Genomic DNA, 132,332 nt, shown 5'->3' on the forward strand with positions numbered 1-132,332 from the left:
GCCATGACTGTTAGAGGGGGGAACAACAAACAAACGTGTGCATGTCCCTGTCCTGTAATTAATTGCTTGGAGAACAATACATCCATCCATACATACATCCGTCCGTCCATCCATCCATCCATCTATCTATATGTACTTTATACTTTTTTTTTCCCTGTATCAGGTCCAAAGCACCCCTATCCCCAAAATGACTGTGCTGACATTGTCTTAAACAGAAGGACTTGGTGGCAGGGTAAACAAACTTAAAAGCTTTCTGTTTACGGGAAGAGCTGATCTCTTTAGGTGATTTCTGTTCACCTTAACTTTAACCTTCCCGCCCAAATCAACTACCTCTGTCGAAGGCAAGTAGTTCCAAATCAATCCTTTTCCTCCATTTGCGCTCCCCACCAATGGCCTTGACATTTTGGTCCCCAATATCTTTCTGCCCATGAAATGGTCTAGTTGGTAGTTTCTCTATGCCCTTGCTTATACGAGGCAGTCTTCCGGCATATAACCTGGAATTCAAACTGGCCTTGAACTCAAGAGTGCAAGGATTACACGGTTCTTAGTCTCTCGGTCGGACTTGTAACTTTTTAAAGGGATGTTACACTGTGAGGTCTGTCCCAGTCTAGCTACCAGGCTTTTGTACGCTTTTGAGATGAACTACCTCGCTGTTGGTTGTGTTATCTAAGTACCAACCGTGTCACAAGGAAAAAAAAAAAAAAAACATCAGGACAAGCAGAGTCCTATCTCCTAGGCAGCAGCATCCCGTTGCTGTATACAAGATGTGGTCCTATTGTTCATATCTACTGTACTAGCCAGTGTGCCAGTCCTGTCTAGCCCTTTCCCCAGAAGGATAGTTCAGGAAGGGGGTGGGGCTGAGTTCTGTTGACAACAATGCCAGGACCCCATGCCGCCAAGGACAGTGGCTCCTCACAGCTGGTAGGGGAGGATACTCTAGGTCTTTACTAGGAATCAAGGATTCCCCTGTGCCCTGAGGAAAGAAGACCCAGTATAACAAGAGGTTCTAGAGCTTAGAGTCTGAGAGGATGTGCCCAGAGCTGGCCAGAAGAGCAGGGAAGAAGGCAGAACGGGCCATGGAAGCATTGGGTGCCTGCCCTCCTTCCTGCAGCTGTTGGAGGCTGCACAACGAAGGCTCTGTTTACTGGTGGCCATGGTCCCAGTGGGAGGGTGCGTTACTGCCAGGCAGGAGCAGCAGGCAGACAGTCTCTGTGGCCTTAAAGGACCCTGTGGTCAGCTTTTGTGGAAGGCCTCCCCTCACCCCGGAAGGAGAGGTGCCAAGGTGCTTCCCCTGTGGACTAGGTCTCACTGATTCATTCCCTCAGTAGGTCTTCCAGAGAGGAAGCTCGGCCCCGCCCCTCCTCTAGAACATCAGAGGACACCATGAGGCTGTGTAAAAGCACTCTTCAATCAGTCACAAGAGTGGGTGAACCAAAGTGACAGTGCACAGACCTTGCTGTGTCCCTGCTGGAGCTCACCCCTCAAGTCCTTGGCTCAGTCAATTCTCTTGATGGACAGAGTAAATTTTAGGCCTAGGAAGCCTAGGAGCTGGGGGGTAGGGAATGGCACAGAACCTAGGTAACAGTAAAGGACAAAGAGGGCCTGGGATGTTCTAAAAGAACCATGGAGGCACCTACAATGTGTATGGGGGAACCGCAGGGAATCAGACATACAAAGAACATGGCTCAGCGGTTATTGGTCTTGCTGCTGTGGCAGAGGGCTTGGTGGCTCACAACCATTCCTCTGTCTGGGTGATCTGACACCTTCTGACCTCCAGTGTCACCAGGCACAAGTGGTATACATACATAAAATGCAACCAAAAGTCACTCACACATACAAATCTAAAGTGATGTAAAACAAAACAAAACAACACACACACACACACACACACACACACCACACACCACACACCACACACCACACACACACACCATACACACACCACACACACACACACCACACACACACCATACACACACACACCACACACACACACACCACACACACACACCACACACACACCACACACACACACCACACACACACCACACACACATACCACACACACACACACCACACACACACACACCACACACACACACACCACACACACACCAACAAGGATAAAACCCTTGGGCAATAAATGGAAGGCTCTAGGGGCCTCCAGGCTTTGTCTACCTGTTGGCTCACAGAGTCTAGCTAGGCAAACCTGGAGGTTGGGGGTACAGGAAAAGTTTCAGGCCAAGAAAATTCACACCAACATGTCCTGTGGGCCACATATGGGCAAGAATAGTTATAAATCAGCCAACTCAAACTGGCCAACTTAAAACTTGGAGGGCTTTGTTTGTTGTAACTCAATCACCTAGTTCTGGTTCATTAGCTTTGCAGATGACAGGATCGTGTTTCAAGCTGTCAAATGCCTGAAAGCTGTAATGGACAAACCAAAAGGGATCCCTGTCAGCTCCACTGTGGGTCTGATTGTTATAACCTGTACCTGAGTTTTGGGTTGCTTTCTCTTTGGTGGTATGGGAGGGGTAGGATTAAAGTTGTGAACAGCCTTAAGCTGTAGGAGGTGGTGAGAGGGTTCTGCCTCTTATCTGGTGTCCAGTTACCCGTTGGCTGTAGGACAAACCTTCCAGTTTGAAAACCAGACCATTCAGCAAGAGGCAAGAAGGAGGAGGGCAGGAGCCCCAACCAGGGCTCATCCTCTCCCAAGTCCTTTCTTAAGCACCCAGGCGAAGAAAATGGTGTCGAGGCCTTATATCTTTTTACCTAGATGGGCAAGTCCTAGAAGGCTACCTGGACAAGTCTGGGCACCAAGGTGGCAAAGGTAGGGTGCCTAATCTGAACCCGCTGTTTAGGATCCCGGCAGGAGGAAGGGTGCCCCCTGGCGGCTAGGGAAAGATGCCTGACCGGGCTTGCCGGCAGGACACAAAGCTTCTTGCACAAGTCGGTAAAAGTCTATACTAACTGCAGCTCCCTCACACCCATCGCTGGCGGATCTCAGGCTCCCTCTCGACATGAACTTGGGCTCACTGTCCTGCCTAGCCTTCCCAGGCAGCTCTCGGCTGGAAGGCCTCCTATAATCCGGCCGTCACCAGCCAACACAGAAGAAACAAACCGCAGGGCTTGGGGATGTGACTAAGGAACACCACCCTTATCTCGAGTCTCCGCTAGGGGCAGCATGGCGCTGCTTGGCTGTCTCCACAGGAATAGCTAACCTTCTCAGGCAACCGCAACTAGGAGAGAAGGTCAACACTCCTCAATAGTAACCTCGTTTATTTGAAAAGGAGAGGATGCAGAGACTAAAACATCCATGTGGAGCCCTGCCACTCAGCCCCAGGGAAGATTGGCCAGTGGTTTCTCCTGCCTCCAATGCCCCGAAGCTAGTGGAACTGGGTTTTGATGGGCACCCACTTCTCACAACTGCTGAGAAGCTATGACTTGTGGGTTCTCATAGCAGTGAGCCACTTTGCTGGTCATATGGGAGTTGCTGTAGGCCTTGAAGGGGCAACAACCAGTCACCAGGCGGTCCCAGGGCTCCAGAGAATGGAGCCAAAGTGGCAGCCAGGCCCAGGATTGAAGACGGCGAGGCAACCAAGATGGTCGGTGTCGTTGCAGGACATTAACCAGGATGATAAGGAGTACCAGCCCCACCAGAGGACCCCCCACTGCAGCCAGCACTGAACCCCCAGCCAGGGAAAGTCCAAAGGCTGCTAGGGGTAGCAGAAGGAAGGTGAGTAGTAAGTAGACAATGGCTACCCAGCGGTATTGTGCAGTCAGGTCCCCAAAGCGCTTGGCCAATGGAATTGGCAGTCTCAAGACAGGCACCAGGTACCACAGCAGTATGCCAGCCAGGTTGAAAAAGAAGTGGATGAGAGCAACCTGGAAGGCCGGAAGGGTGAGGGGCTGAGGAGCTTGGACTGGATGACATAAGTCACCTGGGCTCTGGGATCTTTAGAAACCATGTCTTTTCTTACTCTGGTCAAGTCTGAAGCTTTTTTGCTGTGTCCTGCTGAGTGGTTCAGACAGACCACTTAGGACAGCAGAGTCCAGCCAGAGTAGGCTCCTAGTCACCATTATTTCCCCTCCCCCACATTTTAGGAGCCAGAGGCCAGCACCTGTGTGCTAACACATCCCTGCTGCTATCAGAGACAATGGGAGGCTGGCAGGGAACACAACACACGGCCTTTCTGTGAATGAGCACAATCTAGAGGGCTGGGAGGGGGTGGTGCAGGCTTGGGAGGGTCTGAGTGACAAAGGTGATACAGAGGTGGATACAAAGATGTGAGCGGGTGATGCAGATGCAGCCAGTGCTACCCAAGGTTTCAGAACCTTATCCTGTCCTGGCAGAGGGAATCGAGAGTCAGGGCAGTGCACCAAAGACTGGGTGATTTAGAGACTCTGAGCTCCGATAGGATTAAGGCACAGAGATAGGATTAAGGCACAGAGCTCGGAGATTTGGGGTTAGGAAGAGACAACGTAGAGGCAGAACCCGTGTCTCAGCTCAGGAGGCATGATGAAGCTAGCACAGTCGAGCATCCCAGGACGTCTGGGAAGACAGGAGGATGGTATATGGAGGAGCAGGAATTTCGCAAGAGTCACATGGCAGGCGTGCATCAAACAATCACACTTGGATACCCCAGGGGGACACAGTGAAGGGGTTGGAGGAGCAGGGGTCCTGCAGGGGGATCTGGGGGGCTGCCAGTGTTAGAGGGACAAAGGGCATGAGATGACCACGGGTCATTCCTGGAAAGGAAGAGCTAAGGTTCGGGCTGTGTGGTCCCTGCAATGTCCCCCTGGGTCTGAGAGGGGGAGCTGCGGCCTGTGGTCAGAGTTTGAGGAGCCCAAGGAGAGCTGGATAGGTAACCAGCCTGGACTGCACTGTGAACAGGGAAATGGTTGAGGCCAGTACCTGAACTGCGAAGAGTAACGTGTCTGCAGGGCTGGCCAGGGCAGCCAGTAAGGCTGTGGTGGTGGTGCCAATGTTGGAGCCCAGGAAGAGGGGGTAGGCCCGTTCCAGGTTGATCACCCCAACCCCTGGAAGAATGAGGGGTTACCAGGAGGCCCCAGCTCAGCTCCCTAACCCTAAGCCCACTGCTCACTTTGGCTCACCCATGAGAGGCACAATGGCTGCCGTGAAGACACTACTGCTCTGAAGCAAGAAGGTTAAGCCTGCTCCAACGAGGATGGCCAAGTAGCCGCTGAGCCAGCCAAAGGGGAAGGGAAAATCTGCAGGTGTGCATGGTGGGGTGCTGGGTCATTCTTTTTTTTTTTTTTTTTTTTTTGTTCTTTTTTTTTTTCGGAGCTGGGGACCGAACCCAGGGCCTTGCGCTTCCTAGGCAAGCGCTCTACCACTGAGCTAAATCCCCAACCCCTGTGCTGGGTCATTCTTAAATCCCTACCTGGTCTTCCACCCCAGGCCCGGGGCACCCTCACAGCACCTGCATTGATAACGGTCTTCACAGCCTGTGCAATGCGACCCCGCAGCACAGAGTTGAGCAGTTTAACGATGAGGACCAGACAGACACAGAGCACCAGCAGCGAACCTGCCAGCAGGATGAAGCCCACAGCCAGGTCTGTGAGCTCTGAGCCTGCAAACAGGTGATGGCCTGTGGCAGGGGAGAGTGGTGAGTAGGAGGGAGTCAGAGCAGGAAGCGGGGTAGGAGTGGGGCAGGGGGAGGTACTAACAGAGCAGTCTGTCCTCTCCTGGAGATGCTGAGCTGTTCCTCTCTGTGCAAGAGCCCGAGAGGTCGCATTCCTCACTGCTTCCCTGGGGCTGAGGGATAGGGAGGACTCAGGCCAGACTCACAGCAGGCAGACAGAGATTCATAAGGCTCATAATCAAGTGGGTCAGAGGTCGAATGAGGGATAGGGTCAGAGGCACCTCACCGTCTCCCCCCTGAAGCCACACCAGTGCTTAATCAGGCTGCTGTTAGTGGTGTTGCTGGTAATGCTGCTGGTAACCACACTGCTATCCAGCTGGTAGACAAAGAGGGCACAATTAGGCGTTGGTATTCCTCCCTCAGCCTGTTACAAGCTAAACCCTCTTCTGTCCCAATCCAGGACAGGGCTCCTGCCTCCTGCTCGTCAGCCAGATGCAGTTACCTTCCTCCGGCACATCTGTCCTCACCTGGATGATGAGGTGTGTGAAAGGTCGAGTCAGTGCCTTGAGGATGTCGGGGGCCTGCCCCCCTGGCTGCAGGCTAGCAGCACCCAGGGCCAGCTCACTCAGTCTCTCTAGTGCCGCAGTGGCATTCTCCAGTGGCAGCAGTACCAACACTGTGAGCCAGTTGAAGATGCCGTGCACGGCCGAGCCGCCGAAGGCCCTGCGGTCACACAGGGCAGGCTGTCTGCCTGAGCAGCCTCCACGGAGGCCAAGGCAGAGCCAGCCTGGCTCTTTAGCCATTACTCACCTCTGAAATTCATCCCGATCCCCTGACTGTGCCATCGAGACCAGAGTGCTGGTGATGGAAGTGCCCACGTTGACGCCCATGATGATAGGGACAGACGCTTGGACAGTCAGCACTGTAGGGGTACCATTTTAACAGTGCCTGCTCACCCCCACCCCCCACTGCCCTGGGAAAGAGAGGTGCACTCACACTTAGAGGCCACCATGCTGACCACGATAGAGGAAGATGTGCTGGAGCTCTGTACAAGGACGGTGACCACCACACCAATGACCAAGCCAGCCACAGGGTTGGACAGCACCACATTGTCCTTAAAAATGTCTCCGGCCATCTTGCCTGTCCCCCACAGGGAGATGCAACCAGGCTGTAAAACACTGACTTCCCATCCCCACCCTGGCCTCCTGCCTGACCACTCACTGCCTAGTAGCTGGAACGCAGAGCTGAGGATGTCCAGGGAGCAGATGAAAAAGTAGAGGCTTCCCAGGAGTCCGCATGCCTTGAGGAAGCCGCTGACCACCTGGTGCAGCTTGCTGGCTGTGCCAACCTCTACGGACATCAGATAGGACTATATTTGACCAGCCAGCTACTGCCTAGCAACCATCCCCCTACACACACACACACACACACACACACACACACACACACACACGCACACACACACACACTTTGCTCCCTGAGAACAGGGTCCATATTTCCTGTCACCTCTCAGGCAGAGCACAGGGTGTCCCTTTTGTCCCATTGGGCAGGGACCCACGTCTCCCCCTTGCATTAGTCCCCCAGGGCAGAGACGGAGTCCCCTTCTCTGTCCCCCTTTGCTCCTTTGCAATATGGCTACTCCATGACCTTGAAGGGGGAGTCACAGAACCCGAGCCATTAACAGGGAACAAAAGAAAGACAAGTGGCTGGGAGAAGGTTTCCTCAAGCATTTTTTTTTTTTTTGGTTCTTTTTTTTCGGAGCTGGGGACCGAACCCAGGGCCTTGCGCTTCCTAGGTAAGCGCTCTACCACTGAGCTAAATCCCCAGCCCCTCCTCAAGCATTTTAATGTAGGTTTCTAGGAGGTGGGATCTTTCAAGTCCCAGACTATACTCTGCTGGGAAAGGGGACACCAGGGCCTGCCTGCATGCTGTGTCACACCCGCATCCTACCTTTGAGTTGGTCAGTATTCTTCAGCTGAGAGAAGGTCCAGGGGTCTGTGCCTCCCTCCTCTAAGCCTGGGGTGGAACCAGAGGTCCCTGCAGGGGTCAGGTCAGGTAGGGCTGTATATAGAATTCCCAAGGGGAAGGACAGAAGAAAGTCAGAGGGGAGTGGGCTGGGGCGGGGGGCAAGGGCCATGGGTGAAGTACGGAAGCAGGGGTGGGGAATGGGCCCAATGAGTCTGGCTCAGGTTAAAGGTGTGAAGAGACCACTCAACTTCAAGAAGAAAGCTAGTGAAATCTCATTTTTGCCTAGGGCAGTTGTCAAGAGATAGGAACCCAGGGATACCTGATACCTGCATTTCTCAGACTCCAGTCCACCAGGCCAATTGCATCCAGAGTAGGGTTGGGGACCTGGTCGCCAGCAAGGGAATTCGGCATGGATTTCAAGAAGTGGAAGACCCAGGCCCAATCCTAGATCTGCTGAGGGCAAGGCAGGTAAGTTACGGGTTGGTTGTTCCTCCTACTCTACTCTCTATCCCAACAAGCAGGCTAAAGTCAGGCCCCTGACCTGAAACCCCAGCTGCAGCTCTCCCCCACACCCCACATCTTGCAGGTCTCTCCCTTCCCTCTGACCACAGACAGATGGATACGGTGACCTCCGGTGGTTATCAGATGAGCCCAGTCTAGTTTCAGGGAGCAGAAGAAACGGGACACTGGCTCCCCAGGTCCCTCACTGGTCTTTGCTGAAAGGAAGTTTGACAACTGACTGAGGGTACAGGGTTCTGGAGTGCTGGCTAGCTAGAGAACCCTGGGATTTTGCCTATCAATTGTCAGTAAGGACACTGCAGATGGTCCAGCTTAGACTTTGGTATTTGATACCAAACAAGTGACGTCTTTGCTTGATAAGAGCCCCCCCCCCCACCAGACCGGAGCAGACCTTGGGAGCCCCCTACCCACGTCAGGGCCCACCTGGCAGCCCTGGCTCCATGGGCTTCTGGGTCTGGAACTCTTTGAATCTTAGTCTATCCTGGCCCCTTCCTCAGTGCTTGGGTTCAGGCCCAGAGGTCCTTCGTGTCCCCTACCTCCAGCCTGCCTTTAGACTCACTTGCCCTAAGGTCCTGGGGTTTCAGAATGCTGGCCAAACCCTGGACCTGATGCTCACTAAACTGTGGGCTTAGTGTCCTAGAGCTTGGTCTAGTCCTCGGAGCTCCTACCTGCATGTGTGGTGAGGGGGCACCAGCGGGGAGGAGGCCCAGCGGGAACAGCTGCAGGTCAAAGATCTGTCGGGTGCGCACATGACCTGCTGTGTGGAGCCCCATTAATGTTTACCCAGGAGCTGGGGCTCCCCAAAGGGAGACCCTGCCTGGCCCAAGGCCTTATTCAGACCTTTGTCATCCTAGGACTAGGAGTCCTGAGCCCCCAGCCCAACTCTCTTGGGATGGAACTTCTTCCAGAGACAAGCAACATCTGGCCAGGAGCAAAATAGAGCTAGAGGCTGCAGCCACCAGTAAGCATGCGATACATTTAATGGACATTCTACACCACCCGGCAGGATGCTGTCATTCCGGCTGGGGCTGCCTAGAAACCCCAGAGAAAGTTGCCCTTCTCCTTCCGTGTTGCAAACTCCGCAAATCTTATCATGGTCATCCCTGCACCTGAGAGAGACAAGAGAGAAGCCCTTTGCACCAAGTGGGTGTGGAAGATGGATTTCCTCAGTGGGGGAATGCACCCAAGCTCTGAGGTCAGCAGATTCAAATCTGAGTTTTAGGGTGGGGTCGGATCCAGAAGAGCTTTCTGCGGAGCACAGCAGGGGGTCCAGGACTTAACGCCTCTATCTGCATCTAAGGAAGTGAGCTCTACTGAGTATCTTTTCCCAGTTGAGCAAGTGCCTGTGAAATGTTCCTTCTTGTGGATCAGTCCTCTTCCAGCTTTTGTGATGAGGACTGGGCGCTCTCCTGGAGGCTATTTGCCTAGCGGCCCTGCAAGTTCAAGCACCCTTCTCTGCTCACTGCTCAGCCTTGTCCCCAGCTGTTTGAGGGACTTTGCCCAGAGAAGGAGTCTTCTCAATGTCTATTCAGCAAATTCTTTCCTCCAATCCTACACCCACTGCCCAGGAGGCTCCTCCCAGGGGCTCCTGAATACAGCTCCTTCCTACAAGGGTAGAGGCTTACAGCTTTGGCCTTGGTTTCAATCATCTGTAACCTCTAGCACCTACCGAAAGTTCTGTATTATCGTCACCCGTGGTAGACGGAAGCTGAGAGTCTTGAGATAGGATAATGAGCCGTGAGATCTCAGTCAAGACCCCTGTCAGAGCTAGCTCTCTATGGCACCCTTCCTTGGTACCTGTCAAAGAGGTATCATCGTGCTGCAGACCCTCTCAGACCCTCTGAGAACAGAGCCTGACTCATGGTAGGAGCTCAGTGGCCATTGTCAGATAGTCAGTAATAATGAGACGCCAGGGAGAGAGAAGGTAACTTGCCCTCCCTCCTGATTCATACCTCTGGATGTTTATAAAGAGGAAGTCCTGCTGTAATGCCATTCTCACATACAACCATGTATGACCCTGTCCTTCTGAGTCCTGGGTTTACGGAGGCATAGGCAGCAGGATGTTGGCTAGTCAAACAAAGGCAAGCTACTTTGGGGTATGGAAATCTAGACCAGTAGAATGGGAGGTCACCAGCCTACTGCGGAGTCTTATGGCACCATGGCCATTGACTCTGACCTTAGGCTATGGCCCAAAATGTTCCTGAGTGACAACACTACGTTTGTCACATAGCACTATAGGAAAGTCATCTTGCTAGCAGCTGTTCTGTTTGCACTGTGTATGATCAGTGGCTCCAAAGTAGGCAAGCTACTAAGCACAGTTTCTTCTGTAGGGGTGGGGGTGGCCAGAATTCAGACTTCGGGGTTCCCAGGGGGATACCAGCATAGTCTTCCCCAGCCCCGGCAACAGTGTCGAGGCTGAGGGAAATGGGGTTGGGGGCCCAGGGTGGGATAGAGTCCAGCTGGCTGCTGAGTGATAGTAGTGCTGACTTTTAGGGGGACAGAGGGCCTGGACTCTATTTTTGATGGTTCCCGTTCAGCTTTGACTGCCAAGAAGGCAGCCAGGTCCAAGTCCAACATGGTCACCCCTCCACGGGGCATAGGGGTGCTTTGCCGGCACTGTGGACAGGGGATCCAGTGTTGTTCATGGGCTGGGGTATCCAGCCGCCGCATGCACGCCTGGCAGAAGGTGTGGCCACAGTAGAGACGTCGAGGCAAGTGTACTGAGAGGTCGTAGGCAGAGTAGCAGATGATGCAGTCATTCCGTGAGGCTGTCAGGGCCGCCCCCTCCTCTAAGGTGTGGAGACCTTCAGGCTGCAGCATCCTGAGGACAGCATGAGGGACCAACGGAGCAACAGCACAAGCTACAATTCACCTCTACCCACCTATATGACAGTTGGACCCATGCTGGCCTCCAGAATGCCTCCCGGGAAGACAGAAGCCAAGGCCATGGGAAAGTAAGTGCCTACACACCTGGAGGGAAGGTGGGTGGTCTTGGGCTGTCTTAAAGTCTGGGCATGTCTCTTGTTTCTGTGACCATTGACTGAAATGGCACTCTATTCCACCATCGAGACCCCCTTGGTGGCCCCTCCTGCTTACTCCCACCCGCAGCCTTCCTGAACCATAGGCTTCTCTTACCTGCATCCGCTCCACCAGAAAGCTATTCCAAGCTAGAGAATTGTAGGAGGAGGGGGTGGGGACCCTGGACACCTCACGGCTCCCTCCTTGGGCTCGCATTACTATCTACATAGGCAAGGCAGCAGGAGGCAGGTGGTGGCAGCATCAAGCTAGAGTGGGCTCCTCTTTCAGCCACAAAGCACCTGCAATTGGATCTGATGCCCCACCCACTGGGCAGGAGATAGGGTGGGCCAGCCCCCTGCATAATGGGTGCTGCCAGACCACTTTGCCCTGTAACACCTAGACACCTGGCTTTGCCTTTCAGTGGCCTTGCTGTCCCCAGCATCTATATCCTCCCTGTTCTTGTACTCTTCTCTTAGGCTCAGTCTTCACCCCTCTTGTCTGATCCCCACACAGTATTATCTTCCCACTTTGGCCTGAGTGAAGTCTGCTCTTCAGCCTCAGGGAGCCTGCCCCCACCCACTAGCAGCTCCAGAGTAGGGTGCACATTCTTGATAAATCGTGGCACTTCTCAGCACCGTCTTCTTCTCTCCCTAGCCTGGGTCTACTCTGTGACGTCCCAGGCAGTAGCCAGCCCGTTGGCGCTGAGGTGGCACTTGAACACAGAGTATGAGGATCTCCCTCCCACACCCCATCATCCCCAAAGCACTCCCCCTGCTCATCAAAAGCACCTCCTCACTGACTGCCCATCAGACAGACCCCAACCCCAGCCTTTGCAATAGTCCAGGGAGGCAGTTCAGTGAAGTGGGCTCAGTGCTCCCCGTGATGGGACTGAAGACCTGCAGAACTAGGGAGAACCATTTGTGCTGTCAGGGACCCTAGCACTGCACAAGAGGTTGCCACGAGGAAGCCAAAGGGCAGGACAACCCTTCTTTACTCATTTTTACCCACTCCCTTGGCAGTCTGCCTTTAAGACTGGTCAAACAGGTTCTTGTACTGGCCTTTACTAGAACAGGGGACACAGAACTCAGAAAGGAGACTCAGGGCAATGACCTACCTGCCCATACCTGGAGACCTAGACACACTACACATCTAGCCTCCCTCTCACATGACCTGTCTCCGCATCAGGAGATGGCAACTTCAGGAGGACTTGTTTGTCTTGTGAGGCCAGCTCTTCTCCTCCATGTGGTGTGTGGATCTGCCCTGCCCTGGAAACACCGGGCTGCCAGGGTTGGCTTCCTCACACACTCCCATTCTGACATCCCATACAAGCCCCCAATAGACACCTTACACTGCTTGGACAGACACTGCTTGAATAGACAAGACGAGAGGACTCTCCTCCGCCCTTCCCTGCCTCAGCTTCAAGGCCTAGTATAGATCACTCAAAAGATGAATGCAACAGAGCTCTAGATTGTAGGACGCACATTTTCTGGGAAACTAGAAATGTGTCCTGGCTGAGGCTGGGAGGTGACTCACACTGGGCAGGGCTGGATTCTGGGTCCTGCTTCCTATGCTCCCACTCCCTGTAACACCAGCACCACCCACCCACAGTCCTCCAACCTGATCCTTCTCTAGACCCCAGCAGGGTCATGCATGTGTCCTGCCTTGTGACTCAATGTTAGCCTGTTTATTGTCTCAGCTTTAGTCTTAGGGAGTACAGAGAACTGGCCCAGGGCAGTGGACATCTTACCACCTACAAGCCCCTGGGCAGACTGAGACCTGCAAGGTCCCTAAATCATGGATGTCATGAGGCAGCCTCTGGATCAAGATCCCACAGAGCCTGGGAGCCTGCTGTGGAGATTGTATTTGTATTTTTTTCTTTTCTTTTTTTCGGAGCTGAGGATTGAACCCAGGGCCTTGCGCTTGCTAGGCAAGCGCTCTACCACTGAGCTAAATCTCCAACCCCTGTATTTGTATTTTTTATGGGCAAAAGTAGTTGTCCAGACTGGGACCCTCTCCCAAACAAGCCCCTGGTATAAAATCAGCCACGGACGGGCACAACACTCATCCTGCTTTATTGCCAAAGTCTTGCAGGACGTGAAGGGTGTCCCTGTTGCTGCCAACATGGCTAGTGGCTGGAACCCTATTCCAGAGGGCTCCAGCTGAACCTTCCTGGTGGATAGGGTCCCCTGTCCAGGGCAGGAAATGTCTGATTCCCATGACAGTCCTGATGTCCATCACCACTTTGGTATTGAGCAGAAACCTGGCCCCACAGCCCTGAAAGTTGGATAGTCAGGCTAGGAGACAACACAGCAACAGCTGTGACAACGGCAGAAGCGAGGACAGTGGCAGCAGGAGCAGCAAGGGCAGCAGCAGCAGTGGTGGGCAATGTCATCACCACGCCCTACAGGCGGCAGGCCAGCGTAAGTCAGTCCCGATGGACGTTGGCCACTGCTATAGGGATTGCAGGGTGACTGCCAGGTCTGCTGGCACTGCTCACCCTTGGCGCCCTTGATAGCTTTGGGCCCTGGGGCTTCCACAGTGTGTAAGAGGCCCACTGGCTCTGGGGCACAGGCTCCTGGAGGCAGAGGCTGGGTCTCAGAGGAGGACGATGAAGAGGGAACCTCCTCTGACTGCTGCCCCGAGTCAGAGCGCAGGTGAGCCCGAGGGATGCTGAGGTGGACATATGGATTCTTGACAACCATCTCATGGGGGTCCATGGTCCAGGCTGTAGGGGTGCGCAGAGAAACATATATGGACTCAAAGAAGAGAAAATGTTCTTGAGAGCCCATAGCCTAAGAAGACACCCATTTAAGAGGAGTCTGCCCTGTGGAAAGCCATCCCGTGGAGACATCAGAATGTGTGCAAGGTCTGTGTGTACTGGAGGCAGGCCCAAGTACCCAGTTACTACCCTCCACCAAGTATCCAAGAAATGCTCAGGATGCAGCTGGGAATGGGGATAAAAGGCTAGAAGGTACTGATGAGCTGGCCCAAGGGACAGCAGGGGCTGCCCAGGAGGAACTGGAAAGTACAGGTGGATATCTAGACAAGAACTCACCTGCGGCAGCAGCAGCAGTCTGTCTTCTTAGTCCAGCTCCAGGTCCCAGTGACTGTGAGTAGAGCTACCAGCAAGTGCCTTTTCCTTCCTAGAGAGGGGTGTGGCCTTGGGGTGGAGCTCAAAGATGGGGTTCCCAAGAGGCTTCAACAACTGGAGCACAGCAGCCAGTCACCCCTCATTCCCAGATGGGTGGAGGCCAAGGTTTGGGCTTTAAGGGGCATTTGCCAATCTGGGGTGACTCAGTCACAATTCATCTGAGCATGCCCTACCTCCTTGGGTCACGGCCCCAGAAAGGAAGTGGAGGCAGGCCTTCAGATTCTGGGGTCTTCAGATGTGCTGGGGTCACGCAGCCATCACTCACATCTCTTCTGCCACCATTCTGAGTTCCTCCTTGCCACCAACTGTCCATACTCAGTACAAACTGCGTTTGAGTGCACAAGACAATTAAAACCATTTGGAGGGCTGTCCATTTTAATAATAATAATAATAATAATAATAATAGTTTGGCACAACTTGGCAGATACACTTTACTTATAGTTGGTGACATGAGCTTCAGACACAAATGACATTTCCCACTCCTTTCTTAAACTTGCGGTTTCCCTGTGTTGGTGAGTTGGGGTAAAAGCTCCCCGAAGTTTTCTTTTACCAGCACCCATTCTTGGTCCTGGCATCCTTCTGCTTTTGCAGCTTCACCTCCTTGTCCACAGTGGTCACGAAGGACGAAGAAGGACGGTGGCGCTAGGGCTGAGACAACAGTGGGCTTCTCTGGGTCTACAACCAGTGAGACGGGCTCAGATTCCTGTCCAGAAAACACCAGGAAGGACACCAAGTAGGACAAGGCCTGCAAGCCAGTGTGACTGAGTAAGCCTGCGTAGAGCCAGTCAGGCAGGTCTAGACAAGAGTCCTAGCAACTTAGCAAGTAGAAGGAAATGGGTCTGGGGGAAACATGTTTAATAGGTGAAAACCAGCGCTCACTACATAAGCACATTTTAATCTTGCTCATCGCCCATCTAGACTCCGCCCCAAGGCGGGAGCATGCGTAAACCCGGCCGAGGTGCCCAGTGGAAATTTAATTCCCAGAAGCCTCCGCGCTCCAGGGTTTCCTAAAGACCCGGTTTGGACGGCTCCTTGGCTTGCACCACTCAGCTCAGAACAGTGTGGAATGAGGGAACCTTGATTCTCCTGTGGGGCGTGGCTTTGTTTTATGGGGCGGGACCCTAGGCAGAAGGTGGGGCGGTAGGTGGCCTTGCGCGCATGCTGAGTGGGTAGGTGAGCAGAGTCCTCCTAGGAAGGGTGGGCTCAATCCTTTCTCCGGCCACAGCTATCTTGAGTTGCCCAGCATCATGCCAAGTTCCCATGAAATGCCTCCCCACTACACCTTAGCACCTGACCCGTCCTCTAACCTTGTCTTGCTGAAGGAGCCCTGAAGTGGGCGTATGGGTCCACACAACTGTAAAGTCTGGCCCAGCTTTGACTCACAGGAACACTGTTCCATTCGTCGAATTATACAGAAATGGGCCGTAGCCTGAAGGAAATCCGGACTTTCCAGGGTCAGGCATAGGACTCTGTGTTGGTCACACGTGTGGTGGCCATGGGAGGGTAGAGAATGGCATTCTGAACATGTAAACACGGTCATCAGTGTGTCCTTAGTCTTTTCCTCACTGAGGGCTCCCCCCCTACCCCGAGGCAAAGGTGTAGCCCAGGTAGAAGAGGATCAGGCAGGAGGAGGAGGAGGATGAAAGGAATGGGGCCTCTGATGGGTGGGGTCAGTTTAGTACATAACTGTGGAACATAGAAGCACGTGCTGACCTGATGAGATCCAAGAAAGGGCTACCCCACCCTAGGCAGGTGAGTGTACACAGTGGGCCCTCCACCCTACACACGGACTGCCAGCCTACCCAGGTATTTCCAATTCTCCACCTCCAGTCCGTGAAGCTTCTGAGCCTCCTGTGACTGCCCCAGCTCCCTCTGTCCACTCTTCTGGTATCCACTTAACCCCTTGTCCCTTTTGCTGTCCTATCTCCCTCTTTGACGAATCCTTGTGCAGTGTGAATACGTCAGTGAATTGGAAAACTCCCGGCGTTCACACAGGGGGTGTGTCGGGGTTTGGAGTGAAAGGACCCTGCCCTTTCAAAGCAAGAAAGGTAGCTGAGACACAAGTGGAACGCTGGAACCCCTGCTCGGGCATTGTGAGGCTCAAAATGAGGAAGTAAAACGTGAAGGTTTCCTTTACAAAATTCGGCGGAGGGTTTGGCCCCTGGGGGGGTCGGCCAAGAGGGAAGGGAATTTGGCAGCACCGGGATTCTGACCAGCCGGTAGCTAGCTGGGAGGTCGACACTGGGAGCCGACGCCAGGCCAGGCGTGGATCGAGGGGCGGCTAGGAGACTGGCCCCGCCCCGTGGACCCCGCGCGGGTCCCCAGACGGGGGGTGGCGCTGCGGGCGCGGGCGGGCGCCGCGCGCACTGCGGTCCCCGCGCCTCCGCCGCAGAACGCGCCACGCTCCGCACGCACCTGCCGCCGCCGCCGTCGCCGCTGTCGCCGCCACCGCGCCGAGCCTTGCGTCCAGCACCAGCGCTCGCGCCCCTGGGTGCCGCCTGCGCCCGCCATCACCCGAGGTCTCCACTGGAGCCGCGGGAGCTATCGGAGCCACTAAAGCAGAAGAGCCAAGGTGTGAGCACCACATCCGGGCCTGCCTTTGAGACAACCTCTGCTGCGGCGGCGGCGCAGCCGGGGAACGCCAGGCTGGGGCAGGTGAGCGGGGGGGGGGGGGGGGGGGGCCGGGGGCGGGGGGCGGGGGGGGAGGGGCTGGGGCCAAACACATCCTTTCCTTTCCATTTTCATAGAGTCAGCCCTCCGGACAGTGAGTCCGGCCTCGGAGAGTATACTGGGGAGGGGGTTGCGTTCAGAGTTCCGTGGAGACTTGGATCCCACGGAAGAAGTCAGGGTCAGAGGTCGGGCGCCCTATCCTTTGTGCAGGATGAGGGCGAAGGCGAGAGTGAGGTGGGCCCCGTGCTGCCCTCACACTCTCTCTCACCCGCAGCTCGGGCCTGGTGCAGGCCTCTCCATTGCTGTTGCGGCGGAGCCTGCAGCCCAGGTCCTCCGGCAGCCAGGGATCAGGCTAGCTGCCTTCCCTGGGCGCCCTGTCCTGGAGCCATGGGGCCCACCTAGCCCCTGCCTGCCCAGATGTCCCGGCCCAGGGACTGCTGACCTCTGCTACAGGAGGAGGCCCCTCCACGCCCCCTTGCCAGCCTCAGCAGACAGAGACCCTGGGTGAGCCCCACAGCCCAAAACAGCCTCCCATACCCCCTTGTCCCCGCCTGCTTCCCCCTCCCCCTCCTCTTCCTCCTCCTCTTCGGACTGAACCAGATAAGCCATTGTGGCCACTGGGAGGGGGGCTGCCCTCCAAGCTGTCACCGGCTGCCCCTTGCAGTCCACGGAGTAACCGTGGCCCTCACCAGGCCTGGCAGGACCAGGATGCAGCCCCTTCTCTTCCCCCACGTCCCCACCCAACACCCCCACCTGTGCCAACGTCCAGTCTGACTGTAGAGAGCCGGATGCCAGCTGACCCTGGGCCTGAGGTGGGCAGTGGATGGCCGGGCCTCCTCATGTCCTGCCTGAAAGGCCCCCATGTCATCCTCAAAATGGAGGCCATGAAAATTGTCCACCCTGAAAAGTTCCCTGAGCTCCCAGCGGCCACCCCCTGCTTCCCACCTGCACCCAGGCCCACTCCCACTCTGGCACCCAAGCGTGCTTGGCCCTCAGACACAGAGATCATTGTCAACCAGGCATGTGGGGGGGACATGCCTACCTTGGAAGGAGCATCCCACACTCCACCCTTGCCAAGGCGGCCCCGCAAGGGCAGTTCTGAGTTGGGCTTCCCCCGGGTGGCACCGGTGGATGAGGTCATTGTAAATCAGTATGTGATTCGACCTGGCCCAACAGCCTCTGCACCTTCATCATCTGGGCCAGTGATAGCAGGTGAGCCCCTGGAATGCCCGACCTGTGGGCACACATACAACGTCACTCAACGGCGGCCCCGTGTGCTGTCTTGCCTGCACTCCGTGTGTGAGCAGTGCCTGCAGATTCTTTACGAGTCTTGCCCTAAGTACAAGTTCATCTCCTGTCCCACCTGCCACCGTGAGACTGTGCTCTTCACTGACTATGGCCTGGCTGCACTGGCTGTCAACACATCCATCCTGAGCCGCTTGCCACCTGAAGCCCTGACTGCCCCATCCGGTGGCCAGTGGGGGGGTGAATCTGAAGGCAGCTGCTACCAGACCTTCCGGCAGTACTGTGGGGCTGCATGCACCTGCCATGTGCGGAACCCGCTATCTGCCTGTTCCATCATGTAGTGTCCACCTGCCCACTACTGCCTGCAGGCCCTTGCTCGCCGCTTCTTCGGGGAACTGGCTTTGTCCTGTTGCCCGCTGACCCTCTCTTGCCCACTGTGGTTTCTGGCCCTACCCTGCGTGGCATTGTCGCTGCAGCCAACTTTGCCATTAAAACTCTTTGCCAAAGTTTGCACTTGTTCACTGATTGAAGCTAACTTCTGTGGGCTATGCCCACGCCTAGGCCCAGAATAGGTCCAAACATGGTCTAACCATGGCTAGAGGGCGACCCAGCGCCATTCGAGGTTAGCCCTAGAGGGCGACCCAGCTCCATTCAAGGCTAGCCCGCTCTGCTTGTTGAAGGCCAAGCCTGGCCAAGTGTGTTGCTCAGGTCTGGGAGTAGCTGTGAACACAATGGTGCAGAGGACTACTAGTGTACAGCACGTGGGGATTTGGCCCAGCTAGGCAGACAGAACTTTGAGCTGTGTGTGGTAACGCTCACTGGGAGTCCCAACACTCTGGAAGGCAGAACTGTGAAGTCAACATGGGTTGCACAGAAAGAGCCTGTCCCCCCAGAAAAAGTACCTTTTTTCTGGCCAAGGATGTATGGAAATGACCTTTGGACAGCATATGTAGAAGCTTACAGCTGGCTAAGATCAAGGACCCAGCAGTCTTAAATGGCACCAGTCTGCCTATGACTGGAACTGGTACCACTCAAGGGTTGTGAGGAGTGCCAGGCTGGCAGAGATGGAGTAATAATGAGATGGATGTGGTAATGATAGCATAGTAACGACTATTTACTGAGAGCCTTTCTTATACTTGCTATACAGCACTCATTCTGACATGTCACATCCTACATCGTGTCACCAGTGAGCCATGAAGTGAGCTGACATTTGTCTGCATCTCCCAAGTGAGGCCTCCTGGTCCAGTGACATGAACTGAAGAGTCAGTTAGGAAGAGGGCTGGACCTTGGGCATTTGGAGGATTCAGGGTCTGGATGGGCCCTTGGCCCTTCCATTACAAAGGCAATATTGATCCCAGCTGCTCTGGGTTATCTTCTCTGGTGAGATTATCTTAGTTCAGGCGGGGAGCTTTTGAAGGCTAGTTTGTGCAGTGCAGGCCTCTCCTGGTAGCTACTGTGGCTGCTGCTGTTGCTTTTAGGGACACATAAAAGCTTCTGTCTGGAGAAATGAGAGTCTCTGCAGCCCTTGCCTTCTATAAACAGATCTCAGTATAATCAGAAGCACACATTTGTGTCCACCCTCACTGGTTGCACCATGAGCTAGCGGTATAGCCCAGCTTCTGCCTGAGACCAGTGAGATGCCTGCCCATGGCAAGCACACAGGGTTCTTTTCACAGCTCTTCCTGCCAGGCCAGGCTACTTCAGAGGCCGTCCTCGTGTCCTTGGCTTTAGCCAGTATCTAGGCTGCAAGGGTGTGTAAGCACTCTGGCTGGCTCAGGCTCTTAGGTATATCTGGTCTTGGTGATAACAAGTCTTTGCTGATTACCAGAATCTGAGCATGGACTTCAATGCTTGGCCAGCATCTGGGCTCTGCTTAGTGGCTGGAACGGTCTAGCAGCATGAGGAGCACCCCTAGGAACATGAGTGGCATGAAGATGACTACCAGCCCTAGCAGTTCAAGTGCCAGCAGGCTCAGCAGTGACAATCGGTGGGCACAGGGGCCACGTTCCCGCAGTGCCCACAACCAGGTACCAAGGCTGGGAGGGCAGGGCAGGAAGGGGAGACAGCTCCGTCCTCCCACAGGCCCTGCCAGGAATCGCAGCCGGTAGCGCTGCTCTAAGGTCCCCCAGGGCCAAGGGCCAGGATGCAGGGCTGTGATGGATGCAGTGGGCATTGGGCACTGGGGTCCATCAGCTTGAAGCAGTTCTTCCTGCAGCTGACAGATCTCCCACTCCAGCATGGGCGTCTTCTGACGACATAGTGGACATCGCACACGGCCCAGGTCAGTTCTGGGGTTCATGCCTAACAGCTGGTGCAGGCAGCCCACACACAGGCTGTGACCACAGTTCAGCAGGGTCAGGTGGTGCTCACTAGGCCCATAAGGCTCAGCACAGATGGGACATTCCTCTTCCTCAACCTGGCCCTCACCTTCCTCCTGCCCCTCCACAAGTGACAAGGCCCAGGCACCAGACGGGTTTCTAGTCTCCAGTTCAGGTTCACTGTCTGGAGTTCTGGCACCCTGGGGAACACTGAGATCATCCTCTTCATCTACTGGTGGCTGGCACAGTGGGTCCAAGAGCTCAGGACCCAGAGAAACACAGGGTGAGCTAGCAGACACAGAGGGGGTGTCATCAGGCCCCAGGACAGAGTCACCAGAACAGAAGTCAGGATGTGTAGAGTGTGACTCCAGGGTGACAGCAGGGATTGTCGCAGGTCTGAAGGCTAGTGTGGCCCTCAGGAGCCAGGCAGAGCTTGGCCTCCACCCATTCACTAGAGCACTAACCTCTAGAGACACCTTCGGCTTGCCGACCTCACTGGAAGTAAACTTCACTTGAGTCCCCGAAGCATGTCAACTCCTGGTATCTCAGGCCTAAGAGTAGTGTTGGCTAGGTCTGGTCTCTGTTCCCAAAGTTGACGGACAAAACAGAGGTTCCTTAGCTCCCAGCTGCCCTTGGACCTGTCTGACTCCCCCAACAGGGTTTCTCTTTCCAAGGTTAGAGGCCCTGCCCATGGGCGGACCAACACAGACCACACCCCTCCACCTGATCGTTCTCAGTTCTTTGGAAAGAATACTGTGTTCTGGCTCCTAGCTGGGACCTCCCAATAGCTCTCTAGGCCCTCTCTGGCCGTCATACCGAGAAGGGTATGAGCTTGGCTGAGTTGTGTGGCCATCAGAGGAGTAGCTTGGCCAAGCTGTCAGTTTAAGGACAGAGTCAAGACCACGTTCCAAGCACAAAAGGGACAGACACCAAGAGGCACACAGATATCCCAGTGTGGTGTGATTCAGGCCTTGGTATCGGACAAGGAGGTACACATACACAGCCTGTGCTCATGCCCTAGATCTTTGCCCACCACTAGCAGATGCAGATAATGCATGTCCCACCTACCACCCTCAAATCTAGAAGCAAAAAATGGAAGTGAGTGGCTACCCAGGCAGTTTACTCATGTTTACAGACCTGAAGACAGACGACTTTGCCCATTCTCAATGCTCAGGAGACTTGGCCCCTGGTGGCTTTTCAACTGAGCCTGAGTTGCACAGGTAACGGGAATGGCACGGTCAGAGGGGCAGTGCAGCCCACTCCCAGCTCTACACCCCTTGGAGGGCTTAGCAGGCCCTTGGAGGTATGGACTAGGGTGCAGATTTGGGGCAGAATGAAGGGGACTGAGAGAAAACCAGGAGTGCAGGCTGCACTGGGGCTATGTATGGGACACTGGGTTCCACTGAGTTTGGCTGTATGCAGGGACTGTCTTCCTGGTCAGATGGACCAAAAAAGTTCAACTGTGAGTCTAACCAGTGTTCTGGGATTAGAGGGCGAAAGGTAACAATGGGCCCTCTAGACTCCAGCAGGCTCCCCTGTGTAGCTGTCAGTGTGTGTGTGAGCTTCAAGTGGCTCCTCAGGCCCAGGTCTCAGTCTGGAAGCGCAGTGTCTGCTGGAGCCTGGCAAGGTAGGCAGCTGCATCTGTGGTGGAGAGTCGTCCTTCTTCTTGAAAAATGGCTGTGAGGGCTTCCGAAACATCCGTAGGCATATACTTGGCATTGCTGGGGGGCAAGCCTCAGAAAACTCAGTGACCCTGAAACCCCAATCCCCACTACCCCCTCCCCCGAAGGCTGGTCCACTCCCCTACATTCCCAAGTTGGCTCACCCTGCTAAGTAGAAGTAGGCACCTTGGCCATCCAGCAGCTCCCAGACAAGTGGCCCCAGCTCTCGGAGCCGGTGCTGCACATACACCTTCTGTGCCTGCAGGTAGGTATCAGAGGCTAAGTCTCAGCCATCCCAACTCCTGCCCCATCTAACGAACATACTCACCTGCTCCCGGGAGAAGGCTGTAACCAGGGTCAGGCAGCCCCTCTGCTCTAGCTCCTGCCACTCAGTCTGCCAGTAGAAGTCCTGATCCCGCTGGCGGCAGCCGAAGAATAAGACGTTTCCTGGGAAACATGGGGCCCCCGTCTAGATGCAGGAATTCGGCTAGACCAGTCTCAGTGGTCACACTGCTCTGGAACTCCTGTACTCACCCATTTGCCCATGGGCCACTCGTTCTTGAATGGCTGCTCGGAAGGGGGCCACACCAGTTCCAGGCCCCACCATGATAATGGGTGTGCCTGGTGTTTTTGGGAACACTAGGCTCCCAGGCCGAACCCACAGAGGCACCCGGACAGGTCCGGCTACAGAAGGGAGACAGCATGTAGGAGGTCAAAAGACAATGGTGAGGTGCTCACTGGGGCTTGAGCGCCTGTGGTAGAAGGAACAGGAAAAGCAGGAGCTTGAGGCCATACTCTCTCCCAACCTTAGAACTATGGATTACCTTGCCCAGGAGTCAGGGATGCTAGCCAGGAGGAGCAGAGGCCACGGCGGGGCTCCTTCAGGCGAGTCTGGTACTTTACCACAGCCACAAGGATCTGTAGCCTCCTGGGGTGAGCCTATGGACACAGTGATGGCTGTAACTTGCTAAAGCACTCCTGCCTGCTACCAACCCCAGGAGGGACAAATGCCCTACCCAGTCTCAGCTTTCCCAGCCAGCCTTCAGTCCTACTCAGAGTCCTCACCAGTAGGGATGAAGCAATGGAGAAGGCCCGGGGACGGATCCGAGGGATCAAGTCCAAAAGGTAGTCTGGAGGAATGGCACCCGCCGTGTGTGGGAAGTCACACAGCACCTGGATAAAGGGAGTCTTACTGTGGTGGTGGTGTGCATACTAGAGCTCAGGGGCCCATATCCACCTGTCTGTCCATAAGCCCACCTCCAAGATGGTTCTGCGGGGCCGATTACAGTACTCCCAGAGCTCTTCCTGTCCTCTGGCGGAGCTGAATTCCAGCAGCTTCTCCCGCTCCAGTGCATGTGGGGAGAGACAAGCCAAGAGCTCAAAGAAGGAACGGCGGGGCACGCTGGCAATGTCCAAGTACTGCGACACAAGGTGCCACACAGTGCAGTGCTGAGGCAGCCCTGGTGGGTAAGGGACACCTGCAGGAATGGCATGGAGGCTTGGGTTATTAGGTGGCACCTTGGACCTCAGAGCTGGTGCATCTCCCATACTCACCTGGTTCCCGTGGCTTAAGTGTGAAAAACTGATTGGGGTCCAGGCACAACAGTTGGCAGAACTGCTTGGTGTGGGCCTCCGAGTTAGAGGGCAGAATTAAGACAACATCGCCAGCAGCAAAACTGTATGAAAAAGTCACCAGAAATGTGGGGCTGCTGTGGAAAGGACAGACGAGCTGGGGAATGGAGGGATGTGTACTGTGGGGGAAGATGAAGGGACTAAGGAGACAGAGGCGGGCGGGCTGGAGGTCCAGCTCTCTGAGCTGCCTGGCCTACAGCTTTGGTGTACCTTTCTGAAGCCCTACCTACTGCCTAGCTTCTCCCTGACCACATCAGCTTCCGACAGCCACATGAGCAGCCTGCCTGACTGCTGAGGGCTTTGGCTCCTTACCTGATATTCGACTCTGTAATGTCAAACTCCATCAGCCGAACGTCCTGGAAGTGTTGGGGGCCAGTGACCCTCTGGTTGGTGACCACAGGAGCCAGAAAGGGCTGTAACTCTGAGGGGGGTGTCTGAGGGGCTGAACTGGCGAGGTTCAGCTCCTCAGCCCCTATGCTGGGGACCTCCTGAAGAAACTGGAAGATGAACTTGGAGGGCAAGCTGTGGAAAGTGGAACTATCAGTTGGGTGGGCTGGGGGGATAAAATAGCTTGAAGTCCCTTGATATTCATATACCCAAGGTTCAGACTCACGGGACTCCATGAGGGATCTCAGGAATGTCGAGGGGTACAGGGTACATAGTCATTATCTTCTCCCAAAGGTCTCCTACCCAGGGGTCAATGGCAGCATCGGGCCTAGGAAAGAGTACAGACATTGGCCTCTGTGGGCCCGTGCCAAGATGGGGTGCACAGAGGGATGCTGCCATCAACACTTACCCTAACTCATGCTGGTCGTCACCCAGACACGGAGGCACGAGGGCATTGCCTCCTAGCTGCAGCAGCCTGCGATGGAGCTTCTTGGCCACAAAGTTGAACCTGTGGGTGGAGACAGCAAGACAGGCCCAGAGTGTAAGGAGCAGTAGTGTAGCCAACCTCTTGAGCAGAGTAAAGGAGTATAGGACCTCCCTCAAGAGTCACTTCCTCAGTGGTGCACACTGGCAGCATTCTAGAAGGGGGCAGGGCTTCAGCATGCAGGGGATGAGACCAGAGCAACAGCCATAACCACAAATGGTGGGTCCCTTGATCTCAACAGGCTGCCATGTGGAGGGGTCATTTTATTAACCCACAGCTCTTAAGAGATCAAGACTGGATTCCCTGACCAGGGCTCCACAGTTACTATTGGGGATGAGGTGGGTGTGGGATGTGTTTCTGTAAGAGCTTCCCCTTTGGTCTGTAGAAGACTCGCTGGTCCTTGCATCAGCTTGTCCATTTGGGAACCACATCAATAGTTGGACTCCATCCTACCTTCTCTGTGTATTTACACAGTGTCAATGAGCAGACCCTCTAGCAGAGCAAAGCTGCACTGCCTTCCTATTTTCTGTTCTTCTTGGTTTAGTAAGATATAGTCCCACCTAGAGTTTGTGGCAACCCTCCCATATTAGCTTTCTCAGTGATGGGATTTTAAGTGAGTGACCTATCATACTCAGCTTCCGGTGTCTGTTGTTTTTGTTTTTTAAATTACTTTATGAATTAATTTTATATGAATATACTGTAGCTGTCTTCAGACACACCAGAGGAGGGCATCAGATCTCATTACAGATGGTTGTGAGCCACCATGTGGTTGCTAGGAATTGAACTCAGGACTTTAGAAGAGCAGTCAGTGCTCTTTTTTTTTTTTTTTTTTTTTTGGTTCTTTTTTTTCAGAGCTGGGGACCGAACCCAGGGCCTTGCGCTTCCTAGGTAAGCGCTCTACCACTGAGCTAAATCCCCAGCCCGCAGTCAGTGCTCTTAACTGGCTCTGGGCCATCTCTCCAGCGCCATTTTCTGTTCTTTTTATCTAAAGCAATCAAGAACCCTGCTGTGCACACAACTTTTTAGGAGGCTGGAGTGGCCTTCAGTGCTGGATGACACTGGGCCTGTGGAAAACAGGAAACTAGACAGCTACTTGCACCTTTGAGTGGAAATCCCTCATTATCACCCCAGGAAATGAGGAAAGCTAACAGCACTGCTTGTTTAGGGACATAACTATCCACAAACCTTGACAGCGAGAACCCAGGATCCTGCCTAACAAGCTACCTGAAGGCAAGCTGTCCACCTTAGGGCTCTTTTCAAGTTATCAATACTTCAAACTATGTTTGGGGCACAGTGAGGAACAGGGACAGACTGGGTAATGTAGTGCTGGCTGGTCTGAGCCTTACCATGCCCTGAATTCCATGGTGATACTCTGTCACCCTGTCCCTTCCCCAATAGTGGCCTCCTCTGTGCCAAGTCCTTACAGAGATTAGTGTGCCCACTAGGGAGTATCTGTGGATAAGGTGGATGAGCTAACACAGTGCAAGGCCTGGCTGCCTACTCACTTGGCATATGAGGAATCCCCGAGGCCTAGGACAGCAAAATCCATTTGACAGAGGGAGGTGGATGGCAGGCTCTTCCGGAATATGAACCTCCAGAAGTTCTGTAGCCACAGGAAACTGTGTTAGGACCACAGCTCAGGCCAGTTTTCTGTCTGAGGTCCCAGAAGGGAGAGGATGGTATGGAAGGAAGACCATTAGAGCCCAGAACTGTACACTGGCCAATCTGGCCATCTCTCCTTCACATGGTACAAAAACTACAGACAGAAACTCTACACACGCAGAAAACTTATCCTCACTGTATAATATTTCTCATACATGGCGACCTGTAGCTCAATGCCCCATCTAATTGCTAGGGCAGCCTGACACCCTCTTGCCATATACACAATGAAGTATTCTTCTTCTGGTCTGGCGTGAACTTGCTCACCACTCTCCAGCTGCTTCTCTACGGCTGTAGTGGTGGACCAGCCAGTCACTGCACAAGGGCTGGGCCACATGTTCTCACTCAAGTCTTCTGGGCAAAAAAGGAAGATGGGCTGTGCTCCAACTCTCTGAAGGTGTCAACTCACTAACTCATGCCCTTGAACTCTGGTTTACACTGACCTTTCCAGTTTGCTGACTATAGCTTGTTGCCCTCTGGCCTGTTAGCCATCCTTGATGGGTGCCCCTTGCAAGCATGTGGTCACTGTCTCAGGTTGCAGTTTTGCCCTTCCATTATGTGGCATTGTTTATTTGCTTGTAGACAGGGTTTCTCTGTGTAGCCCTGGCTGCACTGGGACCCTCTCTCTGTAGACCATGCTGGCCTTGAACTCAACAGATCCACCTGCCTCTGGAGTGATGAGATTAAAGGCTGTGCCACCACCACCCAGCTGTGTGACACCGTTACTGTCCTTATTAATTGCCTGCCTAGTCCTACCTCATTCTGTCACTTCTCATGTCATCTTTAAGCTCTGGTGACAGTTTTCCTCCATGGTCCAATTTCTGTGTTACACTTGGGAGAACTGCTCAGCTATATCTTCCAATACTCTGCAGGTTTTTTCCTGCTTCCCTACCTGTCTGTCCTACTTTGGTCCTGGTCTCAGCCCAGGAATGCTGCATCCATACTGAATTCTGGGTTCTGTTTGTCTCTCCCTTTCACAAGAGTCTTCACTCCAGTAGACATACTCATTCATTCACTGATTCATTCTCTCTCTGTGACCTATTTGTACTTTAGAAGCTCCTGGAAAAGCTGATGGAAAGCTCTAGGACATGCCTGTCAGTCAATTTCACCAGAAATGGATAAGAGGAGACCCAGTTACTAGATTTTTCCCCTATAATTCCAATGTGTTTCTAAAAAGGATTAGGACAAAGATGACAAGGCCAAGGCCTTCCTGTCCTGCAGAGATGAGGGACCATACTCCCAAGTGTGTTTTGGGATGCTGGGCCTGTAGCCTCTTCAAAGGGCTTCAGCTCCTGTTGTGATTGAGACAGTAACTACTGACTCCTGCTCCTATGTGGGCTATCCACAGACCAGCAAGCCTCAAACCTGAGGCAAGTCACCATTCCCTCACCTCTTTGTCCCTTTCTCATTTTTATTTTATTTTGAGACAGGATTTTCACTCTATAGCCCTGGCTGTCCTGGACCTCACTCTGTAAACGAGGCCAGCCTCAAACTCACAGAGGTCCACCTGCCTCTGACTCCAAGTTTCCTATCACTGCCGGACAAGTTGTTTATGTTTGAGTCATGTTTTTGGTTGACATTAGTTTGAGGCTGGCCCCAAACTCTTGGTCCTTCAGGTTTAGCCTCTGGAGTGCTGAGATTACAGATGTATATTACCATACCTGGCTGATACAGTTTCTTAATATGTAGGTGAGGGCAACCTTGAACTCTCCTGATTCTACTTCATCTTCTCTAGTTCTGAAGATCACAGTGTCTGCCTCTCATAGACGACTACTCTCCTTAGCAGTCACTACTGATCCTAGGGACGCCTTTCAAGCCTTCCACCCTGTCATTGACCTTGTGAAGGGAAACTGTCTGACACTGTCCTTGCTAGATGGCAAGCCTGAAGGATAGGGGCTTTTTTTCAGTTTTATTTTGGGTGCTTCAACAGTGACACTTCCTAGGACCTTCCTAGTACTACACAGCTAACTGCAGTTCCTCTAGATATCTCCTGGCACCGGCCCAACGTGGTCCTCTCATTTCACAGGTGGAATTACTATGTATCCTGTTTCTTGTGTTGTGATTCTGTCCTTCATCTTCTAGATCCCTCTGATACACATCCTGTTGGCTCTACCCTTTTGGCTTCTCTGGAATGTGCCTGGTTTATCCAGCCTTAGGCCACCACCCACCTCAAAGCACAGGGGCACTTCCTGCTTATGGTGATGCATTCCCTAGTGTTATTCTTGTTACCTTCAGACAGGTGGTGGTCTTGCTATACTGACAGCATCACTGTGTCACTTCCATAGTTCCTATAGATTCCGTCTTAAGCCCACATGTTTCACTGTAGCTCATGGCTGAGGAATCCTCAACTTTCTGCCCTTCACACAGGTTGCTTCTCACCACCTTATGCCCCTACTTTTACTAATTTATTTTAGAGACAGTGTCTCCCTACCGTAGCCCTGGCTAGCTCCATCTGCTCCTGCCTCCCGGGAGCTAGAATTATAGGTGTGCTCCTTCCCTCCAAAAAGTTGTGTCCGGTTTCAGGACCCCCTTCACTTCCTGAACATCTGGCATTTTCCCCAACACAAGGTATTTCCTGGTAATTGACCATTAAATCTGTTGTTTTGGCCACTGATCTCCATAAAGGAAAAATGTGGCTGCTATGTTTCAGATGGTGCCAGGAATATATGTGCTTGAAAAAAGGAGAGAATTAAAGAAAGTTCTCTGAATGTTACAAAGCTTGAACTTCACATGACTCAGACCAGACTCATGTCAATCTGGGAAACAAAATGGTCAAGGCTATTGAATGGCTACTAAGAGCTATTTCTCTCCTCGGATCTACACAAAGAATATCTCTCCAAGGCACCTCTCATACTCAACATGTTTTGAAGGGAAGGTATTTCTGTGCACACTGGGACTCTTACACGGCAAAGAAAACTGGTCGAGGGTACACATCAGGCCAGCCTTACCTTCATGTTGTCAGGAGGGTCTCCTTGGCCTGTAGTCGCACAAACAAATATCACCAGGGGCTCCCTAATGAGATTCGCCTCAAGGACAAGACACAGGTAGGTGTAAGGTCTCTGGCGGCCCTGATCAGTGCCCTCCCTGAACCGCATCCCACCACCTTCACCTAGGGTAACAGAGTAAAAGTGTTTGGACAATTATTCCCAGTGGCTATCGGGGTTTCTCTTTCTCGGGCCTCAGCCTCGTGCCTCCCTTTTCCCTAAATTCGCTTGGGCCCAAAGGGCCGCATTCAAACGTCCTCCGTCCGAGGACGGGAAGTCCGGTGGAAGGTCTCCGCCGTAGCGCCCGAGCCTCACCACGGAGTAAGAGTCCAAAGCTTGCACGCGGCAACCTAGCCGCCGGCGCCGGGCCTCGCGGCCCAGCCTCTCCGCCTCGTCCTGAGCTGTGCCAGTCTGGCTACCGAAAAGCACCAGAAGCTGTGGAACCTGCATCCCGCACACGCCGGACAGACCGCGCAGCCCGACCAGAACCTCACACCCACTAACTTCCCCCTTCCGCTGTCAACAGGAAATGACGCGTTTCAGTTGCGCCAGCGGGGAGGGGCCGGGAATAGCATCTGGACGTCATAGGCTTCTACTAGCATCACCTTCCAGGACCCGGGTTGGGGTCCTGAGGGCCGCGGAGTCCCTGGGCCGGCGTCCAGGCCGGGTTGGGCTGCTTGCTGCTTCGTGTGTGCAGCGGCGGCAGCAGGGAGTCGCCAGGTCTGCGGTCAGAGACGTCCCGGTGCCGGGCACTGGCGGCCGGTATTAAACAGGCGCTATGTTATTCTCGCTGCGGGAACTGGTGCAGTGGCTGGGCTTCGCCACCTTTGAGATATTCGTGCACTTGCTGGCCCTGTTGGTGTTCTCCGTGTTGTTGGCACTGCGAGTGGATGGCCTGGCTCCGGGCCTCTCCTGGTGGAACGTCTTTGTGCCTTTTTTCGCTGCCGACGGGCTCAGTACCTACTTCACCACCATCGTTTCCGTTCGTCTCTTCCAAGATGGGGAGAAGCGACTGGCTGTACTGCGCCTCTTCTGGGTTCTCACCGTCCTAAGCCTCAAGTTTGTCTTTGAGATGCTGCTGTGCCAGAAGCTAGTGGAGCAGACTCGGGAACTCTGGTTCGGCCTGATTACCTCTCCGGTCTTCATTCTCCTGCAGCTTCTCATGATCCGGGCTTGTCGGGTCAACTAGCCTCCTGCAGAGGCTGTTAATGGAGCACTGTGCAGCTGGAGTTCTGGACATCCCAGTCCAGACCCTGGTGCCACACTGGTGGAGCTTTGGTCAGAAATCAGTGTCTGCTTGTGCCCAGTTTACTATCCAGTATTCTTTATATCTAAGATGGTTTCCTCGAGCAAAACTTAAAAGTGAAGCCTCGTTTATTAAAACTTATTTCCAGTTATTCATGTGCTGAATTGCTAGTCAATACTGAACTTTTCCAACATTTGGAGACTGCATTTAAGTAAAATGTCCTGATAGGCTCTGAATATTTCCTATGGTGATGTACCCCTTTATAAATCAGCTTGTTCATTCAGCTGCACTGACCTTAGAGTGTACTCCTTCATCTGTCCAGGCCAGACTTACTTATTCGATTGATAACGTCTGGCAAGTACTAGCCTTTTGTTCATTCCATCTCACATAAAGCAGACTGTTGAAAAAGAGCATGAATACCCTATGTGGGTAACTGCCATCTGGGAAAAAAAAAATACTGGTCTCAAGACTTCTCAAGATTTCCTGGCCCAACAGATTGCAGTTTCCCCGACTTTCCCACCCCCTTGTGGCAGGTGTCATTAGTACACTTGAGACAAACAGACCTAGAAAAGGAAGCACAGACATTCGGAACAGGTGCTCACTTGCTCATGGAAGTAGAGACATGATACATAGGAGCTTGGGAACAGCTGGAGTTTATCAGCTTAAGGTCATGTCAAGGTTTATGTCAGTCATGTGTCAGTGTTTGCTGGTGGAAAAAAATGTTTCCTGAAAGTAACAATAGGCATTAGGTGAATGTTCAGCTGTTCCTCGCTTAACATTGTGGACAGGAGTTACAGGGTTGGGGATATTAGTGCACAATGGCTAGAGCACCTTGGGTGTTAGAGTATTTTTGGAAAATCCCCGTTTCTTGTTGTAGGCGATGGGTAACTTGCACTACTAGCTACCCCAGCTAAAAACAATGGGCTGGACTTTGTAGAGTATGTGACACCAGAACCCTGATTTATTAGTGTGTAGCCATTGGTGAGCTCTGATGGCAGTGCTGCAGGATTGGGATGACAAATGATCATCTGGTATTGTGCAGCAAAGACTTGCCTCAAACTTGCTTTGTAATCAGTGATGACCTTTAACTTCCTGTTTTATGTGATTCTGGAATTCTGCTGCTGAAACAGGAACTCACTATGTAACCTTGACTGAACTAGAACTCACTCTGTAGAACAGGCCTCTAATTCATAGAGGCCGGCCTTTGCCTCCCAAGACTTAGGATTAAAGGCAGGCAACACCACATCTAGCTTAGGCAAGGATCCTGCCAAGTGACTGCATTATGGTTTTTACATTTAAAAATAATTTCTGTGTGTGTGTGTGTGTGTGTGTGAATGCAGGTGTATGCATATCATACCACTTACGCAAATTATTTCTGTCAGCCTTGTGATATCAGGGAGCAAAATCAGGCAGCCTGGGCGGCTTGCAAGCGCCTCCACCCGCTGGGCCATCTCGCAAACTCTAAATTTTACATTTTTAAAGGATTTGAAACAGGATGCCACACTGTTTCCTGGTGTAAAACAAAAAAGAAAAGGGACATTTGGATATAACTTTGTTGATTGATTGACTGTTTACCTGTAATCTTATTTTGAGAGGGGGTGGAGACAGGAGGATCAAAACTACATTGTCGGGGTTGGGGATTTAGCTCAGTGGTAGAGCACTTGCCTAGCAAGTGCAAAGCCCTGGGTTCGGTCCCCAGCTCTGAAAAAAAGGAAAAAAAAAAAACCTACATTGTCATCATTGGCAGCATAGCTGGAAGCCAGTCTGGGCTATGAGAGAGAGGGAAATCAGGAGAGGGTAACAGGGAAACAGGAGAAAGTCTAAAGGAACATCAACAAAAGTTAATAGTTGACAGATCAAACGTGACCTGCAGAATACAGGGTTCCTCAGTATGCTTAGCAATTTGAGTGGCATCATTCTTCTGTTTTGTTTTTTGAGACAGGGTTTCTCTGTGTGACAACAGCCCTGCCTATCCTGGAACTCCTTTGTAGACCAGGCTGGCCTTGAAATTACAGAGGTCTGCCTGTCTCTGCCTCAGTCTCCTGACTCTCCTGGGATTAAAGGCATGCACCACCACCACCAGCTGACTAGGTCATTCTTTTACAAGAGAAAAAAGGAAAGAAAAAAAAAAAATCTGTGTGGCTGTGGAGCACAGGTGCAATGTCCATGGAGGCCATAAGATGGCACTGTATCTCCAGGAGCAAGTTACAGCCATCCAGGTGCTAGGATCTAAATCCAGGTCTTCCCTCTACAGAGCAGCAGATGTTAACACCTCACCAGTCCCTGGCCATTTATTTTGGACGAAGAAGAGACTGTCCTGAGGATGTCAGAAGGTTGGTAGTGTGTCTGGTCTGTAGCAGCCTTCATTTGTAACAACCAGTAGTTCATTCTGACATTGCCATGTTTCTGTTGAGAATCACTAGAAAATAACTTCGTGTGCTCCTTTGCAGAACAAGTGTGCTGGTCTGTGCTCCAGCACAGCAGGTTATGCCTCCTCTGTTGGGGACAAATCGTCAGGCATGTCACTCACTGAGGACATCAGTCAAGGGGTGACTTGTAAGGTTTGCCCCCAGCTAGGAAAAAATGTTTCTAATCTAGGATTGGGCTGATTTTTTTTCTCAAAGCAAGATACGAGGTGAGCTTTGGAGTGGTTTTCCTTGTAACATTTCTTAGATTTTGTTTTGTGTGTTCCTGTTTTATTTTGGTAATTTAGAATTTGAGTATAAAAGGCATGAGTACTAGAAGTTCTCTTTGAAGAACTTCTCTTTGAAGAAGTTCTCTTTGAAGCTGAGACTGTGGCTCAGTAGTAGAGAGTTCACCCAGCATGCAGAAGGCTCTGGACCCAATCTCCGACACTACAGGGTAAGTTAGCAATGTGGGTTTTTTTTTTTAAGATTTATTTATTTTATTTTTTGGTTGTGAGCCTAGCCTTTAACGGCTGAGCCATCTCTCCAGCCCTTATTTTTTAAGATTTATTTATTTATTATATATGAGTACATTGTAGCTGTCCTCAGACACACACATCAGATCTCATTACAGATGGTTGTGAGCCACCATGTGGTTGCTGGGAATTGAACTCAGGACCTCTGGAAGAGCAGTCAGTGCTCTTAGCCGCTGAGCCACCTCTCCAGCCCGATTTATTTATTTACTATGAGTACACTGTAGCTGTCTTCAGACACTCCAGAAGAGGGCATCAGATCCCAGGACAGATGGTTGTAAGCCACCATGTGGTTGCTGGGATTTGAACTCAGAACCTCTGGAAGAGCAGTCAGTGCTCTTAAACTCTGAGCTGTCTCTCCAACCCTGAAATTCATTTATAATCTCCAGTTTATATTGATGGAGTGGACCAGCAGGCAACTTAAAGATAAAGGAAGGTGGTGTGAGCTGTAGATTTGCCATTCAACCCAGAAGCCTAAGGCACCTACCCCTAGTTTGAGTCTGTTTTTGCAAAGGCCCACATTCCATGAGGCAGAGTCCCTGGAAGGCAAGAGGCACGGCGGGCAGCGGTGCCAGGCCTCAGCTGGCTGTGGACTGTAAGGCAGGTGAATGGAAAACACACCGCCAGTCAGCAGCCTCCAATTTTCTAATCCCTCCAAGCAGTTGCCCTACTGTGTATGCTGGGGAGGGAGCCGCATTATGCAGCTCTACCTAAAGAAAGTTTTCACTACTTATCAGCTGTGAGGTTGTAACCCTTCAGAGTCACTACCCCCCTACCCATTCTTGGAGGTATGCGTTTCAATAGGAGTTAGTGGGACCTTTACCCTTGTTTTTGTACTTCTCTGCATGACAGAACTGCCTAAATGTGTAACGTGTGTGTGTGTGTGTGTGTGTGTGTGTGTGTGTGTGTGTGTGCGTGCGCGCGCGCGCGCGCGCGCGCGCGCAGAAACAAGGCTGCTTCCTTGCCTCTTACACATAATGGATACCTGGCAGAACCGTGGGTGGCAAGCTGTAAACCAGATATTCATACACGCAGTAAGTCTGGGACCTACAAAACCAAGATTCTCGAAAATACACTCTTTATTCCCCGAGTGGATCTCAGAAGCAGCATTTCTAGGTCCGAAAGGGAACCTTGGCTGCCTGCCCACAGCGGTTCAAGGACTCCAGATTGGTGCGGAGCCTGGGCCTAAAGGTGGAAGGCCCTTGCAGCTTGTATACTGAAGTCAGAACTGTGCCAAGGTCACCTAGGTCGCAAGGGTCCGCTAGGCGATACCTGCTTTAATTACAAGCCCTACTTTAATTGGGATCCAAGGCGCCGGATTTAGAGCGCAAAGGCGGAAGTGAGGAGCAGCCATTGAGCAGCGCTTCACTGGGTGTCCACAGACTTTCACCAATAGGGTCTGACTAGTGCCGGTTGTAGTCCAATGAAAATGCTAAAGGGGAGGGGTTTAGTGGGTATTCTCCAGTCAACTGGGCTGTTTGCTTCTGCTATAGGTAGGTAGTCCTGCCCTTAGGTCCGAGCGCGCTTGCCCAATTGGCGGCTACCAAGGGGGGCGTGGCACGGCGCGGTACTGAGGCAGGTAGCTGAGAGTCAGTCCGACGCGCGATCGCCGTGCAGTCCTGTCGCGGCCGCACGGCCGCAGCATGGCCGGCCTGGGGCGGCTCGATCCGGGGCCGCGAACCGTGATGCCCGCCTGGAAACGGGAGATACTTGAGCGGAGGCGAGCTAAACTGGCCGCTCTGAGCGGAGGCCCGGGATCTGGAGCGGCACCGGATGGGCCTAACGAGCGGCTGGTGCTGGCGGAGAGTCTGGGTCCACTAAGCCAGAACCCGTTCATGCGACTTGAATCGGAGAGGCGGCGCGGGGCGCGGCCCGCTCAGCAGCTGCTGGAGCTGTACTGTCGTGTGCCCGGCGTGCGGACCATTCGAGCCGACAACATCCTCATCATCGAGTCAGCGCCAGGGTTCCCGCCCGCTGTGCCGCCCGCTTCGAGCATCCGCGCTGCCGAGGTAGTGGTGTACGAGGAGCCACAGCCCGGCCGGGTCAGCCGCCTGCTAGAAAAGTTCGACTCGCCTGCTGCGCCCCGCCGCCGCGGGAGCCCAGAGCGCTTCCGCCCTGCGCTCCCGCAGCTTCCCGTGGCGCCTGCATCTGCTGCCACGCGCGCTCCTACCAATCGGTCGTTGGCTCCTGCCCCACCGGTGCTCCCTAGCCAGCCCGCACCCCCTATTTCGCCTGTCCCCGTTGCCCAGCGCGCGGGTCAGCGCTCTGCCTGTTGCGAGCCCGCGCACCCCGACGGCACTGCCGGCCCCGGGGCCCGGCGCAGCGACTTCCTACAAAAGACCGGCAGCAACTCCTTCACTGTCCACCCCCGAGGCCTGCCCGGCAGTGCGGTCAATCGCTCGCTTTCTAATGGACCCATGACTCAGGAATCCCCTGCCGGCCCTGCCAATGGGTTGTCGGGCTCTCCGCCTGTACCGGGCAAGTGGAAGCCAAAGGTGGAGTCAAAGGAACCCTCCCTCCACCCACCCCCAAGCCCTGGGACCCCAAGTGCCACTCCAGTTGGGCCCCCTGCCTTCCTGGCGCCCAGCCCAGCCAGTGCCACTCCCAGTCAGCGCCAGTGGGTCTCCTCTGCCACCAGCGCCAATGACTCCTTCGAAATAAGGCCATCCTCCAAGCCAGACATGGAAACTATCCCAATTGGGGACCTTCAGGCCAGAGCCCTGGCCAACCTCAGAGTGAACTCCCGCAACTCCTTCGTGTTGATCCCCAAGCGCAAAGCCCCTGGGAACTATCCTTCGGCGGCGGGGAGGCAATTCGAGGAGCCAAAGGGGGAGGTGGGCTGGGCCTCTCAGAGCCAGGGGCTCGGATCCCAGCTGGTGTCTACAGTGGATGGTGCACCTGCCCTAGAGAAGAGTTCCTTGGCTGCTGAGATGCAGTGGGCAGTTAGGGAGGGAGGCTGCCCCAGGCCAGCCATTTCTGACACAGACAAGTCTGTTAGGAGGCAGAGGCCAGCCTCACCACCTCCATTTCTACCAGCCACTACTGAAGCTGAGCCGGCTGAAGGCTTGGGGGTTCCTGGCTTGACCAAGAATGGCCAGGAGCCTGTGAGGCCAGGACTTCCAGTCACCTTCATTGATGAAGTAGACTCAGAGGAGGCGGCCTTTCAAGAAGCCAAACTGCCCTCTTCAGCAGTTGGTGTGCCTTCCCAGTACCACCTGCACCCTTCCACACCTGGGCACACCTCAGAGCTCCTCAACCGAGGTAGCAACACTTTCACAGTAGTGCCCAAGAGGAAGCCAGGGACCCTTCAGGAGCCACACTTAAGTCAGACTAATGGGCAGTTCCAGCAAGGGGCAGAGGAACAGGATGCTGATAGCCTCTCGGGACCCCACACTACCCTGGAGAATGCCCTAAAGAAACGATACCCCACTGTGAATGAGATTGAGGTGATCGGTGGTTACCTGGCCCTGCAGAAGTCCTGCCTCATCAAGGCTGGCTCCTCCAGAAAAAAGGTAAGTGGTAAGGAGAGGGCTGCTGGCACAGATGCCTTCTCCATAAATCACAGGAGAATGGGGCTGTGTGCTTGGGCCCAGTCCAGGGCCTCTGTGAACTTTGACAGCCCCAGGCTGTAGTTAGCCTACTGTTTACTTCAGAGATTTGGGAGAAGTAGCCAGGGAGTGCAGGGTTCCAGCATCCTTTTGGAAAAGGGTAGTTTTGCCGTCTACCTTCAGGAATAGCCTAGCCCGTTGACTCTGGCCTGGCCTTTGATTTGGAGGTAGCTGGCATATTCCTGTGGAGTTTAGTTTGGACAGATCTCCAGAGCCTGGCTGTACATAGTAAGGATAAGGCCAATCAGTTTTTTTGCAGGTCCTCCTCACTTTGAGGTCAGTCTGGGCACACAGCCCATAAGCCAGTTGGAGGGAGTTCTCAGCACCCTGGAAGGTCCAGGAGCCAGAGCTTGGCAGGCCTTTTCCTTCTGCAAGCATGGATTGAGAACCCAGGCTTCATGCCAGACATGGTCAACAGGGCCTTGGGCAGAGAAACTCAAGAATAATCCCCTAGAGGCTCAAATGACCAGGGTGAGCTATATTTCCTGGCCAGCTCTGGCCAGTGGCTTGGAGCCCTCTGGGCACAAGGAAATCATTCCTCCGATTCTTCCTGATTGTTCCAGGGTCTGTGTTTGTCCCCTGGGGCAAATTCCAAGACCTACCCCACATGACTGTTAGTCAGCAGGCACAGGGAAGTGCACCTTTCCCTTCTGCTGAGATGGCACCTGCAGTGTCTACATTTACATTCACCCTGGTTAATGCTGTTTTTTGGGGAGACCTTTTTGTCCTAAGCCATGTCACCTCCTCACTCTTTTTCCCTTACATTTTGTTTCTTGCCACAGTTGGCCTTGCCATCATCTCTCCTGCCAATTCCACCTGCCATGTCAGGCATCCGGGGGGATTTTGGTGGGGATTCTGGTGGAGACTCAGGGCTGTAACATTTTTTTTTTCCACATAAGACCATGTCTCTCCCACTCTCACCTGTGCTCTTTACCCCAAGTCCTTGGAGCAGATTGATCCAGGCCCTTCCCTATCTTTCGCTGCTTCCTGATCCTGATGTCTGTGAGGTGGCCGTCCCCAAGCTTGTTGAACAAGTGAAGTGGTGAAAGCCTATACAGCTGAGGAAGCTGAGGCTGGGGAGCTTCACGAGGCCATGGAGCGCGTAGCACAGGAGCTGAGTCCATGTTCCAATTTCCAAAGCCTTGCTCCTATCCTGGGACACTTGGCTTCTTGAAACTGAAAAGCTTCTCCTAAGGGCCTGGCTCTCCTGTCCCTGTCTAGGACAGCTGCGAGAATCACCCTTGGCTGGGTTAAAGTGAGAAGGGCAGGGCTGCCAGGTACAGTTGTTCATGCAGATCTCAAACACTAAAGCAGGACAAGGCCTAAAGGCTAGCAGGGCTGGGGTAGGACCCTGGCCAGCATCCTGGCTGTCTGGGCCAGACGGAGGGAGTTGGGGGTCCAAATGGTTGATGCTTCCTGTGACCAAGTGGCCTGGGCAGGGCTTTCTGTAGCAGCACAACCTGCTGGTTGTGCCATCCTGCCTATGTATGCACCAGCTGCCCTGCCCAGCAAGACACAGAATGTGGGAGGGGGAAGGGCACAAAGCTGCCCAACCTTCAGAGCAGTGTGCAGGGTGAGGCCCTCATGTACTTTGTCCTTCCCTGACATTTCTCCTACCTACAGCCCCCAGGAAAACCCAGGGTGCTCCTTCTGAAACCCAAGTAATTGCCCTGGTGAGACTCCTGTTTCTTCCTGTGGGAGTAGGTGGTCCCAGAGGACCTTCAGGCAACTACTGCACACTTTGGTTTCCCTCCCCACCATGACTGGGACCTGGTGGCATTGCTGCTGGCTTTCCAGGGTATGACTGAGGAATTGATTGCTCTTCACTGGGATGGCAGTTTAGCAGAGGGTACATGACTTCAGAGGGACCCAGCCCTGCTCAGGTAGTTAGGGTTGTTACAGCCTCTGATGGTCAGTGTCTCTGAGAGACAGCCCGGCAGGAACATTTTCATTTAGGTTATCTATTGGGAGAAAGAGGCCGGCTGTCTGTGCCCCTCTTCCCTGAGTTGGGATGTTGCAGCCTCTCAGCCCCCACTGTTTCCCCGTGTCCTTTCACCTTTCCTTCCCTTATTAGAAGCACTAGTGGCTCCCACCTGTCTGGCAGCTGCTTCCTCTTTCCCACCTCCTGTTCCTGTACCACGCCCTAACATGTTAGTGTCTGCAGGGCTCAGCCCTCCACCCTCCCCAGCAGTGTGACCTCCACCCTCACCTCTGTGACCTAGTTATGGCCCTCAGCCTGGCTCCCATCTGAAGGCGGGTCTGTCCTTTTGGCTCTTTCCGAGCCATCATCATTTTCCAGTCTGCACCTGCCTCTCCTAGTTGAAGCTGGCCTGTGTGTCCTCTCACCTGTTTTCCTCTTTTTTCTTTTCTTTTTTTCAGAGCTGGGGACCGAACCCAGGGCTTTGTGCTTGCTAGGCAAGCGCTCTACCACTGAGCTAAATCCCCAACCCCACCTGTTTTCCTCTTGATTCAGTCTCTCTCACCCAACTCTTTCTCATGAGTGACCCCTAGATGGTCTTTCTGGAGCCCGGAACCCCTTATTCCTGAAATCTCACTGGTACAGGGTGTGCCCTGGGGGTGTGTAGCTGCTGTGGCTCTCACAGTTGGGTAGCTCTGGTCTATTGTCCTGTTACCCTTGGGAACTTTGGCTGGGGGCCAAATGGGGGATGGGAGCCAGGCTGCATGCAAGGGAGTGGGGGCAGGGTTTAGCTAAACATCACCTCTAGCTGGGCCAGTTGAGCAGTTTCCCTGCTTTGAGTCCCAGGGTAGACACCTTTTGGTAACCCAAGCTGGGTGTGTATGGGTAGGGCAGGTTGAGGGAGAACAAAAGGGCCCTGTGAAAGCCCAGAGGTTCCATCACCTGCCTGCCACATTAGGTGTGCTGGGTAAAGTCCCCCAGATATTGGTGACTAGATACTGGTGACTGTGACAATCCCTGTCTGGACCTTCCTCACATGCCTTCCTCACATGGCTCCACCCCTAGCAGGGGTTATAAGCATGAGTTACATGTGACCCACTGACCTGTGCTGGAAGGGGAATGAATACTGGTATGCCAGAGGAGACAAGGGAGATAGTGACTGGGGGCCTGGGCCCCAGCTGAGGCAGGCTGGCTTAGGAGCTGCTTCCCCACCCCCAGCCTGGCCAGGCCGTGCCAGGCACTGTCCCACACGTGTCTGTCCCCTCAGCCTCCCTGCTGGGAACTGGTCATGCAGACTAATGAGGGTGTGCTAATCCAGCTGGGTCTTGGCATCTGGCCCTGTATTCTCAGTAGTAAGGAGATGGGCTTCAAGGGCTCCATCCATGGGGCCACTTTGTTATAGAAGGTTCCAACATGTTAGGCCCTACACTATCCCGGGCTCCTCCTAGGGTACTTATCTCAGAAGGCTAGTCAGGAGGGCCAGGCGACATCATCCCTCAGATCCCACCTAACTTGTCTCCAACATGATCTAGTCTTCAAGGATTAGCTAGACCTTGAGGCCAAAGCAGGGTATAGCATGTGAGCATCTGCTTTGCCTGCCCCAGGAGTGTGTTCCCATTTGCCTATCAGTGTGTATAGATGGCCAAAGTAGGGAGGGCCTGGGAGAACAGACGTCCCCAGCAGGTCGAGAAGCCAGGAGCTCCAATTCCGGGGGTTTTTCCTCCTGGTCCAGGGCAGGGTATCTTCCGATGGGCAGTCATGTGGGCAAGTGTGGCCATTGATTGAGAGGGGCAGGAGGCAGGATGCTGGTTCACAGTCTAGGTGTTCCGCTTTATGGGCCCTTGGTGTATTCTGTGACCTATGCCAGGGTCACTTTGCTGCCTCAGGACAGGCTCAACTCCCCTGCCAGGCTAGTCTCCCATCCGGTTGGGCCTCTGGCTCCTTCCAGGGGAAGAGGGGGAACCTGAGCTGGCTGTTGGTGTCTTGTGCCTAGGAGTTTAATATTTCGAGCCCAGCAAGACTGCTCCATCTGCTGTAGGCAAGTGCTCATGTTCATCACAACCCTCTGCTGAGCTCTGCAGAGGACTGGGAACCTCAACAGTCATCAGTTGTGGAGGAGGGGCTCCCAGCCCAGGGAGCAGACAGGAGGATCATGACAGGGTTGCCCACAGCTTTCTGTCCCTTAAAACCAGGCCACTAGGAGAGAAAGGAGACTTTGATTATGAAATTCTGGAGCCAGTGAGGCACACAGTAGGGTAGAGGAATTGGGATCACTGATGGGATTGCTAGTACCCTAGACTCTATAAGTGGGGCTCCCCACTAGCACCAGCAACCCAACCGAAGCAGGCCCCCGACAGTGATGGTTGGTGCTAGGATTCTTTCATGCACGGACATCCAGAATGTGGAATTAGCGTTAGGAGCTGCTGCAGGCAGAGGGTGGGTAGGTGGAGTCTACAACTCTTGGTGGAAGGGTCTTCTCTCCCTGTTTAGCATCTTTGCTTAACGGAGTGGCAGGGCCCCTGCTGACGTGGCTCTCACTCCTAGATGAAGATCTCCTTCAATGACAAGAGCCTGCACACAACATTTGAGTACCCTTCTGAGAGCTCTCTGGCCCAGGAGGAGGCAGAGGAGGAAGAAGAGGAGGAGGAGGAGGAAGAAGGAGAGGATGGTGAAGAGGAGGAAGTGGGGCCTGACTCAGAGAAATCCTTCACAGTTCTCTTGCCCCGGGCCACATTTGTAAGCAGTGTGGGACCTGAGAGCAGCTCAGGTAATCACACCCGTTGGGATGGGCAGCCTGGGAGTGGAACCTGGACCACACTTCTAGGTACCCATACCTGTTGCCTTTGGATTGCAGGTCTGTCCAGCTACACTCCAAAGCATTCCATGGCCTTCAGCAAGTGGCAGGAGCAGACACTGGTGCAGGCTCCAACTGAGGTGGAGCTCCCACCAAAAGAGGTCATGGTAAGCTGGGTGAACCCCCAGACAACCAAAGGAGGCTGACTGGCTTGGGGAAGGGTTGATGCGTGAATGAGCCTTAGTGGCTATATTCTATTCTTTTTCTCAGCTCACACCTGCCAGTCAGAATGATCTCTCGGACTTCCGCAGCGAGCCAGCCCTCTATTTCTGACCCCTGCAACTGTCAGGATGGCCAAGACTTAGCCCCAGGTGTGGTGGTCCTGGAAGCCAGTCAATACCCAGGAGCCCTGACTGTATTCTGTGCCCCTTCCACCTGGCTCTCCCTGCCTTCTTTCTGTGTTGTCTCCTTCTGCCTTTAGGGCCAGATCTGAATCTCACGCCAATGAAGAACAGGTGGGAATTGCCTGTGGGACAGGCTGACATCTGTCCATATTGTCTCATCTGTGATGAGGTGGAGGCCTGAGCAGATCTTGTCCCAAGGTGCTGTTGGACATTTCAGCCTCTACCTTTTGGGGAGTGGCCACTGTCAGGAGTAAGAGGCTACCATAGCTATTTGTTCTTTGCCGAAATCCAAGCTCATGATTCTACTATGGTGGACCTCAGCCACTCCTCATGAAAGATGGCAGGGTGTTTTTTTTTCTCCCCTCAGATATTGGAATCAATAAACAGCACTGTAACAAGGCTGCTTTTGCCTTCTTTACGAAGCCCTCAGTCTAAGAGCAAGGTAGAGGCCTAACTTGAGCACCTGTGTGCAAAAAAGCAAAACGTGAGCTCAGTCTGGCATTGTTACACTTTGAGCTCTTGCTGGTCTGCCTCTTACTCTTGTTCTCTCCCCACTGCAAGCCTGGTACTTTCTCCCTCAGAGCTAGGACCATGGGAAGTGGACCTAATGTCTGGACTGTGCAACTCCATGACCCAGGGGCCTAGATGCCAGATGGGAGGAAGGTGGGTGCTGTAATTGACAGGATTCAGTGCAGGGCCAGGAGCCTAGTAAGGTAGCTAGTTGTGTATCACACAGGAATGGGGCTAAATGGAAACTTGGAAATCTTTTCTCACATTTGATTTGGATACCTCCTGACCTATAAGCCTGTAACAAGGCTGTAGCAACAGAGTTCCCAAAAGTCTAGGGAGATGCAGAGCTGCCTACTTGGAAATTGTTCTCAGAGGCCTTGGCAGCCAGTGCTGAGATAGGGCCATCTACAGACACTAAATGTGTCTCCTTTTCCTGTCACCTAAGAGCAAATACAATGCTTGACTAGGCTCAAGCAGAGTGTGAAAATGTATGTTTCTCTCAAGAAAATAAAAGCCCAGTTTTTTTTTTTTTGTTTTGTTTTTTTGTTTTTTGTTTTCCAGAGCTGGGGACCGAACTCAGGGCCTTGTGCTTGCTAGGCAAGGCCTCTACCACTGAGCTAAATCCCCAACCCCTAAAAGCCCAGTTTTATAGGTACTTTTTTTGTTTAAGAAAGGGTTTCACACTGTGTCCCAAACTGGTTTACAGTTTACTATGCTCACTTGAATAGCCTTGAACTTAAGGCTTCTTCCTCAACGAAGGGATGATAGGTGAAAACTACCACAGCTGTTTTCTGGATCTTCTTGGTCAACAAATACTTCCAAACTTCCCCAGAAGCTGTGCAAAGGGCTGGGTCATAGGGCACATGGAAACAGGAAGTAAGCAACAATGTGGTTGGGAGATGGGTCCTGGCAGCAGCAGTGTATTGGACCAAACAGAACTTTGTACTGAGAGATGAACTGTCCCTGTCTCTATCTCTGAGCCAGGCTCTGTATTGAGTACCATTGTACAGCAAAGCCCCTCACAGAATAGTAGTTTGTGTGCTGAACTTGGGGAAATATCAGCAGCAGCTTTTCAAGGAAAGTTCCAGGCTAGGGCTGACCTGAGTGAGGTGAGAACTTTTAGCTCTGTGCTCTGAAGATAGGAGAGTCAGGGAAAAGCTGCAGGTCTTCCTCCTACCAACAGGACACATGGTAGCTGGCAGGCCATGCCACAGATCTTGCAAAACAACCTTTATTGAAACACCAGAGGTCATGGGGATGGGCCCTAAGGTTTTGGTTCTGGAGCCAAGATTCTTTCTTCAATATGCCTGGCCTGGGGCCCTAGTGGCTGAGGAGACAAAGTGAGGGGCTCCCACAGTACCTGGACTAGGACCGAGACATTCCTGGCAGCCCAAGGAGATACAGGAGCTTCAGAAAGAGGCTCCTCATGGAGCTGACCAGGAGCTCAAGGTTCCAATAACACATGTGAGTGCGGAGCTGGGAACACATCTTCCATTGGACTGTCCTGGGGCTTGTCTTGTCACTCAAGGCAGGTGGAGGTCAGAAATTGACACTCAGGGCACCAGAGATAAAAGACATCTGAGGCCATGGAGAACAAAGATGCTTTAGGACAGACATGTTGGGGAGCAGCCATAGGCCACGGCTGAGACAGGGCTTGTCAGCTGTCTTTGCCTCCACTACTCTTCTGGTCTGAAGCCGTGGCTTTAGTCAGGTTCCCAGCTTCTCTTTTGAGTACACTAAGCAGAGTCTGAGAGCTCTCCAGGATCTGGGGCCAGAGAAATAGAAGGATGTTATTTCTCTGGTAAGAAGATTCCCACTGCCTCAGCCTCTGATAGTGGAGGATGGGAATCTCAGTCTGGCCATCTGTGCTGAGTCAACGGGTTATGGAGGATGGTGGGGGCAATAAAATTATCCTCCCTCCTGCACCTGTCCCAGAGCTCTTCCACCCTGCAAAGCCAGGCTGAGTTAGTTCACCCACCACTATGGTACTCTGTCCAGCACACCACTGCTCACTCTCTTGGATCCCACAAACAGCCCACTGTCCGGCCTACAGCCTCTGAACCACAATGGGCCCTACCTAGCCTCAGATGGTAGTGAGGCACTGACAACGCATATCTGAGAGCCCCACCTTGAGGTAGGCGGCCTCTGTCTCCGCAATGGTCCGGTCAAACTCGTTGCGAGAGGCGATCTTGCGCGCCAGGTTCTCGTTGACGCGGGCCAATTTCTCCGTGAGCTGCCTCACCTCATTCTGTAGCCGCTGCTTTTCGTCCTCCTCCTGCTGGATCTGCCGGCACAGCTCCTCTCGTTTCTGACACAACTCTTCGATGCCTAGGGTGGGCGGGAAGACAGAGCTGTAGGTTGGGGCTCGTGAACTTCGGACCCCGACCAGCACGACAGAGGGGAGGCCGCAGAGCGGAGCTCGTGAGGCATGTCGACGCAGCCTCCCGAGTGTGTGGGTTGGCCGGCCCCCGGCCCCGCGGCCTTCAGCGCCCGACGCTCACACTTGACCAACTCGTTGTTGTAGTTCTGCAGCGCCGCGCCCTGTTGGGTCATGGTCGGCACCGCGTCCGTAAGCCTCAACCGCCGCCTGCACCGCCAAGCCCGCGCCTGCGCACTGCCTACACAGCGCGCGCGAGCAAGCGAACGTCACGACTGCGCCACAGCCCGCGCTTGCGTCATCACCGTGCGCTACGCTGGGCGGGTCTGTTTTGTGGACAGTGATGGAGGCCGAGGGTGTGGCGGTATCGGTGGCGGCGGCGGCGGCGGCGACAACGACAATTGTCGCCACGGATGACTGCGACTCTAGGCCTGGACAGGAGCTCGTGGTTGCCTGGAATACTGTGAGCACCGGTCTGGTGCCGCCGGCTGCGCTGGGGCTGGTGAGGCCGGGGAAAGGTTGGCGGGCCTGTGCAGAGTTGCCACGACTTTGTCCTTTAGGGAGTCCATCCTTGGGTCCTCATAGCTCCCGTGCTCTGCCCGTAGTGGGCTTGCCTCCTTCCTCAGCTATCTGATTTGTTTGGTTTCCTGGCAGCCCTTCGGCTGCTGTTTTTTTCCACACCCCTCCTCTCCTTTTACCCCTGTTCCGCCCCTCTGCTCACGGTTTTCCGTGCTCCAGGCATCTTCCCGGACCAGCGGTGCAGTTCCACCAAAGGAGGAAGAGCTTCGTGCAGCGGTAGAAGTTCTGAGGGCCCACGGTCTGCACTCTGTCCTGGAGGAGTGGTTCGTGGAAGTGCTGCAGAATGACCTTCAAGGCAACATTGCCACGGAGTTCTGGAATGCCATCTCCCTTCGCGAAAACTCTGTCGATGAACCCCAATGCCTTGTGCTGCTCCTGGATGCGTTCGGTCTGCTGGAAAGCCGCTTGGATCCCTATCTGCATAGCCTAGAACTCCTAGAGAAATGGACTCGTCTGGGCTTGCTGATGGGCGCTGGAGCTCAGGGTCTTCGGGAGAAAGTTCACACTATGTTGCGGGGAGTCCTGTTTTTTTCCACCCCTAGGACATTCCAGGAGATGGTCCAGCGCCTCTATGGTCGTTTCCTGAGAGTCTATATGCAGAGCAAGAGAAAAGGAGAAGGGGGCACAGATCCAGAACTAGAGGGAGAGCTGGACAGCCGGTATGCCCGCCGCAGGTACTACCGACTTTTGCAGAGCCCTCTGTGTGCAGGATGTGGCAGTGACAAGCAGCAGTGCTGGTGCCGGCAGGCCCTGGAGCAGTTCAACCAGCTCAGCCAGGTCCTGTAAGTACTGCTTCCTGGCCATGCCTCAGTTTCTTTAAAAAGATCTCTGAATAGAGCTAATAAACTGGATGGCGAGGTCTTTTTCGCCTATACTTGTGACCAGGGATTATTGTGTATCAAGTGTATGCTGTCCTGGACATAGGCCTAGGGTGTGTGTACAGTGTCTTTCTGGGAAGACCCCTTCGGGTAAAGGACACATGTGTTGTGGGTTCTCCATAAGCGGGGATCTCCTCCAGGCATAGGCTCAGTCTGCTGGAGCGGGTTAGCGCTGAGGCCGTGACCACCACCCTGCATCAGGTGACCCGGGAAAGGATGGAAGACCGCTGCCGAGGAGAGTATGAGCGCTCTTTCTTGCGTGAGTTCCACAAGGTGAGAATCTCCTCCTTGGTCTGTTTCCTGTTAAGGGCAACGATGGGGTTGGGGTAGACCTAATAGCAAACAGTGGAGTGGTGATGGTTGAGATTATCTTGCTGCCGTATAGAGGCCAATCTTGGACCCTGGTGACAAGGACAAATCTGGTATGTACCAAATAGGTCTGTGCATTTAAAATAAAACCTTTAAATCCTGGGCCAGAGGTGGCTTCAAGGAGTTTCCTCAGGCAGGTGTGGCAAGACAGGTCTACCAGACCCTTTTCTTTCCACTGTCCTATAAAACATATGTTGACTTAACAGTTCCCTTCAGGATTAACCTATAACCAGTCTGGAGCTAGGCTGTCCTCAGTGAATGCCTCTGGTTGTCCATACTCTTGAGGTATGGTTTGTAATTCTTCTGTGGGGTTCCCAGCATTGTGAAGAAGCCAGGTTGAGCTCCATGCAGTCGTGCACCTTGTTTCTGCTTCAGTCCATACCTCCCACTCTTTGAGTGTCTGTCTGCTGCAGATGCATATTAGCCATGGTAGGGAATGATCAAAGTGGGTGTCCCCGCAGTGTTAGCCGTGTAGAGTCATGAACCTGGGAACTCCTGGGGCAGCTGCATTGAACCCTGGGCAGTGGAGTGTAGATCTGATACTTCTGGCCTCCATGCACAGGTCGGGGCTCCACTAGCATCCTGCCGAAGCTGTGTGGTTGCTGAGTCAGAATGGAGCTTTTAAATGTTATTACACCTCATACTAATGATCTTTCACAGTGGATCGAGAGAGTGGTTGGTTGGCTTGGCAAAGTGTTCCTTCAGGACAACCCCAGCAGACCAACTTCTCCAGAAGCTGGGAACACACTGCGTCGTTGGCGCTGTCACGTACAGAGATTCTTCTACCGAATCTATGCCAGCCTACGTATTGAGGAGCTTTTCAGCATCATCCGAGGTTGGTCCTGCTTCTTACTTTGCAGGACCTACCTTTCCCAGTCATTTTCTTTGCCTTACCTGCTGCTGTTGGCAGGGTGATAAGCTGAGCAGAGTGGACTTAAGTATAACATGTAGGAAAATATAGTGTCAGGTTGTAGAGATGTCTCATCAGTTAAGATGGCTTGTTGCTCTGACAGAATACTCAGGTTGTTGTCAGCACCCGTGTGGCAGCTCATAGCCATCTGTAGCTCCAGTTCCAGGAGATCAAGAACCCTCTTCTGCCCTCCACTGGTACCAGGCATCCACATGGAGCCTATACATCTGGGCAGCAAACAGTCCCTGCAAACAAATACTCACATGCATAAAGATTTTAATCTTTTTTTTTTTTTTTGGTTCTTTTTTTCGGAGCTGGGGACCGAACCCAGGGCCTTGCGCTTCCTAGGCAAGCGCTCTACCACTGAGCTAAATCCCCAACCCCAAGATTTTAATCTTAAAATTTAAGATTTGCAGCCGGCATTGGTGGCACACACCTTTAATCCCAGCACATGGGAGGCAGAGGCAGGCAGATGGTTCTCTGTGAATTCAAGGCTGGCATGGTCTACAGATTGAGTTCCTGGATAGCCAGGGCTACACAGAGAAACCCTGTGGTCTCAAAAAATCAGGAGGGGGAAAAAAAAGATTTGAAGGCATTTTTACTAATTGCATTGCAAGAGTCGTTTGGCAACATTTTATTTCCATTTTCCCAAGAACTAGTACAACTTGGGACAGTTCAGCTATCTACCATGGAAGGGATGACTGTGTTGTGTGAGTCAAAGCAGCTGTTGGAGCTTTAAGTGTCATTACACCTCACACTAATGTACTAATGATCCACAGTGGATGGAGAGAGTAGTTGGTTGGCCTGGTAAAGTGTTCCTTCAGTGAAGCAGTCATATGTGCTTCTGGTTAGATGAGCCATCTATAGTCAGATTGGCCTCCAGTGACAGTTAGTGACAGTAGAATGTTTGGTACCTGATGGATGGTTCTTGTCTGAGCCCTGCCAGGTTGTGTTTCTTGTGCTGTGTGTATCCTTTAGTGCTTATCACCCCTTTTCATTTACCTATCCCTATGGCACCATTCTCTTTCAGACTTCCCAGACTCTCGGCCAGCCATTGAGGACCTTAAGTACTGCTTGGAGAGGACGGATCAGAGGCAGCAGCTCCTCGTGTCCCTCAAAGTGGCCCTAGAGACTCGACTCCTCCACCCAGGTATTGTGTGGCCACTGTGGCCTGACCATTCAGATAGCCCTCAGGGTTCACATACAGTTCCCAGCCCTGAATTTGTAGTCCTGAGAGAGGAGCATGTTATTAAGCAGGGAGAGCTGGGCTAACCCTGAGCTTTATCTGTTTTTGGAGGAAGTCAGAGCATGATTTGGTCTGGGACTGGTTTGTGATCTTTTTGGAATAGGCTGCTTCTTAAGGGCAAAGTTTCTATACTAATCTCAGAAGGTTGCAGTTCATCATAAAAGCCTTTTTTTTTTTTTTTTTTTTTTTTTAATGTAGACGAGACTGGCCTTAAACTCACTGCCTTTCTCTGCTTCCCAATAGCTGGGATTAAAGGAGTACACCACCACACCTGGCTTACTAAAGACTCTTGGGTCTAAGTTGGTAATCAAACATTCAAAATTTACTGCAGTAAAGAGCACTGACTGCTCTTCCAGAGGTCTTGAGTTCAAATCCCAGCAACCACATGATGGCTCACAACCATCTGTAATGGGATCTATTGCCCCCTTCTAGTGTGTCTGAAGACCTGGACTCACATAAAACAAATAAATCTTAAAAAACAAAACAAGGGGCTGGGGATTTAGCTCAGTGGTAGAGCGTTTACCTAGGAAGCGCAAGGCCCTGGGTTCGGTCCCCAGCTCCGAAAAAAAGAACCAAAAAAAAAAAAAAAACAAAACAAAACAAAACGAGCCTGTAGGGGACATTCTAAACTCAAACCGTAACAGACTGCGTCTATAAACACTCTAGAGACTGCGTCTGTAAATGGAATGAGTAGGGCAGAGGCAAGAAGGTAACTCACTGCCGTCGGCTTGAATGAGGTCCCTGGTGATCGTCAGACACCCAGCCACATGGCCAGCTGCCCATTCAGGTGTTGGCGTTCAGGAGACTGCTGTCCAAGCCGTTGTGTGATCTCTTGCTCTTATCTCTAGGTGTCAACACGTGTGACATCATCACACTCTACATTTCTGCCATCAAGGCATTACGTGTGCTAGATCCCTCTATGGTCATCCTGGAGGTGGCCTGTGAGCCCATCCGTCGCTACCTGAGGTGAGTGCCACTGGCATTTGGCACTTTGTGCTGACTGCTGGTGTTTGCAGAACCAGAGCAACAGTCAGTCCTGAGTGTCAAACAGATGAGGCTCTGCCTGGGTAGGGCTGGATTGGCTCAGGGTAGGGCCCCCGCCCTTTTCCTTTTGCTAGTGTTAAGGTGGTTGTCCGCCCCACTATACAGAGTTGCGCTGTGTGTATATGTATGTATAAAGAGTGCTCTGGTGGGTTCCTTGGCAAAGCTGGTCCTTAAGCCCTTCTTGGTAGCTCAACCCCTGCTTTTTCGGAGTAGTACTTTTATTTTTATGACTCGGGATGGGCATGCTTTTAGCACTTGCTAGTTGGCACCGGCCACATTAGCATGGGCTGTAGCAGATGTCATGATGCCCATGCACATTGTTGGGACAGCAGCATTCAATCCTGGCAGGACACGGGAGGACACAGTACGGCAGATTGTGGCTGGGCTAACCGGGGACTCGGATGGGACTGGGGACTTGGCTGTTGAGCTGTCTAAGACTGACCCGGCCTGCCTGGAGACCGGCCAGGACAGTGAGGATGACTCTGGCGAGCCCGAGGACTGGGTCCCTGACCCTGTGGATGCTGATCCAGGTCAGTGCCTATTGGCCTCACCCGGCCTTTTCCTGGGTTTCTTCAGTGGTCTCTTGGGTTCTGGTTATGGATGTTGCTACCCAACCCTGATTATATCAGAGGCAGCCATTGCCTCAAACTTGGGGTGCGTGTGTGAGAGGTCAGGGCCATGCGTAACACTAGCTGGTTTGTTATATGTACCTCACTGGCTACCTTAGCTAGCTATAGAAGGTGCCTTTGTGGGTTATACCTGAGAGACCAGGTTCATAGGAAGTCTGCATACCCCACTCTGCTGTGATTTGATCCTGATTCTCATGTATTAAGGTGGGATTCTCTGCCCAGGTCCCATCTTTTGCTTGACCATACTCTGCTGGGTTATCATGGGCTGTGGATTCTTTGTCCTGCTGAGGTCTTAGCATGAACACAGCATCTTCAACCTTTTAGAGGAAAACCTTTGTTCTCTTCCTTATGGCTGACTGAGGATCCTTGTGAAACAGGAGGCACTGTTTATCAGAACAGTTGCCTTAGGAACCAACCCCAGCTCTGCTGGGAGACATTAACCCCAGCTGCCTGGGGCATTTAGAGCAAGCCCCCCCCCCCCCCCCGCCCCGGGCCGTGCAAGACTGCTGTATCCAGCAGGTGAACTCTGAGGTGTCACTTTCCTTGTCAAAGTGCAGTGGTACACATTAGCTCCTCTGTACTGTGCAGCAAAGTCAAGTTCCAAGCGACGCTCTTCAGACATCATCAGCCTGCTGGTCAGCATCTATGGCAGCAAAGACCTGTTTATCAATGAGTACCGCTCCCTCCTGGCCGATCGCCTCCTCCACCAGTTCAGCTTCAGTCCGGAGAGGTAAGGCAAGGAACTGGTTGACCTCCAGGGGGTGCTGAGGCCTAAGCCTTCACTTGGAGGAAAGCACATGACTAATATTGACTGCCCCTATTGGCCAAGAGTTGTAGGAATAATTAATCTCTATTGGGGCTTTCTACCCAGTCTTATATCATTCAGTTCTTCTGTTCCCAGATAAAAGAGATTTTATCTATCTAAAACACTAGAGCTGGGCAGATATCAACTCTGTAAGCTATTATGTCTACTTTCTTATTAATAATTCTGAGTTAAACTTGTTGTGTTTCATCTGGGACACTCAACTATTGGCCAGCTCTCACAGCCATGGTATCTTCTCTCCAACTGCTTTTCTCTTTCTTCCTCGCTGTCCTGCCTCATACCCCAAGCCAAGGAACCGCAACCTTGTCTACCTCTCTTCTGCCCAGCTATAGACTGTAGCATCTTTTAATAGTTTTAAATTAAGGAGCAAGGCTACACATATCATCACTTGGTGTACATGAGGATCTCCTCATCCCTGAGACAACCAGACTTTGGGTGGGTGGGTGGGGGCAGTAATTATCATTACAATACATAACAAAGACCAAACCTCAACAGCCAGAATGACCAAACTTTGGCCCTAGTCTTTTGCTTCCTGCTTTCCCTTCAGCCCAGTGTTTCCTGAGCAGGTGGGTTGTCTGGTCCAGCTGTCTGCTTAGGGTATCAGTTGAAATGGAGTCACATTGCAGCCCCTCACAGAAACTTGTCCTTGCAGGGAGATTCGTAATGTGGAGCTGTTGAAGCTGCGCTTTGGAGAAGCCCCCATGCACTTCTGTGAGGTCATGCTCAAGGTAAATACCCAGGACTGCCCCGAGAGTTGTGCCTACCATCACCATTAAGCCCAGGCCGTTGATGAGGTATCCTTTCTTAGGACATGGCAGATTCCCGCCGCATCAATGCCAATATCCGTGAGGAGGATGAGAAGCGGCCTGTGGAAGAACAGCCACCATTTGGGGTCTATGCCGTCATATTGTCCAGTGAATTTTGGCCTCCCTTCAAAGATGAGAAGCTGGAGGTCCCTGAGGACATCAGGGCAGCCCTGGATGTTTACTGCAAGAAGTATGAGAAACTGAAGGTACAGCCAGTAGGCCTCTGGGTAGTTTGTGTCTCTGATCAGACCATCAGACCCCACATAGAATTAGCCCATGTCCAGGTAGCACAGCTGAGCCCTAATGGTGTAGAGGTTAGAGTTCAGGGAGTGGTATGGCCAAATTCAAGGATCCTTCCTGAGCTGGTGTCAGTTATGACATGGGAGGCAAGAGTCTAACGCAGGTGGGGCAAGCGTCCTACTCTGGGTCATACATAAATGTGGGGCCAGCCTTGTCGGGTCAGGCTGGACACTGACGCCTCAGGCAGGCGTGCCATGGGGGCATCTGCAGCATCTTGTTCCTGATGAGCATAGTGCTGAGGCTCGTGCTTCTTCCTGGGATCAGAAGACCTTACGTGGCTTCATGCTAAGGATCTGTGCCCCTGGATGATCCCTTTGAGTACTTGAGGGGCAACAAAATCCAGTCAGAGGCCCTGACTGGAGAAATTAAAGAAGGGGAGTGTCTGTGTCAGTAGCCGTGAGAACCTTGCTACCTGGCTGAGTTTCTGAAAGAGTCTAAATATGGTCTTTGGCCTTTACTGACACCAGGTGAAAGTGTGGTTACTGGTCACCAGTATGTCCTGTTTTGGTTGAGTACCACAGCCCTACCACTTCCTGGCCAGTCCTGTGTACTCAGTGTCCTCTCCTACTGTTCCTCTGACCTATTTTGGTATGAGGTCCTCGTTGGCTTTGCTAAGTTTTTGCCCTGGGTCCTAGACATGACTTAGATGCGTCTTGTTGATCAGATCCAAAGAGTTAGGATGGCCATACACTAGTGTGACTCAATTTTTGGTGGTACTAGAATGGCTCTGGTAAACCCTAGGGCTGTGCTAAGAGGGCAAGCCTGTGGCCACAATAAAGTTATCTTTCACCAGCCAAGTTCCTAAAGGATCTGGCTGGGTTTGTGGGTGACTGACTATGCAGCCCATATATTGTGATGTATTGTGACCCTTTTTCAGGTCATGGCTTTAGAACCAGTGTTAGGATAGCTAAACTGGATGAAACCAGGGGAAGCCATTGATACTGCCTGTTTCTCTATCTGTAGAGTGAGTTTATTGGTATACTTCTCCGTTAAGAGCTACAGGGGTCCCAGAGGGTCTCAGGCCATCAGTTTTGCCACTAGGTCAGAGGTACCAGTGTCCTGGGTGTCCTTATGACATACTGCAGACACAGGTTTGCCAGATTAGAGCTGTATTGCTGAGTTGTGATGCCCCAGGATGCTCTAGGGAAACCATTTTTCCTGCCTCTCGCAGGAGCCCTAGCAGACCTAAGTAAATGGACTTTTTGTTTGTTTGTTTTGATTTTGTTTTTCGAGATAGGGTTTCTTTGTATAATCCTGGCTGTCCTGGAACTTACTCTGTAGACCAGGCTGGCCGCCAACTCAGAGATCCGCCTGCCTCTGCCTCCCGAGTGCTGGGATTAAAGGTGTGCACCACCCTTGCCCAGGTGGTAAATACATGTCTTTATGTCCAGGTTTTCTCTGTCTGTTCCTCTCTTCTTAGGATACCATTTATAATCAGATTAAGGACCAATTCTACTGCAGGACAACCTTATTTTAGCAGATTACTTATTTAATGACTCTGTTTCCAAATAAGGCCACATTTGGAGATAGGACTTACAGTGTCACTGGACAGTCAGTGTCCTGAGCTTTACTACTGTCTCTTTGAAGAGATACAGTTTGACCCATGGCAGTCTGTAGTTTCTAAAATTACTACTCTTCCCAGGAGCAAATTAGCCAATACCAGTATCTCCCAAGTAGCATCCCAACTGATGCTAACCACTTCAGCATCAGTTCTTAAAGTCTCTTCTAGTCCAGGGGGGCAGCACATGTCTATGATCCTAGCACTCAGGAGACTAAAGTAGTAGGACAGCAGGTTTCGTGTCCAGCTTGACGCTGTGACATTGTTTTGATCAGAGTCCATTGTTCAAACAAGCCTAGGTCAGAAATGGGCATTCCCAAAGGAACCTAGAAGGATCATGAGCCGAAAGCAAATCTGAAACCCAGCAGGCAGAGTTCACAGTCTGGCTCAGGCTTTGGCACCTGGCTTGCCTTGCAGCCCCGTGTGTACTCTCCCGTGCTGCTGTCACTTCATTCACGGTCAGCACTGCTGCTGGCATAACATTCAAAACCTTGGTGCTTTCCATGAAATGTGCAGTATCCAATTTATCAAGTAACGGCGTGGTCCTGAGCTGGTGACGCCTGTCCTCCCAGCCTTGGAAGGTGAGCACAGCAGCAGCATCCTAGTTTGAAGCTAGCTTGCTGTACATAGCAAGTTTCAAGGCAACTAGGGCTACAGAGTAAGGTCCTGTCTTTAAAAACAGGAAAAGAAAGGGAAGCGGTGGGTTGGGGATTTAGCTCAGTGGTAGAGCGCTTGCCTAGCAACCGCAAGGTCCTGGGTTCGGTCCCCCGCTCAAAAAAAAAAAAAAAAAAGAAAGGGAAGCGGTATCTTCCTGGCCATGCTGTGTGTTCTAGTGGATCTACAAGTCACAAGTCACACTCATCTCAGCGAACGTCTGGCCACAGCCTGGTGGTTTTCTGCCAGCTTCCCCCAGCGTCTAGTTTGTTCCTCACTTCGATCTGCGCTCTCACCAGAAGGTCCTCTTAATGTCCTCATCTCTACCAACATTATTCTCCACAGTCTGTGCAGTAACTCTCTCTTCTGAACCTTCACCAGCATCATCTCACCTGCCATATCGTTACAGCCCATTGGCTGTAACAGATCTAGGCTTTAACTTTCATGTGTTTCCCCAATGTACAAACAATTATAGCAGTTTCCCTCCCTCTCTAGAACATTTTTTTTTTTTTTTGAGACAGGGCTTCTCTGTATAGCCATGGCTGTCCTGGAACTAACTTTGTAGACCAGGCTGGCCTCAAACTTAACAGAGATCCTCCTACCTCTGCCTCACAAGTGCTGGGATTAAAGGCATGCATCATCCATACAGCAGAATCTTCATTTATTATGACTTCTTTAACAAAATGTCACAGGCCGAGTGGTATTAAACATGAGAAAAGTATTGTTTTAGTTGTGGGAAGTAGAAGTCCAGTGTCAGGGTGGGCAGGCCCGTGCTCCTCTTGATGCCTCTAGGAAACTTGCCCAGCTTTTGGTACATCAGCATGTGTATGCCTTTCATAACCGCTCTCTGCTGTGCTTTAAGACCTACCCTACTTCACTGTGACCTCTTTTTAATTACATCTACACTAACTCTCTTTGCAAATAAATAGCTCATGGTCCGAGGTACTGAGACATGAGAGGGACACAACTTATCATCAGTGTTCATTGTTATATCATGGTTGTTCCAGAACTGGAGACTGGAACCAGGTCTCCTGGTCTGGCTGCTGACTACATGCCTGCCAGGGATGGCCCTGGTACAGGTCATTGGTGCAAGAGCCATTCCTTGCTGGGTAGCCTGGTATAGAACCTATGCCTTGTTCATCTGGACCTGCCTGGAACCCACTGGACTGTTCTTGATGATTCCTGCCCAGGCTATGCGGACACTCAGTTGGAAGCATACCCTGGGCCTGGTGACGATGGACGTGGAGCTGGCTGACCGCACCCTGTCTGTTGCGGTCACCCCAGTGCAGGCAGTGGTTTTGCTGTATTTCCAGGACCAAGGTGAGTCCCTAGAACCCCATCTGGTCTGCCTTGAGCACACTACCTTGGGGCTAGTGCTAGACACTGCTGTCTGATAAGCTGTAAGGTGACATACTGACCCCCACCCCCTCCAGAATTTAGAGGTAGCAACCATTCTTTTTACCTGTGAGTAACAGTTACAGGACAATGCACATGCATCTGGGGGTCCAACTGGCTAACAGCTATTGGAGCAGGCATATCTCCAGGGTACCCTGCATTCTGTGACTCTGCACACAGCCAGCTGGACCTTGGAGGAGCTGAGCAAGGTGGTGAAGATGCCCGTGGCACTCCTACGAAGACGCATGTCAGTGTGGCTGCAGCAGGGTGTGCTGCGGGAGGAGCCTCCCGGCACTTTCTCTGTCATTGAGGAAGAGCGGCCTCAGGATAGGGACAACATGGTGCTGATTGACAGTGATGATGAAAGTGACTCGGGCATGGCCTCCCAGGCTGACCAGAAGGAAGAGGAGCTACTGGTATGTTGGCCATTTCCACATTGGGCTGGGGTGGGCCAGGTAAGTGGCCAACTAACCAGGTCTGGCTTCTGTTCCTAGCTCTTTTGGACATACATCCAGGCCATGTTGACCAACCTAGAGAGCCTCTCTCTGGAGCGCATCTACAGCATGCTCCGAATGTTTGTAATGACTGGCCCTGCACTGGCTGAGATTGACCTGCAGGAACTACAGGGCTACTTGCAGAAGAAGGTCCGAGACCAGCAGCTCATCTACTCTGCAGGTGTCTACCGCCTGCCTAAGAACTGCAACTGATGTTCCCCTTCCAGGCTCTGACCTGCAGCATTCATGCCTGTGCAACCCCTGGATGGACAGCTAGGGTACCTTCTGTCCCCATGTTCCTGTGCCCAGCCCCTACCTGTTCCCTGCCTAACACCTAAAGAACAAATTAAAGCATATTAGCTCATCCTTTCGTGTATTTTGTTAGGCCCCATGAATACAAACAGGTTTGTCCTCTATAGCCACCCTACTATAACCCTACAGGGCCTGGATTCCCAGCAGCAGGTAATAGAACCACCCAAGAAGCCAGGCTTACCTCAGCCTGAGCTTGTGTGTTTGGGCAATAGATTCCCCTAAAGCTATGTTCTGTAGCCTGCCCTAGACATATGCTGGGGCCTATTTCAGCAAGTGTGAGTGGGGTTGGCAGCTCAGAGTCTCCTGAGTCAACTTTGGCCCCATCCTGCTTTTGTGGCCTTTAAAAGGAATTCTTGGGCCTTCACTATGTGGAGTCAATGTAAGGCTTTGTGCTATTAGAACATTTATACTTGATCAGATCCTCAGGCGAGGCAACCTGAGTCAAGTACACTCCTATGTCAAGGGCTGCCTAAGGCCAGATGCTAGTGACCAGGGGATTATCAGACCTCTGTCCTCTTTTCTCTACCGGCCATCCTGCTTGGAGCTTATAAGTATGAACTCAGATTCTCTCATGTCCCCTGGAGCTCCCGTCAGAAGTATAGGATGAGGGCAGGGGCGAGACTGATTCCCGGGGTATAATAATCCTTTCCCCCAGGTTAAGGCTCAACCACTCTTACAGGCAAGGCTGTCCAGACACCTGTTGAGGACACATTGACCCTGCCCTCAACCTTAGACAACAGAATCTGGTAGAACAGTGTGGGCTTCTGTGTCCCTGTTCCAGAACAGCTGTTTTCAGTCAGGAAATACTGACCTGAGGAAACAAAAGCCCTTTGGAATCATTGTTTACACACTCAGCTCCTGCCCAAGGTGGGTTCCAGGCCACAAGCCACACCAGCTTGAGCTTTGCCACTACCCCAGTCCCTTCCCAGTCCCCTCAAGCCCAGTCTGCTACAGAACTACCACCTCTGAAGGGGACTCTTCAAAGGTCCCATTTCACTCTTCCTGTTCTAGAGTGATCGTCGTACCTCAGATTTTAAAGGGTAGAGGCAGGTAGGTATTAGGCATACAACCTTGGTCATAGCCCAAGAGTTCCCAGAAATCTAGGAAGCCTTGCTCACAAGTACTTCAGAAATGAGGTGTGCTCTCCTCAGGCTCCTAGTTCTGAGACCCTGCTTCCTACCCCACTTAAGTGCCATTGATGCAAGAACTGCTTCTCTGAGTTGTGGCAGCAGAGGCCCTGCAGGTCCCTCCACCCAGTGTTCCTATCTGGTTCACACCACCAGGCCACAGACGGGCGTGTCTTTGTCCTAACCAGGATATAAACTTGCTGGGCTGGCTTGGCAGGGTGACAGTGCCAGCCCTGGGCCTCAGGCACACCTTCTGTTCTACATTCCTTTGGACTAAGTTTGTGGATGTGTCCTAAAGACCAGAGAAGTCTTGGTTCTCAACATCATCCAACCAATTCAAAGCCCATGTTTCTTGAAGACCAGCCCTGGGGGGTACCTGTGTTACCTGTGAATCCACTGGATTCCCACTGTTCCCTTCCTGGCTCCCTGTTGGCTCCAGCTGGCAGGAGGCGGGGCTCAGTCAGCTGCAGGGCTGACATTTCCTCCTCCTGCCCTTAGTTTGCTTGGCATAAAGAGTGGCAGCAAGGTGGGGCTGTTCTGCTTCCCAGCCCAGGGCACCAACACCAAGTTCAGTACAGAGATGTAGGTTAACCCTGACCATGCTAGCCTATAGGCAAACTCTCTCCCTTGGGCAGTGACTGATCCCTAAGGCAACAGACCCTCACGGCACTGAGCTCTGACTAACAACACTGCATGTGCGAGCCAGAGTGCAGTCAGTTCTGAGCCATCTGCTCTTTTGGGGGCGGGGGGGGGGGTGTTCTGAGGAGACGGTGAGGTATCCTGCTCAGGCAAATGTAGCCAGTGACTCCTATCCCAGTGGATGATCAAGGATTCCTTAGGACACTAGTAGTCCTCTAACCTGGGCTTTAAAGGCTATCTGAGCTCAGTTCTCCAAAGCAATCAAGGGCAAATGGATACATAGACCTACCCCCTGCCTCCTCATCCTGCTTGTCTCACCCTGGGGATGGGTTTATTAGCCGGGAGTTAGGTAGAACTCTGACTCCACTTAGAGACCTGCAGTCCTGATGTTAAAAAGCAAACTGAGACCATGGTCCTTAACACCAGATGGACAGCAAAGTAGGTTCCTCACCCACTTAATTAGAAGTTCTATAAGTCCTTAAAGCTGAAGCTCTAATATCCCCTGACTCAGACCTAGCCAGAGCTTGCTAGCCCTGTGCCCTTTACCTGCTCCATTCAGGGCTTTCTGCCCTGGACTCCTGGAATTCCAGCATCTGAGTATGAATGAAGTTCAAGTCAGCCTGAGTGCTCTGAGGCCCTGCCCCCACACCCTCTGCCTCACAGCCCCACTGTGAGGTCAGCACCTTCCAGTGAGTTCCATCTAGAGGTGTGTGGTGGGGCTGGGGGCTGGACATGGACTCCTGCCCAGCTGGCCCCCTTGGCCTGATATGTCTGTCCCTTGTGCTCATACCTGCTTCAGGTGCCTCCTCCCAGTAGCCCTCCAGCCAGAGCCCTTCCCCTTTTCCAGGCAGGGCAAACCATTTGTGTCCTTCTGAGGGTCACAGGGTGGGGTGGGAGGTGGACCTGAGGGTCCTCCACAGGCAGGTGACTAGCCCCTGGTCTTGTGGCCTTGTTTCTGCAGCTGGAACCTACTGTGAATGCAGCCTCGGTCTCAGCCGTGAGGCCCTTATTGCCCTCATTGTGGTGCTGGCTGGTATCAGTGCCAGCTGCTTCTGTGCCCTCGTTGTTGTGGCGCTTGGTGTCTTTCGGGCCAAGGAGTGCGTGAGCTTTGGATTGGGCACAGTGGGAGTGAGGCTTTAATTCTGGCCCCAGGCTGTTAGTCATGCTTTGAGGGGCCTCTTCCTAGGGTGGTATGTCATGAGAGGCTGGGGATAGTGTTTTCCAAGGTGCGTGTTGGGTATGAGGGTTGTAGGAAGATGTTGCAGGGGACTTCCAGGCGTAAGAATGAGCATTTCTCCAAAGATCACACCTGCCTTTGTCCCCCTCAGTGACACGTGCCCTGGACACTCGGAAAACAGGTAAGTGTGTCAGAGGAAGTCTCAGAGGTGAGCTGTGTCCCCTCTCCGCCCCCTCCTGAAGTGCAGCTCACAGCTTTATTGAGAGCAACGTCCTCATGGGCTGTTCGCCCCTGGGTGGCCAAGGCCTTGTTGGACCATGCTGATGTCCATCATGCAGGTTGGAGGAGCCCTATGGGGTCCAGGAAGATCAAATAGACCTGCACACGGTGCACGTGGAGTCCCACCTCATGGACCCTGATCTGGAGGTATCCATGATGCAGTCCTTGGAGAACCAAACCCTCACGGCCATGACTGCTCCTCTACAGCCCCCTCCACCCCCTCCCCCTCCCCCCCCACCTCCAGTGTAGTGGAGAGCAGCTAGGCTGGAGAATTAAACAGTATTTAGTGATTATGTGCTGTCCTTCTTGCAGGTCCCTCATGAGGTAATGTTTGTGCATGAATCATGGTGGTTGTCTCCACCCTGGGTTACTGAGCCATACCTTTGGGGTTTCTAGCTCCTAGCCCAGCTGGCCAGTTCAGCTCTTTCCTGCATTTGCCTACTATTGATCTTAAAGAGATGACTGATCCTGGACCCTCCTACCTTCCCAGATTCCCCCAAGATAGGCCCTGTAAGCTGGCAAACCAAAATGGAACTGCAGTGGCCAGACTGAGGCCAGTGCCCTTTCCGCTGACACTGTCCTCAGGAGCTCCAAGCTGGAGAGGGTTGCAACATCTTTCCTACACTCCCTCTTTTGCCTTAGATGTGTCGTCCTTCCTACACTTCCAGGTCTTTCCCTTGTGGTTAGGCTCCATCATGTGTTTATACTTTCACCAATCCTCTGCCAAGAGACCGGGATTCTTTTAGGATCTGTGGGGTCCTTTTGCCGAATAGGAATAGAAATTGTGACTGGGGTATGGAGCAAGGCACTGCATGCTGCATTCTATGATGCAGAACTGGTGGCTTTGATCCTGCTTTTTAGGTCTCAGTGGGGAGGCCGATGGTCTCATCAGCTCTATACCGGGCTCAAGGCCAAGCCAAGACTGGAGCTCTGGACAGGTGGTTGGCAGTACTGGGCATTGGCTCTGTGCCTAGCCCCCGCCCAAGTTGAGGAACCAGCAGTGGGACAGAAACTGTTTTGCTAGGGCGGGAGAGTTAATACTTGTGCAGGTGAGGCAGGGACAAGCTCTGGGTCACCTGAACTCCGAAGCCACACAGGGATCAAGGTCCCCTCCTGTTCTCGAGCTGCCTCCATGAGGGGTTCTTTTTTCTCGCGGCTTCCGCCGCAACTCTCTCTGCTGCTGCTGCTGCTGCTGCTGTTGTCGTGGAGACGAGTCTGGACCCAGGAGCACATTGGAACTGACCCTTCCAAATCCCCGGTGGCCCCCGTATGCCCCGAGGCATGTTCATGTTCACCAGGAGGCAAGGCCAATTGCTCCGCGCTGGCGCTGCCCGCGGTACCGGCGGGCCTGAGCTGGCAAGTACGCTCACTGCTGCTGGATCGCAATCGAGTGAGCACACTACCTCCAGGTGCCTTCGCCGATGCAGGCGCACTGCTATACCTAGTCCTGCGGGAGAACCGGCTTCGGTCGGTGCACGCGCGAGCTTTCTGGGGTCTGGGAGTGTTGCAACGGCTGGACCTGAGCTCCAACCAGCTGGAAACTCTGTCTCCTGGCACCTTCACGCCTCTGCGAGCGCTGAGTTTCCTCTCCCTAGCGGGTAACCGGCTGGCACTCCTGGAGCCCTCGATCCTGGGCCCGCTCCCTTTACTGCGGGTGCTCAGCCTGCAGGACAATTCACTATCGGCACTCGAGGCGGGTTTGCTGAATAGCTTGCCTGCCCTCGACGTGTTGCGCTTGCATGGCAACCCCTGGGCGTGCAGCTGCGCGCTGCGCCCGCTTTGCACCTGGCTGCGTAAGCACCCGCGTCCCACTTCAGGTGAGCCATCTGGGGCACAGGGCGGATGATGTTTGTTGCCACTGCTGCCATCTGACGCCGCTCCTGTGTCCCGCAGAAACTGAGACCCTGCTCTGTGTGTCTCCAAAACTTCAAACGCTCAACCTACTGACAGACTTTCCGGACAACGCCTTCAAACAGTGCACGCAGTCACTCGCTGCGCGAGACCTGGCGGTGGTCTATGCTCTCGGGCCGGCCTCTTTCCTTGCCAGTTTAGCCATCTGCCTGGCATTGGGCTCGGTACTCACTGCTTGTGGTGCACGGCGCCGCCGCCGCCGCACCACAGTGCGCCACTTAATAAGGAGACAGCCAGACCCCGAGGGCCCAGCCTCCCTGGAGGATGTTGGGAGCCCTACAACAACAGCTATCCAAGCCTAAGGGTTCCGCTGTTGTTTCTAGCGCTCCTGTAGCATCCCGCACTTTGAAAACTGTCCCCAAATCCCCGATCCTCCCTTCACATTCCCTGTAGGCGTCAACAATAGACAAAACCCGGAAATTTTCTGACATTCCTTTAGGCATCACCACTGAATACCGGGATTAGGGGTGGCTGTGCGCGCCCGGTGTCCCTGGGGCAGACACTGGGACACTGGGAGAGCTGGTCATGTACAAGGTAGTGGGGTGAGTGACACCGGACTGGGAGGCAGATGGCGCTCCCTGGTGCCCAAGGTGCGGGACTCATCACGAGCCAGCGTCTGAGGAAGCCTATTGTGGCTGCGGACAGAAGAGAAGGCTCAGCCCTCTTGGAGTCTGGAGCCCTAGATGTCTGGGAGCCAGAAAGCACCCCTGAAGCACTGCCACTAGGGCAGTGAAGGCTAGCCCTGGGAAAGGTCAGAGACAACCCAGTGAATGGGGTGGGGAAATGTCGTGGGAGGGTGGTGCAGCAGGAGAGAGGTGGAAATCAAGTTGCAGAGAGCAGGCGCTGGAGGAAGGGTCGGGGGTGACCTAGCAAGCTGGGGCCATAGGCCCCCACTGTAGCTTGGGGTAGTGGCTGGAGGAAGGATGGGGCTGCCATTTCTGCTCCAGACTCCTCCGACCGGGGCCACTTAGGCCCCTCACCCCACTGCTCAGAGACCTCAGGGCCCTGCCTCTGCCGGAGCGCCCTGTGGCCCTGCCCAGCCGGCTCAGCTCTGGCCCATCCTCAGCCGCTCTGGTCCGCACCTTGGTCCTGCAGGGGCTGCCCGCCAGGCAGCAGAGCAGGCGGACGGGAGGCCCAGGGTGGGCAGTCTCTGGGGCGGGTGGGCTTCCCTCAGGCCTTCCCGAGCAGCAGGACTCATCAGTGTCCTTGGCCGGGCTAACTGGGCAGGTGGGCGCCTCCGGGGGGCCTCACACCACGGTGCTGACCGAGGGATCTGAGAGGTTGAGCGGGCCCGTGATATCAGTGGGATGGTACTGCTGTAAAATAGAAATACACAGACAAGGCGGCCCGTTAGCTCCGACGTCGGGGGCACGCGCGGGGCCGGGACAGGGTGGACCGGCCAGCCGGCCGACCGGTGGGCAGGCGGGCACGGCCTGGGGGAGGCTGGGAGTGCTCCTCCCCCGACCCCGTCGTGCTCCGGGGCTCTGCGTGGGCCAGGCCGCTGTCCCGTGCGTCTGTCTGCGGGGGAGGGGCAGAGGAGGGCGGGCGGGGCGTCTCAGCTCTCCCTATGACGGGAACACAGCTGCAGCTGGCCCTCCTCCCTCTCAATAGCGCGTCGCGGCAGCACTGTGTCTTTTTGGTTTTGCAAAGCGCCGCGTCCACCCCCGGTGCTCTATAAATAAGAACCAACAATCAATACCTGCTGGCCCCGCCGGCCACCAGGGATCCCAGCCCTGAGCGCCCAGTGCTGCCCTGGCCCGGACCGGCCACAGGACAGGGGCAGAGGATCTCAGCAGCTGGACCGACCCCACCCCACCCAAAGGAGCCCCCACCCCGTCCTCCCTCTGAACAGCACCCAGGCCCAGAGACAGGGTGGGAGCTGGGCTGTCCTCCCCCACCCAGGCCCCCAGAGGTCAACCCTGCAGGGTGGGGCCAGCTCCAGATGGCCCGGAAGAACGGGTCCCTGGTGCCCAGGGAGGCTCAGGTAAAGATTGAACTGAGAGCAAGTCCCCAGAAAGGAACCATGTAGATCTCTGAGTTGTACCTGGCCAGCTCCAGATGGGGCCTCAAGACTTAGCGACACCCACTGAAAATGGCCTGCCACCCACTTGCCCCACTTTGGCCACCTGGCCCCCCCAAGTACAGATCATCTTCTCTGTCAGATTTCCCCTTCCCATACAAATTCCAGCCCACAGCTCCCTTGGCCCTGCTCTCCCTCCCTTGTGCCTCCTTATGGGGATTCTGGCTCAGACCTTGTAGCATAGACCTTGTCCACTTTCCCTGGTCTGGGTGACCCTACAGATAGTGTCAGCACCAGCTCCTGGAGCCTCAAGTTGGTGCAAACCATAGATCCTTACTCCTCATCCACTCTTTCTGACTTAAGGTCCTTGTGGGTCTCTAGTACTTTTAACTTGGCATTTTGCTTCATGCCAAATCCTGTCTGTATGTCTTTCTTCCTGGGCATAGGAGTCTAACTACAAAATCAGATTTCTTGTGGGACACCAGCCCCTTGTGGGTGACACTCCCCACTGGTAAGAGGGCTTCCTGTGGGCTAGAGGATAACTCAGTAAGACCAGCGTGACTCTAGCAAAAGGGGAGTCTGTTGGAAGCTTTCTTCTGAGTGTGTATTCCTGGTGCGATGATGTACTGCCCAAGGCCGGGAACAGGGTTCTGACTCTGAAGGCAGGAGGTCTGACTCTGACAGTGGCCTGCGGCAGTGCTTGGGGGTTTGAGCTGAAGCACTGGTCTTAGCCTCCCCCTCCTGGGCCTCCTTCTGAGAACCTGTTTTGCTTAGGTATTCAGGCCCCAGTACTTTCAAGGATACCCTATCCATGTTCAGATCACCTGGGCACTCGCTGCTGCCATACCTCCATCGGGGACCTGTTCAACACGGCAACACCCCACTCCCCACCTGGCAGTCTCCCTGTGACCAAGGGTCAGTGCCAATGCTGGGCCCCAGTCGTCCACCCAGATGGACCCAGGCCCGGCCCCCAGCCCCCGGCCCACACAGAGACCACATGGAAGATGCAACACGCATGGCTCTGGTGAGACAGGTGAGACAGGTGTCTGGGGGGCGGGGCCAGTGGCCAGACAGACGGACGGAATGGGACATCACAGCTATGCCCTGCAGGGCTGTTGCAGGGCAAGAACGAAGGCATCAAGCCCCGTGTAGAGGCAAGAGAAACAGGGATGAAACAGACGTGGTGTGGCCTCCTGGCAGGGGCAACCTGGGATAGGGCTACTCTGGTTCCCAGGGTCCGGGTAGCCCAAAGAGGCAGTGAGGCTGACTGACTGACCAACAACATGACACAGCTTCCAGATGGTGTGTGGGTCATGGCATGGGGAGAGAGGTGGGCAGACTAACGTGGAGACACATGGGGAAGCTGAGGACCAGCGAGGGTTTGAGGAGAGGTCTGGAGCGTTCTAAAGGACAGCACCCTTTAATGGGTGGAGGGTGAGTGAAGGACTTGGCACAGATGGCCAGGGTTGAAGATGGGGCAGAGGTGGGATGGTAAGGGAGAGGGAGACAGACACGGGGCAAGGGAGGAGTCAGAGACGCGGGACTGGGGTGCTCTTCCCCTTACCGTGTCTTTGGAGGACCTACGTCTCTTGAAGCTGGAGGCCAGGGTGGAGGTGATAGCCCTAAATGTGGCTTTCTTTTTAGGGTCGGGCTCTGCTCTACCACTCTTTCTATCCTAAAATGAATATGTATAAGCGATTAGACAGCTAAGCGTGGCGGCCACACCTGCCCTTGCCTGCTCCTTGGGGCCGCTGCCAGGCCTGGCCGGTCACTCAGGCCCTGACTCCTGCCTGCCTCACTGTGCTCAACAGACGGACCAACAGCCAGACTTTCAAGAGTGGCCTCTTCTGCCCGGGGTTGGGCCTGTCCTTGCTTGTGCTGGGTCTGGGCTTGGGGTCCTGATGGCACTCTTCCTGGGATGTCCGCCTGCTCCCTGGCTCCTGGGTGGCCCTAGCTTGAAGGCATCCTGAGGAGGAGGAGCCCCTGAGGACAGGAAGTGCTTCCCCTCAGGCCACACCAGCCTTTCTGTTCAGAGGCTGCTGACCCCAAAGGGCGCACACCAGGAAAGGGCCAAGGACCCGAGGAAGTGTCCAGTTGGAATTGGAGTGATAGACAGAGGCAGATCCGGGGACGCTGGCCTGGAGTCAGATGGCCAGCATGGCCCTGAACAGTTGTGGCCAGGTCCCCAGGGGACCTGTAGGGCCAAAAGCAAGAATGGGTGGATGAGAGGTGTGGGGGCTCCCATAGCCCTGTCCGCCCACAGCCCTCATTTCAATGTCAATGTCAGCTCAGAACACAGCTACAGGGAGACACCCAGAGAAAGAGAAGAGACGAATCAGAGCCTAATCATTGGCCACTAGTCTTCAGGCCTCTGAGCCTCACTGCCCACCCTGTCCCTTTCCCTGGTGGACTCTGACCATCCCACATGCAGACTCATTCCTGCAAACCACAAATCCACATGGATGTGGCCTGAGGCAGATCAGCCCCATTTAGATTTGGAATCACAAAGCAAGACACAGCATGAAAAGGGGTCCCCAAATGGTGTCAGAGGTGCTTGGATGATAGAGGGCTAAGTGCATCTCACATTCACGTGCTATACACAGGAGGGCCCTTGTCTTACCCTGCCTGTTTGCCTTCCTATGGATTGGGTGCCAGTAGCTGACCTTGGAGACAGAGGGGCCAGGCAGAGGCTTGAAGCAGGGTACATGGCTTCCCTTGACCCAGCGTGGCAGTGGGTGGCCACCTGCTGGCAGCCACTGCCTGTGCTGCCCCTGTGCCTTGGGAACACTCACCACTGCCCCTGGCCATGGCTCCTAGCACCAGTCCTGCCCATGAGCCAGAGCCAGTGCCACGGCCTGTAGGGATAGAGTAGGGCCGTGGCCTGGCGGGGCCCTGGACGCCAGGCCTCGGAGGGTGGCCTGTCCTACCTGCAGGTTCTTCCTCCACACGTTCACGGCTGCAAAAGCCAGCTGCATCTGCTTCCTACGGGCATCCTTGTGTCGCTTGTAGGCGATCTCAATGAAAATGAGGAAAATCCCAGCTACGATGCCTCCAGCCACCAGCATGAAGACCCCTGTGTGAAGGGACCTTCAGCTGCCTGCCCAGAGATTAAAGCCCCTAATCCATCCCGGGGTCACAGCAGCATGAAAGGCACACCTGCCATGTTCTCAAAAGTGAGGGTTGCAGGAGCATTGCTGCGGGAGTCGCATTCCTGATACCGAACCCATGTCTTATCCAGATCTTCCATGAAGCCATTCTCATGGGACCTAGGTAAGTAAGGGGAAAGGAAAGGCAGGGCTGGAAGCAGGGGTGGGGCTGGGAATGGGCGAGGCATTCAGGGGGAGGACTGGAAGTGGGCAGGGTTCACAGCAGAGGCAACACCGTGGACCAGGACTTGCAGTCCAAGTGGGCCTTTTGGAGTCGGGGAGGCCTGTAGCCTCAACTGGACTGGTAACGGGAAGGCTCTGCCATGGGGTTGCTGCCTGGTTTGGGTGGAGTGGATCCTTGAAGGCTGTTGTACCACGTGATACAGTATCTAGTTAACAGTTGCCAGCTGGGGTGGAGTAGTTTGGTGTGCTGCTGCTGCTGGGGCATGGGGGACTCATAACCTTGTGGGAGGCTCTTGGGACAAAGTGGAGAAGGGAGAGGAGGTTTCCAGCATGGGGCAGACTCACTTGAGTATGGACAGGGAAACGTTCTGCTTCCAGGGGCTGTCCTTGCGCATGCCGATGCCAAAGCCTGAGCGGAAGAACAGCTCACCCGTGGTCACCAGATCGCACTTCTGTGAAGCCTCAAACTCCAGCACGGCCGAGTCCCAGATAAAGGCGTGCAGCTTGCTGCCGGCAGGAGCAGAGTCAAAGGAGCCCCGAGTAGCCCGTTCACCCCACCCTGCTCACACTGCAGTAGACAGTCTTCGCTTGTGCTTCCTGGGTGATGGGCTCCCCTTTGCCTGTCCCTTTACTGTCCCCCCCCCCCCAGCCAGGGCAGCCCTTGGTCTGCTTGCTTACTTGTCCCGCACAGCCTGGATGGCCTCAGCTGCGCTCTCGTAATTGTGTTTTTCCATGTGCCGGTACATGGTACTCAACTCCACCTGCCTCCGGAAGTAGATGTCCACGGAGCTCTGCTTTACAGTTGCGTAGATGAACTTGTCTGAGGGGTTTCTGAGCTGCAGGGACAGAGACCTCAGCTCATGGCTGCTCCCCAAGCCTCACAAGAAACAGGCACTCCCTCTCGCCCCTCCCTTCCCCCAACCCCCAGCCCAGGGGCCTCACCCTGGGGTCATTGATGCCCGTGATGCGCTCCTCAGGCCGATCCAGCACCAGGAAAGCTGCCAAGTTGGCAGTGTAGGAAGCCACTATGATCATGGCGAAACCAGCCCACACCATGCCTAGGATACGTGCAGAGAAACTCCGGGGGGCACCTGTGGCCAGAGACTTGGGTCAGCTCCTAGAAAGCAGGGAATGCAGCCACCACACAGGCCCTGGGCTTAGCCTCACCTTCCCCAATGCCGGAGTTGAGCAGGACGCCCCAGGAAAACCACATGGCAGAGGACAGGGTCAGTGCATCTTCCTCCTCCTCCTCACTGTTCACCTTGAATCGGCCAAAGGGACTGCGGAGTGCAAAGAGAAGGCGGGAGAGAGGACAGGAGAGGCAGCTCTGCCCGGCCCTACCCAGTTCTGCCCTCCCTACACATGGAGGGGTCTGGCTGTCTGCATGGTGCTCACCTGAAGCGGTCCAGCAGGTACAGCATCACAGCCACCACATGAACTGACAGTCCTACTAGCAACCACAGTGTGCTCTGAAAAGGCTGCATAAATGAGTCCAGTGTGCTCCTGGGAATCTCCTACAAGTGACCAAGGGTCAGTGTCACCAGGGCCATCCACCGCCCCATCCCATCCCCACCTGGTCCCTGCCTACCTTCTTGACCAAAATGGTCAGGCCCTGGTACTTGAAGGGCTTGGAGAACTCTATGTACTGCGCACGCTCATTGTTGATGGTCAGTGGTGCCACAATCATGTCCGCTTGGCCACTGAGTAGCTCGCCCATCATTCCGTTCCACTCCTTTTTGTTGCTGTTGTTTACCTGCAAAGAGACGGAACCGGTGGGGCTGCAGATGGCATGGCCACGCCCCTTGGAGACAAGAACTATATTATAGCAGACCTAGGACACGGCGAGCTTGTCTCCTGCTCCACACCTGGCTCACCTCTAAAGCCCAGCTCCACCCAACAGACCCCTGCTAAAAAACGCTCCATCTAATCCACCTCACTCACAGGACCTTCCCAGCAATCCCTTCACTCCAGGCCCTACCCCTGCTGTCCACTCCATACCCGCTCCTGTGTGCCAAACTTGCCATCTGCCACCAGGTGCACCTCATAGGTAAAATTCATGGTCCGCGCCAGCTTGATGAGCAGGTCTATGCAGAAGCCATAGCAGCACTGGGGCACTGTGTGGCGTGCTGTGGGTGGGCAGTTAGGGATGTTAACCGTGGGTGCCTGACTTGGAACCCTTTGCCCTGCCACACTCTGCCCAGCACTCACGGCTGCCTGGGGACGTGTCATTAGGCCCCGTACAGATCACCTTCTTCACTGGGTCACCATTGACTGTGAACTCCTCTTTGCATGTCCCATCACTCATTGTGGGCTTGACGTACACGAAGGGCTCTTGGTGGATTGTCACTATCTGCACGGAAAGATAAGAACTAGCCTGGACCGCCTGGCCCTGGTTGTCTCTGGGTGCCGGCTTCTCAGTACATGGCAACCCCTTTTCTTCATGCTTTTCCAGGGCTGTGTCAAATCCCAAGCCTAAAGCCTCCCCTGATTGTCAGCCAGTCCACATCCTTCTGACATGGTTGGCATTGCCTGCCTGCTGCCCTTGGGAACAGATCCGGGTCTTAGGGACTGGGGGTGGGGTGCTGAAGCAGGGCACAGACATCCCCAGACATCTGCCCTGACTCCTCAAAAATGCCTCCTGCAAATCTGTGTCCTCCCCCATGGCCCCTTCCCCTCAGACTGCAATCTACATTACTCCATCATAGCACTGCTGGGCAGTGAGTGTGAACCAGGTACTCTCTCTGACCAAGCAGGGAGCAGAAAGACTGTGTCCTTTCCAAAGACACCCTGGCCTCCCCTGGTATGTCACCTTCAGTCTTTGATCCTTGTCTTTTAAAAAACTACCCTTAAGTCATGATTATATGTATGTATGTATGTGTTTCCGTGTATTCATGTATGTGAGAAAATGCACATGGAGGCCAGAGGTTAATGTCCCATGTCTTCTTCCACCACTCTTTTTTTTTTTTTTTCTTTTTTCTTTTTTTCGGAGCTGGGGACCGAACCCAGGGCCTTGCGCTTCCTAGGCAAGCGCTCTACCACTGAGCTAAATCCCCAGCCCCTTTTTCCACCACTCTTATTATTTACGTATTTATCTTTATTTTATGTGTGTGAGTGTGTGTTTGTGTGTGAGTGTGTGTTTGTGAGTTTGAGTATGTGTGTGAGTGTGTGTGTATGTGTGTGTGAATGTGTGTGTGTGCCTGAGTGTATGTGTGTGTATCACATACATGCAGGAGCCCACAGAAATCAGGAGGCATGAAACTCCCTAGAACTGAAGCCACAGATGGTTGTGAACATCATGTGGGTGCTGGGAATTGAGCCCAGGTCCTTTGGAAGAGCAAAAAGTACTCTTAACCTCTGAGAGGATATTGTGCTAGCCCCTATTTTATCTTAAAGATTTATTTGTTACTATTTTCAGTGTATAGTGTTTTGCCAGCATGGGCGTCTGTACTCCAGGTGCATACAGTGCCCACAGAGGCCAGAAAGAACATTAGATACCCTGGATCTACAGATACAGATGACTGTGAGCTGCTGGGTAGGTACTGGGACTTTAACCCAGGTTTTATGGGAGAACAGCCAGTGCTCTAAACCACTGAACAATGTTTCCAGTCCCACTGTTTTTTGTTTTTTTGTTGTTGTTGTTGTTTTTTGTTTTTTTTTTTTCTTTTTTCTTTTTTTCAGAGCTGGGGACTGAACCCAGGGCCTTGCGCTTGCTAGGAAGCGCTCTACCACTGAGCTAAATCCCCAGCCCCTTGTTTTTTTAATTCTTATTGTTATTATTATTGACAAGTCTTCTTCTAAGCTTGGAGCACAGTAATTGGCTAGGTTGGTTAGTCAGTGAGCTTTGGTGACCAACCTGTCTCTGGCCACTCCTCCCACCAAGGACAGGGTTATGCCGAGTACAGTGTGCAGCCATGTCCAGATTTTGACGTGTGTGTTGGGATCCAAACTCATGTGATTCACTGGGCTATTTACCAGTCCCCATATTTTTTTTCGGAGCTGGGGACCAAACCCAGGGCCTTGCACTTGCATACGTTTGTTTTTTTTTTTTTTTTTTTTTTTTTTGAGTCAGCATCTTGTAGCTCTGGCTATATAACTTTGGCTGATGTGGAACTTGCTGTGTAGAATATGCTGGCCTTGAACTCACAGAAATCCACCCAACTCTGCCTCCTGAATACATGGATTAAAGGTGTGTCCTACCATCTCAGAATTGTTTGTTTTGGGTTTTTTTTTTTTAGAGAATTATTTATTTTATGTATGTGAGTACACTGTCCCTGTCTTCAGACACACCAGCAGAGGACATTGGATCCCATTACAGATGGTTGTGAGCCACCATGTAGTTGCTGGGACTTGAACTCAGGACCTTCGGAAGAGCAGCCAGTGCTCTTAACCACTGAGCCATCTCTCCTGCCCCTGTTTGTTGTTTTTTGTTTTTTCAAGACAAGGTTTCTCTGTGTAGCCCTGACTGTCCTGAAACTTGCTCTGTAGACCAGGCTGGCCTTGAACTCACAGAGATTTGTCTGCCTCTGCCTCCTGAGTACCAGAATTAAATGGGTGTGTCACCACTGCCGGGCATGCTTTTCTTTTCTTTCAATTCTTTTTTAAGACAGGGCCTCATAGACAAAAAGGAAAGTACAGTTGGGATGTAATACATGATTAATTAATTTTTAAAAATAGAAAAAAATCTCTCCATAAGATTAGGCTGTAGGCCAGCCTGTAAAGCATTTTCTTAATCAGCCATTGAATGAGAGAGAGCCCAGTCCATAATGGGTAGAGCCACCCTGGGCTGGTGGTCCTGGGTTCTACAATAAAGCAGGCAAAGCAAGCCACAAGGAGCAAGCCAGTAAGCAGCACCCCTCCCTCCAGGGCCTCTGCATCAGCTCCTATTTCCAGGTTCCTGCCCAGTTTAAGTTCCTGTCATGACTTGCTTCAATAATGGAACACAATATGGAGGTCTAAGCCAAATGAACTCTTTTTCTCCACATTCCCCCACAAAAAAGAAAGCCTCACAGGGTCAAGGCTGGCCACAACTTGCTAGGTAACTGAAGAAGACCTTGAATGTCTGATTCTTTTTTGTCTACCTCCAAAGTGTTGGGTTTAAAGGCATGCTCCAACATGCCTAGTTAATGTTTCTCTTTCAAGGGCACCTCTGCAGCCTAGACTTCAGCCTTGACATTCTCACTCCCTGTTCTTTAGGGTCCACAGTCTTATAGTTCGGGGACAGGTAGACATCTGGGTGATGTCAGAGTGGAATGCAGTCAGTTGCCAAGGGTCTGCATCAGATGCAAAGAACAGAGGGGAGCCCAGGCAGGAGTGGACAGCAAGGCAAGGTGTGGTGACAGGCCGTGGAGGAGGAACCTGTCACTGGGAGTCTTGAGAAGGAAAAGTCAAGGGAAGGAGGCATGACCATATTCATATATTCTATTACATAAGTATATTTGCTAGTGCTGTCGAAAAATTAGTGAGGGGGTTAGACTGTTATGAGCACCTGAAGATCTTACAGAAGACCCAGTTTCTGTTCGCACCACCTGCATGGTGGCTTACAACCATCCAGTTACAGGCAATCCACTATCCTGAAGTCTGGGCACCAGGAAAGCACATGGCACCCACATATAGGAGCAGGTAAAACATTCTTACATGTGAATAAAACTGAACCGACCAGTGAGGCGGGACATCCTGACAGCCACTGGCACCTGGATGGGTCCTTCTGGTTATTGGTACTTGGCTACGGCCTTCAGCCCCCCTTGCCCCTTGGTTTATCAAGACAGGGTCTCTTGGTGTAGCCCAGGCTGTCCTGCAATTAGCTGTGTAGACCAAGCTGGCCCTGAACTCACAGAGATCTGTCTCTGCCTCTGGGATTAAAGGACGTGCCACACCACCCAGCACTCTCAGACTTCTCAACATCAGGTGCCTGAACTGCAAACAGATACCACATGGGCTTCACCAGGTGACACTCGCTCTCCTATAAGAGATGCAGGCAGGTACTCACCGCAGAGTGAGACAGTGGCCCCGCTGCAGGGGTGAGCTCAGAGTTAGCAGAGTTGAGATATTTGATGAAAACACTAAGAGAAGGTTGGCTAGGCACATGGCAGTGCAGAGCCCGCCTTCAGTGATCTACAGTATCAGAGCCGGGAGTGCTGTGGCTCACGGTGAAGAGGAACTCAGAGAATAGCCCTTAGGCAGAGGGAGGGGGCCATGGATGAACCCAAGGAAAGTGCAAATCAGGCTGAGGAGAGGCTATAGAGGAGGAAGCCAGCTCAAGAAGGGGTTCCCTGGATACCCAAGGAGAAACGGGACACTTAGACAGTAAGTTCTAAGCTAAGCTCTGCACTGGGGCCCAGAGCACACACTCACTGTCCCTCTGCCTCCCTGCTCTCCTTGGACTGACTAGAGCTGGTCCAGGATGGAGTCCTGCAAAGACCCTGTGGGGCAGAAACTGCTGCTCCTCTTTTCCCCACCTCCACTCCTGCTTCCTCTGCCATGGCTGCCAGAGCCAGGTGTTGGCACGACCGCACCTCCTCTATCTGTGCTCTAGGACTTCATCCCCTCTCCTCCTGGCCTAAGGAATAGATGGGGATGTTGGGGTACATCAGCGGGGTCCCCCACCTTTAGTCTGGTGGACATCTGGTATCCTCGAGGTTTCTCTGTCTCTCCTCCTGGCCAGATGATCTTCCTGTCATTTGGGATGACCTGGGGGTGGGAGTATGAGATGGAGGGTGGCCACGCAGGGGTCTTGGCCCCAGGACCCTAAGGCCCCAGCCCCCACCCCCTCATGACCCCCACCTACATGGGTACCATTGTAGATGCCCACTTGCACCAGCTTGCGGTTCTGCAGGTTCATGATACTATAGTTGGCAAACTTCCGGTCCCCATCCTCATTGAATTCCACACGGCCAGTCACTCCGTCCGCATACTTAGAAGACATCAGCACCCTGGGAAGAGAGGCTAGCTTAGACCTGACAAGAACACCCATCCTTACTGGCTTCTGAGTGGCCCAAGCTCCCATCCCTTCTGCCCCAGTCTCGAGAAAGGAAAAGATTAGCAGATGGTAGGTAGCTCCTCACTGAGTGGAGGACATGGTGTGTGCCTGCCAGCACCAGATGGACAGCTACTGCATCTGAAGCCATGTCAAAGTCTTCTCTGGATTGGGACATGTGATTGTCACAGCTGCCATCCCAGTTTTACAGGGAAGGCAGAAGCTCAGAGAACTTCAGGCCCATTTGCCATCAAATAGGGGACGTACACGGAGCCTGTACCTAGCTGTAGCCCCTGGGTGGCTTGCCTGGCTGTATGTTTGCTCAGTGGAGCATTTCAGAGAGCCTGTGTGCATGCAACTGAAGTATAGGGTCACTCCTCTGAGTGAGCTTGTAGCATTCAGATGTCATGTTCCTCCGAGTTCCTGTGCATTCACTGGCATGTGTATGCAGCCTGTAACCGCACTGATACATAGGAAACCATTGACAGTGGCTCTGGGGTCCTGCAGCCATTATTCCCTCGGTCAGCCTTAATCTCTACTGTCCATGGATGCCTACTCTGAATTTCTGAGTTCCTAGAACATCCCACGGGAAAGACAGAAGATGTGGGTTGGAGAGATGGCTCAGTGCACTGATTGCTCTTCCAGAGGTCCTGAGTTCAAATCCCAGCAACCACATGGTGGCTTACAATCATCTGTAATGAGATCTGATGCCCTCTTTTTAAACTGTTTTTTTTTTTAAGATTTATTCATTTATTATATATAAGTACACTGTAGCTGTCTTCAGACACACCAGAAGAGGGCATCGGATCTCTTTACAGATGGTTGTGAGCCACCATGTGGTTGCTGGGAATTGAACTCAGGACCTCTGGGAGAGCAGTCAGTGCTCTTAACCGCTGAGCCATCTCTCCAGCCCCCCTGATGCCCTCTTCTGGTGTGTCTGAAGACAGCGACAGTGTACTAATAAAGACAGAAGATGTGGTACTGGGAATATGGATCTGCGATGGAGGTGACTAACCATATAACATGTCCTAGATAGGGAACGGCTGGACCACCCCTGAAAGAGTGAAACACCCCCTACCCATCCCCACCCCTGTTTAAGAACAGCCTATTCCCCCACCTACTGAGAGCAACCCTGCCCACCTCTTGAACAATGGTCCTGTCTTCCAGATGTTGGTGTTGCCCACGCAACCCCGCGGTGGGTCAGTGATATTCTCCTTCTCTAGGAGTTCGTGAACTGCCTGTGCCACCACGCCCACGGCGTCACTGATGTGGGCTGACTCATTCTTGCCATTGATGAGCTGAAGTCCGATGATGCCTGTAGGGGACCCTGCAGCTTAGAGACTGGACAGGCCTACAGTCCCAGGCAACCCCACAGCCCAGCACTCACCATCAGGAGCGTAGCGCAGGGCGTTCCCAGAGATCTCGCGTTCCCCGACCAGCCACACGTACCCAGAGCCCGTCATGTTCAGCATTGCGGCTGCGCGGTACACTGTGGCAGCGTCGTCCTCGCTGTGGGGCAGACCCGGTGACGAGCCAGGACTCCAGTCTCCCTACCCCAGCCCCAGCATTTGCTCTGGGCAGCGTCCCTATGCCCACAACCCTTCCTGCAGCCAGACCTGGCGGTCTGTATAGGAGAACAGGCGGGACCCAGGACCTTCCCAATCTTAAATCGCTGGGCTCCTGCCTTGAGGAGGCAGGAATAGGGTACGAGATGACTTCCTGAACTCTTGATGGCTCACTGTTGGGCACATGCTCTCTGTTCCAAACACTATGCTGGAACCATCTCCACAACCTTACAGGAAGACGTTTTAAGGGTCAGGCTACATAGAGGTAAGTGGCAGGGTAGGGTCTGTGGTAGGTAGTCCACTTCAGCTCCTGTGTGTGACCCAGTGAGCTCTAGGCAAGCCTTGTGTACTTCTGTTGGAGGGTGTGAAATGACTAGGTAAGGGCCCTGGGCTGAGTAGGACCTAGTGCTTTAGCTGAGCATCCTGAAGATACTATTGGGCAGAAGAGAGACTGCTCCCAGGGTAGGTATAACCCCTTGACATCCAAGACCAGGGCCACCAGGACAAGCCTCACCTTACAGGGCCATGTCCTAAGTGCTTGAAATATCCTCATAAGTAATTCCTATAGACAGTGAAACAGGGGACCTAATCACCTAAGACTAGGGCTGCCAGGTCATAGCCACGACTCTGGGGTTTTTCTGGTTTCCCATAGCCAGTGAGGATCCTGTCCTTACCCTGCACCTGTCAGACTCTTCTGTTCAAAGCCCAACCATGACTAGCACTTTGGTTCACCAGCACATGTTTGAAAAGTACAGTGAAGCCACGTGGATTACCTAATATTGGGTTATTTTCTTTGTTAAAAATGCTATCTCGGGGGTTGGGGATTTAGCTCAGTGGTAGATCGCTTGCCTAGGAAGTGCAAGGCCCTGGGTTCGGTCCCCAGCTCCGAAGGAAAAAAAATGCTATCTCGGGGTTGGGGATTTAGCTCAGTGGTAGAGCACTTGCCTAGCAAGTGCAAGGCCGTGGGTTCGGTCCCCAGCTCCGAAAAAAAGAAAAAAGAAAAAAAGAAAAAAAATGCTATCTCAAATTTATTTATGTGTATTAGTGTTGCCTCTGTGCATTTATGTGCACTAAACTAGTGCCTAGTGCCTGTGGCAGTCAGACGACAATGTCAGATCTCCTAGAATTGGAGTTATGAAGGGTTGTGAGTCACTGTAGGTGCTGAGCACTGAGCCTAGGTCCTCTGTGAGCACTGGGTCATCTCTCCAGCCTCACTGACTTCTTTTTATGCCAGTTGATTCATAACTAAGAAAGTCCCCAGTTCCCCCGAGAAGCCAGCTCCCAACTCTCTGAATGATTAATTAACCAAAATAAATGCTCTAAATGACTAACTTGGTGATGTAAGTAACACACACACAGACACACCAACCTAGGTAGTACTTCAACAAGAATATATACCAGAGTCAAATGTGGTAGCATATGACTTTAACCCCACCACATGGGACGTAGAGGCAGATTACGCTCCACAAGTTCAAGGCTGGTATACGCAACAAGTTCAAGGACATAGAGGGGCTCTGTCTCAAAACAAATAGAGAATAAGATGTGACTGAGGTGCTGTGCACTGAACATGGAGGGGATCACCCGGCACCACACATGCCCAGGAACAGATCTGTTGTCAGCTCTACCCACCGACTCTGACAGAGGACCCCATCTTCCCAGCACAACTCAGAGTTATACAATGTTGCTTGGTAGAATGGCTGTGATCAATGAAGTTGTTAGAGATAGGAGATCTGATCAATCCGTCAAACCTCAGCAGACCATTTTACAGAACTAGTGATGCCAGTGAAGACAGGGTGAGGAGAATAAAGACTGAAAAGCTTTGGAGATGAACTCTGCATATCCTATGGACAAATGAAGTCTGGAAAACAAACTCTATCATGAAGAAGGGGCTAAAGTGTGGGGAGGGCTGACGAGCTCAGCAGTGGGGACCTACTCACTTGGCATGCATAAGCATGGGGTTCCACAGGCTCTCCGATGTTTAAAAAGCAGTGTGGATGCTATAACAACATACATGTAACATGCAGTATATTCACGTGAGGTATACAAACGGTAGGAATGCGGAGCATGCCAATGTGTGCACGCTGGTATGCGAGTGCTGTGTGCTTGGTGGGTGGTGTCCAGGCACCCACATACATATTAGTATCTCTAACCACCATGACCCTCCTTCCGATGACTCTGTGAGAGAGCCATGCTTGGCAAGCCTGTCTTTGACCCTTGGGTCAGCAACATAGAGTAGGCCCTTCTTGCCCTATGTCCCAAGAAAGGGGAGGTTCCCTTCAGCTGCAGTGGCTAGCTCTGGAGATTATTAGCCAGGAAGTAGCAAGTGTCCACTCTTCTGCTGGATGTGGTGGGATCTGCCTTGTGTCTTGTTTGCCCGCATTATGAGACGGAAGTCAAGCAGATGTACTTGACTTTGCCTGCTAGTGAGTAAGGATGCTTTGAGAAACTGACTTCCTCAGGACTTGCTGGACTTCTGTGTTAATTCACTTGCCCACCATCCCGAACATTCGTTTACCCAAACCGAACAACTCTCCTTCAAGCCCTATGATGAGAAGCATAAACAATCAGAAGATAAGAGGGTATGGTGGGGATTTCCTGAGCATGGCTTTCCTTGGTCAACCAGGGCTGAGCTTGCTTTCCAAGGGTCTTCTCTGCCCTGCTCTCTTTTCTGGACACATTTCTCTCTCACTTTTTCCTTCCGTCCCTCTCTCCCTCCCTGTGATTGGGTCTCATGTGGCCAAAGTTAGCCTTGAACTTGCCAGGTAGTTGATGATCTTGAACTCTTGACCCTTCTGCCTCTGGAGGGCTGGGATTACAGGTACACACCATAATACCTGGCTCTATGGGGTGCGGAAGATTGGACCTAGGGCATTGTTAATGCAAGGTAGGTGCTCTGAGCGACTGAGCAGCCACATCATCTGGATGCATTTTTTTTTTTTTGGTTCTTTTTTTCGGAGCTGGGGACCGAACCCAGGGCCTTGCGCTTCCTAGGTCTGGATGCATTTTTAATCCATTCTCTAGGAGCCCTGGACCATCCCTCACCCGAAGTATGCCATTAGAATTGGTGGTTCTCAACCTGTGGGTTAAGACCCCTCTCAGGGTCAGGTATCAGTATTCACATTACAATTTATATAACAGTAGCAAAATTATAGTTATGAGGCAGCAATGACATAGTTTTCTGGTGGAGATCAGTATGACATGAGAAACTGTAGTGAAGGGTCTCGGCGTTGGGAAGGTTGAGAAGCACTGAGTCGGATGAACAGCCAAGGCAACTGGTCCATGGCTCTGCAGGGTGTGCAGTGGTGCAATTGGCGCCTGCTTCCTGACACTCCTGCGGGGTTGGTGAAGCTGAGGCTGTTACTCAACACCACATCTGACCGCTATCACCCTCAGAGAGGGGCAGCTGGTTCCAGCCCTACCATCTGAGTGAAGATATGGTCTGCTTTTCAGGCTGCATCCTGGCTGCCCTCCCCTGCAATCTGTGAACATGGGAAGTGTACATCTGTCTGTCGACCAAATCTGCAAACAGATATGTATCCTGCTCCTGAATCTGGTCATCCCTTTCCTGCCAGCACAACAGCAGGATTCAGGGTATTTCCCCAAAGCTGGATGATGTGCTGTGGCAGACTGGACTGGTTCCACCTAGTCTTCTCTGCTGTCTCTAAGGCTGCCACACCATGCTTCCCATTTTTCCTTTCCATGTGTCCTAGGCTCTAGTCTTCCCCTTTGCCAGAATTCCTAGTTGTTTGTGAACAGGGAGATTTTACTATGTGCTCGTTCACAATATTAAAATGGGTTGGGAGGAAGGCCCTTTCCAGAACCAGCCTGTTTTTCATGAGTTCACATCAGTGGTTTTGTCTCATCTGTTCACCTGCGTGTGACTTTCGCTAGGCTCCTTCTCTGTCCTCGGCCCTCAGAATATTTATATATCTATGTCTCCAGGCCAGGGGCTTCCTAGTACTGTATCTCCAACCTCCAACTCCCCAAAGCTGAGTTAAGGCAAATGGCAGATGGTCCTATTCGACTGCTAAAGGGGGAGACCCTAGGGAGGAACGAGCAGAGGATGGAGAGTTGGCTGGGCCCCAGGAGAGAAGGAGGAAGGCAGGATGGTGTAGGGCTGTCCTTGGTGAAGATCTTATTATTTTTTTTTTTTTTGGTTCTTTTTTTCGGAGCTGGGGACCGAACCCAGGGCCTTGCGCTTCCTAGGTAAACGCTCTACTACTGAGCTAAATCCCCAACCCCGAAGATCTTATTTTTTAAAAAATAATTATTTATTTATTTTACATGTATGAGGACACTGTAGCTGTCTTCATGCACATCAGGAGAGGGTATCCATTGGATCCCATGACAGATGGTTGTGAGCCACCATGTGGTTGCTGGGAATTGAACTCGGGGGCCTCTGGAAGATCAGCTGGTGCTCCTGACTGCTGCTCACCTCTCCAGTCCAATCTTCTTATTTTTTTTAAAGACATTTATTTTCACTTCACATCATTGGTATTTTGCCTGTTTGCATGTCTGTGTGAGAGTGCCAGATGCCTTGGAAGCTACAGACAGTTGTGAGCTGCGTGTATGTGAGTGCTGGGAACTGAACCCTAGTCCTCAGCCAGTGCTCTTACCCAATGAGCCATCTCTCCAGCCCCGAGTGAAGTTTTGTTTTGTTTTTGCTTTTCGGATTGAAGCTCATTTTGCCCAATAGTGCCCCACACCTAGTCCAGAGGGTGGACTTGGGCCCCAGACAGAATCACAAGGATGAGATGAGGAAGCCAGCCTACTCACCTTGCAGAAAGGATGATGACCCGGGCCTCCAGTTCCCGGGCCTCCATCAGCAGAGCCGTCACATTCTTGGTTCCTGGGTCAAACTGCAGCACCTTCTCTGCCTGTGGTGTGAGCAGGAGCATTAGCAGGCAGTTGGGAAAGGGAACATTGTGCCTCAGTGGCAAGAGTGGGGCCAAAGCTGCTAGGAGCCCCGAGGCAGCTTCACTAGAGCTGCCTTGGCCTGTCCTTGCCACCTACCCTGTGAGCCTGCCTCCTCACTCTGCGCTGGCCTGTCCTTGCTGTCTGTCTCTTCTTCAGCCTGCTGGATGTCCTGTTCTCAAGCTCTGCTCTTTTCTCAGTCTGCCTTCTCCAGGTCTCTCTTTCCATCTGACTCCTGTCCTCGTTTTTTGTTTTTGTTTTGATTTTGGTTGTTTTTTGTTTTTGCTTTTGTTTTTGCTTTTTGGTTTTCTTTTCTTTCTTTCTTTCTTTCTTTTTCTTTTCTTTTTTTCTTTTTCTTTTTTCTTTTTTCTTTTTTTTTTTTTTTTTTTTTTTTTTGCACTGAGCATGCAAGCTGAAGTGGACCGAGACTTAGAAAGAGACGTGCAGCGAACAGGAAATAGAAAAGTTTTGGAATGCAACTGGGAACAGAGATGGGGCTGACTTTTCCAAAACCTTGGGAGATCTCAGCTCAGACCTGATTCCTCTTGCTCCTATAGGAGCGGCCCAAACTCTGAAGTGACCAGGTGGGCAGGCTCCCTCCCTGGGTTCCACTAGGAAACCCTGGCGGACCTGGAGATTCATGCACTTCCCAGAGCAGCGCCTCCTGTGACCGTGCTTGTCTTGTGGATGCGGGCCAGGGTCACGGCGGGTGGGCTATGGGCACCCACACCGCTCACCCCTGCCCTCTGCTGCCTGCCTGCTGCCTGCCTCACCACCTGTCTCTCCTCACTGCTCAGGCCTGCGGCTCGGCTCGGCGCGGTGGGGCCAGAAAGCACCCAGTGGCTGAGGCACCGCAGGCCGGGGCTCGCTAGTCGGTGGGTGGCGTGCACGTCCATGCATATATACCTTGGGTCCGCGCTTGTTGTCATAGGACAGTTGGTCGAGGTTTTCATAGTTCCTTTTTTTACTCTGATGAATAATGTGCACAGAGAAAATATGCAGACACAGAAGAAGATTATAAACGGTTGAAAATGACGGCGCTAAAGCAATCACACCACCTCCTCGGCACGTCTGCAGACGGGCACGTACCTGGAGCTCGCAAACACCGAGACCCGGGGTGGGGCTAAGGAAAGGGGTGGAGTTGAGGGGGGAGGGGACACAGGGGCAAGGGCCACAGAGGCTCCCTGCCTTGGAGCTATACTCTTGGAAACAGTCTCTTTCAGGAGAGAGGGCAGCCCTGTCCACACCACCCTTGAGAGTCCCGCCTGCCACCCCCCACCCCTGTCATGCACCTGCTGTGTGGCCCCAGCAGTACCCACCCCCACCCGAATCAGTTCTTAATGAAAGAGGGCCCTGTCCCTATGACCCTCCCACTCCTCCCCCAACTCCTCCCTCCTGTTCTCTTCTCACTAACCAGAGTGCTCACACCCACATGCCCACAATAGTGTCTGAGACTGAGTGTATATATGTGTGTAGGCCTGCAGAGGTGATATTCTCCTGCAGGTAAATCTGTGACAGTCTGTGATGCACGGGCAGGCTGTATAGATTAAGCATGTGCGTGTGTGTGAATGTGCGTATGCCTCTGTGTGTGTGTGTGTGTGTGTGTGTGTGTGTGTGAGCAGGTGGGTGGGTGTGCAGAGGTCAGGCTGATGAACATGTGAGTGGGTTGGTAGTATGTGTGGCTTTGATGGACACAGCAGAAGTATGAAGGAACCAGCCAGGAGCTGGGATGGGACTGTCTTCAGAGAGGGGAGCCCTTGGTGTTAATAACCAGCCCTCCTTCCCAGACTCAATGGACCACCCTAAAAGATGCACCTGGGCCTATCTCTAGCCTGAACTCCCACCCCCAACCCATGCCCTCTAGTCCCCCCAGAGGCCTATGGGTGTGGGGGACAATGGTTGGTGCTAAGTATGATGAGGCCAGCTATGATTTTGCAGGCAGAACATGCTCCCACCCGTCTCCCTCCCCCATCTGTCTTTTGGGGCCCCTCCCCAGCCTGGGCCTCCTCCTCTCTGCAACCTGAAAAGCACCAACCAGCTGCTTCTGGTGCTCTGTGTCCTGGGACTGAGGGGGTCAGGGGACAGGTGTTGGCAAGGAAGGGCATAGGGGTCGCTTGGACCCCCTCTACCTCAAATCCTGGCTCTGGTCTCTGGCAGTTCCACACACTGAGGGCCAGGCTGAGATGGGAGTGTATGTGTATCCTGAGATCAGTGTCTACATAGTCCCATGAGGGATGCAGAGCTAAGCTCTGAGGTGGGAGGGAAGGGGAGGGGCACAGTGTAAGTCTGAGTAGCCGAGGGGCTGCAGATGGGCGGGGCTTCAATTAGGGCCATGAGCAGCCATGAGGCAGCAGGCTTTTAGATGGATCTGGCCTTGGTGAGAGACATGGATTGCACTCCTGTGCTCTGTGGAGGAGGCCGTAGAGGGTGCTCCTGAAAGGTAGATGGCATCTGGCAGAGAGGGGCTGAGTCGAGTCTAACTGGGGCCTCAGCTGGGGCTAGGGAGGCCTGAGGCTGGTTGGGGGCGGGATAGGGGTGTTTGCAGAGCTCCAGGTGGTCCAGCCCTCGCGCAGCAGGGACTGACACGAAGGAGATTTCGACTAATGGCAAAAGCAAGTGAAATGAGCCGAGGACAGGCCGGGGCGGGCGCCGCCAGACGCAGTGGTACTGAGCATGCAGGATGGAGAGAGAGTGTTCACAAGGAGCCACAGATATGGCACGGCCCGCCTGTTCCTGCTGGACAAGGACCTCTTCAGGGCTAGGGCCTCACCTTGGACTCCCGTTCCTCCAGCAACGTCTCCAAGCGCTTCTGCGCTGCCCGTCCCTCGTGGTCGTCGCTGACCAGCAGGATGATGTGGTTCCAGTTGTAGACTCGCATCATCTCAAACCAGACGCTGGACTGGTGGGAGTAGGGCGGCACCGTGCGAAGGAAACTCAGGTGGATACTCTGTGGGTGGGACCGAGAGGCTGAGGCTAAGTAGGCTTTCCCCTCTCCCACTGATCACTTCCTCCCACATGCCCTTCCCCTTCCCCTGTAGCATCTACTGTGAGAGGCTTGGTGTTTTCTGGAGCTCCCTGGCATGGATGACTGCCACCTTCCCACCAGAACTCCCTGGAAAGGTTGACCACAGAAGCTTCTCCAAGACCTTAATGAGCCTTACAGGGCTTCCAGCTTTAATAACTGTATTTTGTGCTCAGCATTTGCCTAGTGCAAACAAGGCTCTGGGTTCTATCCCAGCAGCTGGTAAGAAAATAACAAATCCATTTATATGTAGTAAGTCTTCTGTCTTGGGGTCAAACTTTGCCTTTCTTCCCTGGAGCCAGAGGCTGTGGCTTACTAGTGCCTTGCTACTCAAATTACCCTACTGCCAGGGCTTGTCTGTCTACCTGAGTGAACATGGCTCCTTCCGCACCGTCATGATTCACACTGCTCTTGGCCCTCTGATGCTTCTAGGTTAGTTTTTTACCGGTTCCCTCTTGGTGGTCAGGGGCAGTGCATTGTAGGGATAGAATGTTCACCGCCTCTGCAACTGGCTGCAGGCAACTTGTATTACATTTGGTGCTGCGGGCCTGCTCTTTCCGACCTGTGTGATGGACAGAGGGCTGACTTTGAGTTGGAGCCATGAGGGGCTGGAGTGAGCCTGTGATGTTTGGTCCCACTGTTGGCCTGTGGTCAGTCTCTAGGTTGGTCCAGCTGTGTTATGGGGCCTCCCAGCTTCCTGTTTGTCCTGGCTACTTCACTTCTTATGGTTATTAGTTTCTTTTGTATATGAGGGTAAAAGTGCTCCAGAGGAAAAATGGCCAAGAGGCATAGATCCAGATGCCATGTTCCTCACCAGCATACAAAGAGTGACTTAGGTGCCTGGGTATGTGAGGTCCTTGACTGAAAGTCTGATCATCTCCCGATGGACCCTCCCACAAGTCCTCCCTCTGAGTCCCTTTTGTCACCACATCCTGGGGCCTGAATGGCAAGTCTCCTTGCCTTAAGGCAGATTTTTCAAGAATGGTAGGCTCTGATAGGAAGACTCTGGAGGGCATGGTGGGTCCTGGAGTCTACTCCACTGCCTGCCAGCCCTCTGACTGACCCAGGCACCAGCTTGTGGTTTCCAAGTGGCTCCCCAATGACTGTAGACTGTCCGAGCCTGCAGGTTATGGGGAGGAGGCTATGGTGTCTGTTAGGTCACTGGATGTCGGGAAACCCTGATGCTAAGGTCAAAGTCTGACATTATGGGCTGGAGAGATGGCTCAGTGGTTAAGAGCACTGACTGCTCTTCCAAAGGTCCTGAGTTCAATTCCCAGCAACCACATGGTGGCTCACAACCATCTGTAATGAGATCCGATGCCCTCTTCTGGTGTATAAAGGACAGTGTGGTCTTATACATTAAATAAATAAATCTTTAAAAAAAAAAAAAAGTCTGACATTACTAGATTAGTGGGGTGTGGGATGATGTCACAGGTGAGGCAGGTACAAGATAGAAGGAGGCTTGTCATTGGACAAGAAGGAAGGATGGGTGGGAGAAAAGTTTGAAGGAAGAGGAGGAAACTGGAACAGAAAGGAGGAAGAGACGGGAGGCGGAGAGAGAGAAGAAGCCATGGCAGGTGATAAGATTCTGCTCTGTGTATTTATGGGTTGTTATTAATGTTCTTAAGAGATGGATGGTACTGGGCTTTGTATGTTTAGGTGGGCAATTATATCTTATTAATTGGGTCAAAGGTTATTGTGTTGTGTGTTTTTCATGTGTAGATTTAAGTGTAATGGAGTATGGGGTGGCTGGTCTGGGCCATCATGGAATTGGAATGTGTGTTTCTGGCAAGATATTCAGCAGATATCTTGGGGCACTGTGGTGCCGGACCTAAGGGGGGTAAAAGACAGTAGGTACTTTTTTATTTTTTACATTTTTACAACAACAGTGGGGCCTCCTCTTCTCTACCTGGAGGACACAGGACCCCTACACTTACCTGATGAAGGTTAGGTAGGGATGTCCTAAGATTCCTGCAATGCCTCCCCATGCTAAGGAGGCCTTCAGCCCTCCCTGGATATCCTTATGCCCTTCCCCCAAATTATATAACCCTTGGTTCACCCCAAATAAAGTGTATGCATACAAGCCCACCCTGAATAAAGGTGGTCTTTATACACAAGCTAAGATGAGAGTTGTTTCATTGAAGATCGTGCGAGAAGGCCGTCTCCTAAAGGAGCTGTAACACTAGTCCACAGAAAAGGCCTCCTCTCTCCACCAACCCCCCGCACCCTCTCACCACCACCCCCACATTCACTTCCAGTCAGACTGGGACCCTGCAGAACTCCACCCACTCCAGACTCAGCATCATCCTTCTGGCCCAGTGTGAAGTGAAATCTGGACACTGTGGGAGGGAAGGAGCAGAGGATTCAGAGCCACAGCCTGAAGCACATGGCCTAAACCGGGTGGCTGGGTTACAGTCGGCAGCGTCTCACAGAGTCCTCTAGATGATCTAGAGCAAGTCTCCTGGGTCTCTGGGCTGTGGTTTCCTATAACTCAGTAGCTACTTTTCAGCTTTTGGGCCCAAATGAATTAAGGCCAACCCAGCCTTTGGGCCACAAGAGCTCTCCAGATGCTGGGCTGAGACCCTTTAGTCCCTGAGTATGTGACCTCTTGCCACAAGCTGCCTGTTCTGTCTGTGTCCATCTCCTAAATGCACTTCATTTGGCAAAGCTGGGCCCCACAGCAGCCCTGTCTGCCATGAGTATTTCTCCATGCAGGTATCTGCTGCTCCTAGAAACTTCTCTCCAGGGCTGGAGAGATGGCTCAGTGGTTAAGAGCACCGACTGCTCTTCCAGAGGTCCTGAGTTCAAATCCCAGCAACCACATGGTGGCTCACAACAATCTGCAACAGGGATCCGATGCCCTCTTCTGGTGTATCTGAAGACAGCTACAGTGTATTCATATACATGAAATAAACAAAATCTTTAAAAAAAGAAAAAAAAATAGAAACTTCTCTCCAACCCTTTTGCTGCTGCATACAAAGCCCACTTGTCCCAGGAAGCTCCCTGTTCACCCCTTGAAGCCCTCTTCTCCCCAAAGGAGGTGTTATTTTTGTCTGCCATTGGGAAGCATCCTGAGTGCATGTGACTGCACAGGCATCTGTGAGGATGCTGATGGTGCATGAGAGAAAGAGTGTGGGACTGTGTGAGAGACTGACAGCATGAGCACATGGGACTTGAGTGTGCATGCTAGTTGTTGGTGAGTACGAATGCATAGGAACATTGCGTGTTAATGTGAGGTGAGTGTGAACACATATAGATATGTATGTGACTGAGTTCTCATAGGCCTGCATGTCAGTGTGATTGAGTACGGGTGACTTGTGTACCAACGCCTTTGAGATCCAGTGGGAGGTATGGATGTGTGTGTTACTTATTGCTACCTGGAGATGACCACAGGGAGAGGAAGATAATCGGTTCTGAGTCTGGGGTCAGGCTTACCTTGTCAGAGTAGATGGACATTCGGGTAGTCAGTCCCAGGACAGGGATTCTGTAGAAGCCAGCTGTGTAGGAGACAGGGGTGGGAGTGAAGTGGTCGTTGGGAGTAGGCGGGTGGCTAACTAGGATAGCGTAGACCTGTGGACACAGGAGACAGAGTCAGCTCTGTGGCATAAGATGGACACGGTACTAGGATTTGAGATCCCAAGTAGCCAGAGCTGGAGCAGCACCCCAGGGGCCCAGGCGGTGCCATTTGTGCACAAAGTCCCACACATCTAAGACACAAAAGAATGAGCCACTGTGCTCTGGTGATGGACCCATTGTAGGGGGGGGCAGTACTGAGCAAAACTCTAGGGATGTGGAACACACACACACACACACACACACACACACACACACACACACACACAGAAGCATGCAGAATTGCAAGCATCCTCTCTTCTAACCAGGGCTCACTCTGATAAAGTGAAGTGGGGTAGGGTTGAGGGGGGCACAAGTTCTGAGCAAAACTAGCATGTTCTCTATATTTTGGGATGTAAGGAGTGCTTCTCACCCCCCTCACCATGACGCCCAGCCTGCACCCTTTACATTAGTATACATTACCATACATTAGTGTATGAAGGTATGCATGTGACTATGTAGGTGTTCATGAGCAAGGGCTGGAACATGTATGCACTATATGCACCAACATGTCTATGTTTATATATGTCTGTCATGATGGAAGCAGGGTTTCTATGTGCACTGACCATATAAAGCAGGGTGTCCGTGGATACACAGATGTGTGTGAGTGAGCACGTGCAGTTGACTGTGTCATATCGAGGTGCAGTGTGGGCTAGTGCCATGTGCACGAACATGTGTGTGAGCAGATATGTTCATGGATGTAGACGTTCTTTGAAGAACATGTATGAAGAGACTTGGCACAGTCCCTGTCCCTGTCCTCATTTTACATAAGTTGGTGCAATGCAGTGACCCTCATGGCTTCATTGGAATTCTGCAGTGAGTTCAGCCAGGGGCGGACAGCTTCACCAGCAACATGTCCTCCCTACAGCACGCTGCACTGCTCCCACTCTGGTGTCTCTGGCATGCGCAGTCCTCACTGCCACCCCTGCAGACGCTGCTTGCTTTGGCACCTGGGCCATCCTTCGCAGACCCATGAATGGGGGAAGGGAGGAGAGGTAAGGAAAGAAACAAAGATAGCCCTAGGCCTCATCCAGTCAGTTCCCTGAAGTGCTCCTCCATCTTGTGCTCAGAATGTCTAGAACCAGCACTGACAGGATGGAACAAATCACCGATGATAGTCACATGACAACACACACGGACCTCTGAGGATGAGTCCCGGGGGAACCAGCAGACACAGACATTTGTCCCAGGCCTCTCCAGGGACCAGTTGGCTTGGAGTGGTCTGATAAGGAGACTGAGAAGGACCAGAGAAGGATCGAATGAAACTGGGGCAGTAGAGGAGGATGGAGAAGCAGGGGAGAGGGGAAGTAGTGGTCACCTGGCTAGAGATGAGGTCCTCACACACTGACAGGGCCATCTGTATGGCGTTGGGCTTGTGGGTGACAGAAGTGGCGTTGAGCTGTATCTTCCAAGAGCCGTGTCGCTTATTGGCCTGGTTTACTGCCTCGCGGAACATCTGTTCATGCTTGCGCGTGCTCAGCACCGCGCCGATGTTGACGATCTTGGGGTCGCAGGCGGCGCGGGCGAAGGAGCAGGAAAAAAGCAGGGCGAATGTCAGCAGGTGCATGGTGCTCATGAGCTCCGGGCACAGCGGGCCTGGCTCTGGGTTGCGCGAGTGCGACGACCTCGCGATGTACGACCCGCGGGCCGCCCGCGCGCGGTCAAGCGCCCCCGGGTTCTCTAGGAGCCCCGGGCGAGCGCGGCGGATGCTGTCCGAGGTGCTGAAGCGTGTTTGGCGCTGCTCGAACACCCGCGCGGAAAAGGCGGAAAGGACAGCAGCGCGGACTGCGCGACTGGTCCCGATGCTGCGGCGACTGCAGCAGCTGCGGAGTCATGAGCGGGACCTACGCGTTCTACCCCTCCCACCGCCCCCGCTTCCTGACGCTGAGTCGAGTGCGCGCCTCCTGACGCGCGCCTGCGTTGGCGTGAATGCTCGGAGCGCGCGCGCGAGTTGAGGAGCGCCCACGAGGGTGTGTGCACGCGCGTTAGCATACAGAGAACTAGGTGCAATCATCCGTGTGGTCCCAGACCTTCAATAGCTGACCCGGGAAGGCTACAGGGGTTTCTCGTCACCATGTGCAGGTGCTTCTTAAGTGTGTTTCAACAAGAGGGGGTGGGTTGTAAATGCTGGAGTGTGTGTACTGGATTGTGAATGCTGGAATATAAATCCTTACCCATAGTTTGTAATATTTTGGGACTTGGTTCTTCCAAGGTCAGAAAGAGACCCTGTCCCTCTATACCTCTGGGGGAAGGATGCTTTCCTTCTGACAGGACTCAGTATTGTAGGAGAGTTGGGTACACTCTAGAGGCTGAGATAGGATTGCTAGAGTTCAAGGCCAGCCTGGGCTACATGGTAAGTAACAGGGTCTGTCTATAAATAAATAAATAACACCAAATTGGGGGGAAGGGAACACCACACCTTCTTGGTTCTGTTACTTAGACTCCCTTCTTGAAGAATAGGTGTGACATTGGCTCCCCTACCATAGAGTGGTACCTTCTAGGAGACCTGAAGGAGGCTAAGGACAGAGGGAACTGTTTACAGCAGCTAAAACAAGGTTAGACAACAGGCAGCATGTCGGGTAAGAGCCTAACATATCTGAGTTAGGAGTTTTGTATTCCCTGCTTCCTCTCTTGGACTGCTCGCCAACATGAACTGGGTCTTGCTCCCAGCAGTCATTTTCCAGAGCTCTCCTGTTCCTCATCTGGCAATCCTAATTCTTTGTCCCCCTTCAGCCATATAAAGTACAGCCCTTCCCAAATTCTAAAAACAGCTGAAGCTCCACCCCTGCCAGTGACATCATGATTTCCAATAGCAACCAAGGATTTTGCAGGCTTTCCTGTAAATGCTGCTTCCTAGGGGACAAAGAAGCTGGTCTCCTCCACACCTATGTGCTGAGCAGCTCAGGGGAGTATCCTGGACCCGCAGGTCCGCACCCCTCATACCTCTCACTAAAACTGTCTTCCCCTGCAGAGGACAGGCCGGCCTGTGGCACTGTTTAATTCCCTGTCTTGGCTCCCTTTCTTCCCTCTGCTGCCTGGAGGCTTCATGTCTGCACACTCTCTGTTCTGGCATTGAGGGACACAAGGGAAAGGGCCAGCCTCGGGGCTCTGATGCTCTAACAGCTTTCAGCAGGCCCAGAGCTGGCACCATCTGCACAGAGGTTGGGGCCATCTCCAGACATCTGTGGCTTCTGATGAGGCTGTACAGGGTGGGCCTGGGCTCTGTTACTCCATGATAGGGCAGGACCCACTGTTCTAGCCTATGAACCAGACTGTTCCTACTGACATGACAGCCCTTACTGTGGAATATTCAGCCATCAGTAGGCAGTTGTTCCCAGATGGGAATCTGAAATTGACCATGGGAGAGCTACTTATTTAGCTCTATCGGGAAGATTTGCTGACGCAGCAGCGTTTCCCTCTCCCCTTCCTGAGAACCTGTTTGCCAGCACAGAGCTCTTCGTGGGCTCTGGGTCCTCAGTCTTTTGGTCTAAACCCCTCAGGAAGGTCCCAATGATTAGGGCAGGGAGGAGGCAGAGCCTGCCTTACCCATCATCTGTCTCTTTTGACTCTGTTCCCTATTATTCCCCAGGTGCTTCTTTTATACTTACTCCATCATGATTGGCTGCAGTCGTACAAGCCACCGATCTTGTTTCTGCCTGCTGCGATAACTGTCTTGGGCTGAGACCCTGCTGGGTCCTGGGGAGATAAGGGCTGTGAGCATGATCAAAGATGCTCAGCATTGTCCTGTGGTGGGTCCCCAGGTGGTGGGTCCCCAGGTGGTGGGTCCCCAGGTGGTGGGTCCCCAGGTGAGGATTGAGGCCCAGTTCTGCCCCCAGGCCACTGTGGGAAGTTCCATTGTGTAAAGAGCACCAATAAAGGAGGCCGTGGGTCCTTACTAGTCTACCCATACTCCTCCACTGCTCTGGCAATTGCAGCCCAACTGTGAAGGGGTTTGCCCTCTCTGACTCCTGGTTTTAGTCCATCAGACACAGTTCATTGACCTCAGTTCACAACAAATATGGATTTTGTTTGTTTTTGTTTTTGCTTTGCTTTGTTTTTTGGTTTGGTTTTGTTTTTCAAAACAGGGTTTCTCTTTCTTTTTCTTTTTTTTCCCAGAGCTGAGAACCGAACCCAGGGCCTTGTGCTTGCTAGGCAAGCGCTCTACCACTGAGCTAAATCCCCAACCCCTAAAACAGGGTTCTCTATGTAGTCCTGGATGTTCTGGAACTCACTCTGTAGACCAGGCTGGCCTCAAACTCACAGCTCTTCCTGCTTTGCCTCCCAAGTACTGGGATTAAAGGCGTGTTCACCACTGCCTGGTGAAACGGATGGATTGTTAACCAAACCCAGGCTGGAGCACTGGGTTTCTCTCTCTCTCATATCTCAGATCAGAAGTTGGGAAAGAACTGAGCTCTGCATCCTCTCTAGAGGTGGATGAATCCCTGTGACTCAGGCTTGGCTCAGGGTCAGCCTAGGGATACATTCTCACCAAGTGGAGGCCAGTTTGAAAGGAGGAAATTAGAAAAGAGAGAAGTAGGAGCCATGTGCAGATATCGTTATATACTGACCCCGTGGTCAGAACAACAGGCCATTTCCTGGAATTCAACCGATGGAAGATGTTTCTGCTTAGACTGGAGATTCGGACTGGCCAGCATTAGGCCTGGCTACCAGGTAAAGTGACTGGGTCAAGGCTTCTGTGTTGACCTAGAGCAGCCAAGGGCCTCACAGAGAACCACCTATCAGCAGCAGGAGTTCTAAGGCAGCCTATATCACCTATATCACCTCCTGACCACATGCCTCCATTACTACCTTGTTCCTCCCCATCCCTGTCCCTGTCCTCTCTGGCCCTGAGTGTAGACAGGAAAGTCCCAGGACATTAAGTGCTCCAGGTGTCAAGCTTATGGTTACCACACGTTTTGAAGTAAAGATAGGGCAGAGAATCCAGTCTCTAGGTCTCATTGAGGCTCTCGGCTACTGCGGATTGGGTGGTTTGGGCTGACTTCTTCACGTCTCATGTCAAATCAGCCAGTCAGACAAGAATGTCCTATTAAGGGTTGCCTGGAGTCTCTCTCTTCTCTGGGTAAGACTACTAAATAAAAGACAAAGATATCAAGGCCACCTTTTTCCTAGCAAGCCTGTGCATTTGTGCACACGCATGCACACACACACACAAATACATACACACACACAAATACATATACAGTATTTATGTGTGGGGTGCACATATGTGTAGTGTATTGTGTATGTAGTCATGTATATGGATATCAGTGAGTGTGTGTGTGTATGTGTGTGTGTGTGTGTGTGTGTGTGTGTGTGTGTGTGTGCATGTAGGCCAGAGTCAACATGTGGTATCTTCCTCAACCACTCTCCACATTGTTTTTTTTAATTTGTGTGCATACCTTTGAAAGCATGTGGAGGTGAGAAGACAACTTGTGCAAATTGATTCTATCCTTCCATTGTGTGAGCCCCAGGGATAGGACCCAGGTTATCGGGATTGGCTTGACAACAAGGACTTTTACCAAACAAGCAATTTTGCTTGTCAGTCACCTTATTTTTTTTTGAGACAAGGCCTCTCACTGAGCCTGAAGCTTACCAATTTGACCAGAGCAGCTGACCAGGTCTCTGTATCTTTTGGACCTAACATTCTTACTCTGGGGTTACAGGCTAACCTGGCCTCATTTGTTATGTGGTTCCGTGCACGCACAGAAGCACTTGACTGTCTGTGTTAGATCTCTAGCCTCTGGCTGTCCTTATAAGTAGGTCAGGAACACTGTTTTTTTTTTTTTTTGTTTTTTTTTTTTTGAGTTTAGTTGCGTTCTGTATAAAGGGATGTTTGTACTTTAATGGCCTGGCATCTAGGTTCTGGGAAAAAAATGCTATTTAAGGGAAAAATTTCCAGCAACCTCTTTCACTTTGTAAGGGGGAGGGCTCTCCTGGAGCCAGGAGGGAGGGTCCACTGTTCTGTCGCACAGCTGTGTGTTAGTCTGTGGCTTTACTGCTTTACTTACTAGTGGTGCTCAGTCCCAGCTTTAGAAGAAATTGCCAGGACCCCCAGGAAAACCAATAACACTTTTGATTATGACCAGATGTTACTCTGTGTCCCTAATGTATAAGCTCTTAAAGTTCTTTTGCTCCTCCCATAATTCCTGGGGCTTGTCAGGGGCTCTCTCCTCTAGGGAAAAGATGGCTCAGTGGTTGTGCTGGATAGTTTAATGTCAACTTGATACAAGCTAGAGTCATCTGAGAGGAGGGAACCTCAATTAAGAAATGCCTCAGGCTGGGCCAGTCACAAACATGTCTCACACACACACACACACACACACACACACACACACACACACACCCAGCTCCTGCAGGAGAGAATGGGTGACAGAGAGACAAAAGTGCATGCACTGTGGAGAGGAGCAGAACTGGTATCAGTGGCACAGAGCAAGCTCCTACTCTGTTTGAGGTCCTGTCCTGGATTCCTCCAATGATGAACAGCGATGTGGAAGTGTAAGCCAAATAAAGCTTTCCCTTGTTTTTTGATCATGGTGCTTCATTTCCGCATTAGAAGCCTTAAGATGGCGCTTAAGAGCAAGTGCTTGTTGCTCTTTCAGAAAACCCTGGTTAAGTCCCCTAAATCCATGTAGTGGTTCATAACCATCAGTAACTCCAGTCCCTTTTCTGGCATGCACGTGGTACACATATACACATGCAAGCAAAACACTCACACAAATAGAATCAATAAGACATTTGAGACAGGGGCTTTCTATGTCACTGTGTCTGGCCTTGAACTCACAGAGCTCCACCTGCATTTGCTTTATGAGAGCTAAGATTAAAGGTGTGTGCTGCTCTGAGAACGATGTCTATTTTACATAAAGAATTAAATCTTGGGTCAGTGAGATGATTCAGCAAGTGAGTGTGCTCTTGTCAAGCTGGAGGACCTGAGTGTGACCCCTGAGACCCACACAGTGGCCGTCACACATGTGCCATGGCAGGTCTCTGCTAACAAATCGTGTAGGTCTAAAACCTTTTTTAAAAAAGAATTAAGCCAAGGGGTTGGGGATTTAGCTCAGTGGTAGAGCGCTTGCCTAGGAAGCTCAAGGCCCTGGGTTCGGTCCCCAGCTCCGAAAAAAAGAACCAAAAAAAAAAAAAAAAAGAATTAAGCCTTGGTTGAATATCAGACACTATAGTGTGCAGTGTGTAGAACATCTTGAATGATTGATTTGATTGGCGTTTTGATTGTACAATCATCAGTGTTAAGATTATTGCTTCCTACATTTAGGGCCACCTTAAAAATGGTCAGATTCGGGGTTGGGAATTTAGCTCAGTGGTAGAGCGCTTGCCTAGCAAACGCAAGGCCCTGGGTTCAGTCCCCAGCTCCGAAAAAAAGAAAATAAAATGGTCAGATTCAAAGTCAAAATACACTTAACAATTGTTTTGAAACTCAAGTCAGGAACTCAAATGAAAGGCCCGGTGTAGTGGTGCACACTTTTAATCCCAGCGCAGAGACAGGTGGATCGCTGAGTTTGAGGCCAGCCTGATCTTCAGAGTAAATCCCAGGACAGCCAGGGCTATACAGAAAGACCCTGACTCAAGGAAAGAAAAAAAGAAAAGAAATTCAAATGAAACTTTAAAAAAGGAAAAATTTTTACATGATGCAATCAAAAGATATAGTCATTTAACACGTGTTTAGAAATAATGGTAGTGGCACAGTATCTGTTTCATACAATTAGACCATTCTGTGACTGTGAGGAAGAGAGTTTGTGGAAACCCTGGAATTCATAACTCATGTCTGGACCAAGGCTTTGCAGGTAGCCTGTTAGTATTCCTGGTGACATCATGTGACGTATAAAGCACACGAGTTGTTTGTTGACCAGGGCTTCAGTGAGTTTGCACTGTGTAAGATGGATAGCCCTTACTAGAAATACCTCCAATTGATTATGTATTTGATTTTGAAATAATTTTTAGTCACTGTGCATTCAGAAATCTTTCAGGCCCGGTAAGTGTTTTACAACTGCTACGTTCATTCCCTACCTTCCACGTAAGAACGTACGCTTATCCCTACAACTCAGAGATCATCCCTCAACTCAGTTGAGTGACATGGTCCTGTGGGTCACAGGAACTTCTTGGTCTCTTTGGGAGAGTTTGCAAGCCTCCTTTTCCCTGGGAGCAGTAAGTGCCCTCCCTCCCTCCCTCCCCAGGGTTAAACAGGAAATCGATCAATGCCTGCAGCTACAGGTCTGCAGCAGGAGAGCAGTACTCATGGAAAGTCCAGGACCACTCGTCTTCACTGCTGGAGCTGCTGAACATGGATGGACATCTGGGCTGAAAGAGAGGAACCCTCACAGATGTGCCACACGGGAAACACCAAAAGACACAGGTTGAGACTGGCTTAGGGACAAGGCTGGTTCTTAGAGCCTGGCAGCAAGAGGAGCTGTTCCAGATGAGTCTGCTGGACATGTTCAGTGGTAAAGGAAGGCCATATTGCTTTTTTGTTTTGTTTTAAAACAGTCACAACGAACCCTGGATGGCCTATAATTTGTCACATAGCAAGGATGACTTTAGCTTCTGGTTCTCCACCATCATATCATAGGTGTACAACAGTATGCCTAGTTTTTGGCTTTCATAAAATTTTGGTGGTGCTGTAGATTGAACCCAGGGATTTGTACGTGCTGAACAAGTGCTGCGGCACTGAACTCGACTCCAGTCCTTTGCTGTATCGCAGCCACTGGGTTTTGAGGTTATTTGTTTGCTTACAGGTTTTTAAATTTTATTTTTATTTTGTGTATATATGTGCTTTGCCTGCATGTACTGTTGTGGGGTATGTACCAGAAAAGACTTCTCAAACATGGATTTAAGCCAATAGAAAGGGGGCTGGAGAGATGGCTCAGTGGTTAAGAGCACTGACTGCTCTTCCAGAGGTCCTGAGTTCAAATCCCAGCAACCACATGGTGGCTCACAACCATCTGTGATGAGATCAGATACCCTCTTCTGGTGTCTGAAGACAGTTATAGTGTACTTATATATAATAAATAAATAAATATTTTAAGCCAATAGAAAGTCTTTATCAGCTAGCTGTCAACTACACTGGGTGTTTGGGATCCCAGTGTCGCCCCAAGCCTTCTTCAGGGCTGAGAACCGCTGCTCTTAGGCCCCGAGATCCATTTATCATAGAATATAATTCATTCTTATTGTAGCTGTCACAGGTCACGAATTCCACTGCCTTTAATCATAAGGTCAGTCTCTGGAAGAATCTGACCCAGTGCTTGCAAAGATGGCACTGTCTCAAGTTTCATTCTTTACTCCCCTAAACACAGGCTATGAGAATTGTAGGGGTGAGGGGTTCCCCAACACACCATGACTTGTAAGAGCCACAAATATGCCACTGCTACCTACCCTGATAGAGTAGGTACCCTCATAGAGTCTTTAAAATCCACCAGACAAGACTTGTTGCTTCCCTGCTGCAGTTTGTGAAGCTTACTCTAATCTCTCTTAGGATTTCTTCTTTGATTTTTATTTGTTAAATAAATGTATGCTTAAATTTGGGTCTTTCAACTGGATTTTCTTTTTTGGAGCACAGCTGTAGCTCTGGCTGGGTCTGGAACTCTGTCTGTAGACCAGGCTGGCCTAGCACTCACAAAGATCCACCTGCCTCTGCCTCCCAGTGCTGGGACTGAAGGTGTGGCCACCACACCTGGCTTCAGCTGAATGTTTTCCTTCAAGGAAACAAATCAAGATACCCATGCAACAAGGCCATGTCTCAACAAGAACAAGAAAAATCACAAGCATCCTTTATGTATATTATGATTGAGGCGTGAGGGGCTGAGGAGATGGCTCAGTGGTAAAGAACAAGCACTGTGGATGAAGGGGGCTCCCAGTGTGACGGCTACTATAACTCCATCTTATGCTAGGCATCTAGCTTTGTACTCAGTAGCTCTTTGTCTGACTCCGGTCCCTAGAAGGTAAGTTCCCAGTGAACTGGACTCAGTGACATCCTTCCACACACACCTAGAGATGCACAACAGTGACCATCTGTGTGTCATGTTGTGACCAACCACTTCTTTTTTTTTTTTTTTTCTTTTTGGTTCTTTTTTTCGGAGCTGGGGACCGAACCCAGGGCCTTGTGCTTCCTCGGCAAGCGCTCTACCACTGAGCTAAATCCCCAACCCCAACCACTTCTTTGCTGCTGTAACTTGCCTATGCAGACGTTTTTGCCTGGCAGAGCAAAATGGCTCTTGAGCTGCTTATGCAGATACTCAATCTCCTGCAGTTTTCCAGGTTTTCATCTTTAAAAAATTCTTCCCTCGGGACTGGAGAGATGGCTCGGTGGTTAAGAGCACTGACTGCTCTTCCAGAGGTCCTGAGTTCAATTCCCAGCACCCACATGGTGGCTCACAACCGTCTGTAATGGGATCTGATGCCCTCTTCTGGTGTGTCTGAAGACAGCAACAGTGAACTCATATACATAAAATAAACTATTTTAAAAAATCCTTCCCTGGGGGACTGAAGAGATGGTTCTGTGATTCACAACACTGACTACACTTCCAGGTCCAAATCCCAGTACACACCTCACACAGCTAACAATTATTGGTCACCCAGGGGAAACAGTGCTTTCTTCTGGCCTTCGTGGGCACTTCATACAAACAGTATGTACACACGCCTGCAAAACACCCATAGACATAAAATAAAAATCTCAAGAAATGATTAAGAACAACCCTTTCCTCACGTGACATCTCTCATGTTACTCCTAGGTTTGTCTCAGAAATTGTCCTGCTAGCCTTAATCAATACCATAATCAATGAATCTTTTAATTATAACTGGATTGAGTCTCTGAACTTTTTTTTCAGGGTCAGGAGCTCCATGACACCAAGACCTATGTGAAAAGCCAGGCGTGACAGCATATGTCTATAATTACAGAGCTGAGTGGACAGGTAGACTGTGGGACTCACCAACCACCACTGTAGCAGAGACAGCAAATGCCAGGGTCAGCAAGAGACCTTTCCAAAAAGTAGGGTGGACAGACAACTGAAGAAGACCCTGTTGACTTCTGGCCTCCACAAGTGTATATTCATTAGTATCCTCAGAGGGGGGAAATGAGAGGGAAGAGGGAAGAGACAAGAAGGGAGAGAGGAAGGAGGGGGGTGGAGAGAGAGAGAGAGAGAGGTTGAGGTCTGAGCAAAGGTCTCACACTTCACACTTGTAAAGAGAGTACAAATCTTACCAATGCAGAGTAATTACTTCCTACAAATATGAATTCACTTATCCCAATCTTAGTCAGGGTTTCTATTCCCACACAAACATCAGGACCAAGAAGCAAGTTGGGAGGAAAGGGTTTATTCAGCTTACACTTCCACATTGCTGTTCATCACCAAAGGAAGTCAGAACTGGAACTCACACAGGGCAGGAAGTAGGAGCCGATGCCATGGAGGGATGTTACTTACTGGCTTGCTTCCCCATGCATGCTCAACTTGCTCTCTTATGGAACCCAAGACCACCAGCCCAGGGAAGGCACTACCCAGAATGGGCTGGGTCCTCCCCCTTGATCACTAGTTGAGAAAATGCCTTACAGCTGGAGGCATTTGTGAAACTGAGGCTCCTTTTCCTATGATAACTCCAGCTTGTGTCAAGTTGATGCACAAAACCAGCCAGCACAGGGCCAAAGAATAACTCCAAAGTTCATAGATCCAAGTAGTTGGAAGACTCCAGTGTGGCCGTGGAGATGGAGATGAACAGGGTTTGGATCTTTTTGTTGGTGGGTGGTTGTTTTTGAGATGGGGCTTCACTAAACATTCCAGACTGGCCTTGAACTCACTGTGGAGTTTAGATTAATCTCAAGCGCCCAAGGAGTCTCCCGTCTCAATCATCAAGTCTGAACTTGGAATCCCTTTGCCTTAACCTCTAGAGTGTTGGGATTGTAGGGTGTACCACAGATTCTAAAATAATTTATTTTCCACTTTTTGAGTTGGTTTTGTCAACTTGTATCTTCTTAAGACTTTTTTCTAGTTTACCTAAGCTTCTTGATATATGAGTATACTTTATTATATATCCTGCCAGGTCAGTGCTGGCCACCATTTGGCCTAACGAACTATCACACAGTACTCAAACAGGAAACTGTACATTCAAATGCACAAGCATTCAGCATAGGCCACATGTAAGACCCGACATATAAGAGACATAGCTCACACATCCTTTCTCCCTCTTTTCCTTCCTTTTCCCCTCCCCTTCTCCTTCATCCTTCCCAATAGGGTCTCATTCTGTTCTGACTTTGAACCTGAAGTCCTTCAGTGTGGGCATCCCGAGCATTGAAAGCACAGGTGTGGGCTATAGCCAGCTCCTCCTCCTCCAGTCTGTTACTATGGAAACAGTTAAAGCACAGATGTGGGCTACAGCCAGCTCCTCCTCTTCTATTCTGTTACTGTGGAAACAGTTAAGCTGTCTACTACTTTTATGTGAAAGTTTTTGTCAAATCTTCAAATTTTTCCAAAGTACATTCTTTTTTTTTCTTTCTTTCTTTTTTTTTTTTTTTTCCGGAGCTGGGGACCGAACCCAGGGCCTTGTGCTTGCTAGGCAAGCGCTCTACCACTGAGCTAAATCCCCAACCCCATACATTATTTTTAATTATGTGTGGGTATGTGCATTTGTGTGAAGGTGCTCCCAGAGGCCAGAGACGTCAGACACCCTGAGTCTATCTTTACCGGAGGTTGTAAGGTGCCTGGCGTGGGAACCCTCTACAAGATGTCCTCTACAAGAGCAGTGCATCTCTTAAACCAATGAGCCACTTCTCCAGCCCCTCCTTTCTCCATTTGATTCAACATTATTTTCTAATTTAGTGATTAAAAAAATCTCTTTAGAATGGTGTTTATGCTTTTCAAATATTGATTTCTCAATTTTTTTAGTCCCAATGTGGCTAAAACATTTTGTGTGACTTAAATCTTTTTTTTTTTCTCTTTTTCGGAGCTGGGGACCGAACCCAGGGCCTTGTGCTTGCTAGACAAGCGCTCTACCACTGAGCTAAATCCCCAACCCCGTGACTTAAATCTTTTATTTAGAATTCTTTTTTTTTTTTTTTTTTTTTTGGTTCTTTTTTTCGGAGCTGGGGACCGAACCCAGGGCCTTGCGCTTCCTAGGTAAGCGCTCTACCACTGAGCTAAATCCCCAGCCCCTAGAATTCTTTTAGGTCTTATATATGGCCTATGGTGAATGTGTGTTTAAAGGTATAGCTTCCCATTGAGTACTGTGATAGATTCAGTTAGGTCAAATGGTTTCAAGTACTGCACTGTCTCTCTTCCTCCCTCCCTCCCCTTCCCTCCTTTTCTCTTTCCCTGCTCTGACAAACGTGTGTGTGTGTGTGTGTGTGTGTGTGTGTGTGTGTGTGTGTGTGTGTGAGCGCGCCTATGTTCTCAACAGATCTTGAATTCCCAGTCCTTCTCTGCCTCACAAATGTCAAGGTTACAGTGACAACAAATTTGACTTTAGGGGTTAGGGATTTAGCTCAGTGGTAAAGCGCTGGCCTAGAAAGCGCAGGGCCCTAGGTTCGATCCTCAGCTGGGGGCGAGGGAACAATATTGACTCTAAGTTGTTTTCAATGAGTCTGTTTCTCATTTAAATTCTGTAAGGTTTTTATCCTGTGGTTCTTTGGATGTGAATTGTTTTGTTTGAGACAGTTTTTATGCAGGTAGCTGCTAAGTGCTGGCAGTAGAGTGACACCACCACTTGGCTTTTTCCTTCCTTTTAGACAGGTTTCACTCACTTAGGGACCAGGCTGCCTTGAAACTATGTAACTTACCTCTGCAGTGGTAAGATTCTATGGACACAGATAGTGTTGCTTTGCTTCTGAAGTCAGGGTACTGATGAGAAGGCTGAGGTTACCTCATTGTCCCTCGTGACCTTCGTTGTCCCTAGATTCTGAACCTTGACAAGGATTTGTCCCATAGTGGCTTATCATTCTTGCCTGGCTCAAAAGATTTTCAGCTACGGATTTTGTTTTATTGCTCTAACAAACTCTTATTTCCTCTCTCAAAGGTTTATTTTTTAACTTCAAGCTCTAACTAGCCCTTTGGTATGCCAATTGCCATCTCATGGTCGTGAACATTGCGGCAGAACTTGGGAATGTGCAGACCTGGCTTGAGTTGACTGGAATAGCCAGTAGGAACTCCGCCTTCATTTTAGGAAGAAATGCAGACCTCAAAGTCATCGCACCATCTGCCATGGTTCCAAAAACCTACATTTGAGGGCACTGTTGCAATAGACCATCGAGGACTTAAAAGTAGGAAAGGTGGGGTGTGTGTTCGTGTTCGCGCGGGGCGGGGTGCTGGAGAGATGGCTCAGCGGTTAAGGGCACTGACTGCTCTTCCAGAGGTCCTGAGTTCAATTCCCAGCAACCGCATGGTGGCTCACAACCACCTGTAATGGGATCAGAAGTCCTCTTCTGGTGTGTCTGAAGACAGCTACAGTGTACTCATATAAATAAAATAAATCTTAAAAAAAAAAAAAAAGTAGGGAAGGGGCACGGGATCAGGTAGCCTTCTGTAGGGAACTCTCCACACACTCAGAAATACAAGTAAGCTCTTGGGGAGCAGCGGTTTCACCCACCAGGCAGTGGGCAGTTTTGTCGTTTTGTGTGTTTTCCTCGCGGGAACCACGCGCACGGAAAAGTGCGGTCGTTTTAAGCCCGTCGCCAAGTACGTAGGTAGGGGTCGGAGCGGAATGGTCGGGGAAAGGGTCGTTCCCAGGCCGGAGCGACTAGAAAGGGCAGGCCGCGGCCTCAGAGCGCAGAGCCAACCCAGGACTCAGCCTCAGCAGGGCCGTCCCTTCTTCCGGTCAGGAGTTTTGCGTTTCACCTTCAGGCACGCTAGGGTGACGCCCGACCTAGCTCCCCGAGACCGAGCGCAGAATTCCGGCAAGGGAGATGGTCCGCAACTCAAAGCAGACGTTACTGCAACTAAGGACACGTCTTCAAACCGTAGCCAGCCCGCCCCCGTCAGGGAGTCTGCAGGATGCCTGCAAGGGTGCCGGTGCGCGCGATTCAGTGACGTAAGGACGTGATGAAATAACGTTAACGATGAAGGGGCGGGCATCCTGACGCAAACCACCCACCAGGAAATACCAGCCCAAGGGCGTACGCAGGCGCGGTGATTAGACTAGGGTTCTGCGCTTGCGCAATACCTGATGAAACGCAGCGCGTGCGTACTGGTGTCTAGGGCGATGGGCGGGGTGTGGACGTCTTCGGTATGGCAGCCGGCGGTCTTTCTCAGTCTTGGGCTTCCTGACACCTCCAGCAAGCGAGGTCTCTTGGGCCAGCTTCGCAGTTATGTACCCGCCGCCGCCGGCGCCGGCGCCTCACCGGGACTTCATCTCGGTGACGCTGAGCCTGGGAGAGAGCTACGACAACAGCAAGAGCCGGCGGCGGCGCTCATGCTGGAGGGTGAGGCGGGGTCCGGGCCGGGGAAGTCTTACCGAGGGAAGTGCCTAGCTGGAGCGTCTGTGTCGTTTCCAGCTTCCAGAAGTTTCTGTGCTGCGTCTGGTTCTCGCGGCTTAGGTCCCGGTGTTGTTGCTTCCCCTACGTAATGTCAGGCGCCCTGGGGTCCTTGGTTGAGGAGCACGGACACAACATGTATGGTTAGATGTATGGTCCGTCGGTGCCTCAGCCAAGTCTTGGGGATTTCAGGAGTTTTTCCTCCAATGCACGTGCAGCTGGACACATGGTGTAACAGCTCTTTTGCCACGTATGAGCTAGCGTGCTCTGTCACCTCTGGCACTGCCCTGTCAATGTAAACTTTGCTGAGAGGGAACTTACCTGCCCTGTCTCTCCGAATTGCTCTCCTAACCTAATCTGTAACAAGTGTCATTTTCCGGCTCTTTCTTAGAAATGGAAGCAGCTTTCGAGGTTACAGCGGAATGTGATTCTCTTCGTCCTGGGCTTTCTGATTCTCTGTGGATTTCTGTATTCTCTTCAGGTGTCTGACCAGTGGAAAGGTATCAAATACCAATGGTGCTAGGGCAGAGGGGATGGGAGGCTGAAGTCAGAGACATTATTGCAATCCAGATAAAACAGTACCACAAGACATATGTAGTGTCAGATTGACAAGAAATACACAGAAGGGAAAATGTGGAGCTCAGTATGACCATATGGTGTATACGTGACCCTGTAGGCTGCTCTCTAGGTCTTTGGGGCCAACAGTGCTGCCTCATCTTGTCAGAAAACATCAGTCAGTAGCAGCAGATCTATCAGCTCTAATCACATGTCCCTACCATGTGTTACTATGTGTTTGCCAAGGATCAGTGGATTCCTGAGAGGATGCCTAGGATCCCTTCTGGGCTTCATTAAGGTTGGAGACCCAAACATTGCTTCAGATTGCTCAAATCAAGCTGCCTGTTTAAGCACTATTAAGGTGATATGTTGGGCGGGGGGCGTTGTATGTTGTGCTTAAGGACACAGTCTGCCAAATGCTTGAAAAAGAATTGATTGAGCCTGGCAAAGGCTGTAGTCCCAGTACTTGGGAAATAGAGGCAGAAGATCAGGAGTTAAGGCCAGCTACATAAAACCCCACTCAAGCTGGGAGGTGGTGGCACTTCTAATCCCAGTACTTGGGAGGGAGAAGCAGGTGAATCTCTGAGTTTAAGGCCAGCTTGGTTTCCAAAGTGAGTTCTGGGACAGCCAGGGATCCACAGAGAAACCCTGTCTCCAAAAGACAACAACACTAATACCAGGTCTGATTCCTCTGGGCCTTCTTGAATTCGGTAGCTTTCTTGGAGGTCTCACTACCTGAAACAAATAGCACCTGTTTAGACATCTCTTCTGGAGCCTACGTGGGCCTTAAGGTGAAAGGTTTGCTTCCACAGCTCTGAGTGGCAGCCGTGCAGAAGTAGAGAAGATGAAGCTAGAAGTCCTGCCTGTCTTACCAGCTCCTCAGAAGGAAAGTGCTGAACCAGAAGGGTTTGCAGACATACTCTCTCAGGTATTTCCAGTAAAGGCTATGTGGGGTTGTCACTGGGGTCTGTTTTGGAGCATTCTAAGTTGGCAAATACTGCCTCAAAGAGGCTGAAGTGTTTCTTTTCTCTATCACAGTCAGCCTCCCACTGGCTCAGTTGAGGCTGTGTGTATAAAGTTGCGGAAGGAAGCGGCCGACACTTGCTTCATTCTCCTCTTTGAACTCCTCCATGGTTCAGCTCTTCTGTCAGGTGCTGGTTGCCTACTTATGAAGAGGGAGGAACCACAGAAGCTGATAGGAAGGGCAGGTGAGAGGCCAGCACTAGATAGGGTCAGACAGTTGGTTGGCATATGGCAGAACACAGATCAGCACTGAGAGGTGAACCATCCCTGGCTCCGTCTAAGAAGCCTCTGTCTCTGTCTGTGGGCAGGGCACGGTAGAAGGAGATAGACCTTTGCAAAGCCAGGCTGGGGTGTAGGAACTGGGATCTGTCCAGTTGTGGTTCTGGAGGTGCCTAAGGGGCATGGACAGTGTGCTCAGGAAGATCTGAGGAGGGAGAGGGGAGCTCTGCCCAGGCGGAGGTGCTGCCCAGTGGGGCAAGATGCTGCCCAGGGAGGTTACAATGTGGGAAAGAGTGAGGTCCCCATACAGAGGGGCCTTGGAGAAATGTGTGAGAGCTGGCTTAGGAGCACCGAGGAGCTCACTGACTGCTATACTGTACCTAACAGGCAGTATGGGGCCGTTACAGGTGGGTGGTGTTAGAATTACCTGTCAGAGGGGGCAGTTCTGGGAATCCTGGGTAGAGGTTGTATAGTTTGTCTGTTAGGGGTCAGAGTAGGCAGGCCTCTTGCTAGGGTACCAATCTGAGAAGCTTAGGGTTGTGGGTAGTGCAGCAGATGGAGCGAGCCTACTGGTAGGTCAGAGGCAGCAAAAGCCAGGTGCTGAGAGCTGACGTGTGATAGAGAAGGGCCAGACTCGGATTTCTTGAGAGTTGGGGCAGCTGTCCACTGTAGTTGAGTTCTACATCTCTAAAGCCTTTGGATATTTGTTTTTTTCTTTGTTTGTTTTTTGTTTTTAGTTTTTTGTTTTCCACATAGCCAAGACTACACCTAGCAGATGTTGCAAGTCTTCAGCTTCCCCTGTGGGTAGAGTCTTGGGCCTAGGTGGAGGTTTCACATCCCTGAAGACTATAGGGTATCGTACAAGCAGGAATCCTCTGCTGACGGCCACTCTAAATGTCTCCTTGGTACTGGTTCCAGGTTGAGAATGGATGCAGGTTGGCCTGGGATCCAAGCATGGGATATCAGTCCTGGTGAATTTAGTCCTTCATTCTAATCAGGGAGCATTATCCTTTTTCTTCTTCAAAAAGCTTGTTACTAAGTTGCTAAATGTTCACCAGAAAGTACAAGAACAGACAGTGACTGGCAAGTTCCTTGGTCCGGCCATAGTGGGGAAGGGAGAATTTGGAGGGCAGTTAGCATGCCATCCTGGAGAACTGTTCATAGAGCTTTTGGTTGACAGACTTGCTTCCAGACAGGGGCTGTGCACAGGCTAACGTCCCCATGGCGACGCTGCTTCCAGTTTCCTTGTGTTCTTTGTCCTCTGGCTCATGAACTGTCCTAACAAAGAATTCAGAGGTATTGTATGATAAAACCTTTCCTGGAGAGACATAACACACATATCTATCCACCTCCAGATAGGAAACCAATGACAGACCAAAGTCTAACTTGGGGAACCAGTGACTTATCGGGGTTACGTACAGGAATATGGGTGAGAGGTGACTCAAAAGACAGCTGCATCATGGAAGCCCACCCAGCGTGGGTGATCGTTCACAGAGCTGGAAACCTGGAGCCACTGAACAGTTGCAGGCAGCTCAGCTGCATTGTGCTCTTTCCGGCAGCTGCTCTGGTCTCAGTGTTTGTAGCGTGGCTTGTCTGAGGGTCTTCACTGCCACTCAGCTCCTCTGAGAGAGACTCTCAGCCTTTATTGCTTATTCTGACAGGGCTGGGTCTAGAGAATTTGGTCAGTTTCAAGGGTTTCCTGCTCAAGGATCTTCCTGCAGTCCAGTGGGAACTTCCCTCCTCGAGTTTCCCCGCAGCAGTGGGGCTGCCGAGTGGGAGAGGAGGCATTGAGTTTCTCCAGTGGTTAGTGTGCTGCCCCTGCAGCCTTGTGCACTGTCAGGTGCTCAGCCTCTGGCCTTTCTCTACAAAGAGAAAGGAGCTTTGAAATATCTAGGCTTGAACTGACTTGAGTGTCACGTGTTTGAGGAGGAAATTGGGGTGCTGGGACAGGTGTTCTGTGAAGGCACCATGGACACCTACTCAGGGCAGCTTCCTAAATACTTGCTGTGCTTCAGTAGATCTGATTGCGTACACACATTTGAACACAGTCGAGGTGTCATGTGGACCTAGTTAGTTTTTTGAGACAGGGTTTCTCTGTGTAACGCTGTCTGTCATGAACTCACTCTTTAGACCAAGTTGGCCTCCCACTCAGAGACCCACCTGCCCCTGCCTCTGAGTGCTGGGGTTAGGTCTGTGCTATCTGCTCTGCTTGGTTTGGTTTGGTTTGGTTTGGTTTTGTCAAGGGTTCTTCTATGTAGCCCTGGCTGTCTTGGGTCTCCCTATAGACCAGGCTAGTTTCAAACTCACAGAGCTCTGCCTGCCTCTGTTTCCCAAGTGCTGGGATTAGAGGCATGCCCACCACCACCTGCCCGGCCATCATGTGTGTTTTTATCCTGAGTTTTTTATATCTTCTGTCATGTTAGTTCTTGTAGCTGGGTCATCCACTGGTATATGGTAAAGTAGCATGTATACTTTACCATAATTTACCAAGTTATTTGTTGAGGATATACATAAAGCTGAGAGTGAATTTCTGTGCCTGTTGCTATGGAAGCTCAGAAGTCTGGGAAGTATGCCATCTATTGACAGGCCTGCCCTGGGTGTGTGTGTGGGGGCTGCGGGGAGGCACCACGACTCCCTACACTTTCTCAGATGGAGGGTGCATAGTCCTGGCTGCCATCCGAGGCATCCTTACCTTTGCCGTTCTTACTCATCTCTGGGATTGTTTCAGCCTTAAAACATCCCCGTGAGGGCTCTCAGCCCCTTATCCAGCCTGTAGTAGTGATTTGGTATTTCTCCAAGTCCTTAAGCAGCTCGTCCCTCAAAGCCTCAGACTGCTAAAAAGGGAAACAAATTCCCCTCAAGGCTTGGTGGGGCACAGTAGTCCACTGTCCACTTGGGGTTTGGCTGCACACTTGAGGGACAGCATCTTACACAGAATGGAGAAGCCCAGGCCTGACAGGTGATGTACTTTCACATGTGACTCTGACTTTGGTTTAGAAGCGGCAAAGGCATTTGCGGCGGGGCCCTCCGCACCTGCAGATCAGACCCCCCAACACCGTCTCCAAAGATGGGATGCAGGATGATGCTAAGGAGAGGGAAGCAGCCCTGGGGAAGGCTCAGCAGGAAGAAAACACCCAGAGAACCGTCATCAGGTACCGTTAGCAGGAAATGGGTCTGAATGTGCAGTATCTGATGCCAGCTTGCTTGGCTTGGTTTTGTTTTGAATGAAAACTCATTTTGTCTATGTCATATTTCCCATTTGAAACAGACAATATTCTAAAGATAGCTTTAGCGAGTTTCAGTATGCTGTCAGATTTCAGAGCCTGATCTCATGGTGTGCTGGTCTGTTTGAGATCAAGGCTGTTAAGGAATGTGAGGGTAGAGTTTGAAGAGAGGGACTAGAGTGAGGAGGAAAGTCAGGCTTGGCCTTTCTCTGTGAGGGCAGCTGCGGGAGTGACCACTGGTTGACAGGCACCTCCTTTTCTAGCCACTTCTGGCTTGGCAGTGAGCAGAATGAGAGGGCATGGCCTGGCCCCTGGACTCAGCTGACACCTGTAAGCCCGCACGTTTCTTGCTTGCAGCACCCACAGATACCTCAGCCTAGGTGGCTTTCAGCTCCATTCTGCTCAGTGCCACACTGAAAGCATCAGGAAAGCCTGCACAGCTGTTCTGAGGATGTGGAGCCTGTGGTCTACAGTCTGTAATCACATAGGGAGACAGTGTGGAAGTGACAGTGTAGAAAAGTCCCAGGGAGGGACTCTTTGATTACGTGTGCAGAGGAAGAGATGCTTCCAAAGCCAGTGTCCGATCAGCTTGGGCTCGCTTAGGATGCTCTCAGGGACAGAAGCTCTCAGTAGCTGAGCCCACTTATGCTCAGGTTTTTGAAGCAGTCCTTTGTGTTCTTACTTCTGTGCGTGCTAAAGTTGGAGTGACACAGAAGACTCGCCTGGCCCCTGTGACCTGCAACTCTGTGAAACAGCCTATGTTATAGGAATAAAGAAAAAAGCCACATGTGGTAGGACACTCCTTTAGTCCTAGCACTTAAGAAGAGGTAGAGGCTGGTGGATATCTGTTTGAGGCCAGCCTGGTCTACATAGGAAGCTCTAGGCCAGCCAAGGTTACTCCAAAAAAAGGGGGAATGGGGGAGCTGGAAGGATAGAGGTTAAGAACACTTGTTCTTGCAGAGGACCCAGGTTTAGTTCTCAGCACCCACACAGCAGCTTACAACAACCCATGACCACAGTTGCAGGAATCTGACTTCTTCTCTGGCATTCGAGGCACCAGGCACACAGGCAGTACAAATACATGCAGGCAAGCATTCAGTACACATAAAATACAAATAAAAAAAGAAAAAGAAATGCACTGTAGACCTGGGAGGTGGTATGCACCCTTCAGTTCCCGCATTTGAGAGACAAAGTGAGGGGGACTCCTGTAAGTTTGAGGCCAGCCTGGTCTCCAGAGCAAGTTCCAGGACAGGCATGGCTACACAAAAACCCTGTCTCCAACAAATGAAAACTAGACAAAGATACACGGTAGCAAGACCAGAACAGAAAGCCTTCAGACCCAGGCTCAACCATGTGCTTATCATCACATAAAGCTGTAGGCAGACTCCCCAGTGTCATATCTGAGTAGAGACAGGAGGGTGCCCTGACCTCTGCACCCACTTCACTTTGGGTTTATTCAGTTACAGCCACTACTCTAGAAGCTTCAGTCTCTGGCCACTGCGTCGCTCCCCAGGCTTGCTCCTTGAGGTTCCCTACAGATCTCAAGAACTCCTTGCTTAGGTTTCTCTGAGCTAGGCTTTTTCTTAGAACCACCCTAGGATGGTCTTCTCTCCGCCCAGATGGCTGTCTCCAGGATTCCTCTCGGGGCAGGCTTTGTCCTAGGCATAGTGTGGGGTTTGGAGGGTTGATCTAGCTGACTGCTTTCTCCTCTCCCCTCAAGCTGGCGGGGAGCAGTAATTGAGCCTGAACAGGCCACTGAACCTCCTTCCAAAAGAGCTGAAGCCTCCATCAAGCCTCTGTTTTTGGCGTCCAGGATATGGAAAGAGCCAGGTGAGGAGTTTCCCTGCCTCACCCTCGCCTCACCCTCGCCTCACCAGAGCCTGTGCTCAAGCACTCTGCATCCAGGTTGTGACCTCCTGCATGAGCCCTGTGCCGTTCACCTTTCAGCATCTGTACTCTGTCCACATACCTCACACAACTTTGTGACTATCAGTGACTTCTCAGCTGCTCTGATCTTGTGCCTGAGCACTGAGCAGCCAGAGGATGCTCTGTTGGAGAAGGCTGGTTTTGCCATTCTGTTTCTGGGCCAGGTTGTGCCTGAGCATGAAAAAATACACAACATTAAAGTCATAGTTTTTAAAAAAATGTTTACTCTTTATTGTATATGTGTCTTCAGACACACCTGAAGAGGGCATTGGATTCCGTTACAAATGGTTGTGAAGGCTGGAGAGATGGCTCAGTAGTTAAGAGCACAGACTGCTCTTCCAGAGGTCCTGAGTTCAATTCCCAGCAACCATATGGTGGCTCACAACCATCTGTAATGGGATCTGATGCCCTCTTCTGGCCTGCGGTTATACATGCAGGCAGAGTGCTGTAAACATAGTAAATAAATAAATCTTTAAAAAAAAAAATGGTTGTGAGCCACCATGTGGTTGTTGGGAATTGAACTCAGAACCTCTGGAAGAGCAGTCGGTGCTCTTAACCACTGAGCCATCTCTCCAGCCCCAAAGTCATATGTTTTAATAATAAAGATTCAATAAAAATAATTTTTTGTCATTCTTTTTGTCGTTGCTGTAAAATTAAAATAAAGCTGTCTTTTACCTTGCACTGAATCCACACCCTAGTGCCCCATACATCTGTGGGATGTCTTCATCTCAGTCAGCAAAGCCTCACCCTCTCTGCTCCATCCCATATCACACTGCCGATGGCTACTCTGAGCCTGGCAACCATCTCTCCACCTATCTAGTTCCCAAGGCAGGATGCCACTATGCCAGACATACACATCCCAATTCTGTGACGGCCCAGGGTTTCCAGCCACCACACACTCTCTTGAACTCGAATAAATCGCCACAGGAAAGAAGACACTACACAGTAGCCTCTGATCCGATTGATGAGATAGAATTGCCCACATAGACATACAAAGCCCTGTACACACCCATCCTTAAGAATTTACACAACAACCTGTAAATGTGCAGAGAGGAATCTTAACATCCGCCTCCATGTTCTCTTGGCTGCTCCTCTCCCTTTTCTCCAGTCTCCTCCTCCTCCTCTCTAAAACTGTTCTCCCACCCATCCATCCTTCTTGTCCAATGACAGGCCTCGTTCTATCTTCTACCTGCTTTCACCTGCATAATGACATTATCCTACATTTTGTTTTTCTTTTTTTGTTTGTTTTTGAGACAGGGTTTTTTTCTTGTAGCCCTACCTGTCCTGGAACTTGGTATGTTGTATATCAGGCTGGTCTCTGCAGAGGTAGATCTGCGTGCCTCTGTCTCTCCAGTGCTGGGATTAAAGGTGTGAGCCACTACCATCAGCATCAATACAAATAAAGGTCTTATTAATGGAAAAGAAGAGACAGGGCTGGAGAGATGGCTCACTGGTTAAGAGCACTGACTGCTCTTCCAGAGGTCCTGAGTTCAATTTCCAGCAACCACATGGTGGCTCACAACCATCTGTAATGAGATCTGGTGCCCTCTTCTGGCCTGCAGTCACATATGCAGGCAGAATGCTGTACTTAAAATAAATAAATAAATCTTTAAAAAAAAAAAAAAAAAAAGAAGAGACAGAGTTTCTCTTGATGTATCAGCTTATTTCCAGACCTCACCAGTCTCTGGGCCACTCGGGTTCACTGGGATTGTAGCACTGTTTACTGTGATATGCTTGGTCTTGGCCTCGTGTCCTGTGTGTATTAGCCCATCCCCATTCTCAGTGCTTGGCCTGCTTCTGTTACTGTATCCACTTTGAGGTCAGACCTGTCTGCATAGCTTCACTGTACATTGAACCTTAGAACCTATTGGGAAGAGGTGTGTGCTGTGACACCCCACAGATTTGCTTGTTCAGGAGAAGGAAGCTTCCAGTGGAGTGAGGCACTGTCACATAAGTGCTGATGTTGCCCCCATGGGACTCTGGAAACCGGTCAGCGTGGAGAGCGTGCACACTTAGAGCATGTCTGCCAGTCTGCCCAGTCACTGGTTCCTGCTTATCCCTAGGTTCCCATTGCTCATCAGTGCCAGGTTCCCCATTCATTATCTGCAGTGTAGTGGTAGACCGTAGGAATTCTGCCCTCTTCCCCTTGAACAGAGGGACCTGAGGTCCTAGTGCTGTTGAGTGTGGCTTCCAGGTAGCATGCCTACTTGTCACTGTACCTCTGAGAGCCTTACCTTTACTTTGGCCTCCTGCCTTCTCCACTTCACTGTAACTTGTGCTTCTGGCCAGTGTCTGTCTTGCCACATTAACTGAAGGATCATGAGTGGTCTTTGGAAGCTTTGCCTGCCCCAAGAGCAGAACTGTCCCTGCTACTTGTGCTTTCTCTTCTCCAGCTCCCCCAAATGAGCGCCAGAAGGGAGTGATTGAGGCCTTTCTCCATGCTTGGAAAGGTTACCAAAAGTTCGCTTGGGGCCATGATGAACTGAAGCCTGTGTCCAAAACCTTCAGTGAGTGGTTTGGCCTGGGCCTCACCCTGATCGATGCCTTGGATACCATGTGGATTTTGGGTCTGAAGCAAGGTAATGACTCGTTTTTTGTTTGGACTGAGTTTCCACATGTGACTCATAAGCCAAAGCAACATGAGAAAGTTTCCTCCATGTGAGCCATGAATTCGCTTCCATTGGACTCTGGTTTTCTCTTGTCTTGGATACAGGAAAATGTGTGCTTGGTGTGCTCAGGGCCTGCCTCTCATTCAGAGGCTTGCTCAGAGTAGCTGTCCAACACCTCCTGAAGAGGTGGGTGTGGCCTTGGACTCTGAGCCAAGTCTGCTCTAATGCAGGGAGCGGGCTGGACTTGCTCTGGCTTTGCAGCTCCAAGATGCCCTGCTGAGGTTACTCAGATCCCATTTAACTCAGTAGTGTGCTTCCTTCATTTCTAGATTGAGAATTGTTTTCATTTTAAGTTTTATTCTTTTAAAAGACTTTGATCATGTGTAGGCATGTGCATATGATATGAGCACAGGTGCCCTTGCAGAGCCAGAGACAGCAGATCCTCTAGATGCAGAGTTACACATGGTTATGAGTCTCCTTATGGTGCCGACGCCATCCTACGAGAACGACACTGTAGCTGCCAAGCTGTCACCCCTGCCCCAAGGTTAATTTGCTTGAGCAGCTTGCTGGCTGCCTGTGAGCCATTCATGTGCTGCTTGTGACATGGCATCTGGAGGGGACTGTGCTTACCAGGGCTGCTCCACGGAAGAACCTTTACTGCAGAAGGCATTTGCTTGGGGGTTGTTGGTTCAATCTCTTTGTTTTGTGTATGTGTGGGCACTTGTGTGTATTATGGCACACATGCAGAGGTCAGAGGTCAAATGTGGGTTCTAGGCACTGAACGCAGGTTGTCAGACTTTGGCAGTAGGTGCCTCTATTCACTGCCCATCTCTCCTGTTTGTTGTTTAAAGGCAGGTCTCAGATAACCTAGACTGACCCTGAGCTCACTGTGTAGCTGAAGATGCTACTTCTGTAGTATACTGCTCCGAGCTTGACCTTTTTTTGTTTGTTTTTTGGTTTTTGGTTTTTGGTTTTTAAAAGATCAGTCTTAGGGGATAAAGGGACAACTCAGTGTTTAAGAGTACAGGCTGCTCTTCAAAGGACCAGGTTCTGTTCCTAGGGCCCACAGGGCAGCTAACAACTGTCTGTAACTTCAGTTGCAGAGACATTCATACCTGCAAAACATCCATACATGTAAAATAAAAATAAAATGGCAAAGTATATGTTAAAACGGGAGGACTGAAGAAATGGCTTAATAGTTAGAGTAGTGGTTGCTCTTGGAGAGGACCTAGGTTTGCTTCCCACCACCTATTTGTAACCCCTTTTCCAAGGGGGATCTGGCGCCACCTTCTGGTCTCTGGGGGCATTGTACATATATTGTGTATACACACATGCGCAGGCACACTCACACACATGTACACACAAAACATCCATATACATAAAAATAAAGTAAATAACAGGGTCTTAGTATATAGCTTTAGGTGTCCCAAAAGGTACTGTGTAGCCCCTGGCCTTGAACTTTGGGCAGTCCTCCTGCCTCGGCCTCCCAAGTGCTAACATTACAGGTTGTTCCACCACAGAGAGACCAGTTTGGACATTTGCTCTTCTGCTTTCTTCATTCCACAGAATTTAAGGAAGCCAGGAAGTGGGTGTCGGAGAACTTAGACTTTCAGAAGAATGTCGATGTCAACCTGTTTGAGAGTACTATCCGAATCTTAGGGGGCCTGCTGAGTGCCTACCACCTGTCTGGGGACAGCCTCTTCCTGAGCAAGGCCGTGAGTATTCCCGGTCAGTCTCCCCGTGACCCGCTGTGCGGAATTTGGAGAAATTGTTTCTGCTTCCCTCTTTCAGTGCATTTCCCTGCACTGGCATGTGTGAGCTGCCTTCCGATTACTGCTGCTGTGACGTATAGGACGGTGCTGATGCTGCTGCTGATGCTGTGACATATAGGAAGGTGCTGATGCTGATGCTGTGACGTATAGGAAGGTGCTGATGCTGATGCTGTGACGTATAGGAAGGTGCTGATGCTGTGACGTATAGGAGGGTGCTGATGCTGATGCTGTGACGTATAGGAAGGTGCTGATGCTGATGCTGTGACGTATAGGACCGTGATGGATGCTGATGCTGATGCTGTGACGTATAGGAAGGTGGTGATGCTGATGCTGTGACGTATAGGAAGGTGCTGATGCTGTGACATATAGGAAGGTGCTGATGCTGTAGCTGTGACGTATAGGACCGTGATGGATGCTGATGCTGTGATGTATAGGAAGGTGCTGATGCTGATGCTGTGATGTATAGGAAGGTGCTGGATGCTGATGCTGTGATGTATAGGAAGGTGCTGGATGCTGATGCTGTGATGTATAGGAAGGTGCTGATGCTGATGCTGTGACGTATAGGAAGGTGGTGATGCTGATGCTGTGACGTATAGGAAGGTGCTGATGCTGTGACGTATAGGAAGGTGCTGGATGCTGATGCTGTGACGTATAGGACCGTGATGGATGCTGATGCTGATGCTGTGACGTATAGGAAGGTGGTGATGCTGATGCTGTGACGTATAGGAAGGTGCTGATGCTGTAGCTGTGACGTATAGGACCGTGATGGATGCTGATGCTGTGATGTATAGGAAGGTGCTGATGCTGATGCTGTGATGTATAGGAAGGTGCTGGATGCTGATGCTGTGATGTATAGGAAGGTGCTGGATGCTGATGCTGTGATGTATAGGAAGGTGCTGATGCTGATGCTGTGACGTATAGGAAGGTGGTGATGCTGATGCTGTGACGTATAGGAAGGTGCTGATGCTGTGACGTATAGGAAGGTGCTGGATGCTGATGCTGTGACGTATAGGACCGTGATGGATGCTGATGCTGATGCTGTGACGTATAGGAAGGTGGTGATGCTGATGCTGTGACGTATAGGAAGGTGGTGATGCTGATGCTGTGATGTATAGGAAGGTGGTGGATGCTGATGCTGTGACGTATAGGAAGGTGCTGGATGCTGATGCTGTGACGTATAGGACCGTGATGGATGCTGATGCTGATGCTGTGACGTATAGGACCGTGATGGATGCTGATGCTGTGACGTATAGGAAGGTGCTGGATGCTGTAGCTGTGACGTATAGGACCGTGATGGATGCTGATGCTGTGACGTATAGGACCGTGATGGATGCTGATGCTGTGACGTATAGGACCGTGATGGATGCTGATGCTGTGACGTATAGGACCGTGATGGGTGCTGATGCTGTAGCCTGGTTTTGCTGTGAAGTAGTGTTAGAAAGCCACCAAACCGTGCTTCACTACCTGGTTGGACACAGATGGGTAAAGTGGAAAACTGCTCTAACTTGGATCTCTGGTGCTCTTATGCTAGGAGGATTTTGGAAACCGGTTAATGCCTGCCTTCACCACACCCTCCAAGATTCCATACTCTGATGTGAACATTGGCACTGGGTTTGCCCACTCGCCCCAGTGGACTTCAGACAGCACGGTGGCAGAAGTGACGAGCATTCAGTTGGAGTTCCGAGAGCTCTCCCGTCTTACCGGGATTAAGAAATTCCAGGTAGGGGCTGGGGGTTAAGAGCCCTTGCTGCTCTTATAGGAAGACCTGGGCTTAGTACCCAGAAGCTACATGGTGGCTCACACCCTCTGCTCTGTGCTCTTTTGTTGTTTGTTTGATTTGAGACAGGGTTTCACTCTACCACCCAGACTTGACTAAAAGTCCGTACACAGACCATAGACGTCCACCCGTGTGCCTCCAGAGTGCCGGGCTACAGGTGCCTCCAGCCACACACGGCTGTCGAGCAGTCTCTGTAACTCCAGGCCCAGGGGTCTGACACCTCATGTGACCTCCATATGCACTAGCCGTGCATGTGGCACACATACATGTAGGCAAACACTCGTACACATAAAATAAGAATAAAATCTCAGGGACAAAAAATGTTTTTTCAGGTAAGAAGGGCAGATTCTAGCTAGACATGGTTTCCCTGGGTCTAAGTGTTTCTCACGAGTGTAATTGCTATGCTGTTTTGCTGTGTGAATTTCATGTTTTGTTTTTTTAATTAAACATTTTTAAATTGTTTGTGCGGGGCTATACTTGGTGGTGCTGTGTGTGTGTAGGTCAGGGGACAGCTAAGGTGGACTCTGTCCTGTCTTTCTACCTTTATATAACTGCGTTCAAGGATCAAGCTCAGGTTTCTACGTTGCCTGGCAAATACCTTTACCGGCTGGACCACCTGATTGTTCCTTACTGATTTTCAAATCTGTTATTTTAAACCGTCTATTTAATAGCCCTTCTCATCTTGTGCAGTGCAAGCTTGTGCCAGTTAAAAACTCTGTGCTTCTATTCCTAGCCCCTGACAGCTCCAGGCTTCTGTCTCTGGGAAGGGGTATGTACAAGGGACTCATGGGGTAGAGGCCGTACACATCTCCTGATGGCGTCTTCCACCCAGCCTCCTCTGTACTGCTGCAGTTGTTGGGGTTCCTGTCTTTCCCTGCTATAATCATCCCACACATGGATGGTTTCACTGTAGTCTTGCTGCTCTGCTGCTGATACACACATTTGGTTGCTTCTAGGTCTTAGCTGTCTGAGTGACGTTGCTCTGCATGTGGCATACAGAGAGTTGTTTGAGATGCACTTTGAATCCTTGAGCTTCTTCCCTTGAACTGGACTTGCTGGGTCACATGGTAATTCTGTGTGTACTGTTCCAGAGAACCAGCATGCTTCCCACTAGGACAGCACCGTTTTCCTTTCCTGTCAGTAATAACAAGATCCCAGTTTCTCCACATCGTCCACAGCACATCTTTGAGCAGACTTTCCATGAACAGCCATTGTGGCTTGTGTGAGGTAGCATCTCAATGTGATTTGACCTTTATTTCCCTAGTGTTCCTTACGTCTTTTCATGTGCTTATGTTAGTGCTCTGGAGAAAGGTCTCTTTGAGTTCTTTTGACCATTACCTCTTTGTGTTAGGTTCTGGAATTAAACTCAGGCTCCCGGCATTGAAGCTGCCTTGCGTTGCCTCTTGGCCCACTTTGTCTTGTGTTGTTTCTGGTATGGATAGCAAGCCTTCCAACTTTATCCATTCTCTTTTTTCTTTTCTATTTTTTATTCTTTCATACTTGCACTCCCTTTATCCCTCCCAGTTTCCTCCCCATCACACCCTGAACCCCCCTTTCCTCTCTCCCAGATCCATTCCTCAGTTTCTCTTCAGAAAAGAGCAGGCTTCCCAGGGATATCAACCAAACAAGGTACAAGTCTAGATACAAACCCTCACATCAGGGCCAGGTGAGGCAACCATTAGGAGGGACAGGGTCCCAAGGGCAGAGACACCCTATGCCCACTGTTAGGAGTCCCATAAATCACCAAGCTAAGAACCGTATGCAGAGTCTGTAACACAGACCGATGTAGGCTCTGTGATTGCCACTTCAGCCTCAGCCCCTGTGAACCCTGCTTAGTTGATTCTTAAACCCTGTGGCTCCTACAGTTTCTCCTCCCCCACTATGTTTCCAAAGCTCCAAGGAAACACATGGAGTTCGGGTTCTCTCTTCACCCAGTGTTCTGCTGCTGTGGGTCTCTGCATCTGCTCCCAGTAGCGGCCGGAGGAAGACCGTCTGGTGACAATTGGGCTAGGCACTGGTCTCATAATTTAAACTTTTTGAAAATTGTATGTAGGTTTTAGGATGGGCTTCTTTGAGTTTCAAAAAGATAGGGATTGCATTGACTTTGTAGGTCACTTTGGGGATTCTGGACACCCAATAGTAAAGCCTTGTGAACATAAGAGCGCTAATTTACCTAGACTAGTTTTTATTTATTTGATTTTTGAGACAGGGTTTCTCTGTATAGCCCTGGATGTCCTGAAACTCTGTAAACCAGGCTAGCCTCGAACTTAGAGATCCCACCTGCCTTTGCCACTTAAGTGCTGGGATTGAAGGCTTACAACACCACTGCTCAGCTGTTGATAACAGTTTTTATTTTTTAAGATTTATTAATTTATTATGTATGAGTACACTATAGTTGTCTTCAGACACACCAGAAGAGGGCATCAGATCTCTCTCTCTCTCTTTTTTTTAAAGATTTATTTATTTATTTTGTATATGAGTACACTTTAGCTGTCTTCTGACACAGCAGAAGAGGGCATCGAATTCCATTACAGATGGTTGTGAGCCACCATGTGGTTGCTGGGATTTGAACTCGGGACCTCTGGAAGAGCAGTCAGTGCTCTTAACCACTGAGCCATCTCTCCAGCCCTGTATCAGTTTTAATACCTTTCTTCAGTGGTGTTTTGTTTTGAAACAAGGTCTTGCTGTGTAGTCCTAACTGGCCTGGGACTCACTATATAGACCAAGCTGGTCTCGAACTGAGATCCACCTGTCTCTACATCTGACCCCTTAGTCCTGGAATTGAGGTTAAAGATGTATATCACCACACCTAGCCCTCTCTGCAGTGCTGTACAGGTTATTATAGAAGTCTTGTACCTCTGCAATTGATTTCTAAATATTTCGTTTTATTCTTCATGAAATATCTGTGTTTTTCTCACATACAGCTTCTGCTGTGTTGAGATGGTTCCCACTTTTGGTTTATTTGGTCTCTGTGATGTTAAAGCAAATCTCAGGCCGCATGCATACGAGATACCACCAAGCCACAGTCAAACCTGAAGCAGTTCCTCTTTGCTTCTCATTGGTTGTGTTGTTGTTGAATGTTTTTATTAGGAAAGGGAAGAATCAGTTTCCTTGTAATGATTCTGGCTTTTTGTTTGTTTGTTCATTTGTTTGTATGTTTCTCTAAGACAGAGTCTTAGTCTGTGGTCCAGGCTGGTCTTGAACGTAATACAATTCTCCTGAGTCACAGGCCTGAGCTGTTATGTGTTGGTTGATCTGATACTGTTTAATCAATTGAGATGGTCATAGTGTTGACATTTGTGACATTTAGTGATTTTCATGTGCAGAACCATCATTGCATTTTGAATCATGAGGCATGACAGCTTAATACGTCGCTAAATTGCCTTGCTAGCATGTTGTAGAGGATCTCTGCATCCTCTTTGGTAAAGAAACTGGTTTAGTTTCCTTCCTACGGGTGCTTCCCTGTGGCTTCAGTGCTAGGATATTGCTGGCTTCGTGGAGAGTGTTCCCTTCCATTTCCTGAAGTTTGACAAGAAATGACTGGAGTAAGCCCACTTTCCCCTTGTCTGCCACAGGAGGCCGTGGAGGAAGTGACAAAGCACATCCACTCCCTGTCTGGGAAGAAAGACGGGCTGGTGCCTATGTTCATCAACACGAACAGCGGCCTCTTCACCCACCCGGGAGTGTTCACCTTGGGTGCCAGGGCTGACAGCTACTACGAATACCTGCTGAAACAGTGGATCCAGGGTGGCAAGAAGGAGACACAGTGAGGCCTGACCACTGCCTTGATGCAGGGCCCCCAGCTTCTGTCCCCACACTGGGCTAGGAGCAGTAGTCACGCAGGTGGTTTGGCTCCTTAACAGGAACTCACTTCCCAGATGGCCGGGGCCATTCAGTCAGTGCGGCTCCCTTGTAGCGGCATTCATGTTGGCAGGTGCTCAAGGGCCTGAGCTCTGACTCGGGCTGTGTGTGCAGCATTTGCTTTCTGGGTAGGGCCAGGCCTGTAGAGCTTGTGTGTGGGTCAAGCTTAGTGAAGCTCCTGGTCCTGTAGCTCTGAGGAAGACAGTATCATGGCAGAGCTCAGAGTAAGCTGACTTGTGCTATTCACAGGTTGCTGGAAGACTATGTTAGAGCCATCGAGGGGATCAAAGCTCATCTGCTTCGACAGTCTCAGCCCAGAAAGCTCACCTTCGTGGGAGAGCTTGCCCATGGCCGCTTCAGTGCCAAGATGGTAAGTCATGTGGACTGGCAGAGCCTTTGGGAAGCTGCTGCTTTTGCTGTGACTTTCAAGATCTTAGCTTTTGTTTTCCAGTAACAAGGAAATCTAGTCATCAGCTATGTGCCATGGCCACGCGTTGATCTTTGCTGCCTGCCTGGCTTGACCTGTTCTCCTGACAGCCCCAAGCAGAGGCCCCACATACCCTGCAGTAGCAGGCATGGGCTCTCCCAGGTGCAGCTGGCTTCCTCGTGGTCCTCTCTGTGGTTCCTGAAGTGCACCAGATCTATGAAGGTGTTTGTAGGCAGGTTGAGGGGACCCAGAAAGCTGGGTCAGTATGACCCCCAGTGAGAACTTGCACTTAGTTTTTCCCTGGACTCTAGGGCACAGAGTGCTTTGCCTGGACCTGAGTCTGCATGTGGCAAGTGTTGCAGGCCTCACTGACTGTTCTTGACACTGGCCAAGCAGCATGAGTCTAGGCCCGAATGTGAGGAGATAATTTGTTTCCAGGACCACTTGGTGTGCTTCCTGCCAGGGACGCTGGCCTTGGGCGTCCACCATGGCCTACCGGCTGACCACATGGATCTGGCTCGGGCACTCATGGAGACCTGCTACCAGATGAACCAACAGATGGAGACAGGTCTGAGCCCTGAGATTGCACATTTCAACATGTACCCTCGAGCAGATCATAAAGACGTGGAGGTCAAGGTGTGCCTGGGCATGGGCTGGACTTGGGCAAGGGTGGTGCCAGCAGGGGTGGATACTCCCTGAGCCTCTTGCTCTGCCCCTAGCCGGCTGATAGGCACAACCTGCTGCGGCCGGAGACCGTGGAAAGCCTGTTCTATCTGTACCGCGTCACAAAAGACCGCAAGTACCAAGACTGGGGCTGGGAAATCCTGCAGAGCTTCAATAAGTACACACGGGTGAGCTGTTAGGTGCCTCTCTGTGGTCTTGGCTGGTGACAGACCAGCTAGATTCCTGCAAAGCTCTGGCTGGACCTACCCTTGAGACTGCTGTGGCACAGACTGAGAAGAGTCGGTTTTCTCAGGCCTCCAGTTGTCTGCTCCCGAGTTGTGGAGGGCCTTGATGGTAGTCATCCTGCTGAGCTTGGTGCTGTCAGGGCCCTGTTGTCTGTGGAAGCTTAGAGATGTCTAGTGTTTCCAGGCTCACTCTCAGGATCCAAGCTTTTCTGAGAAGGGTCTTTTATTCTAGCCCTGTCAGACCCATGGCTTATGAGTGAGCCAGAGTACTGACCTCACACGCGCCCCTCCCCAGCTGGGGTCCATGGCCTACCTTGTCCTCTCTTTCTCTGTAAAGTGGCCAGAAAAGGTTGGAGCTAGATGTGGTCTAAATGTGACACCTAGCTCTTTGTTCCAGACTTCAGCAGCTCCACATTTTTGCCTGTAGCTGCCCTGGGTTGTGCATAACAAGCTAGACCCTGGACAGGTGCTGTAGCTGTACCCCTTGTGGAGGTATTTTCTGGCCACTCGGGGGTTGTTGGCATTTTACAGGGTCCTCTGTAGAGATGTGGTTGACTTTGGCTATTACCTAGGTAGTTACGAGGATGGAGCCTACCCAAGGGCCACATAGGTAGGGCTGAGCAAGTCGCCTAACTGACACCTAAGCTAGTGCTTCTCCTCCTGTGGCACTGAAGCTTTGACTCTTACACAGGTTCCCTCGGGTGGCTATTCTTCTATCAACAACGTCCAGAATTCCCACAAGCCTGAGCCCAGGGACAAGATGGAGAGCTTCTTTGTGGGAGAAACACTGAAGTACCTCTACCTGCTGTTTTCTGATGACCTGGAGCTGCTCGGCCTGGACACCTGTGTGTTTAACACAGAAGCTCATCCCCTGCCCATCTGGTCTCCTGCCTAGGAGGAGAGCACCTGGCCTGGGCACTAATGGAGACCAAGGTGGTCCTGTTGGTCTGTGACCTTCACAGGGCAGCTTCACAAGCTGGCAGGATGCTCCTGCCCAGTTGTAGGTCTCTCCTGATTCAGCTTTTCATGAAGGTGGTGGGAGGGGCAGGAGTCAGATCAGCAGGTATGGGTTCTGGGATTTAGGCTGGTGAGTCTACCAAACCTTTGACTTCCTCAAAACCTCATATCATGGCTCACGATTCCCATGCCTGAATGACCCTGTTGGCTGGCTGCCGGCAGCCCCATGGTAGTACCAAGACTTCTTATCACCTCCTGGGACCACCCAGGACCCCAGTGCCTGTATTGAGTTCAGAGTGATAGCCCAAGCCAGTGAGGTGCTGGGCTTGGCCCATTGGCCTATAAAAGCCCTGATTCCGCTGGCCCAGTGTGACCTTGAGGGTCCTTGTGGCTCTAGTGTTTACGGGTTGGACTCAGGGATCCACCTGGCTACCCTAGTGGGCTGGCAGGGGCTAGAACAGCAAATTTGTCTTATTCCCAGGATAACCCTGGTACAATGTGATTTCTCATCCGAGAAGAAAGTGGACTTGGTCCCACTGTAATGAGTCTTGGGGAGAGGAGGAAAGGGGTGGTGTCTGTTTAGACTGACCTTAAGGGGACAGCAAGTTCTCTTGATAACATCTCAGTAACTACCCCTAAAATCAGAGTTCCTGCCCACTTCAGGTAGGAAGACCAAGCTGGGAAAAGCAGGCTTTGGGACCATTATACAAACAGGCCAGGATGCTCGGCTGTGCTATCTCAGAGTGGTCTGTGAAGAGCGTCTGCTGCTGCTGGCCGACAGCTGCATGGTAGTTTGCACCTTGACGTCCGAACCCATGGAGTAGGCCTGGCCTATCTTTGACGAGTCGTTACTAGAGCGTCCGTCCCTGGGCCTTGGCTAGGATTCCTTATCCAAGCAGCACAGCCTAGGACAGAGCAGACAACCTAAGGACCTTAAGGCTCTGGGCCTGTGTTCCCTGTGCTCCGAGATCTGGAGATTTGACGTGGGAACTCCTTGCCTGCAGCTCAAAGCGTCTCAGTGGCAGCCTGCGCCTCTGAGGTACAGTAGTTGCTCTGGGAGTTTCCTGTCAAACACTTGTACCCCAAGCCAGTCGTAACACCAGAAGTCTACAAAGAAGGACCTGGCTGGTAACATGTCCTTAGTCTCGAATTCATGGGCAGAAGCTCTCCCCCTTCTCCCCCCAAATCAGTTGTAGTCCCTCCCACTGATGTTAGCTTCTCCCTACGCTGTCCTGTGCCAGGAGCCCCATAGGCTTGTGAATGGACAGGCTCTGGCTGTGGTGAAGGCTGAAGCAGTTGAGAAGTATATTCTCCATCCCCAGCCTTCTCCCAGATGTATTCTGGAAGATGTGGTTGGTATCAAAGGGATAGCAACTGCCCTGTGGCCCTCTGAAGAATTTCTGTGGATCAGAGTAACTGGGTAGAGGCCCACAAAGCTGGGAGCCACATTAAAGCAGACAACATTGGAATGGTCCTGGGAGGGGAAGCCAGTGCCCAGGAGGGGCAGATTTCCCCCCATCCCTCCTCTGAAGCGGGAAACCTAAGCTGGAGTCTCTGCTCAATTAAATGTCTAACTGGTCTCAGCGGGCTGTGTGCAGTGTGTTATTTTTGTCTAGAGCATGTCTCCAAATATCTCATCCCTCCGTACATGGACCCTACTAGACAAGGACATAGCACGTGTTTATTCTGTCTCTCCATCTCCCACCAGCTCCTTGCTGAGGTCCAGCTCAGACAAAGCACCATGAGTCTGGATAGTATCAGACGTAAGGCGAGCTGTCACACAGCGGCTCACATAGAACAGGGTCTCTGGGTTTGCTGCATCTCGGCTGGAAGGCTGCTACTTAGGCCCAGGCCACTGTGCCTCTGCTGGTTGCTTTAGTCTGGCTGCTGCTACCCACTCGCGAATGAGGGTAGCTTCCAGCTTACGCACCTCCACGACAGACGGGGGGTCTTCTGAGTTAGATGCTCTAAGAAGCAGACAGATAAGGGGTGGTGACACTCAGGTGGCAAGCATACAGGGTGAGGTTCATGTCCGTCTAACCCACAACCCAACACTGGCCCAGAGGTAGGCTGCACTACACTGCACCTGAGGTCTAGGTGATGTGCTCCCCCTTGGATGGTGACAGCAATGATTGATGTACTCAGGTTGCGCTGGATCTGTTGGAAGAATGAAGCATGTGGCCTGTGCTTTAAGCCACAGGGTAGGCAAGCCTTTCCCACCCTTGCACCCTGACATAGATGCCAGTGCTGTCTTTAGATGCAACTGAAGCAACAGTGAGCATACTGCACAGCTTCTAATAGCTCCATTGGAAAGGGAAGGTGGAAGGGACGGGCCAGATGCTACACTACGTTAAGTGATCAGGGAAAAAGCAACCCAAAAGGAGAGATGAGGGAATGAGGACGGGGGCAACAATGGCCAGATGAAGCTGAATGTGAACCTGCAGAGGAAAAGCTGTATGAGGAGCCTGGCCATGCAGTCCAGTCACTGCCAAGAATACCTACATAGGGCCGGCAACTGCCAGGCCTGGACTTACCCCACCCCCTGCCCAGGGGTCTAGGTCACCGTTGGAGAAAATGATGTTGCTGGCTGCTTTAAGGTCTAAAAGGAACACAGCAAGTGGTGGTGAGGTATCCGACAGAAGCAGCTCAGGACAGAGGGCAGGGTCCTTCCCAGCACCCGGCTCCCAGTCACCAGCCCAGCCCTTTACCGCCACCCCAGAAGCTGGTCTGCAGCCAGTCTGGCCGAGGCCACACGCCCCATGTATCCAGGCAGTATTGCTGGCGGAGTTCATCAGAGAAAGGGATTTCAGGGAACATGTCTGTCACGTTGTTGCTGTCAAAGGTCAGATTGATCTCCGTACAGGCCTGCAGGTGCCCCACAGTGAAATAAGTCAGACAGGCAAGCCACACACCCAACCCCTATGCTTGCCAGTTTAGCTCCTCTATGTCCACAAACCTGGTAGTCCCAGGCCCTGGCATTGGAGCCAGTGCCACAGCCAGTGGGGTCAGCACAGCTTTGGTACATCTGGTAGATGTCAAAACAGGGTTCCATGCCAGAGGAGTTGTAGACCAGCCCTGGATAGGATTAGTGCTGGGACCAGCAGCCAGCCAGTACATGCTCAGGCTACTACTCACACACCTTGGAAGGAAGGCTAACATAGGTTCGCCACAGCGAAGTAAGCATTCGGAGTCTTTGGAGCATGTGCCTGCCTTCAACAGTCCAGGGACACAATCTTTTTTTTTTTTTTTTTCTTTTTTTTGGTTCTTTTTTTCGGAGCTGGGGACCGAACCCAGGGCCTTGCGCTTCCTAGGTAAGCGCTCTACCACTGAGCTAAATCCCCAGCCCCCAGGGACACAATCTTAATGCCAAGTACCCTGCCTCACAACAGGGCAGGGCAGGCATGTAGAGCCTTGTGGCGAGGGACTGCAAAGGTCCCATAGCAACCCTCGGGTAGCTATGCATGTTCTTAGGATGACTAGGAAGTCATGTTACCCTCTTCAGCTTATGCCCGGTTCCCAAGACACAGGTCCTGTCTTTTCAAAAGCTGTACTGGGTCCCCTACTACATTTCAAATAGCCTACCAGACTAAGCCCAGGTCAGGGATATGGGTCCTTTCCCTACTCAGCCCTGTGTCACTGTTAGAGTCACTACCCTTGCCCCATTAAGACCAAGGAGTAGACTCACCTGCCAGTGCCCGTAGACCCATGATCCTCTGGCCCTCACTCAACAACCGTTCACAGCCCACCTAGAAGAGAAGGGCAGCAGAATATCTCAGCGGAGGCCCCTTTCACAGAGTGTGGGTCAGGGCTGTTAGCCTACATGGACACAACAGCAGATGGTATGAAAGCAGGTAGCTACAAGCCTGTTGGATCAGGCTAGCACCCAGGGAGAGCCACCTCACCTTGACAGGGTTGGCAGGAAGGGGCCCTAGAAAGTTAGTAGGGTACGGGTAATCCATCATGGCGAGAACAGTAAATGCATTCCGGGCAAACCCAAAGAGCTGAGTCAGGTCCTTTGGGCTGGAAAGTGATTGGCAGGTCCCAAAATTCTGGCTGATGGTGTCATAGGCTGGGAAGAGAGAAGCCAGGAGAAAAGGCTGAGGAAACTGCTGGCAAATATGAAGGGCAAGAATGAATGCCCAAAGGGGACAGCATGTGAAGAAGGACCTCCTCACCTCCCTGGAGGAACAAGTCTTTGATTTGCTGGAAAGCATCCCGCACAGCCTGGGCACACTTGGGACTCTGGCCATAGAAGTCCTGGAAAAGGGGTTGGGGATTCAGCTTAGCGGTAGAGCGCTTGCCTAGCAAGCGCAAGGCCCTGGGTTCGGTCCCCAGCTCCGAAAAAAAGAAAAAAGAAAAAAAAAAAAAGAAGTCCTGGAAAAGAAGCCAAGATTGCTGCTGCTCACCTTCCTGCACTGGCCTGGGGTACCCAAGCCCCATCACTCACCGCTGTGACATCTCGGAAGAATTGGTCGGGGTTGCCAAGGCCTGCGACAGCTATAACAGGAGCGCTGGCCGCCAGTGCCCCAGCCACCAGGTGGGGGTACTTCATCCTCATGTAGGCGCTCAGCATTCCCCCATAACTGGGGTGGGGAAAGGACACAGGATTGTGGTTATGGGAAGCGGCCTCCATGCTGAGGCTAGCAGTCTCACTGTCCTCCAGGCCGGGGTGTCTAGGCTAGACCTGTGTCATCCCCTTGCTCCTTCCCTGCTCCAGAGTCCCAAATGTGGGGAAAAAAGGACCTGAAGCTGTCAGGCCCATACATTTTGATCCCAGGGGCAAGGCCTTCCCTGGGAAAAGGCCCTGTGGGTGCCCTGCTCTGGCCCAGCAATGAAGACATTGCTGAACAATATCAGCAGGGATTGTCCCACTAGTGTGGGTGACACAGCATGCACAGCCTATGAGGTCCACTCAAGGAGGGCTTCCATGAGGAGGTAAAGCTAGACCTAGCCCTTCCATGCATGGGGCTAGGCACCCTGGAGCTAGAAAGAGGATGCAGAGAATGTAAGAGACATTTCTTTGGCCCTCCTTATATAGGGTGCCACTTGGGGCCATGAGAGTGGCGTAAGTAGGACTCTAGGATCTCCTGTGGGGACAGATCTGTCCTGAAGGGATATCAAGGACCCACCTCCCTCCAAAGGCTATGGTGGGGGCATCCTGGACCCCAAGATTGTGCCGCAGGGCCTGGAGCAGCACGGCGAAGTCAGCCAGCGCCTGCTCCACAGTCAGCAGCTGTGTGTATCCCCGCTGTGTGGACTGCACACCGAATGGAAGCGATTTCCCATAATACCGCTGCAGGAAGAAGGAAGCGATGGCTAACCGCTGCCTCTGTGTTCCCCACCTCCCTCAGCTCAGGAAGTGCCCTGGTACCTACATGCTCAGCAAAGACCAGCAGGGCCTCCTGCTGGGCTGCCAGTTCCACTATGAAGCCAGAGTTGTTAGCGAGGGACCAGATATCCCCCTCATTCCCTGTGTAGAAGAAAATGGGCCCCTCGCCCATCTTCCAGAACTTATCTGTGGGAAGTAAATGGGTCTCTGTAAGGCCAGGGATAAGCAGGTAAGGACCATGCTGTGGGGCCAGCACTCACCTGACACCAGGAACCGCTGGCCAAAGGTCTTGTTGCTGAAACTCTCAAAGTTGAAATGGTCCATGTACTGCTCAAAGTAATTCTCACGAAAGTCAGGGTCTAGAACGCTGTCGGCTGCAGGTAGGTGTAGATACTCAGGAACTGTTAGGGGTCATAACGGACGCAGGAGGGTCAGGAGGGAGGGCAGTCAGTCTGCACTCACCTGTAGCCTGCAGGCTGCACAGACCCAGTGTCAGCAACAAGACCAGGACCCAGGAGGGGACCCCATGGTCCACAGGAGAACAAGGATGGAGACCCATGCCTGATTCTGAGCGGGCCGCTGGCAGTCATGTGACTTGGTCACAAGACAGACACTACAGGCGGGGCAGCATCACATGACAGCCTGGCGGGGCTGTCCTACAGTGGCTGGATTCTAGCTGGAGGACTAACCTACTCTCCCTCTTACTTAAGCTTCCCAGTTCTTTGATCCAGATTTGTGGGCTCCTTCTTGTTTCCACAAAGATGGCTACTGTGGAGACCCGGGAAACAGACAGAGGGCTAAGGTTCATCAGGACTGGGTGGTCTCCCAAGTGTCCAGCTTCTGTACCACAAGGTGATGGGAGGGAGGGTCCTCACACACAAGGATGCTGCAGGATGTTGAAGTTCCTAGAGGTTGCAGGCCCCACACGATCCACTGGCTGCTAGAGCTACCAACTCATTCAGCCCTGGGCGCTAGAGACGGCGGGAGCCTTCTCGCCCAAGATGACTGCTCTGCTCCCAGCCCTCAGCTCCAGTCAGCATCAGACAGGCCCATAATTACAGAGCCAAGGAAACTGGGACATTTCTGTCTGCTCTCAGAGACTGGCCTCAGGAAGGTAGGGGATTGCTGCAGAGGGACAGTGTCTCCCTCCGAGAGAGGACACTGGACGTATCCGAGTCATGTCTGGGATCACTGAGCGGCTCTGTTCTCCCCCATGCTGGCACTGTGCCCACAGCCCAAACAGAATGGAGAAAGGGGAGTATGCAGAGAGAAGAAAGAACCAGTTTTCTCTCTGGTACCCAATCTCAGGTCTGGAAGAGGAAAGACATCCACGGAAGTTGGTGACTTGGACTGGCTCGGCCATGAGTGGAGCATGTCCATCCAGCATGGCCACAGTCCAGTGGGACACACAGCTTAGAGCTGTGGAATCTGTGCCACAGGACTCCTAACGCTGTGTAGATGCCTACGTTTGTGATTGCACGCTTTGGAGGGCGTCACTGTTGTGCTGCGCAGTAAGGTCTACCTGTGGCGTGCCTTAACTCTATGTGGCTTGAGTATCTGCCAGCGTTCTGCATTGAAACATTGTTGGTGAACCTTCACACTCTTCCTATCCTTGAATTTCCTTTTGAATTTCATGCCATGTTACTTCTCAGTCCCTGCCTGTCATCTGCTTATGCAGCCCACTGCTTTGAATGCAGAAATGGTGTTTCTGTGGCATTACACACAGGTCTTTGTTATAACGCGTTTCTCCTTGGGAATTTTCTGTAAGTCATCTTCTTCCTTTTTAAAAAAAAAGATTTATTTATTTACTATATATAAGTACACTGTAGTTGTCTTCAGACACACCAGAAAAGGGCATCAGATCCTATTACAGATGGTTGTGAGCAACCATGTGGTTGCTGGAAATTGAACTCAGGACCTCTGGAAGAGCAGTCAGTGCTCTTAACCACTGAGCCATCTCTCCAGCCCATCTTCTCCCTTTTTTAATTAAAAGAATGTCATATTTATTTTATGTGTTTTGCCTGTATGTGTGTGTATGTATGTACGTATGTATGTATGCATTACAACATACATGTTTGGTTTCTTTGGGGTCCAGAAGAGAGTTTTGAAACCTCTGTAAGTACAGAAGCCACAGATGGTTGTTACCCACCATGAGAACAGTAGGAATCAAACTGTGTCCTCTGCAAGAGCAGCAACCACTGAGCCAATGCTCCCTTCCTGAGTTTTAAGGCGGAAAGGGGTATTCAGCTATCAGTGTGTTTAATTGTGAGTTAGGCATCTTACGCTCTCCCTTCATATTTCTTACTACTGCACATCTCTAAATCTGAAATGTCAGAGAGCTTATTTCATGAACACAGTTGCTTTACCTGCTGTGTATCTGTGCACCATCCATGTGTATTGCTCATGGAGGCCGGAAGTGGGTGCTCAATACCCTCAGGTCTGTAGTGTTAGGTGATTGTGAGCCACCAATGGGACTGGGATTTGAACCCAGGTACTCTGGAAGAGCAGCCCAAGCTCTTAACCACTGATTTATTTATATCAGGTACTTCTATATAGATCAGACTGATTTGAACTTGCAGCATTCCTGTCTGTGCTCTGGCATTCTGGAATTACATGCACACACCACCACACTGACAAAGTACAGAGCCTTAAGCCCAGGCAAGCACTCTTCCTCCGAGCTGTGTCGCAGCCGGCTGTGTTTCATTGTTTCTAAATTATCCCTTAGCTAATGGAGATATGCTACTTTGATGTTATTTTGGGGGTGGCTGGAGGTCTTGTAATTGTTTCCAATATTGGTGTGACCTGTTTACTTTATAATTATTTTGTGTACATTTGTGTGACCATGGGGTTTTGCCACTTGTTACTGCTCATGACTCTGTATGTGACTTTTTCAGTCATAGAGTTTCTGACAGTGATGACCTCTGTGGTGAGTTTTGCATTTTGTGCAGAGTAAGCACCTTGCCCAACAAAGTCCATAGCGTCCAAGGGTCTTGAGGCTGGCGTTCTTCACTGGGAAGACCTAGGACTACACAGACCTTGCTAAGGCAAGGGCATATTCTACTCTCAGAATTAATTATGGCAACTATGTCTTATGTGAGGATCCCTGCTGGACAACTGAAGCCAGCATCACTGCTGTGTTCCCTACCAAGGGAACAAATTTCTGACCACTTGGACTCCCTCCTTTCTTTGGGACTCGATTTTATCGAGGGGAGCAAGAGTATTACATCACTAGTTGTACTAAGTATCTTGTCAGATAGAAGTCCTGTATGATTTAATGTCCCATAAATTGGTCAGAGGTATTTCTCAAATAACTGTGAAGAGCAAGTGTGGCGATGCACCCTATAATCCCTGCACCCGGGTGAGGCAGCCAGCCTGGCCTAGACAGTGAGTCTCAGACCAGCCAGGGCCACACACAGAGACCCCTATCTCAAACAATAGAATGTACTTTTTATATGTATATTGATTAGATTCATATGAAGTCTGTTTTCTAGACTCTGACTAAAACAAAGTTGTGTAGACCCCTTGCTTCATGATCACCAATGGTATAAATCTGCAATATTATGATGTTTTGTGTATTTAGGACAGGGTCTTTCTATTTTTTTTTTTTTTGGAGCTGGGGACTGAACCCAGGGCCTTGTGCTTCCTAGGCAAGCGCTCTACCACTGAGCTAAATCCCCAACCCCAGGACAGGGTCTTTCTAGTAGCCCAGGTTGGTTTCCGACTCATGGTCCTCTTGCCTCTTCCAAGTGCTGGTATTATAGACAAGACTGGGCACTCTTGATTTTGCTTGGTAATCATGACCACTGCATACAGATTGCCAGTGGGTAACACTACTTCCTGAACTTGTAGATGGGATTTTTTTTTTTGGTTCTTTTTTTCGGAGCTGGGGACCGAACCCAGGGCCTTGCGCTTCCTAGGCAAGCGCTCTACCACTGAGCTAAATCCCCAGCCCCGTAGATGGGATCTTTTAATGGCTCCGCTTGTTCTTACTCTGCTCCACTGTGAAGTCCTCTGAAACATTTACGGTTTACAGTCCAGCGTTTCACCAGGGCTTGCACTATCACGCACTGTCATGTTTTCAGAAGTGCCACCAGTTTCTGCCCTTGTGTAGACCCAGGTGTCACTACTGCCATAATTGTCTGGACTGATACCATCTGGTGATCATACGACCTCTAGAGATTTAGAAGTGGTAGTGGGTCCTGTCCTCTTCCTAAACATCCACCCCAGCCCTAAGTTTTATGGTTGCTCTTCTGCGGGGATCAAATGTGTCACACCAGGCTTCCAGATTCCTTTTCTAATGAACGGAATTGGCTGATGACAGCAGTGAGTAAGTTTAAGCTACACCAGTCACAGACCTGCAAGTTACGTCTTTCCATAAATCCACAGGCTGTGGTGATTTCGCTGCCTTAATTCACTGGGCACTCTTGCTCTTGCTTGGTAATCATGACCCCTGGCAAACATGGGTTCCTTTAGTATATTCCAGTCTTAGTTACTAGCAGCAACTCGGGTTACATACTTTGTGTCATACAATGATGTCATTCACAGATTGCCTAAGAAAGGTTAAAAAGGCTCTAGGGTTCAGAGCTGGAAGAACAGGGAGCAGATGCTGAGATCAGGCCCACA

The 132,332-nt window shown here is 51.6% G+C and overlaps 16 protein-coding genes and 1 long non-coding RNA gene across 43 annotated transcripts in view; 8 read left to right on the forward strand and 9 right to left on the reverse strand.

Annotated features, from left to right (window-relative positions):
• Positions 1–764: 764 nt before the first annotated feature.
• LOC120101506 (uncharacterized) lies at positions 765–6,168 on the forward strand. The gene is made up of 5 exons (XR_005502050.2): positions 765–921; positions 2,777–2,830; positions 3,622–3,736; positions 5,423–5,577; positions 6,067–6,168. It is a non-coding gene; the product is annotated as an uncharacterized LOC120101506 (long non-coding RNA).
• Slc34a3 (solute carrier family 34 member 3) lies at positions 3,263–8,805 on the reverse strand. 3 transcript variants are annotated; one of them, NM_139338.3, is made up of 13 exons: positions 8,762–8,805; positions 7,901–8,024; positions 7,557–7,643; positions 6,828–6,956; positions 6,603–6,746; positions 6,417–6,528; positions 6,134–6,329; positions 5,893–5,982; positions 5,692–5,779; positions 5,445–5,612; positions 5,116–5,232; positions 4,916–5,040; positions 3,265–3,885 (listed from the first exon to the last, which is right to left on the reverse strand). In NM_139338.3, the coding sequence occupies exons 2-13, from the start codon at positions 7,983–7,985 to the stop codon at positions 3,421–3,423; spliced, it is 1,806 nt and encodes a 601-aa protein (NP_647554.2). In that variant the 5' UTR covers positions 7,986–8,024; positions 8,762–8,805; the 3' UTR covers positions 3,265–3,420. The 3 variants fall into 3 exon arrangements, with proteins under 3 accessions (XP_038960178.1, XP_063139151.1, NP_647554.2); XM_039104250.2 differs by lacking the exon at positions 8,762–8,805 and having other exon boundaries at positions 3,263–3,885; positions 7,901–8,072; XM_063283081.1 differs by lacking the exon at positions 8,762–8,805 and having other exon boundaries at positions 3,263–3,885; positions 7,557–7,667; positions 7,901–8,072.
• Positions 8,806–9,055: 250 nt separating this feature from the next.
• Rnf224 (ring finger protein 224) lies at positions 9,056–11,384 on the reverse strand. The gene is made up of 2 exons (NM_001399328.1): positions 11,229–11,384; positions 9,056–10,914 (listed from the first exon to the last, which is right to left on the reverse strand). The coding sequence occupies exon 2, from the start codon at positions 10,911–10,913 to the stop codon at positions 10,443–10,445; it is 471 nt and encodes a 156-aa protein (NP_001386257.1). The 5' UTR covers position 10,914; positions 11,229–11,384; the 3' UTR covers positions 9,056–10,442.
• A 1,782-nt stretch (positions 11,385–13,166) lies between these two features.
• Positions 13,167–16,814, reverse strand: Cysrt1 (cysteine rich tail 1). Of its 4 annotated transcripts, XM_017591974.3 has the most exons (5): positions 16,678–16,814; positions 14,813–14,965; positions 14,436–14,587; positions 14,167–14,254; positions 13,167–13,836 (listed from the first exon to the last, which is right to left on the reverse strand). In XM_017591974.3, the coding sequence occupies exons 1-4, from the start codon at positions 16,771–16,773 to the stop codon at positions 14,194–14,196; spliced, it is 462 nt and encodes a 153-aa protein (XP_017447463.1). In that variant the 5' UTR covers positions 16,774–16,814; the 3' UTR covers positions 13,167–13,836; positions 14,167–14,193. The 4 variants fall into 4 exon arrangements, with proteins under 4 accessions (XP_017447463.1, XP_063140409.1, XP_038961581.1 ...); XM_063284339.1 differs by lacking the exon at positions 16,678–16,814 and having other exon boundaries at positions 14,167–14,587; positions 14,813–16,033; XM_039105653.2 differs by lacking the exon at positions 16,678–16,814 and having other exon boundaries at positions 14,436–16,033.
• On the forward strand, positions 16,644–18,687 carry Rnf208 (ring finger protein 208). 2 transcript variants are annotated; one of them, XM_039105655.2, is made up of 2 exons: positions 16,644–16,917; positions 17,207–18,686. In XM_039105655.2, exon 2 carries the CDS (start codon positions 17,721–17,723, stop codon positions 18,516–18,518), a length of 798 nt encoding a protein of 265 aa, XP_038961583.1. In that variant the 5' UTR covers positions 16,644–16,917; positions 17,207–17,720; the 3' UTR covers positions 18,519–18,686. The 2 variants fall into 2 exon arrangements, with proteins under 2 accessions (XP_038961583.1, NP_001102665.1); NM_001109195.1 differs by lacking the exon at positions 16,644–16,917 and having other exon boundaries at positions 17,363–17,436; positions 17,625–18,687.
• A 1,221-nt stretch (positions 18,688–19,908) lies between these two features.
• Positions 19,909–21,025, reverse strand: LOC134486098 (RING finger protein 208; the record flags this gene model as incomplete). Its single annotated transcript, XM_063284878.1, has 1 exon — positions 19,909–21,025. A coding segment is annotated over one exon (975 nt), but the record flags the coding sequence as incomplete, so codon positions are not given.
• Positions 21,026–21,594: 569 nt separating this feature from the next.
• Positions 21,595–29,826, reverse strand: Ndor1 (NADPH dependent diflavin oxidoreductase 1). 5 transcript variants are annotated; one of them, NM_001107818.1, is made up of 14 exons: positions 29,618–29,826; positions 29,267–29,344; positions 26,165–26,262; positions 24,585–24,683; positions 24,402–24,503; positions 24,101–24,310; positions 23,711–23,832; positions 23,414–23,634; positions 23,222–23,329; positions 22,981–23,095; positions 22,691–22,840; positions 22,485–22,603; positions 22,321–22,415; positions 21,605–22,216 (listed from the first exon to the last, which is right to left on the reverse strand). In NM_001107818.1, exons 1-14 carry the CDS (start codon positions 29,750–29,752, stop codon positions 22,072–22,074), a joined length of 1,797 nt encoding a protein of 598 aa, NP_001101288.1. In that variant the 5' UTR covers positions 29,753–29,826; the 3' UTR covers positions 21,605–22,071. The 5 variants fall into 5 exon arrangements, 3 of the variants coding, with proteins under 3 accessions (XP_038961126.1, NP_001101288.1, XP_038961127.1); XM_039105198.2 differs by lacking the exon at positions 26,165–26,262 and having other exon boundaries at positions 21,595–22,216; positions 29,618–29,632; XR_005501906.2 differs by lacking the exon at positions 21,605–22,216 and having other exon boundaries at positions 22,981–23,084; positions 29,618–29,752.
• A 43-nt stretch (positions 29,827–29,869) lies between these two features.
• Positions 29,870–30,698, forward strand: Tmem203 (transmembrane protein 203). The gene has a single exon (NM_001107819.1). It carries the CDS (start codon positions 30,081–30,083, stop codon positions 30,489–30,491), a length of 411 nt encoding a protein of 136 aa, NP_001101289.1. The 5' UTR covers positions 29,870–30,080; the 3' UTR covers positions 30,492–30,698.
• Positions 30,699–35,129: 4,431 nt separating this feature from the next.
• Positions 35,130–42,608, forward strand: Tprn (taperin). Its single transcript, NM_001024309.2, has 4 exons — positions 35,130–36,998; positions 41,557–41,779; positions 41,867–41,973; positions 42,077–42,608. Exons 1-4 carry the CDS (start codon positions 35,130–35,132, stop codon positions 42,137–42,139), a joined length of 2,262 nt encoding a protein of 753 aa, NP_001019480.2. The 3' UTR covers positions 42,140–42,608.
• A 1,306-nt stretch (positions 42,609–43,914) lies between these two features.
• On the reverse strand, positions 43,915–45,379 carry Ssna1 (SS nuclear autoantigen 1). Of its 3 annotated transcripts, none has more exons than NR_130647.1 (3): positions 45,233–45,379; positions 44,849–45,048; positions 43,915–44,485 (listed from the first exon to the last, which is right to left on the reverse strand). NR_130647.1 is itself a non-coding variant. In NM_001303617.1 (3 exons), exons 1-3 carry the CDS (start codon positions 45,271–45,273, stop codon positions 44,378–44,380), a joined length of 360 nt encoding a protein of 119 aa, NP_001290546.1. In that variant the 5' UTR covers positions 45,274–45,379; the 3' UTR covers positions 43,915–44,377. The 3 variants fall into 3 exon arrangements, 2 of the variants coding, with proteins under 2 accessions (NP_001290546.1, XP_038961129.1); NM_001303617.1 differs by having other exon boundaries at positions 45,222–45,379; XM_039105201.2 differs by having other exon boundaries at positions 43,936–44,485; positions 44,963–45,048; positions 45,222–45,356.
• An 18-nt stretch (positions 45,380–45,397) lies between these two features.
• Anapc2 (anaphase promoting complex subunit 2) lies at positions 45,398–57,146 on the forward strand. 2 transcript variants are annotated; one of them, NM_001100532.1, is made up of 13 exons: positions 45,436–45,599; positions 45,836–46,458; positions 46,695–46,827; positions 47,584–47,758; positions 48,864–48,983; positions 49,928–50,045; positions 50,472–50,653; positions 51,341–51,482; positions 52,228–52,303; positions 52,384–52,587; positions 56,084–56,213; positions 56,469–56,704; positions 56,783–57,146. In NM_001100532.1, the coding sequence occupies exons 1-13, from the start codon at positions 45,441–45,443 to the stop codon at positions 56,993–56,995; spliced, it is 2,511 nt and encodes an 836-aa protein (NP_001094002.1). In that variant the 5' UTR covers positions 45,436–45,440; the 3' UTR covers positions 56,996–57,146. The 2 variants fall into 2 exon arrangements, with proteins under 2 accessions (XP_063139531.1, NP_001094002.1); XM_063283461.1 differs by lacking the exon at positions 56,783–57,146 and having other exon boundaries at positions 45,398–45,599; positions 56,369–56,698.
• A 2,412-nt stretch (positions 57,147–59,558) lies between these two features.
• Tmem210 (transmembrane protein 210) lies at positions 59,559–60,609 on the forward strand. Its single transcript, NM_001399700.1, has 4 exons — positions 59,559–59,659; positions 59,822–59,957; positions 60,189–60,218; positions 60,376–60,609. The coding sequence occupies exons 1-4, from the start codon at positions 59,593–59,595 to the stop codon at positions 60,563–60,565; spliced, it is 423 nt and encodes a 140-aa protein (NP_001386629.1). The 5' UTR covers positions 59,559–59,592; the 3' UTR covers positions 60,566–60,609.
• A 715-nt stretch (positions 60,610–61,324) lies between these two features.
• Lrrc26 (leucine rich repeat containing 26) lies at positions 61,325–62,651 on the forward strand. The gene is made up of 2 exons (NM_001014053.1): positions 61,325–62,133; positions 62,210–62,651. Exons 1-2 carry the CDS (start codon positions 61,449–61,451, stop codon positions 62,527–62,529), a joined length of 1,005 nt encoding a protein of 334 aa, NP_001014075.1. The 5' UTR covers positions 61,325–61,448; the 3' UTR covers positions 62,530–62,651.
• On the reverse strand, positions 62,644–89,562 carry Grin1 (glutamate ionotropic receptor NMDA type subunit 1). Of its 8 annotated transcripts, none has more exons than NM_001270606.1 (21): positions 88,981–89,562; positions 87,486–87,620; positions 83,799–83,975; positions 81,935–81,997; positions 80,891–80,991; positions 75,937–76,058; positions 75,690–75,864; positions 74,361–74,505; positions 74,180–74,263; positions 69,785–69,926; positions 69,575–69,702; positions 69,165–69,329; positions 68,972–69,090; positions 68,744–68,856; positions 68,519–68,667; positions 68,255–68,412; positions 67,922–68,083; positions 67,404–67,513; positions 67,175–67,320; positions 65,812–65,922; positions 62,644–63,543 (listed from the first exon to the last, which is right to left on the reverse strand). In NM_001270606.1, exons 1-21 carry the CDS (start codon positions 89,236–89,238, stop codon positions 63,475–63,477), a joined length of 2,832 nt encoding a protein of 943 aa, NP_001257535.1. In that variant the 5' UTR covers positions 89,239–89,562; the 3' UTR covers positions 62,644–63,474. The 8 variants fall into 8 exon arrangements, with proteins under 8 accessions (NP_001257535.1, NP_001257531.1, NP_001274352.1 ...); NM_001270602.1 differs by having other exon boundaries at positions 62,644–63,899; NM_001287423.1 differs by lacking the exon at positions 81,935–81,997.
• An 11,023-nt stretch (positions 89,563–100,585) lies between these two features.
• On the forward strand, positions 100,586–123,963 carry Man1b1 (mannosidase, alpha, class 1B, member 1). Of its 7 annotated transcripts, none has more exons than XM_063284340.1 (13): positions 100,586–102,680; positions 103,514–103,622; positions 104,490–104,605; positions 107,917–108,071; positions 109,864–109,973; positions 112,463–112,648; positions 114,245–114,393; positions 115,982–116,170; positions 119,803–119,993; positions 120,338–120,458; positions 120,954–121,151; positions 121,235–121,366; positions 122,115–123,963. In XM_063284340.1, exons 1-13 carry the CDS (start codon positions 102,354–102,356, stop codon positions 122,316–122,318), a joined length of 2,187 nt encoding a protein of 728 aa, XP_063140410.1. In that variant the 5' UTR covers positions 100,586–102,353; the 3' UTR covers positions 122,319–123,963. The 7 variants fall into 7 exon arrangements, with proteins under 7 accessions (XP_063140410.1, XP_063140413.1, NP_001102666.1 ...); NM_001109196.1 differs by lacking the exon at positions 100,586–102,680 and adding an exon at positions 102,899–103,071; XM_039105659.2 differs by lacking the exons at positions 100,586–102,680; positions 103,514–103,622 and adding an exon at positions 104,716–104,885.
• Positions 123,964–124,047: 84 nt separating this feature from the next.
• On the reverse strand, positions 124,048–128,300 carry Dpp7 (dipeptidylpeptidase 7). The gene is given in 13 exon segments (NM_031973.1): positions 124,048–124,347; positions 124,467–124,537; positions 124,915–124,979; positions 125,089–125,245; positions 125,337–125,455; positions 126,066–126,126; positions 126,283–126,449; positions 126,556–126,637; positions 126,828–126,963; positions 127,510–127,673; positions 127,756–127,895; positions 127,970–128,083; positions 128,172–128,300. Coding segments are annotated over 13 exon segments (1,503 nt in total). The 5' UTR covers positions 128,269–128,300; the 3' UTR covers positions 124,048–124,217.
• A 3,361-nt stretch (positions 128,301–131,661) lies between these two features.
• Uap1l1 (UDP-N-acetylglucosamine pyrophosphorylase 1 like 1) overlaps positions 131,662–132,332 on the reverse strand; it is an 8,913-nt gene continuing 8,242 nt past the window's right edge. Inside the window, exon 10 of the transcript XR_005501837.2 lies at positions 131,662–132,332. This exon is cut by the window's right edge and continues 105 nt beyond it. The gene's annotated coding sequence lies outside the window, so the exon portion shown is untranslated.

Source organism: Rattus norvegicus, chromosome 3 (genome assembly GCF_036323735.1).
Source record: "Rattus norvegicus strain BN/NHsdMcwi chromosome 3, GRCr8, whole genome shotgun sequence".
Classification (NCBI taxonomy): domain Eukaryota; kingdom Metazoa; phylum Chordata; class Mammalia; order Rodentia; family Muridae; genus Rattus; species Rattus norvegicus.

Excerpts from the sequence above, each read along its gene's own strand:
- Grin1 (NM_001270602.1), bottom strand. The coding sequence starts at position 89,238 with ATGAGCACCATGCACCTGCTGACATTCGCCCTGCTTTTTTCCTGCTCC. Across the intron at positions 65,923-67,174 it reads TGTGGAGGAAGAACCTGCAG|GATAGAAAGAGTGGTAGAGC; the intron begins GTAGGACAGGCC and ends TATTCATTTTAG. Across the intron at positions 63,900-65,811 it reads GTAGGTCCTCCAAAGACACG|AGCACCGGGGGTGGACGCGG; the intron begins GTAAGGGGAAGA and ends TCTTATTTATAG.
- Lrrc26 (NM_001014053.1), top strand. The coding sequence starts at position 61,449 with ATGAGGGGTTCTTTTTTCTCGCGGCTTCCGCCGCAACTCTCTCTGCTG. Across the intron at positions 62,134-62,209 it reads GCACCCGCGTCCCACTTCAG|AAACTGAGACCCTGCTCTGT; the intron begins GTGAGCCATCTG and ends TGTGTCCCGCAG.
- Tprn (NM_001024309.2), top strand. The coding sequence starts at position 35,130 with ATGGCCGGCCTGGGGCGGCTCGATCCGGGGCCGCGAACCGTGATGCCC. Across the intron at positions 36,999-41,556 it reads CTGGCTCCTCCAGAAAAAAG|ATGAAGATCTCCTTCAATGA; the intron begins GTAAGTGGTAAG and ends TCTCACTCCTAG. Across the intron at positions 41,974-42,076 it reads TCCCACCAAAAGAGGTCATG|CTCACACCTGCCAGTCAGAA; the intron begins GTAAGCTGGGTG and ends TCTTTTTCTCAG.
- Cysrt1 (XM_017591974.3), bottom strand. The coding sequence starts at position 16,773 with ATGGCGGGCGCAGGCGGCACCCAGGGGCGCGAGCGCTGGTGCTGGACG. Across the intron at positions 14,588-14,812 it reads AGGACCAAGAATGGGTGCTG|TTTGTACTGAGTATGGACAG; the intron begins GTAAAAGAAAAC and ends ACTCAAACGCAG. Across the intron at positions 14,255-14,435 it reads TGGGGCCGTGACCCAAGGAG|GAAGGAAAAGGCACTTGCTG; the intron begins GTAGGGCATGCT and ends ACCCCTCTCTAG.
- Ssna1 (NM_001303617.1), bottom strand. The coding sequence starts at position 45,273 with ATGACCCAACAGGGCGCGGCGCTGCAGAACTACAACAACGAGTTGGTC. Across the intron at positions 45,049-45,221 it reads CAACAACGAGTTGGTCAAGT|GCATCGAAGAGTTGTGTCAG; the intron begins GTGAGCGTCGGG and ends CGCCCACCCTAG. Across the intron at positions 44,486-44,848 it reads CAGAGGCCGCCTACCTCAAG|ATCCTGGAGAGCTCTCAGAC; the intron begins GTGGGGCTCTCA and ends CTCTGGCCCCAG.
- Rnf224 (NM_001399328.1), bottom strand. The coding sequence starts at position 10,913 with ATGCTGCAGCCTGAAGGTCTCCACACCTTAGAGGAGGGGGCGGCCCTG.
- Rnf208 (XM_039105655.2), top strand. The coding sequence starts at position 17,721 with ATGCCAGCTGACCCTGGGCCTGAGGTGGGCAGTGGATGGCCGGGCCTC.
- Slc34a3 (XM_063283081.1), bottom strand. The coding sequence starts at position 7,985 with ATGCCGAATTCCCTTGCTGGCGACCAGGTCCCCAACCCTACTCTGGAT. Across the intron at positions 7,668-7,900 it reads CTGGAGTCTGAGAAATGCAG|CCCTACCTGACCTGACCCCT; the intron begins GTATCAGGTATC and ends TTCTATATACAG. Across the intron at positions 6,529-6,602 it reads CAGCATGGTGGCCTCTAAGT|TGCTGACTGTCCAAGCGTCT; the intron begins GTGAGTGCACCT and ends GTACCCCTACAG.
- Anapc2 (NM_001100532.1), top strand. The coding sequence starts at position 45,441 with ATGGAGGCCGAGGGTGTGGCGGTATCGGTGGCGGCGGCGGCGGCGGCG. Across the intron at positions 45,600-45,835 it reads CGCCGGCTGCGCTGGGGCTG|GCATCTTCCCGGACCAGCGG; the intron begins GTGAGGCCGGGG and ends TCCGTGCTCCAG. Across the intron at positions 50,046-50,471 it reads CCCATCCGTCGCTACCTGAG|GACACGGGAGGACACAGTAC; the intron begins GTGAGTGCCACT and ends CAATCCTGGCAG.
- Man1b1 (XM_063284340.1), top strand. The coding sequence starts at position 102,354 with ATGGTCGGGGAAAGGGTCGTTCCCAGGCCGGAGCGACTAGAAAGGGCA. Across the intron at positions 104,606-107,916 it reads TTGCAGACATACTCTCTCAG|AAGCGGCAAAGGCATTTGCG; the intron begins GTATTTCCAGTA and ends ACTTTGGTTTAG. Across the intron at positions 109,974-112,462 it reads CAGGATATGGAAAGAGCCAG|CTCCCCCAAATGAGCGCCAG; the intron begins GTGAGGAGTTTC and ends TCTCTTCTCCAG.
- Tmem203 (NM_001107819.1), top strand. The coding sequence starts at position 30,081 with ATGTTATTCTCGCTGCGGGAACTGGTGCAGTGGCTGGGCTTCGCCACC.
- Tmem210 (NM_001399700.1), top strand. The coding sequence starts at position 59,593 with ATGGACTCCTGCCCAGCTGGCCCCCTTGGCCTGATATGTCTGTCCCTT. Across the intron at positions 59,660-59,821 it reads TGTGCTCATACCTGCTTCAG|CTGGAACCTACTGTGAATGC; the intron begins GTGCCTCCTCCC and ends TTGTTTCTGCAG. Across the intron at positions 59,958-60,188 it reads GGTGTCTTTCGGGCCAAGGA|TGACACGTGCCCTGGACACT; the intron begins GTGCGTGAGCTT and ends TGTCCCCCTCAG.
- Ndor1 (NM_001107818.1), bottom strand. The coding sequence starts at position 29,752 with ATGCAGGTTCCACAGCTTCTGGTGCTTTTCGGTAGCCAGACTGGCACA. Across the intron at positions 24,504-24,584 it reads GACGACCAGCATGAGTTAGG|GCCCGATGCTGCCATTGACC; the intron begins GTAAGTGTTGAT and ends ACTCTTTCCTAG. Across the intron at positions 23,833-24,100 it reads ATTACAGAGTCGAATATCAG|TTTTGCTGCTGGCGATGTTG; the intron begins GTAAGGAGCCAA and ends TTTTTCATACAG.